General features: G+C 38.8%; 2 protein-coding genes across 5 annotated transcripts; both read left to right on the top strand.

Annotated features, from left to right (window-relative positions):
* The first annotated feature begins 14,785 nt into the window (after positions 1-14,785).
* Positions 14,786-23,709, top strand: LOC124409046 (phospholipase D2). Of its 2 annotated transcripts, none has more exons than XM_046886439.1 (16): positions 14,786-14,914; positions 18,370-18,566; positions 18,635-18,995; positions 19,194-19,314; positions 19,443-19,866; positions 19,963-20,198; positions 20,384-20,651; positions 20,756-20,918; positions 21,006-21,254; positions 21,328-21,604; positions 21,669-21,889; positions 22,413-22,649; positions 22,723-22,963; positions 23,061-23,267; positions 23,336-23,458; positions 23,547-23,709. In XM_046886439.1, exons 2-16 carry the CDS (start codon positions 18,377-18,379, stop codon positions 23,646-23,648), a joined length of 3,420 nt encoding a protein of 1,139 aa, XP_046742395.1. In that variant the 5' UTR covers positions 14,786-14,914; positions 18,370-18,376; the 3' UTR covers positions 23,649-23,709. The 2 variants fall into 2 exon arrangements, with proteins under 2 accessions (XP_046742395.1, XP_046742396.1); XM_046886440.1 differs by lacking the exon at positions 14,786-14,914 and adding an exon at positions 18,108-18,243.
* Positions 23,710-28,205: 4,496 nt separating this feature from the next.
* On the top strand, positions 28,206-119,734 carry LOC124408590. 3 transcript variants are annotated; one of them, XR_006929450.1, is made up of 9 exons: positions 28,206-29,097; positions 114,176-114,572; positions 114,758-115,531; positions 115,621-115,800; positions 117,188-117,329; positions 117,783-117,913; positions 118,152-118,219; positions 118,349-118,686; positions 118,909-119,734. XR_006929450.1 is itself a non-coding variant. In XM_046885619.1 (8 exons), the coding sequence occupies exons 1-8, from the start codon at positions 28,373-28,375 to the stop codon at positions 118,524-118,526; spliced, it is 2,595 nt and encodes an 864-aa protein (XP_046741575.1). In that variant the 5' UTR covers positions 28,206-28,372; the 3' UTR covers positions 118,527-119,734. The 3 variants fall into 3 exon arrangements, 2 of the variants coding, with proteins under 2 accessions (XP_046741575.1, XP_046741576.1); XM_046885619.1 differs by having other exon boundaries at positions 118,349-119,734; XM_046885620.1 differs by lacking the exon at positions 118,909-119,734 and having other exon boundaries at positions 117,188-117,333; positions 118,349-118,519.
* Positions 119,735-126,754: the final 7,020 nt, after the last annotated feature.

The following is a 126,754-nucleotide window of genomic DNA, read 5'->3' as shown; positions in this document are numbered from 1 at the left end:
CAGGTCGTACCCGGCATTTCCCTTTCGCTGTCTTTTACCGCTGCGGCCGTCACTCCCACCTCGTAACTCCGTACTGTACCAAACTGCCCCCCTCTCGCAGACCGGAACACACGCGTTCAGCCCACTGCAATGGATCGTGTAGGTACAGTTCGAGTACATGTACCGCAGCTGCAGGTGAAATTAAAATTACCACCACCGTAAAGATAGCTGCTTCTCTGATGATGAGATGGTCGCAATTGACAAGGAGGCATTTCGATGGTAGGTTACGACGTAAATTTTGTAAAAAGAGTTTATACGCATGCCACGTTATGTGTTTAATGCGCGTTGCCTGTGATATTTGTCACGAAAGATTCGCAATATTGTCTTTTACTCAGTATAATACTTTACTGCAGACTGATGCATTATACATTTATCATTGTTAGGTATACTTTATTCGACGGGAACTAATTGTAGGTGACATGTTACAATTCGTGGCTTACAAGGTTCGCAGTATTTCGTCCGGTATGGTGGGGTAAGAGTTAGAAATTTCTAGAAATATCCACTTCTTCTTCTCCGTTCATAACAATAGTTATCACCCTTAAATCATGGATATAGTATTGATGCGAAAAATAAGTCAGAACAACTCTATTTTGAATATCACATCAGTGCGCCTACTAGGTATATTATAAGTTGCAGAATTCCGAGGTTTCACTTTTTAATACCCGTCAATCGCTTGTATGTGTGCGACTAAATACATATATGATTGATTAAAACTAACTTATAGGTAATTATACGCTTGGGTACATTTAGTGGAAAAGAATCCAGGTACATTGGTATTTGATACAGTATACCTGTAATCACCCTGATGCACTCGTACAACAGTATCTTATTTGGATACAATGAAAGAAAGTCAAAAGAGAAAATTTAAAAAAAAACGTGGGTATCTATTGACACGACGCCAAAGAAACCAGGGCGATAAGTATCGCATGTTTCTTCTGATCCACATATCGTCAGCGGTACTTACACTCACAGATGCAACGGATAAGATAATGATACCTCGACCTCCGGGAAGTGCGCTCTTTTTATTGAGCGCATAGTATACGTGCATTCGTCCGCAAGATCTCCTCGAGTGTGCAGAAACATTTCCCAGTATCGGAGAGTCGCTCGGATATTTAAATATTTGGGGGTTTCCTGTGCCACCACATTACCGACGCTGCGCTGTATTCATAGGCAGGTACGAACACATTCATTCATTATCTCCATATGCCGGCCGCTGATGCCGACCGCACGATATTCACACATAACCTAACGCAACGTAACGGGATTAGAACTAACAACATCTACGATTAAGCATCGCTGACAGTTGCGCCAAGTTGCGGCGAGTTGCGCCCTTCATATTCAGAGCTGTTTGCTGAAGAACGGCGCCTTCGAGAGCCCACACTCCTGTATTACGTGTCCCACATCTGGTAGCGCCGTTTGACATGCAGTAGGATTTTGGAACTAATTTTCGAGATATCCTAAATGGTAAATGCAGGTCGGCTACCGACGCATAGTCTATTATGTACTTAGAGTGACAAAAGCTGCGGATAATACCTACAGAGTATACTTACCATAACGAAGTACCATTATAGTAGTTGAAACTGAGCAAATCACGTATTTATCGGGATTCACTCTGACTAAACCAGAAGAATCCGAGCTTATCACAATTCTATAAGCACTTCACAGTATTTAACCATCAGTTTTAGTCGAATTCACGTACGAATAAAATCCTAATTTGAAAAACTACAACCTGTGAGTATGTAGTAAGCAATGGAAATGAGCAACTTTTCAGATTCTATTGAACATTCAGCTGAAATAACCAATCCTCCTGGGTTTTAGACTGAACTTTTTATTTCTACTCTCATTCACTTACTGTGAGCCCTTTATCTAAAGTAAGTGCAATACATTTTATGGCGATGGATTATTCGTTGATTATTTGATCAACGGTGACAAAAATGCATTGAATTCGCGTTACATAAGGTTCTGCCAACTATTAAAAGCATCAATGGTAGTCATAGACACACGCATGTACACAAAAAGAGATTCAGAAAATTGGTACGTTGGTCAAATAACCCTAGACGGGGTAATCGGGGTTCCCGGGTATTCCAAGCCAACTTTCAACTCCACCCATAATCCAGCAGACGACAGTTCTGGGTCGGGACGCTATCTATAATTCACTTCGACGTCCTCAGAGTCGGGTGAGATCGGTTACAGTGTCAGTTCTTTGTTGTTTGTGTGTCAATAAAGGCCACAGTCACGCGTGGGTCCCTCCGGTACCCTGGTTTTCCCTTTACGTGCATAATTTGTAGCGGTAAGTCAATTTTACTTTCAGTGGTATAATTAATTATTTTGATTATTAATCAAGTGTAAGGTGATGTATTGCGGTGTTCACATTTTTCATAGCATTTTTCGAATAAATAATGACTGAAAAGACTGAAAATATCTTATATTGAGTAAAATTCGTATAGGTAATCTATTCATCCGTTAAGTAAGATTTACTTATTTCTTAAGAAAATATACAGTTGAAGTTGAAAAAAAGGTGCAATAAAGAATTTTCCATTGACTTTACCCATGAACGGCTTTTTATTATTTTTTGTTTTCGGATAGATAAATAATTATACTTTTAAAAAAAAATTAATTACTACACCGTATCATCTTAAGGTTCAATGTATTCCCTTTCAAATCCCGTTAGAATTTTGGAAATCGGTTAATTAGAAAAACAATAACACTATTTTGATTGAAAAAAGTCGTTTCCAGCTCTTCACCGCACTTTTTTTTTTGCTTTAAACAACTTTTTTTCGATTTTATCTTAAAGAAAAGGGCTTTTCGTAGATACTATCGTGTTCTTGATTCAAAAACAAAGAAAATGATGCATAATAAGCCTATATTATTGCAGGATAGCAAGAAAGGCTTGCATCATTTTCAAACACTTGGGGTTCTCCGGTAACCCAGTTACCTCGTAGAAGGTGAAAAACATAGGTTGCCTCGTCTAGGGATATAAATAGATAAGATCATCATAACCAATATATTTTTTTGCCCCACGTATTGGTAAAATGGGATTTTACGGTCCGTTTTGCGGGTGTAAGATCCCGTTTTACACATGGAGTTGTGTAAAATGAAAAGGACCTAAATTCCCCGAATCGCACTATCCCGAATCTCACACTCATAATTGAGGTCAGGTTGATTCTAAGAATTGTCAGTTCAGTTCATCGCCAAGAGGATTATTTTTCTTTTATATTTTTCAAGAATTAAGTATTATTGTTCTTGAGGGGGGGAGGGGGGGGGGGGATTCTGTTTATTTTTTTGTTTAATTGAGTACATTTTGATGGTGAAACCGAAAATTCATATCATCATTACTTCAAATAAATATTAATATTTTTTAACAATAAAATATTATTGTTGGGTGGGGCCTCCCCAACCCCCGCTGGCCACACTGCGCATCGCTTCTGGGGCTGCGCCCCTGGACTGCGCCACGCCTACGTACGCAATCTTCTTCTTCATGCCTTTTTTTTAATTTTTGTACAATGTTTTCTAATTTTACAGCTCGTAGGGCAAAAAATATTGTTCACATCACGAGATTAAAGCTAAAAAAATTTACACCTTGCTGTGATCTCGGCGGCACTCGGGGTGTAAAACCGTGTTTTACGCTCGAGATACAAGAAGTACTATATTGAAATTGAATGAGTTACATATGCTTATTTCTGCACTCTTGAAAATGGTGGAGCACCCGGCGAGTTTTTTTTTTTTTTGTTTACGATATCCCCAGTAGGTCTCCTTAACGAAGAAGTAATATTTCTTCGCAGTTCTTCGCAGATTTTTCGTATCATTACTTTCATACGTTGTATGAAAAATCGTTTCTAACAAATATTTTTTCATCGTACATACGCAGTTTGTTCGTCGCTTATTAGCTTCTATCACTTACTGATTTGTTTTTATTACCTCTACGAGAAAGTTATTAGCTGATCGAGTTCGAATGCATGCGCAGGTTTTTAACTAGCAAGATACTAGAACATTTAGAACTGGTTGTCTATAGATAAATGAAAACATCAATTATTACACCGGTCAACACGAATTTCGAGTCTGCGTTCTAGATATCAAATATTGATTTCTTCCACGTGACTAATAAAAGAAAATTTTTTTTGAACAGTTTTAATAATCGTTTAAAGTTTGTTTTTATAGAAACCAGAACGATATTTTTGATTTTAACAAAATTGACCTTTTTTTTCAAACATTTGTTGTAAATAACAATTAAATTTAACATTTAAATCACCTTTATTCGAAAATAATATAATTAATAATAAACTACGAATGTAAAGGAATTGATAAACAACGTTCAAAAATTAATATTCTTCGTACTTCTTCTACGGTTGTTCCAAACAAACTTTCTCATATCGAACTCGTAATCTCCCGCCATACTCTCATTATACTGCACCTGATAACGTCGTTCAAAGTCCATTACATCCTGGTAAAAACGTTTCTCTTGTTCTTCTAAATAGGAACCTATATTATAGCTGTCAACCGAAAACTTAGGGTCTTATTTACCAACGTAAATAGACAAAAGTAAACTTCATAAGTAATAAATGAAGATTCTGGTTATTATTTGACGTGTAGAATCAAAATTTATTTATTTAAATATAAAATTTAAAAAAAAATTTATGTTGAGCTGTGATATGAATCACTGGCATTTACCTCCGTAAAAAACCATAATACAGTAATGGTAAAAAAAAAAAGAAGAACAACAATCACCACAAAACAAAGAATCTGCAGACACCTCCAATCGAATTCAAAGTGCATTCAAAGAAAACTACGCATAAAAGACGCATAAAAAAATCGTCCGCAAATTGAGGTAAAACTTCATTTTCAAATAAAAAAAGAGGAAAACGCAAAGAAAACGTCCAAAAGAAATCTGAAGTGTGATTAATCAGAGTCGATTTATATCGATTTAGACCCACACGATATATATCATATGTATATACAGTTTGTGTCACTTCGGCCAAGTGCACTTTATATATCATGAATCATCTTGGTGTATATAAATGAGCGTAGGCAATGAATTGGCTAGACAATTGTGTATAAAATGTATAAAGGCGAACAATTGTGTATATAGAGATATATCAATTTTTGTTTATTCAGGAAATGATCAGGGTAACATGACGTATGTGCGGTAGGAATATAAGTGTTGGGTGTCTAGGAATTAGAACAATATTAAATGTATTTGGATTGGATGAGTACTTATGGGTAAGTTGACTTCTGTTATCGAATAATTCGGTAAAAGGACAATTAATACCTATATATTATCACGGGAATGTATTCGATGAAGCAAAAGGAATGATTGATAGTGAACTTTCAGTACATGAACATATAACAATAATTAATGGTAACACATCCACTATTGGATTGCTATAAGTTAAATAATAATTTCGCGTTCGCATTTGTCCTTCTCAAATTTACAAGAGCCTACTGACGATATGAGATTTTTATATTAAAAACGAGAGAATGAGGTTACATTAGTAACGTAATATTCGCAATAGTGCGTAATACGGGAAGTTGTATATTTGAGTTGACTGGGCGAATTGCATGAAGCTAAAAGAATAAATTTAAATACTAAGATCTGCTCTTTGTTTGCAAAAATCAAGACAGTTTAGCGAGCAGGAAAGACCGAAGTCAATCCGCGAGCACCACTGTTGATTTAACTCGTAATGTCAAAAGGTCCGACAGGCAGAGAGACCGAAGTACACTCCGCGATGCTTTCCCAGTGAGAAGAGTTATTTAATTCAAATCCAAAAATGTTCTAAGCAAATTCAAACGATTTTGACAGGCAGAAGGACTGAAGTACAATCCGCGATGCGTCGCCAACAAGAAGAGTTAAGGCGCCGCTGAACTGACTTGAAAATATCAAATCGTGACGTCATAAGTACGTGCAGCGCGTCTGAATATTAAACGGTGAAATAACACCGCTGATTTCATTGGCTTGTTCTGTTAGATCCAACCAATGATATCAGTTACAGATCGAGACATACTTCTTGTTGGCCATGAACGGGCCACTGTCACATGAAAAACGTCTATACGAATCGAGTCATGTTTACAAAAAAATAACTGATAGTATAAGTTTTCCCGGATAACGTGTGTGCTTTTGTACGTGTGAATCTCCGTGGCGAGGGTGAAAGAAATTGTGGAACAGTGCAATCAGTGAATATTCAACATGCGGTAGCTCCGATCGGCCATGTTTGTCGTCGCGTGATTTTATTCACTTCATCATTCTTTATTATAAACATTATCAGCGATTTGCCTGAGCAGTGACTGAGATTCACACGTACACTATTATTCAAGCTACGATTTAAAATATTTCCGAGTAAGATTCATACTCTCGTTATCGCAGGATTCGTATAGGCTTTTTCACCCAATTTCCCCGCTTCTGACGGCACGAAATATATACAGGGTGGTTCAGTACCCGGGGACCACCGGGCACTGACGGATTCCTTGTGAAAAAATAAGACTAAAATTTCTCTTGACAATTTTTTTTTAAAGCAACGGTTTTTGAGTTAGAGCCGTTTGAAGTCCATCAATCACAGCGCAGATAGGACCGAGCGCGCGAGCCAAGTGCGAGGCTAGTGTAGTTGAGCCCGATGCAGTGTACGCTAGCCTCGCGCTAGGCTCGTACGCCTGGCCCTATCTGCGTTCCGTGATTGGTGGACTTCAAACGGCTCTAACTCAAAAACCGTGGCTTTAAAAAAAAATTGTCAAGCTAAAATTTTAGTCTTATTTTTTCACAAGGAATCCGTCAGTGCCCGGTGGTCCCCGGGTACTGAATCACCCTGTATATGACATGCCAGGTCAGCGGGGCCTTAATAAAAAATGAATTTAATGAGCAAGGATTCTACGTTAACTCTCAACCACAAGCCGGAGACACGCAGAAAGACCGAAGTGCGATCCGCGATGCGCCACCTCAATATGAATGAACAGATCTGATTCGCTGGTGTGATCGATTAATTTAGCTCTAGTTATTCATAATTTTGCCTTGTTTTGTTTATGCGAAAAATGGCGAGGGAGTCGGTACCGCACGGCAGTTCAAGTGAAGCTCGTTGCTGGCGGCCGCGGTCCGCTAGAGATTGTGGGGTTCTGTTTTGCCCTACACATTCATTTATTTCTGATCGGAAGAATAGATCGATAAAATTGTTTGAATAATATGAATTCTGACACGTTACAAATCGAAAAAAATTGTTTGATGATATAATGGGCGAATTCTGACGCGTTACAAGTTATATTTATAACAATCAATCTTTTGCAAAATCTTATTCAGTTAGAGTAGAGTGAGATAGTATTTTTTGCATTTGAAACCTTCTCGTTTTCAGGTAAAAATAAGAAGTCTGATCTCAACCTAAATGAAGAAATTTTGATTTTACAGTGAGGCCAATGAAACTTCGTGATCTGAAACGGACCAGACTATAATTAGTAACATATTGTATACATAGATAAGAATCAAAATGTTGTAAAACGTAGCAAATTATTGTTTTATACCTCAAAGTAAATTACTTCGTTTGCTACGGAAAATATAAATAGATATATTTGTAACAATAAAAAATTTGCAAAATATTATGGGGTTAAATATTTTAAATATTACTTCTGCTTCAGCAATATTATTTTTCTTTCAGTTTGAGGTTTCTTTTTTGTGATCATGGTTACAGCTTTCGAATAATGTTCTTTTACATGAATTTCGTTTTTAACCTTTTGTGAATTTAACTAGCGCAGTCAAATTTAACCCTTCGTTGGCCATGTACTTTTTTCTATACACCGTTGGCCAACGTATACGAATTCTTCTAAAGCTGTTAACCATTTTGGTACTTACTTTGAGGTTTTTTTTCGACATTCCGACAGTCGTATTAAGAAAATATTTAGCAATTTAGTAATTACAAATTTATTAAGAATATAAAATCGAGTCGAGCGATCATTCTACTAAAAAATCGACATGTAGGAGTGAAATCGTAAAAAAAATATATTTTAGGAATTGACTGTTGATAATGTGGTCTTTCAGAAAAACTTACCACCACTAGCTCTTGTTCAAAAAACCCTATTTATTTCATTTGGCAACCTGAAACAAGGGTAATTTTGTAGGTAAAATATTCGATAAAATCGAACTATTACTAAAAAAACACACCTTTTATTTATGTAATATTTTATTTTTATTGTATAAAGCCTACAACACCATACAAATTCGTCAAGTACCCACTTTAACTGTGCACTGCTTGAGAACTGCTTGATGAAAACTGACGCGGTTTCGTACACATACTTCTTGTACCTGAAAGTTTTTTAGTTGGTCAACGGAGGATTAAGATCCACTTGGCACGTTCCTTTATTTAGTATCGCTTTCGATTTAGAATATACCATATTTTTTTTTATTTTTCCGAATTATAGACAGCACTGGTCGGAAAATAGGAGACAGAGGTCGCGTTGTTGACGTTTCAGAGCTATACCGCTGTAATATTTCGTCCACTTGGAAAGAAATAAATCCCATACAAAGGGTGGGGAATAACACCGAATATTATGAGTTAGAGTTCACAACAAACTACGAGGTCGTGAATGCACCGGGTGGCGCGAAAGTACATCACGTATATTTTCATACCTTTTTGTTCTTCTGCTGATATAAGTTTTGCCTGTTTATTATTGTCTCTATTTTTTTACTGCTTTTCAATTGCCGTTTTGGATGTTTTGGACTTTTTTTTGCTTTGTTATTTTATATTCAGCACTGTAGTTGATCTTATGTTTGTATTTCGGCTGAAACTATTCTTTATTTTTAGCCTGAGTCTTTTATCTTTGATCTTGTTTTACTCATCTGATTGATTTTGAGTTTGTTTATGTTTTTGCTTTTGATTATTTTGATTTACGACATACTGTGTTACTGATCGTCTTCTGCATAGGGAACATCTGCTTTACGCTCTCCTGAATTTATTTGTTTCTTTTTTATTGGTAGGAAATTAAGCTAATAATTTCTCGACTTTACTGTGCTGTTTGGCATTGCTTGTGACCAGACTCCACATAATGCTTGCTTTGGTGTTCTTTTTGCGGCGGTTCGTGTGTAAGACGTTATAGTAGTTTTCATTTGCTCAAGTCAATCTTGCATGAAAATAGTCTGACGATGGCTCATGTTACTCCTGATTTTTTCCGGAATGGCGATAAGTATCTTGTCCATAGATTTAATGGCTTCAGAAATGCGTGAAATACGAAAATAGTAACACGTGTCAAGAAACTACACATTTTCGTTATGATTTTCCAGATATTAGTAACTTTTCTGCGTGAATTCCGTTACGAAAGAGCAATGCAACGTCGAAATTCGACGTATTCCCGTTTGTTTGTTTCTTAAATATATTAAAAATGAGGGTGAATTTGATCTGTTGGTAAAGGTAGAAGTAATCTAGGCAAAAACATCTGAAATGTAAAAAAATCCGCCAAGTTACCCAAACCAAATCAAGAACAACTTAGATATGGCCAGTCTCTGTCGTGAAATCAGGAAAGAACCGCAGAGCCTAACGATCTCTCAGCAAGTAGGTATACTTCGTGAAGTCGGACCTCGCTGTTTCGTGTAGTGATATTGAAACATCATTTCAAGCGCTACGTACTTGGTGGGCACATTCGCTTGATATTTTTTGTATCGAAACGGTCCTACTTGTTCGTGAAGTGTGTGATCCCGTCCAATAATTCCGTCTCCAAGACTATCTGTTACCATCAATAAATGGACTGAATTTGTTTTTTCATGGAATTGTGCATCGGAATAACTGCTTGATGACAGATTGTCTAATATTACTAATGTATGGGATTTGTTACTTTTTTTTTCACTTCCAGTTTAATTGCATATTTTATAAAATTGAAGACTTCATGCGATTCAGTGTATTGATCAGTTAGCTTTGAACAATAACATTATCGTACATTTTCAATTTTGACTGCACATGTGCGTTTCATTCATTTATTTAAAAGCATTTGTTGTTGATTGCAGTCCGAAAATCGTTGCGTGCGAGTGTCAGTACGCGCTAGCGTGCAGGCGCCGTAGGCCCAGCACTCCCGTACACTCGCACGCAACTATTTTCGAAAAGCGTATAGTTATTGTAACGAAGTTATGTTCTCACTCCTTATACATCTTCGCACGGCTGATGTCGATATAACATTCAATCGTCAAATGTTTAATCATTTGTCTACAAAAAAATAAGGTCGCCGCGTCATGGCGTCAGCAAATATTATTATAATAATAGTCAATCTCTAGACTCCAACAGAAGCTCTTCGATTCCAAATATATCCGCTTCTTTCACATATATTCTTTGCTGTGAGATTTCTTCGACTCGACGTGTACTCATAACGCACAGAAAACCCAGTAATTCCTTTCGATGCAGTTCTTAGATTTCTTTTTATTATGTTATTATTATAAGCATCTTCGAACATGGATAGAGAAAATTAAATTTTTTTTTAGCTAGCAAGCAAGAATAAGATATTGGCAGGTAAATTGTACATATCGAAGCTTTGGTCGCTTGTGCCACGTAATGTATTTAAGCAAACTGTTTCCATACAGCATCGAGACGCATCGAGTTTTTATCATGTACAATTTATATTCTCACGTAATTATTCCGCGAATCAATGCGATGGATTAAATTCCCTGATTACTCTGTTGCTGTATCATTCGTAATTGATTTTCAACAAAAATGTGCCCGCCAAGTACGTAGCGCTTGGAATGATGTTTCGATATCACTACACGAAACAGCGAGGTCCGACTTCACGAAGTATACCTACTTGCTGAGAGATCGTAGGGCTTGCGGTTCTTTCCTGATTTCACGGCAGAGACTGGCCATATCTAAGTTGTTCTTGAATTTTTATTGTGATTTGGTTTGGGTAACTTCGCGGATTTTTTTACATTTCAAATCTTTTTGCCTAGAATTCATGACTTTTTGTAAGTATGCGGCAATGATACTGCTGTACCGTACTAACCAATGAACTAATGATAAGCGAACCACAACTCTTATACCTGTTGTGATATGTAGCATTCGTAGTTGATAACTGTATGACTTGTCCGTCATGAGAAACCAAAATAGTCATGCGGCTGATCCAATTTGCGCATGATTACGTAAATAATAATAATAACCACCACCAATACCCGGTAAGATATGTCCCCAAAAAGTTTTCCGGAGACTTGTACGAGGCAAGCGAACGTATTGTTCAGTGACCACCATTATGCATTTGCAGTCCGTTCGAAGATGTTTAATAAAAACACCCGTATTCGCACTAGGAACAAGGGAAATCACAGGAATTCTTGCCTAGCTGTGTCAGCCGAGTCCTCAACCTCAACTCGCCGACTCAGCACCCGAACGACATAATCTGTGACAATATACGTCTACCTCGATTTTCTAATAAGTAGTGAATACACTGCGAAGTGAAGACGATAGATGACAATTTTTTTTTTGCAATTTCATGTTTTCAACCGCCTAACACAACAAGTATAGCTGAAATTTGTCAGTCTCAGTACATGATTCTATTTTACACAGTTTTAAATTCTTAACACTAATTTACCAATTAACAATACATGTCGCTGCAGCATAGGTTTTTTCATAGATTTACATTTAGAAATTAATCTATAGCTCTGATAAAACAACAACAAATCGTAGTAAAGGTTGTCATCTTTCTGTTAGAACACTACGGTGAATCGTCATGATAGTGTATGTCTAAAGTACAACACCACAAGTGTTAAAATAACTTTACAAGTAACACAGTACCTAATACATATTTAACCAGATACTACGGTGAACCGAGAATTTAATGTATAGGTAAAGTACTATAACAATGAGTACTGTCCGTATTATATGTATAATCTATTGGGTTGTGTTACTATTCGCAAGTATTGCAGGACCTAATTCAACCGATTGGAGAAGTCTCATAGAGTTTAGAAGATTTCATACCACTCTGAATGATTTCAGCATTTTCAAATTGATTCTAGCTTTGATTATACTTATTTTAAATAGTTTCACAGGTTTATAAATATCAGCTATTTCAAATGCTTTTAACAACTTCCAGCGATTTGATGTAAAATGATTACATAGGTAGCTGAACAACTATCAAGATTTCATATGTTTCAAATGATGTTGGAACGATTTTTCAAGTTTGTTGGTGATGTAGAACATTTAGAACAATTTTATTTCAAATACGAAAACCACCGGTAGATTCTAAATACGACAAGTTTTTGTATATTTAAAACAATTTGAACAATTCTGTGAGAATCTTTATGATTTAAATCTCTCAACAGTTTATTTTATATCCGTTCAGCTACAAGATAAATCCTATTACTTGTGCCTTTGATTTGCCAGTGTATCAACTATGACGATGAAGTTAGTGACGTTACTGTAACAATGAATGTTTAAGAAAATTCGCTAGTTTGCATCAGCAGAAATGTCTGAGACTTAGGGAACCATTATGAACAAAATAAACTTTAATTTTGAAAAGCTAACTCCACAAAAGTAGTTTTTAAATTGTCTAATAATGATGATTTTTTAGTCTGAGATTTTGCTACACTATAACTTTACTATCTTCAGCCTGATTATCAAATTGTGTGTTGTACTTTCTAATACAACACTTGTACTTCAAATGAAGCTGAGGGTAGCAGCTGAAGTAAGCAGTCAAACGTGTTCAACTTTCTGAAAAAAGAATGATGCAGTTCAGTTTTATCCTCATAATTCTATAATAGTGTTTAGGATTCAAGTTATATGACAAAATTTTTATTTTAGGACTTCACTACCTTATTGGAATAAACCGTTGAACGTTGAGTTGCTAATTTTGGATATATAACTTGGCGGCGATTCGCTGCCGCGAACCTAGATACATACCCTTAAGCATACTGATCGTGCTAGGCTATCTCTAAAGAGTCCGACTCTATCAGGCTGGATTTTCACGGACGCTAAATTGCCACAGCGTTGGCGGTATAAAGTATCACTTACAATCGACTTACAATTAGTGCAATGGCAGTGCAGTGCAGTAGTTTGGAAATACGAACACTATGCGAGCGTTCACAACCGATTGGTGCAGTGGTAAACCGCTTATTGTGAACGCTCGCACGGTATTCGTATTTCCAAACTCCTGCATTGCACTACCACTGCACTAAGTTGATTGTGAATGATTACTTAAGTTATTCCTGAAGATGCGTACCGACACGGTGCAACGGCGTAATGCGGCGCGTAAAAAGAGCGCGGCTGGGTTAGTGGATCTTAGTTATGTTTTCATTCGAAGAATTTAAAGGTCTAGGATTGTTAATTGGAAGTGTAAATAACCGGAGGAGCAGAAGAAGCGAGAATGAAATTCAATAAAATGGTATCAGTTGTTCGGGTAGGAAAATCATCTAATTCATACATGTAATGCATTGAAATGAATCGACTATTGATGTATTTTTTATTATTGTTCATTACTCAGAAGACAAGCCAAGGACGCGTTGCAATATTTTCAGTGTGGACCCTGCAGTAATAAACTCATGAAAAAGCATCTTATGCATAAATGCACGATTCTAGAATAATAAGATTGAGAATAAAACGGATTATTTTCTTAATTCATACAACTGCTAGCCTTTCATTCGATTTCCTTCACGCTTCTTCTTTTTCTTCGTCTATTGGCACTTTCAATTAACGATCCTAGGTTTTTGAATTCTTTGAACGAAAACATAACTGAGATCCACTGATCCAACCACATGGATTTTTTAGCGCGCAATTTTGCCGCTGCTTGGGTACGCGTTTCCACGAGCGACTTAGACCGCTCGTGAAAATTTAGCTTTAAGTTTTGCTCAGCCTAGCAGCCCTGAAAAAACGTGGCGAAATGAGAGAATGAGCAATTTAACGCTGACACAATTGTTGAGAAGCGTGACCACCGTGGTAACCACGGTCTAACATACAGGTCCTGCAACGAATAAAAATATTAGTGGCGGGCTTAGGCACGCTCAAGCATTATTCACAATCGACTTATTGTTAGTGCAGCGGCAGTGCAGAATAGCGTTCACAATCCGTCGGTATTGCAGTGTAGAAGGATTTGCCATTTCGAGTTTCAAGGATTTTCAAAACAAGTTATAAATAATTTAACGAACCTTGTCGAAAATGGATGAAGAAAAAAACAAAATAGTCTTGTGTACCGCCGCAATATTACTGAAAATATTTCTTTTTAGGCATTTACTTTTTTCTTAGCTTCACGGAAGATTGCTAAAGACCGGTCCCATATTACCGGATAATTTTGTAATTTCTCGGTGATTAATTCGTCTATATTAGGCATTTCTCTTGTTAATTTTATGTGAGGATTCTGCGCGAATTTTCAAGGCATCTATTTTGATTCGTCGTGCAGTGCAGAAGCTTGGAGATTGCAAGGTTCTACACTAATCCTACCGTTCCCACTCCCACTCCCACTACCGCCTCCACTAATCTATTGTGAGGAGGGCTCGCATGATATTCGTGTTCCCAACTTCCGCAAGTCCATTGTGAATGATACATTAGTGTCCGAGTTTTTCGGTTCTGAAGCCGCCACAACGTGTCGCTAGTGGTACCGGGAAGTGCTCTCTTTGCCCCTCAGCATGGTCGTGAAGCGGCGATTTTCAGTTGTTACATAACCTGATTTGCTCCGAAACTTGGTGGCAATTTTTTTTTCATTATTGGCGTTAAGAAAAAATAAAGCAATGACTAAAGGTCGCGTGGTGCCAAAGTGTAAAACAGGGTATAAAAGAGTAAAAGAAAAGTATTCGGTTTTCGGCGTCATGGAAAGTTTGATCGTTCATTAGTGAGACACGTCGTACAGGATTGTTTGGACGACAGTTTCGAGCTGTCAAGTGTTGGCAAAGTGTACGATCAACCCTCAGTTTCAAACTATGCAAAATTATATTGTTGATACAAAATACTGGGTAAGGATACAAAACGATAACATATTTCCTTTTCTCTTCTCGTTCTCTGGCTCTTCTCTGCTATTAGGCAATGATTGCGAACGGGACACGCCTGTTGTAAATTTCATGATCCTCATTCTTCCAAGATAATTGTCTTAGCTCTGGGTGATAAGATAAATGGTTTCAATGTAAACAGTCTGGTGGAGATTTAATATTGAATAAGTTACAATGATTGATAACCTCGTAAACCCAACAGCGCCAGATACCTTATTTTTAACACGCATACATCCTCTGCGCCTATTGACAGTCCGACCCCGGAATAAGTGCGCCTAAACCCGCAAAGGGAAGAATTTTTGCAAAAATCGCTATTCTCCCACCACGCGTTATTCCCTACGTCTTTGTACTTCGTTTGTCTCTTTCTTTATTTTGATGTGCGACCTCTTGAGGGGTTACACTACCCTGAAATTTTCTAAAATTTATTTTTTGTTTTAATTATTTTCTCATAGCTTGATCATTAAAGAAAATTTCTGTACCTACAATATTAATGAAGACATTCATTTTTTTTTTACCGCATTGTGCAGCGCTCCACAAGCGAAATTTGACTGCTCGCTCGATACAGGCGTACCGAGGTAGAGTTGGTTAGAATGCAATAGATTACACAGGTCGACAAAAACCTTTTTTTTTTCTGGGTTTCTGTTTTAATGGATAAATTCTGATGCTAGGGATCGAAAAACACCAGAATATCCATTCTTAGCTTTTAAAGTTTGCTTTTGTCTGTTTTACATCGATAAGTAAGTATTGAAGATTTTAATTGATTTTACGAGCAACAGGTGGTAGTACTTTGATCAAAACGGAAGCAAATTGCATATTACTCGCGTAAGGCACAGTAGTGAGTCTGTACTTGTCTATCAAAGCTGTAACAACCGTTTTGGTGTATTACTGAGTTAGAAAATGGCGTCAAGACAGTGTAAACAAGATGTTGATTCATGCTGTTTTATTTGCGGTGAATTCATTAAAGTAAGAAGCAAAAAATTTTCATTGTGCAACAAATTTAAAGCTTTGTGAAGCTTATAAAGCCTACTTTAGCCTGCGAATATGGAACCAAGGTAAAAAATGGGTACCTTACTTTGCCTATATTAATTTAAAATTATATCTAAAATTAAAATCTGAAAAAGTTTCGAACATATTTATATTTTTGTAACTTAAATACTCAATAAGTGTGATTATTATACGGAAAAATCATCAAAATTTACACCAATTCATCTCAATTCTCATACGAGAATATGATGGGAAAATACTTTTGGGGTTTAATACGAGAAAATTCATACAAACATTAGAAAATCACTAAAAATATTCATTTTTGAACTTGATTTTTTTTATCATGTTAAATTTGCATGCTATTACTAATCGTTATTCTCGAATTAAAAAGACTCCGTTGTTCAGTAAAAGTTTTTCTGATTGCAATTTAAAATAGAATAATGAAAAATCCAGTTATTTTCCTTAAAATTAGAAAAATTGCTCTGGTTTTTACAGAAACAAACATCGATAGAAAAAATGATTTTTCCCTTTATTAGTAACATAGAAGAAATCAAAATTTGATATTCATAAGTCAGAGCCAAAAATCGTGTCGACCGGTGTTATTTCTTCGCTTCAATAAAACTAGAATTTGAAATAAAAAAAAAGAATGAACTGGACATGTGCAAAAAAGGATGGGTAAAAAACTCTGCAAGGTGAAGAAAGATAATAAAAGACTTGGCGGTAGAGGTAAACTTACACGAAAGCTAATAGACGTATTGAGCGTTTACTATACGTTAGCGATAAGAAATTATTGTAATTCTGTAGAAGATATGAAAAATGCGATCTGGGTAACTTTTTATCATAAATGTTCAACCACCGAACAGCCTAGACATAAATTTCGTCCGCCTGATGAAACGAGTTGGTGTACGTGGCTAAAAGCGGAAGCACAAGAAAGCTTCACGACTATCAGCGTAAATCGCCACTTCATAAAAGATGTACAGAAAGCAATTCGCCCTGTTTACGAAGCTCTCACTGACTATGATCTGCTCGAACGGTATTTAGGAGGATATAATCAAAACTGTATTGAAAGCCTAAACGGTATGATATGGAAGATCGCACCAAAACTAAGTTTCAGTGGTAGGAAAGTAGTTGAAATAACTACTTACATCGCTACAAGCATTTTTAATGATGGCTATAGCAACATTTTATTAATGTTACACGTATTAAATATAACCATCATGTGAACCAACATGATTGTTATGACATGTGTCATGATGAAAACAAGCATCGTATATCGCTTGCGGAAAAACGGGTGCAAGAAAACACAAAAGAGGCCAAAACAGCTTGGAGAAGGTCAAGATTAGTTCTCGAAGACCAGCGACTTGCTGAGGAAGGACCCCAATATGAAGCACGAACTGCTGATTAATTGTATAACAAGGTAAGCCACAAATTTTCAATGTTTTTACTGTTGAAATCGCGTCAAAACTTTAAACGCGTTTTTCTCGAAACGACATTTTTCGAATTCGCAGGAAAGATAACTCAACTATAATTATTCTGATTGATTTAAAATTACACATTTGTAACATAATTATCTGAATCCGTGAGTGGGATTTTTTTTTCTAATATAAACCGTATTTGTTTGATCCATTTTTTTAAGTGGAAATTTTATGTGACAAACAAACATAAATTTCTGCGTGATACCAAAAATCTATTTTTTTTCCTTTCAGAAAATCCTATGTAGTTCCGTGTATTTAACCGAACTTGACAAGATATTTTAATTTTTTTACGTTTCAGATGAACTGTGCAGCCGTTATCATTCCCGCAGATTGGACTTTGAAAAAAAAATTTGACGTGCTCAGAGACGTGTATCTCCGTCATTTAATAATATTTTAAGATTTAAACAATGCACTTAAGAAGCTAAAAACATGTACTAAAAGTGTGTAAAAATAAAAATAAAATATAAGCATGCGTTTAGCTGGAAAATATTGATGGATACTGAGTCTTATTCTAGCCTCTCAGGGTGGTGTAACCCCTTAATAAGCTCGGCTGCTTAGCGCTTGTCATTTTGTTAATCTTCAAAGAATAACGCATTTCCTTCTCTGGCTTGGAATGGGACATACTGTTCTTGAAATTCACCGAGAACCAGAGGAAACATGCTTATTGCGGGAGCACTTATTCCTGGACCGGACTGTATTTTCCGATTTCCGGGTATACCGATGATTTCTTGCCAGATAACGTTGATACATGTTCCATACTTTGTAGCTAAAATTATTTTCACTTGACATAAAACGGGCACAAATCTTGATCTACAAGAGCAGTAGTAATAGCTAATAGTGTTTGGAGTATCGAAATAATCATTATTAATCACCCATAAGTATTGATCTCATTTGTCACCAGAATATACTCAAAATTGAATAAAGGTTACCAGCAAATTTCTGATTCAATTATTGTATATATAGCTTTAGAATGTCAGACGACAAAGAGGTAACCGCTGTTAAGGATATTGGAACCGTTAGTCACAACGGTCCCATGACTCCTGATTCTGACTACGATGACTATCTGGGAATTCCTGATTCATTCAAACTGTCGTTGGACCAGCACCAGAATGCTGCTGTACTGCAAACCCAGGAAGGAGAAGCAGAGCCTGATAACAGAGGTGAATCTTGGTGAATTCATTTTCTGGGGAATCAATAATTCTTATGTACAAATCTGTCATCTTTTCAGGCCCCGTATCCTTCAAGAAGTTCTCGACAATTCACACCCCAGCAGTGAAATTCAACAGTCAAGATCGCAATGTATTCATCCCTGGGGTTAAAATAGAAGTAAAAATCATTGACAACGAACGCAGTGTTACAACGCATCCATTGAACCCAAATTTATACACAATTCACCTGAAGCATGGGATTTTTGACTGGAAGATAAAGAAACGATACAAACATATACAGATGCTGCACAATCAGTTGAAAATCTACAGAGCTAGTTTAAATATCCCTTTTCCAACCAAAAGTCATAGGGATAGGAGGAACAGTTATAAAAATTATGAATCAATCGGACCAAAAGGCCGAACGAAGGGGGCCTTGCCCAGGTGAGAGTTTTGAAATATTTGCCATTGCTTTCAGTTACAGAAATTATTTTCACCTAAAAGACTAGAAATAAATATCTAGATTCTTTATTCTATGACAAATGGTATCCTGAGAAGAGATGGAAAAAGATTATAAGTTAAACAATTCTGAATTTTAATGTAATATGATAGGTGCAATTTATCAAGAATGTTTATTTACAGATTTCCTAATAAACCGGATGGCCTCGTACCCTACGAACAACTGAGCCACAGAATGCAAGTACTTCAGGAATACTTCGAGAACCTACTTCAAATTGAAATCTATAAACGTCACCCAGATACTGTAATTGCTTTTATAATGAACAAAATCATTCACGCAGTAAAGAGTATGCAATAAGAACTAAAAAAAAAACAACAAATAAACCAGTGCATAAGTCGAAATGTTCAGGTATTAACATGTTTAAATTACAGATTGCCTTTCTGGAGGTATCCCACCTTACCTTCATTGCAGACTTGGGCCTAAACGGAAAAGAAGGATTGATCATGAAGCAAACTGGATCAGGTTCTAAAACTGGCTGTAATATGTGCGGTTTGTTAGAAGGAATGTGCTGCGTCCGTTGTAGCTACTTTTGCACATCTATATGTGGGACTTGGCATTCGAGACATCTTATTGCAAAAGACACATTCATCGCATATATCAGGCCTGCTGATGGAAGAATAAAATCCGTTATTTTGATGGATCAAGGATTCGAAGTTAGTTCGAGAATGTATTCCACAGGCTTGAGAAATGGCTTGCAGATAATGAATTTGAGCAGGCAGATAGTTATCAAATGTCCTACGAGACGGAAGGCTAAGGAATGGATGGAATTCATCCAACAGTTAGCCAACGACAAAGGTGAATAAAATCTTAGTTGATACGCAAAGCTCACAGAAAACAGCATATGTACAAGATGTTTGTGAATTCCAACGAGATTGATAATTTTGAATTTAGGGAAACCCTTTGTACAGAAGAATCCCCATAAATCGTTTGCTCCGTATCGGCAAGCGACACTGGCATCTTGGTATGTCGATGGAGCCGGATATATGTCTGCTGTAGCCGATGCCTTGGAGGGAGCAAAAGAAGAAATATTTATCGCAGATTGGTGGTTGTCCCCAGAAATCTTTCTGAAAAGACCAGCAATTGATGGAGATCACTGGAGACTGGATAAAATTTTGCAACGAAAAGCTGTAAGTACATTGAAGCTCGATTGATGTATTAGTTATCTGACTTATGTATCAAATATAAACTTGTGATACATTTTCATGCCTGTATCTACAAAAATAGGAATATAGACTTGGTGAGTTAGTTTCCAAACATCAATTTTATCACATCTCAAGAATATGTTTACCAAACTACTTGAAAATATTCGTAGATGGAAGGTGTAAAGGTGTTCATCCTGATCTACAAGGAGGTTGAATTGGCACTGGGTATAAATAGTTTCTACAGTAAACAAAAGCTTGTTGAAAAATGTCCGGAGAACATAAAAGTCTTGAGACATCCCGATCATGCGAGAGTTGGAGTCTTTCTATGGGCGCATCATGAAAAAATTGTGGTTGTAGATCAATCACTTGCATTCTTAGGTGGAATTGACTTGTGTTACGGACGATGGGACAATTCCGAACATAGGCTTACAGATTTAGGCACGTATTAAATCCTGCTAATAAAAAGAAAGTTAACGGAGCTGTGACAATTGATGAAAGTCAGAGAATCACATTTAGCAGGTAAACAGGAAGTATTTTTGCAGGTTCTGTTCATCAGTCTAGCGTCTATATTCCAACAAAAGGCAAATTGACGAGTACCAGTAGTAGACCGACAAAAAACCTAAAGGGTCAGAATCACATTTTGTTACCCTTGGCAGTAGCAGCAAACACTGTAGCTATGGCTACAGCAAAATCATTGCCAGTTTTGTAAGTCACACCCGTAACAATAGTTCAGAATCTGTAATCGAATTTTGCATTGAAACGAGTTATATTCACATTTGTAACAATGTACAGGCCAACAACGAGTAGCGAATCTCAGTTGCCGCAATTAAAACCCGGAGATCCGTTACTATTATCACCTCCTGATGTGGTAGATTATATGAAATGTAACACTCCAGAGTCACAGAGAAGAAATATTTTCGATATGGCGAAAACGACTGTTGACAAAGTGAGGCATAATGTTAGGATAAAGAGGCAGGAGTGGATAAACATGGTGTATAGTCCAAATGAAGGGAGTAGCGATGAAGAAGACCAAGTTGACGGGTAAGTTAAATTTCTTTCACAAATTGTAAAGATCTATTACCAAAGAATTCTTTATCACTGTTCCGGCTTTCAGGGCAACTTTGGAAACACCATACGGAGATGGAGAGGGCATGACATGTGATACTGCTGACATTGCCTTTGGCTTGTCAGGAGGTGCTAAACTTTGGCTTGGCAAAGATTATACAAATTTTATAGTAAAAGATTTTAATAATCTTGACATGCCTTATCAAGATCTAGTAGATAGGTGTACAACCCCTCGAATGCCCTGGCACGACATTGGCGTAATGGTTCAGGGTGCAAGTGCGAGGGATGTCGCTCGACATTTTATACAGAGATGGAATGCTGTTAAGGTGAGCAGCACCTGAAGATCTCATTGCTCTCAGAATGAACTTCAATATTCTCACTTATTTTCAGCTAGAGAAAGCAAAATTGAATGCGAGTTTTCCGTTCCTGTTACCAAAATCCTACAACGATTGCAGCAGCAATATTCCATTCATACAGTCCACTGCTACGTTCAAAGTCAAATGCCAAGTATTAAGATCTGTTAGTTCATGGTCAGCGGGTTTTCTCGAACCAGACACATTGGAGCAAAGCATACACGAGGCTTACATCGAAGCAATAAGTACAGCTAAAAGGTGAGAAACTATAAATTATTATTCGAATTATCTCGATTATTTTAGAAATAAAATTGGAGAAAAGTCAGATAATTTTATAATCATGGCGACCATCTGTGAATTGAACTAGGCTCGAAAACTATATGGTTGGCGTAGTATGATTAGTTTTATAATAAATTTTTCCTCTCATGGATTATTCATATTAGCCTGCATAAATTATAGCTTTCGAATTTCCTGACGAATATATTACTGTTTCTTCGTTGGAATATTTCATCATGCAGAGGAATTACAGATAGAGCGACTTCACTTCAAGCAATTCTTCTTGGTAACCGCTTCATTAACACCTGCTCGTTTCTTACTAGGCGTTGGCATGTTAATACTTTTCATTTGAATTTCAAAATAATCACCAATTACATTTTTGCATGGAAACCTTTTATAATCATTTCATTGGTAGAGAATTGTAACTGAGTTGAGCTGTAGCTTGTGTGGGTAAAAACACTTCTCTGTATATAAACATTTATAAATGAGTCCCTACATTTTTTAGGTACATTTATATAGAGAATCAGTTCTTTATAACACTTGCTTCAGTAGAAGGTGATATTGTGAAAAATCGTATTGGCGAAACGCTGCTGAAGCGAATAATACGAGCCCACAGAGAAGGCTCTGTGTTTAGAGTATTTGTCGTAATGCCTTTGTTGCCTGGTTTTGAAGGGGAAGTAGGAGGTACGACGGGAACAGCTTTACGTGCTATAACGCATTGGAATTATGCTTCCATATCAAGGTATGTGAACTTTATTGAAAATCTTTCTAACAAGATGAGTCCAACTTCTAAAGCAAGAATATACGAATTGCAGAGGAAAAGATGCAATTCTGGTTCGTTTGCGGGAAGCTGGTATACCAGATCCCAGCGAGTATATAACATTTCATGGCTTGAGAAACCATTCGAAACTAAATGGCTCGATGGTGACAGAACTCATCTATGTTCATAGCAAATTAATGATCGTTGATGATTGTACAGTGATTTGCGGCTCTGCAAACATTAATGACAGAAGCATGGTAGCTACTAGGGACAGCGAAATTGCAGTTATAATTCATGTGCGTTATTTTGACTACATATTTTATTCGTCTATGCTTTTATGATAATGTATAAATCAGCAAAATCGGGTTCTGGAAATCATCAATTATTGTACAGGATGAAGAATTTGATGATGGGCGAATGAATGGCATGTCATTTGCATGTGGTAAATATGGAGCCTCCTTGCGCAAACAGCTCTTCAAAGAACATCTAGGTGTACAAGATTTCGAAGAAGAAATCGGTTTGGAGGACCCGGTGAAGAAATCTTTCTATCATGACATTTGGCGTGCCAGAAGTCAACTAAATACCGAGATGTTTGAAAGAGTAAGGCAATATAAAAATCTAGTTGGATGACTAATTTCAAGTGATGATTTTTTTTTTGCTTATGGCAGGTTTTTAATTGCATCCCATGCGATACTGCCGTCAACTTTACCGTGCTGAAATCATATCAGGATGATACTCCACTTTGCTTGTCTAATCCAATTCAATCTGAGCAATTAGTGGCTAACATTAAGGTATTGATACAATTGAATATTAGAGTCTTAGTGTAATGTATTTCAACCATCAAGATCGTTTCAATATATATATTTTTTGTATTTGAAGGGGCATCTTGTGAATCTACCACTGAACTTCTTGTGCAACGAAGTTCTCACCCCTAATGTTGGCACGGTTGAAGGGATTATGCCAACGTCGTTATGGGTATAAAGAGTGTGAGTTCTACTTTCAGATGACTAAAATGTAAAAAAATATATCCATGCATAACAATAATAGGTTAATCGATAATATTTAACATTACATAAGTGCAATTCCAAGTAGCTACCCTAAAAGTAATGAAAACATTGTACAAGTTCTTTTTTGATATTTGATCGTCTTGAAAAATGCAGACAGCTATGGTTGGAAGAGTTACTCAAAACTTAACCTTCATTCACACCACCTCCTGATAATTCAGGTGTATTGCATTTAAAACGACTGTTACACTTGAAATAATGGGATATTTTGGTCTGAAAAAATTCTTGGGTTTTCCACCCCAAAGTGTGAATGAAGATTGAGGTTGTTTTTGTGGTTATGGATTGGATTAATCAGTGGTATCAGCTGTAAATACCTATAGACATAAAACTTTTTGACGAATGTTTAATAATGTTTTCCCGTTATATTTGAAATGTTTTTGCAATTCTTTTTTTAAATGTGCTGTCTACAAATGATATATAATATGTATAAAATAGTGAAGCTAAAGTCAGTAGCAATAGTAAACAGTCAGGCGTTCCAAACTATTCCTGAAAATTGGACAGTGCCGTACAGTTTTTCGTTTATGATTTCATTGAAAGACTAATTGCTTGACTTCTCTAAGGGGCGACTTTGGTGAAGTCTTGGTTAAAAAATGGTTTTCCAATTTTTAACCCTAGTCACCTACGCCTATGGAAACTTGCACATTCCTTACACGGATTTACTCAGACTCCAGCCAACCTTGGAACGTTATTATTCGAAACAAGATTACATTACGCGCAGTTATGACTTGAACGAAATTCTGAGATAAAATTTAACAATTCAAAAATAGATTCCGATGTTAGTTTTCGCAAAAAATGATGGAAGATGTGGGAGAAATTTTCTAATCAAGAAAAATGAAAAATACGCCATACATACATGGGAGTTTCTGAGACCCCAAAATTTGTTGAATTATTGTTTATTTTACTGGCACAACCAACCCTGATTCAAGCGCACTGACTTTAAAATTGTATGTTAAAGTCTGTGTTGACATCAACTGGACCTATGTAAGTGACCAGGGTTGACCGATTAAAAGAAGTGGTATAAGAAAATCCTGTCACCGATTTTAGATTATGCTAGTATAGGCTTTGAAAAAAAATCTCAACCTGCGATAAAAATGTATCCGCAAAGAACCTTTGGAAGAAGATTGTACCCACCACTGCCAAAAATTCCTTGCACATAATCTTTAACCACAGGAGGCTGAAATGTTATTTCAAATTCTATACTACCATAATCTTTACATATTCATTATAATAAAAATTCTTCGAAGGATTTTCTTATACAATAATTTTGAACTGATTAAAATTTCACCAAAGTCAATCCTTAAAAAAAAACGTAGCTTGTTTGGCTGCTAACTCTGGCTGCTAGCTTTAGTTCTCTTTGAAAATGTTTATTTTTATTGATATATTCTGTAATAAATAATTACTTTACAAGAGATCAGTGATTTCATAGTATTATGATTAAATAATATTATTATGGATCACAAGAATATGTATAATGGTATATATGTATATCAGTATGATATTCTCGTGATATACTGAGTGAGTCTGTAGAGGTGATGCATGATGATGATGAGTGAATGAATCACGATGTCTCTAGTTCTTAATTTACAAACATGCATTAAAGTGACGTTATAAAAACTGGCGCACAAAAACTTGCTACAGTTTTAGCATCAAGTTTCGAGAACCAAATATTTCCAAAATCTTCTCGCGGTACTAATACTAGTTGCTTGCGGCGTTGTTGGCCTTGTGAGGCGTTTGTTTCGCCTAGATTGGAGCCACTGATATAGGTATACAGGGTGATTCAGTACCCGGGGACCACCGGGCACTGACGGATTCCTTGTGAAAAAATAAGACTAAAATTTCTCTTGACAATTTTTTTTTAAAGCCACGGTTTTTGAGTTAGAGCCGTTTGAAGTTCACAAATCACGGTGCGCAGATAGGGCCAGGCGCACGAGCCTAGCGCGAGGCTAGCGTACGTTGCATCGGGCTCAACTACACTAACCTCGCACTTGGCTCGCACGCTCGGTCCCATCTGCGCTGTGATTGATGGACTTCAAACGGCTCTAACTCAAAAGCCGTTGCTTTAAAAAAAAATTTTCAAGAGAAATTTTAGTCTTATTTTTTCACAAGGAATCCGTCAGTGCCCGGTGGTCACCGGGTACTGGATCACCCTGTATATATCGAGAAAAAGCTTAGAGCATGTAGTATGTACGCACATGGAGGGAACCCTCTGGCCATAAAGTGGAAAGACAGAGTGGGAAAGAGTAACATGAGTACCCCTCTTTTTCTAAGCCAGGAGCGTAGCGTGGTAAATTTAGTGCCGGTGTCAATGATACGCGCCTAATTAAAATGTTGTACGACATTTTAAAGAAAGTATGTTGCTTTCATTATAATAATATATATTATTATTATGTCCGGTAATTACGTATATAATTATTATTGTATATCGTATACAATATTTTACGAATATTTCAATATAATATATAATATATAATAACATATTATATTATATTTACACTCAAGAATTCATGACAATTGTAACAAAAAAGGATAATTTTTATTTTAAAGAAAACTTGCTTTATCGATTTGTTATTTGGATCGAATTTTTGGGATTTTGGGTTAGAAGAAATCATTGATGTGCTAATGCACTAACTGTGACAAAAAAATAATAGTTTTATTCATGTAATGGCACTTTGACCATAGTTTATTAAACTGTACACTTACTTAGGACCTTACTTTACTTATCTTGACACAAAACACTTAGAATAATTATATTATCAGTACTTATGTTAAAACAAAACTTAATGTCAACGATAATGAAGAATAGAACATGCATAATGCATTACTGGTTAACGCTTACATTTATGTGTAATACTGATTCGTGATTGAAATGAATGTATTTCGTGTATCGCTGCAGGTAATCTGTGTAATATCAAATATATGTAAGTACCCGATTCCAAAAGGAATGTAAACAGTAACCTAATCCATACAATATCTAATATCACTTACTCGAGAAAATTGACGCTCGAACCATTTGGTTTATCATTTTATATTTTGCAAATGCAGCATTTCAGAACCATGCCGGAATTTGGTAATGTTTATATTATTTTAACACTGCACACTTCGAACTAATTAGGCATGTCAAGCGCTACGAGGGCACTGCAGTCTGCACCCTTACCGCATCGCTTGGTGCAGCTCTGACGTAGCACGTGACTATTTTGAACCGACCAATCACATTTTGTGAGAGAGAGAAAGGTACTCTTGCTAAGTCCGTGTACTCATGCTGCAATATTTATCCTTTGGACATTCCCCGCTTATGGGACACTATAGGACTGACTACATTAAGTCCGTGGACTACATGGTCTAAGAGAAAAATCGTTGTGGGCGCCATGTAGCGGTAAAAAGAAAAGTTGCTATTTTCTTGAGTTTTGGCATCACGTGTAGCGCCGTGTTGAGCCTCCTTCTCACCTCCCTCCATAGTTTTGAATACAATGCCAGCGAGACTGTCAGTTTTTGAGGATACGTTCACGACTGTTAAGGCCGGAGCACATAAAGTTACAGAGCCCATAGGCAGAATGCAAAAGCCGTAGCGCATGCGCAATTGCAAAAGTCCAGTGCAGCCATATGGCTTCTACATTCTGCCTATGGTTTATGGATTTTCAATCTACACAAAAATTGTCCGTGGAAGCGTCTGTGATTGTAAATATTGTTGACTGCCGGTAGTCAACAATATTTACAATCACAGACGCTTCCACAGACAACTTATAGGATACTCGTTCGATATGCCATGCACTATGCCTTATGGATTTTTGTGTAGATTGAAAATCCATAAGCCATGGGCAGAATGCAGAAGCCATGTGGCTGGATTCGACTTTTATTTGCAATTGAGCATGCGCTACGGCTTCTAGATTCTGCCTATGGCCTCCGTATTTTATGTGCTCCGGCCTTTAGTTAGTATAGAGTTCAGTGCCGCCCACCCAAGTTTCAGGCCTGTGCGTAAGTCTGTTGCCGATAAAAACTTATGGTAAGTCGGCCGGGTAATTCCCGACGGTAAACGCACATGAGTAACCGCCCTACATTTACATTTACTCAACCGATAATAGACAGTGCAAAGCAGAATACTGTGGCAAATTACTTTCGAGATTATAAGTATCGGAGTTGATTACCGACATGCGGCGACCATTTGGTGACCATTGATTCCAAAAACTTGTTTTGTTTCGGGGGCCCGAATAACTCTGGGAATACAACACGAATAATGCGAACATCGGTTCATTCGACTCGTGAACCTTTTCCAAGTACCTCATTCGCTAATCGTTGGCCGGTGGTCATTGGATGAAAAAGTCTGTGACAGTTCGCGGTCCGCTGGAAGATGTCGCTTGTATTCTTCCGCAAGTCGGTGTGATTTGGCCGTTCGGTGGCGCGTCGATCGCCTTGCCGAGCGTCGCCGGGCGGGGTGGGCTGCTGGCTTTGGCTGGCTTTGGCGTCCTGCACGGTGACGTCATGATGCCAGTCAACATGGGCGACTGATCGCGACGGTCGCTCTGCTCCGTAGCTGTACGCGAGGAGATTGAAAGGAAGGGAAAGAAGGCATCACCACCACCACCACCACCACCATCGCGGACCGGCGGCTCAGCGGTAGAGCATCAGCAGTTGTTCGTTTACAAGATGGCAGACGGGCCGTGCGGTGAAGAGGCGCCGAGCGAGTTCGGCACTGCAAATCGCGTGCCCAAAGAGAGACACAAGTGTAATAATAACGATGTAGTGATAAACATTGATAGGGAAGGTGTTCGGGTTACGGAAAGTGATAATATTACCTCGTGCGCGGGTGTCGACGAGAAAAAGAAACGTGATGTTTATGTTGGTGATGATGATGATGACGGTGACGATGACGATGACGACGGTGACGACGACTACGACGACTACGACGACGACGACGACGACGACGATCGTGATGCCGGTGATGACGAGGAAGACGACGACGTCGACGATGACGATGAAGTTAGCAGAGGTAGCAGTATTAGCAGTGGTTGTGTCAGTGATGATGTGCCCCTTCGTTCTTCGGCGACGACCATGGTTGTTCACAAGAAGCCGCTAACGAAAGAGACTCTCGTAGTTCTCTTGCACCCTGTGAGTGTTGTTGGGAAAAAAACTGTTGGCTCGGTCGATGATAGAACGGCGTTGCTGGGGGAGATTAACAGCGACGCGATTCGCGGTGTTATCATCCCCGAACCGAAGAGGGGAGCGGCGGTTAAAAGTATCGACAAAGTGCCAACGGGGGTTGGCAACACCACCTTCAAGGGCCAAATTAGAACAGCGGATGATACCCTAGTTGGACCCTGCGGGAAGAAACGATGCGTCGATCGATACGATAGCTCGGAAAGCTCCGACAGGTGAGTTCAGTTGACAATGAGAATCCGATTATTCTCTATCATGTTCATTCAAATAGGACACCAGAAGTACACCGATCGGTAAGAGAATGCGATCGTCAAACGCCAGTTCCTTCTTATCCTTAGTTTCGTCCGCCTCGTGGTTGTCTTCCAACTGTTGGAAGAAATCTGCGTTTATCTGTTGTCCAGGAAAATTGCTAAAGTCGTGTTTGCCTTTGTAAACATTTTTCGCCTACTCGACTTGACTTGTCGTACGAAGGAATAGTTTCGGAATAATCGAACAACGGAGCATCTCTCTTCCCTGCAATATGGGCAAGGAAGGAAAGGGAACGGGCGCAGCAATAGTCCCAGTCTTCGCTTCTCCCAACAGCGTTTTCTAAACACGGCGATGGCGTCGCGTCCCATCGTCGCTCAAGTTGCAAACGGGTCCTCGAGTTTTATTTACGCTTGCGTTTGCTCGATTCCCTCTTCACCTCCAGGTCGCGCAGCTCGAATACGAACTTCCGGACAAAGCCTGAAGTTTCTCAAAGCCCGTTTCTTGTGTAGGTATAAGTATCTCGCTCCTCCTAGGACGTGTAAATATTATCGAATCTGTCTCCTTATTTCACTCTTCTCTTCTCCTCCGGTCGGCGTGTTACACCACAGTACGATGGCCGGATGAGAGACGAAACGTTTCGAACCGAACAAATTAAACAAATAAATTTACGAATTGCTTATACACAACACTCTTCTCGATTCTTCGAGATGTGCTGTGGTATTTTAATACACGGGATGAAGAATCAACGATGGCTCAACATTTTCCATCGGTTTGTTTCAACGCTTAGAAACAGGCACGAATAGTATATATAAATGCCACATACATTATAATCGTTCGTTCCTTGCGGGCGAGCGACGTTGATATAGCTGCGGTGTGGCTGAACGCAATTTCGGCTCCATAAATTTTTCTATTCCCCTTAGAATGCGTAACTAAGCGTTTGATCGATCGGTAGATCTATGGATAAATAAGTAATACAATCTTAAAGCGAAAGCGGAAATCCTAGGTCAGGCGAACCCCGTAGAGAGAATATTACATAGTTTGGTAATGGTAAATAAACAACAGATACACGTATTCCTACGAGCAAGGAAATAATCTCTCCGAAGAAGTAAATCGCAACAGCCGGGCGAGATGAAAAACTTCTGCCTGCTGTTATATCGTAATGTTCAGCGGCCCTCTATGATATCTCGTGTAGTGTACTGCTATGCAACCAACAACCAACCGGTTTCTCTTCACATTTTACGGCGCGTATAAATGACCGCAACACCGTCATCTGTAATAACAATAATTATTACTTGTATAGCGCTGCAGAGTCAAAACATTTCTTATTCTCAATTTTTCATATTTACACCGAAACTGCTTCGGTACTTGTAAGCCGTTGCAATTATTATGTTATATGCATTGTGAAGTCTGTTGTTCCTTTCTCGACTGTGTGTGTCATGCCGCTGTCTTTGTTCGACTCTCTATTTCATTGTTAATTGTGTGTCTAATCAAAACGTCGAAAGTGAAGTTGACAGGAGGACAAACATTTCGTTTCCCTGTCGTTAAACAACTGGTTACAATAACAAGGCATCAACAACGTGGATGCGTAGCTGCTGTACCTCCCGATACATATGCGCCCATTTTTGTTTACCAGCCTGGTTATCTTAATAATAAACGCATTCTTAGATCCGTATTTCTGTTTGTTTGAAATTGTTTAAAATGAACGAGCATCACGATGATATAATACTGACGACGTATCCTTGGTTTTGTTGTTTGAAATATTTGCCTGTTTGTTCTATCGTACCGACAAACAATTGCAGAAAATTATTTTAATCATCAACAGAGAGAGAGAGAGAGAGAGAGCAGCCGCGTATCGTCGTCACGTATGTACGAAACACATAGGCACACGTTAATGATATCGCAATAGATGGGGGATATCCGGTGACTAATCTAATCTTGTGCTCAACATTTACCATCTTCTTATATTTAGACGGAACATTGACCGATACTGATTGCGAAGCGTGTAGATATACCGTGGAAAAGAATATCTTGATAGCATACTGATTTTAACTCACGTCAGTGCGTCAGACTCGAGTCCGAATGTTGGACGGTAACTGCCGAGTAGTATGGTATAGTAGAGGACACTAACGTAAATGAAACTAAAAAATTTATGAATTTGAACGGACCTGAAGACGATACGGAAAGTTTTATTGCTGGAAAAGGAAGACACGTTCGGGACAAATAGCGTATCGTGCCTAACGAGGATAGAATTTTTTTGTTGACTTTGCGTATGCAAAACTTGCGCGTAACGCTTCCTCATTGATAATGATGGTATAAGGTAATTAAAACCAGCATGAACTTCACAAACGGTTGCGGTCGAGACCAAAATTGCAAATACACACCGAATCTACCTAATATCTGCAATATCATTCGTTTACAACATTTGAAGCGTGCGTATAACGTGTACGTGGACCGCACATTGCAGCTTGACGAGCTGACGTTCTATTGACAAAAAAAGAGTGAGTCAAAGAAATGTTTAAATCTACTACTGACGGCTCGCTTGCTATATTTATGCATGCTCGTAACGTAACGCAACATATAACTCGTACAGCTGGAGAAGAAAAAAAAATTGGACGTATATTTGCTCCTGTGTCAGGACTTCGGGTCGTTGGTTGATTAATTGGTGACGGGTGCATCGAGAGTCTACACATGCATGTACTATGTGCATTTATTTATAAGCTCATCGTCAACGGTCAACGCGTAGGCAAGACAGAGCCAGACATTTCTCCGCCCGAAAACGTTCAAATATTGCAGTTTTGCTTTTACCTCGAGTCAAATATAGTCTTTAGTATCTTATCACAAGCCTGCAACGTTGAGAATTCACCACGCGTGAAACTCCGCGATCTCTTCGGTTATGATGCTTCCTTTCCGCTCTTCAGAGTTCTACTTTTTTAATTCCCTCTTTATTCATTTGTTTCATTCTCCGTATTGCTTCACTTCACTCCATTCCGTTTTTCTGTATACTCCATTGCATCGTGCTTCTTTTCTCTCACTTAAATGCGTATCGCGCTCACGCACCGTCGCACCCGTCGCGTCGCTTCGTTAACGTAATCGCAGAGTGGAACAACTTTTCTCTCTCTACTGTACCTCACGCCGCTCGTCGACCGACCTAGCAGCTAAATATTTTACCTCCGACTGTACACACCCTACGGCCCTTGCTCCACGTTGCGCGTTGCCCGTTGTTGCCTTCACATTTTCACACACCGACTAAGATGGCTCCCGCCGAGCCCGTCGTCGCCCCCTCCTTCCCTTTCTCACTCTCGTCACTATTTTTACATCGCCTATACATCCACCCGCCGCATACATCCAATGCATCCTCTCTTGAAATCTATATAGACATGCTTTTTTTTTTACTGTGTTCACACCGACATCAACACATGCTTATAGTCCATAGACGAATCAATGTTAAATTCTCACGATTGCAAGCTTTTTTTTGAATAATAATTTATTCTGTTTGAATTTATTTCTTGTAGTCTATTTTTTTCATCTCCTGTTAATCGTAAAAAAAATCGACATCTCAATTGTTGGAGTGAACAAGAGTCGCTCTGGCTTAACATTTATCTGCAATACCACGTAATTATTTTTTCCTAAAAATGCAAATTAGCATTGGAGAAATATTGCCAATCTTCAAAAAAAAAAAAAAGCCCAAACTAAATAAAATACATCCTTTGGAAATAATATCTTATACATCGATGTGTTTGTTTTCGATGCCAAACAATTAATTAAATTATAAAGTTTTTTTTTCGAACGGAAAAAAATTTTTTAGATTTCGATCTATAAGATAAAATTATTCCAGATGTATATTCTGGGGAACCCAGCTTGCAGTTTTGAAATAGTCCTAGGATTTTATGCGTTGGTGTTACTGAACACCCTAGCTGTTAGTCTTCTTTGCACGTATCTGCGTACTTATCGTTCGCACGCGACGTGTCGTTCTCGCTACTATTATAACGGATACATGCGCCGCCTTTTCCGGAGCAATTACAACCCGATCGTTGTAGCGCTTCTCTTCCGTGATAAAGATCCACACAATATAGAATCATGCGTTTTGTGTGTATTTATCACGTATGTCGTTGCTGCAGAGCTAGTTTCCGGTTGACGGTGCTTCCATCGATGTCGGTACAAATTTAGTGTAAAAATTTAGTTTTGTCGATGCCTAAAAATTGAAACGCATCTCCCACATCGTCTATTTCGATCTCGAGAAGCACGCGTGCCCTCGTTAAATTTTCAGTTCGATTATACTTTATACTCTCGTCGGTATAGTAAAATTCGCCTTATCGCAGGAACAAATGATAATAATTGAACAATCGTTTTACTTGATTTTACAACATAATAATAGCGTCTGAAACAAATACGTCAGTGTAAATCGACGCAGTTGTATTCATGTTCTCTAACGTGGTATTCTAATGCCCGTTACAAACGGCTCTCTGAACCCTAGGTGGAAACAAAGTTAGAAAAGTTTTGCGGTATCGATTGTCGAACTAGTTTCGACGGCAACGAGTTGGCGATGATTTCAGTGGTTTTGTATGGAATGGCGAATGGCAGTGATTTTGAATGAAGGATGTCGAGGCTGCGGAGGGGAAGCCAACGAAGAATGAGGGTGAAGTTTGTAGCGTTATTGTAACAATGCATCTTCAGAAGAACTCGTTATTTTGCAATTTTAGGATGAACTGAAATTTAAGAAACTGTTATTAAAGCATAAACAAACTTAGGTTTTGTAAATTAGGTTTGCAAAATAGTAATTTTTCTTTCAAAGTTTGATACAGTAACGTTACTAACTTCACCTCCGCTAACAGCTGACCATAGAATTTGCGAAGGATCTACTAGCGACGAGGGATCATTACAAAGCTGCACAGCGGACGAAATTGCGATCTAGCGTTAAGTTATGCGTTGCGATGATCCAGCAGGTGCGCGTCGAATTGCGCAATCTACGAAATTGATCTAAAAACAATTTTTGCGGATTCTTGCAACGCGTGACGTCACGTAGAAAGTTGTACAGAGATCTGTGTTGCGGCAGGTCGAGAGATTTCTGAATCACCACTTCAGTCAGACGCCCAACATAATGTCGCGATGTCTTTTGTATAGAATTGTGTTTCAGCTTTTATTGCCTCGTTCATCGCGGGGTGCCAATTCTCATTGTGCGAACGTTAAGTTCTTGGTCACTTTTCCGGGTTGTCGAGGGTACGCACGCATAGAAATGTGTTGTGTTGATATTTGAGGGGGCACATTCGAGTAAAATATTTTAAAAGCCGACTTCCTTTTTATTCGTATTTCTGAAAGTTTGAAGTATGAAGAATATTGCGTGCAAATTGCCCGATGAAATCCGAAGAATTGTTGCAGAAGTAGGATATCTCGAAAACGACACGACCAATTTTTACCAAATTTGGACATAATGTTTTTGTACATTTGATTTCGTTCGCTGCGTATCGGGGTTTTTTTAATACAGTTATTTACTTTTTTATAGTCCAAAAAAGGTGTTAAATTTAGGCCGAAAAACGAAAATTAAAGTCGAAACGTTTACTGTTTCGTTGATAAAAAAAAATAAAAAAATCCCTACACAGCGAACGGCTCGATATATTATATTTCAAGATATCGTTGGAATTTTTTATTTTAGATGAACCGACTGTCCAAAAATCTTAGACACCGCAGACCGTGTCAGTACGGAAGATATTTTACACCGACCACACTAACAACGCTATACGAGTAGATAAATTTTATAGAGTAGAAAAAATTACTGAACATACCTGAATATATAAGTTTTGTAATGGAAAAAAAAAAACGGATGAAATTGAATACATAGTATTTTACACGAAAATAGCATTTTACACGAAAATTCTCGAAATTCGCCTACTTTTCTAGCCATCTCCTCGGATGTGCCCCCTCAATGACGTGCGATACGGTCAGTTGGTCGAATTCTTTGTCCGTACAATGAATTGTCGAGAGTACACGCAATCCCACAAGGTACCTGCGCTTGTGTCTATATCATACATTCGATGGGAGTTATTATCTACGGTGGCAACCGATCACGGTGATACTCATCGAGAATGTCATTTTCAGCGTCCTCCGAAGGCATCGTAGAGTTGAAGTATAATTCGAAAGATCCTACGGTAACCTTGCCTGGACTAGCGGCGTCGAATCGTCGGCGATCCGGCACACCGATACTTATTAATACCGATACATGCCATCGTATTGGTAACGTACATGATCGGTATCCACCGGCCGGTGAATCATTAACCGATTGTTGAAAATCGTCGGGACTTTGAACGCGCTGGCGGTTACCGGTTTACCGGTCTCGGTCGCTGGGCGAGAGTCTCGGGGATTTTGGCGAAGCCATGCTGGAGAGACGGACGAGAGTGAACGCCGGCGGGCTTGGATCACCGCGGTTTGTTCGGAACAAACTACAACTCGAATTGTGTATATTACACCGGCTCCGTTCGGTCGGAGCGGCAGCCGAAGCGACTGCCGGCCGTGGCCGTGAAAGTGAAATTCGTGAATGAAACGTGGGTAACAACCTGGTTCCCTCGGCCGCGAATCAAGGTAAAGGTTGCCCCCGGATTTCCTCGCCGCGCCGTCAGTTTACCGCCGCCGTTCTATCGGGCATGCACGGTGCCGTGGGTACAACGCAAGGTGGGCGGGTGCAGGGCGAATAACCACGGGTACGGGTACCTACCGAATAAATTGTCACAGTACCGTTACGCTCAGGCAAGGCCGAATGCCCCCCACCTTACCCTCAATCCACTAACATTCCCGCGAAAGAATCATCGTTTCGTTTTTCAATCACGTAGGTAGCAGCTGTCCGTACACGCCTATTATATAGCTTCGTTTCTTGATCTTTTCTTGTCAACGAGAAGAAGGAAAGGGAAGCTCTGAAGATAAGAAGATACGCAAAATGGTCTAAACGAGCAGCTTTAGGCTGACCGTGAGTCAGTACTCAAACTTCTCGTTCTTACATTGCAGGTTCCAAGTTCACGGAACAAAAAAAAATATTAATATCAAATTCGAATTTTGAATTACAAATTCAGATTCGTTATTGACGATTCAAAACCCTTGGATGCTATATTACATGGATATATTATTATTTTTTTAGTTTGAACCACTTTAATGGATCTACCATCATAAATTTTGGAATTCTGACCATGGACTCGTTATCGGTGACCCGAAAAATCTCCGACTCTTAATTTCCATCAAAATCTGAATAATTTTAGATTTTTCCCACCATATCGGATTCACGATTTTGGATTTCACGATCTGACTTCAGATTCGTGATTAGTGACCCGAAAAACATCACGGTACCAAATTTCATTCAAATCTGTTCATCCATTTTCAAGATATGACTGTTATTTGACTTTTTGGAAATTGTTGTTTAATTAATTGAAAAAGCACTTGACCGATCAAAGCCAAAATCTAATCACTTCTAAGTTTGGAAAAGCCACGTCGATTGAGACAAAAAACATTGAAATCCAGACACTCGTTCTTGAGATATCGTTGGTCAAAAAGAATTGATCACATACATATGATTCATATGTACACACACACAGATGTCCATCCGAAAATGGTCGGAAGTGATTCTCTAGATCTTGAAACGTCGAGATCTAGTGAAGACTCAACTTTTCATTTTCCGGGTGGTTACAATAACTTCCCTTTTTCCGAAAACGACGAAACTGGAAGTTAAGAAACGCTTACCGTTAATTTGGAGATTAATATTCGTCCTCGATTTATACATTCCAGCAAACTAATCACGAGAGAAATGTATTATTGCTTGAGGGAGGGGCCGCCGTAGGTGTATCATAGCGGTTGAGCTAGCCCAGACACGGAGGCATCTCATCAACTGACTCGAACAACTTGCAGTTCCGGATCATTGTTCGTGCGAATTTCAAAAGACAACGGGGATAATTCATCTCAAAGTTATTCTCTGCAAAGTGAGACGTATCGTATCGTGCGGACATGAATTACCGGTTCACTTCCGCCGAGTTACATCATACGGATCATACGATGGTCACTCTGATTCACTAGCTGCTACACTGCAGCTGCGTGCATGATTATGTTCGTCGTGGTAAAGACGTCGTTGTGACCGAGGTTAGGACGATAGAAAAGGCAAGCATGTTTGAAATATTTAGTATTTCGAACACAATTGCGCGTTGCACATGTGTCGTTATACAAGGGTATGCGTGTTGTGTATATGTATGTCTGTTATACGACTCGACGGAAAACGAATTGAATCTTACTAAACCAACACTCGTCATTGCCGTAATCTGATCCTAGTTGACGATCTGCAGACTAGATTGTACATATATCAGCTCTATCCAATACAGCAAAGCAGAAACAATCATCCCTCCACGTTTTTTTTCACCTTAGAGCGTCGTCGTATAATACATCTATCGTTGATAATACGATTGAAAACAGTGATAAAAAGTGATCGATGTACGCGCGTGTTACATGGTTGATATAGACTGCTCGTCTTGTGTGTGCGGTTTCCAATTCTGATTCGCGTGGTGCGATAATATTCTGGATAGGTTTAAAAATATCAGACAGACAATATTCCAATTAATATTTCTACTCGAGTTTTATGGATCCCCGTACTTTCATGACTAATTACAAGCATGCCGAGCGATAGAAATTATCGCCTGAGAATTGAAACGGATAACTTGCGGCAATCGAATAGTTAGTATTCTCGCAGGGTATTAGATCTGTCGTTCCGTGCTAGACACATAAAATATGTGTGTGAAGTTAGTAGCACATAATTTTTCAGCATATCAAAAATTAGATGAAGTTATATTTGCTTCCAACTGAGTTCTATAATTCCTGCATGATAGTTTTCAAAAATAGTTCTGGTAAAAAACGAAAATTGAGAAGATGAAATGCTAACTTCGCATAGCACATCACTATTTCGACACTTATTTTTGTTCTATTTTTTAATTTTCGGTGAGTTCTATAATTCTATAAACAAAACTCGAGGAGTTCTGTCAGGAAAACCATGGAAACTTTTTTTTTTTTTTTAAATTTAATAACTATATTTTAGATGTACGACTATGATATTCTGACGCTTCGAGGTGAGTTCTAGGCCTTGAAAACTTTTTACATTATACTATTTGTGTTTTCGAACAATTGTGAAAATAATTCCGACCGTGTTGCATCGTTAAACAGTTGCAAAAAATATTAACGATAGTAAATTATTCGAACAGCTATGAAAAATTATTAAACAAAGTTAATTTCTGTTTATAATTGTTTAACGATGCATCATTGTTCGAACTATTACGAGGATTGTTCGGAAACAGAAATATTATGATGTAAAAAATTATCAAAGCCTAGATCTCAACTCGAAGCGTCAGCATCTCATGATCGTACATCTAAAATATGGTTATTAAATAAATAAAAAAACCAAAACAGTTTCCATAGTTTTTCTGACAGAACTCTTCGAATTTTGTTTATAGAACTATAGAACTCGCCGGAAACTGAATAATACAACAGAAATAAGTGTCATTTTGGGTAAAAGGTCGTAACCGCCAAAAATACGATCCTAGAGGCAAAATGGCGTATAAGTTTCTTCCCTCACTATTCGCTTTGAAAATGAGTAAAACGTATAATTTGATCGAAATAGAGCGTTTTAAAATCTAAAGACAAAAGCTCGTATATTGGGCAGATACGATCTTTTTCTATTAGTAATAAGTATGCACATGGAAAAAAGTTCATAACAGAAAGTCGTAACAACCATTTTCTTCTGCAATCGGTCTGGAACCCATTGAAACGCATAGTTAAGTTGAAATCTGCGAAAATCCAGAAATGTTATAATAAAATCATGGAAGGTAAAAACAGAAGGGCGTAACCGCCAATTTTGTTTCCTGTGCTTCAAACTATCTAAAGACTACTGAAACACATAAACAATTAAAATTAACATAGTTACACAGTGATTATGTCGATTTTCTGTACGTGGATTATCCAAATTCTCAATTATCGTAATAATAGGAATAATAATAATAATATTTGGCGGTTACGTCCCTATGCAATTACCGTAGTAGATAATTTTTTTCCAATTTTCATTAGGGCCAAAAGGTCGTATCTGCACATTCGACTGTTTGCTGTCAGTCGATGAATTGATACTCGAACCCAAAATAGAAAAAGACACATATTGGCAGATACGACCTTATAGAATTAATCGACATAGGTTTTTATCGTTGAATCGTAGCAGAAGGTCGAATCTACCAGTCAATACGACTTTTTACTCGTAATTAAACTGCTATTCAATTTCAACGTTTCTGACCATATTTTCATCTTTTAAGCCTAGATACATAACAAAAATATACGTCCTGTTGTTTTTTTCAAAAGCAAAAGATCGCAAGGTGGCACTCACCACTTTACGTCATTAGACATGAAGACCTCGTTTCTTTAGTGTTTAGAATAACTTATAGGGGCGATATCATTGGAGGGAGGCGAGAAAATGGAAGAAGCATATACCTATTACGGCCGTCCTTCTCTTTGCCACCGACTCGATGTAACCGGCCGCCTCATCAGCGGTCATTTTTCTTCTCCACACGAGATCGTAAACTGTCTAGCATGTTGCAGCAACAACACTGGGTCGCTTGCAATTCCTTTCATCTCTCACGACTCTGGTATTCAGTGCTCGAGCGTGATTGCAACAACTCCTGCTTACCTTTCCCAAGACTTTTCCTTACAGACTGAATACTTTTATCGCCACTGTGTTACAAGTGCACACCTGTAATGCCTATGCCTGTGTACAGCTATAATATGTGAACCTCGGTGTCCTTCTCCGTCTTCCTAGCAATTCTTTTCTCCCTCGTTGCTACAAACAACGTGCAGCCTTTATCTGCGATTTCCTGACATTATTCCTTCCATAAGTTTCCAGCCCGGTAAATCACACCTGTACGCTCGATCACGTGGCCGCCCGGTAATTTGATTCAATTTCCTGAGCAACATGTAGTTGAAAATTTCATGTGATTTGCAATGGTAGTCGGAAACTTGATCCGCAACTCCGATGAGGAGGAATATAATATCACGACTAGTGTTGCGATGCGGTGCAGTGGGGCCAGTTTCTCTCCACTTCTGTCAATCTCGATCAGGGACGAACCCTAATTCGATTGAGGTAGGCCAAGGATCTATGGTTATGGTGGTGGTTGAACGCAAAGAACCGATTCGACTCATAATCAGTAGACCCTGCAGCCTAACCCGAACAGATCGTCAACGCTGCTTTTTTCCCCTCATCGTGGAGATGTTTCCGACTTTGCCTTGTAGCTTTTTGCAAATTACTAATGCAACAATTATATTCCCCCATACTGCAAACGAGCATTATTCAATGTCATATTGCGAACAGCTGTTAGATGCATAAAGTAGGTTCGAGGACTAATCTTTCACGGATAAGAGTTAAAAAAAAAAAGAAACAACTAACAACTGAACATGGTGCGGGACCTGCGGGTGATACGTCAAGTTCCGACTCCACGGTAAGCCGGGATGCAGCTTTTACCTTGCACCCCGTCTCCTCCCTCCTCTCATCCCGGCAGGGATCTGCAGCCCCTGCGGGAGATTACATCGCGAGAGCACCGTCGCCTGTATCGCAGGCGTGTGCCGTTGGCTCCACCGGAGGCGAAAACGCGTGCTCTCTCACGACCAAAGCGAAGGGGATGAAGGAAGGAAGGAAGGAAGGAAGGAAGGAAGAAAGAAAGGAAGGAAGGGAGATAAAGAGTGGCACGCATGCATCCATCCCTACTAGCGTTGGATCAATAACTTGGTTGGTCCTTCCTGAACCCACCCTCGGCGCATCGAGCGTGCGCACCCCTCGGCGAGACTGCCATGCGGAGAGTATCTGCCCTACGAATTAGGCGCCTACCTGGCGTTACAAGTATTATGAAAGACTTTACTGAGTACATGGCAGAGACATTCGTCCTCTGTGGACATCGTGGAATAATGTTTCTTATTCCATATTCAGAATCCTGTATCACTTTATATATACTTTGTACATGTAAACGGGGTCAGGCTTTTGTTACCAGTCAACAATCGGTCTTGTTTTTTCTTCCCGTTCATTCGCAATTTCTACAGTACCGTCAACAGGTATACGTATTACTCATACAGCATGAAAGGGAAGGGCAGTGTATTCGATCGATTCAATTGGTTGGAACAATACCGTGCTTTACTTGGATTGTATTATTTCACCGATCGAAAACATTCGGGATACCTTGGGTAGTTTTACGTAATGCAATTCAACGTAACAACCCCAAAATCATTGTTTTAACAATTCCAGCTGTAGCGCTTTAGAGTCCACCGCCCGTTACTTAAGTAACGTTTATGGCTATAGTCAAATATTACAGAATCGTACATCCATTCATAATTTTTACACATTCTATAAACCAGGTTATCACGGAACAACAAGTAAGTCAGTAGGACACAATAAACCGAGAGGAGTTTCATGGGTGTATATATATACATATCATATGTGTGTATATGTATACACAATTATATATATATACAAATATAATGTACAATTGTATAATTGACAAAGCAGCTGCTATTATCGATCTGCAGAGACCTTTCCGTCGAAGAATAATCTAACAATATGATGCTGCTGACAGGATTTGTGCAGTCCTCTCCTCTTGGAATTCTCTTTATTCTACGTAATTAATGTCGTATTCGAATTTCGCTACGCTAACTAGAATAATGTTAATATTTTATTTCTTTCTACAATGCATTTTCAGCGCACGTACTTTGGAGGAAATTTAATAGACGTAGAATGAAATTTCTCGGGGATAATTACGGCACGTTTTTATAGGTCATATTATTGCAGTGCATATTATTTGCGGGTTGATGTTTACAGTATTCTATACATGGTGAGTCACTTTGGGTATTGAGAATGGAGGCTTAGCAGGCGTGAAGGCACATCCGAGCACATCCCTTTAGCCAATCAACGATCAGAGCAATTGCATCAAACTGTGATCGTGACGAGAGAAGGATACACAATTTCTTGTTATAGGGAAAAAGTATCAACAACGACCAATCCAGCTAACGTGTTTATTACTAACCCTCCGTGTGTACCCTGGGTCTTTAAAGGCACAGTCAAAATTTCGAACTCATATTTCCCACTTTCAAAATTAATTTTTATTAACAACGGTTTTAAACTTTTGACTTTGGAAACTTTTGGGGCAAATAGTAGACATTTAGAAAAGTAATCCATATTTTTTCAGATTTTTTCGAAACTAAAATCTTTGAAAACTGTTTCCTAAAAGAACTTGAAGCGACTCAACCTGTTTTAGTTCGCGGGAAACTACTATGGCCTCGAAAATCGTATCAATATAAATTTAATACGGTCCTATATGTAGAACGATAAACAGAGATTCATGTACATACATAATCATTGCCCTGCAGACTCACGTGAGACCGCTGAGGTATTACGTAATTCTTTTCTCGTCAGGGTTATTAACTATGCTCACCGAGTGGGTTTCCTTGCCCTGGTAACATCGTTTCTCATTTGTTCCTGTCAGTGCAAAGAATATATAATTATAATTGTAATACATTGTGTTACAAGTGCGGAAAGTGGGCGATTTCCAAGGAGTGTGAAGTTTGCAGCATGAGCCGAGGTGAGCGCTGAAAATACACGACTCAGATATCGCCCATCTGCACGTCTGACGCACGCTACTTGCTGAGGTGTAAAGGCATAGGCTCGGAGTTATGGAACCTAACCCAAACGCGCAACCTTCAGGTCGAACTCAACCTGTTGTTCACTGGTTGTGCGTGAAGTCCATACGTATAATTAGGTTATCGGGAAGTGCGCATTGCGCCAATAGATAAACCTAGTGTGTAAAAGTGAGAAAAAAAGTGCTAAGCGCATGCGCCAGCGTCGTTTTGCCGCACTGTTCTGGAATCGCGCACGCACGCTCCACAGGCTTCGAAAATCTAATTTTCCAAGCATGTGTAGGAGAAAAATTTGTTAATTCATACATAAATATGTGTTATAGTTTCAAAACAAGGAATCGTTCACTGCGCAGCGGTGTTCTTACTCATAAAGCGTGGCTCGTTAACTTCCGGTATGGAGGTTTCATACTGTTTGATCACCGGCTGCACCTTGCGTCGGTTCGTTTGACTCGGAAAAATTACGTATGTAGTGTGTAGGTATGACCGCTGCGCGTCATCGTGTTGCATTTTCTATTGATTTATCTGCAACTCGTGTTCGTTACTTCGTTTGTGACGTGCAGGTCCTTGAATGACTTTTAACCTTGAATAAATTTTCAAAGAGTGAATCTATCATAAAATGATAAGGAATCGTTTTTATGGAGCGTTCAATTTTCTACAAAAACATGCTGCGAATATTCTATACGACGCATCGATAGCTAGTTATAAAATCAAAAGAAGCAAAAACCATTTTCCCGTGTTATTCTTATGGAAAATAGAAAATTGCGAGGTGCAACTTCTTAATGTTAATACTAAGAGCTCAAATTTTAAGAGGCGTATTTTTATACCCAAATGAATTTTTTTAATCTGCTTGCAAGGAATTTTTTTTTCAAATACTTTAATCATTAATATACACATTAGTTCCGATTGATATTGTGTCCTGGTCACAATTCTTTACAAAAATATGTATGTATGTATATATACTAGGGTGGGTCAAAAAAACCGACTATTTTTTTTTCACTTTATACTCTGAAAAATCGGTTGCTATACACCTCTAAAAAATACTCACCAAATGAGCTCTTAATTTTGATAGGAAGGTCCTCCGCTTTATAGTTTTCCATTTGTTCCTCAGTATTAGAAACGAAAATTTATATCTCTCAATTAAATGTTCGTTGAAAAATATCTCTCCTCATATTCTTGTAGGAAATCGAACGCTCTACAAAAAAGGTCTCGTATAATTTTTCCGTAAACCTCACCGTTTGAAAGATATCAAAGGTTGGGGTTCGATTATTTTAAGACAAATTTCTGTTTTGCTTATGAATTTTATAACTCGTTAAAAAACAAATTTTATGAAATGCGCAGTCCATAGTTTTGTAGGAAATTAACTGTTCTACAAAAATGGTCTGTTATGATTTGTCGATTAAATTAACCGTTTCAAAGATATTCATCGTCAAACTCCAATGGTTGCAAATTTTAACAGTTTTTGATTGATAATTCAGAAAATTTTAATTCAGTCTATGAGTTTCAGGGAAATTTATACAAATTTGAGTTTCTATGAACAGAGAAATGTTTTAAACTATTCTTCTAGTTTTTCTTTTAGTCTTAAACATGTTTAGTTACATCTATAGAAAAAAATTAGAGCATTATTTCTGACTGAAAGCCAATGCTTCATTAAATCGTGAAAAAATAACGGTCTTGTTAGAAATTTATAATGAAAAGTATCAATGTTAAAAAGAAAAAATGTTCAATTGGTTATTAAAAAGTTTTTTTTTATTTAATTATCAAGTGTGTTAAAAAAAACAAAAAACAACACCATCGGGATTTTAAATTGTTAAAGATAAAATTTAGAAAAATATCAGAATAAAAGTTTTAAATAAATTTTCGAACAAAAAACTTCTTTATGATAGTTACTTTTACGATAGAAACTCAAATTCGTATAAATTTCCCTGAAAGTCATAGACTGAATTAAAATTTTCTGAATTATTAATAAAAAAATGTTAAAATTTGCAACCATTGGAGTTTGACGATGAATATCTTTGAGACGCTTAATTTCATCGACAAATCATAACAGACCATTTTTGTAGAACAGTTAATTTCCTACAAGACTATGGACTGCGCATTTCATAAAAAATTTTTTTTAACGAGTTATAAAATTCATAAGCAAAACAGAAATTTGTCTTAAAATAATCAAACTTAAACCTTTCATATCTTTCAAACGGTGAGGTTTACGAAAAAATTACACGAGATCTTTTTTGTAGAGCGTTCGATTTCCTACAAGAATATGAGGAGAGATATTTTTCAACGAACATTTAATTGAGAGATATAAATTTTCGTTTCTAATACTGAGGAACAAATGGAAAACTATAAAGCGGAGGACCTTCCTATCAAAATTAAGAGCTCATATTTGGTGAGTATTTTTTAGAGGTGTATAGCAACCGATTTTTCAGAGTATAAAGTGAAAAAAAATAGTCGGTTTTTTTGACCCACCCTAATATATACACGGGTGGCGACAGTCTGGGAAAACCGGGAAAAGTTAGGCAATTATGTTGGATCACAGGAAAAAAAAACTTTTTTATGAATTGTTTTCAAATTTTTCAACTATGCTTCGTTAATTCATCCAAGCTAACTTTGGGGAATGGTATTGCTCAATTTTTAACCCTGCGCCGGCAACGTGGGTCTTTAACCCTTTGAGGGGCAGCGGTACAAATTTGCACCACCTTTTTTCCTGCAGTTTTTTCATTATTGCAGTTCTATTTTCCAATACCTTTATACTTCTGAGTCGTTTCTAGTGTCTTGAAGGTTCAAGCTAAAAGATACTTAAGGAAAAAAGTGGATATTTGTTTATTTATAATTAATTGTACATAATTCAAACGCAAAAAACTCGTTTTTTTCAGAATAAATTCAGCTGTTCTCAAACAAAGTGTCGAGACGCTTTGAAATTTTTTTCATATATTCTTCAGGTCTATTACTAACTTATACATTTTTTTCAGATTTTTCGGCAGGCTCAAATTTTCAAAAAAAATTATCGAATTTTCTAAAAATCCAATCTCGAAGAAAAAAGTTTATGTTATATAAATTGTTATCAAATTTTCCATTTATATTCATAAAGAATTTGCGAAATTCTTTTTCCGAGTACTAGGTGCCAGCAGTAGCGTATAGAAAAAATAGCAAAAGGTTTGTATTTCTTACTGCTAGGTAAGCAATACTATAGAAGGCTACGCGTTCGGTAGTGAAATCACTAGATCGTACAAATAGCTGGGATTATTTTTTTCTACTTTAGTATCCTCTTCCTCTCCTCGAAAAATTTCTGATCCACTGGTTATGCGAAATGAGTTGGGACGAAGAAAATTTGCAAGAAGCAGAAATCCCTAATACCCGTGAGTCAGATGACGATTTGAAAACAGCGAAGACGATTTTTGCATCACAGAAAATTTTTCACCAGAGAAATCATTTGAATTCGACGATGATGCAATCGAGTTGAATAATGATTTGAATAGTAACGTTGATGAAGATGACGATACTCCTCTCAGTATTCGTATCGCAGAAATAGATGGAATTTGGAAAAAAAAAAGATCCGCCATCTTGAACCTTGGAATTCTGACATCAAAATCGTAATCAGCGCCCCCAAAAAACCCTCTATACCAAATTTTGTGCCGATTGAACGCAAAACCACGAACTTAAGCTAAAATAGTCGCCATTTTGGATCCGTCATTTTTAATTTTTCAACTCTGACGCCAGAATCGTAATCAGTCACCCCAAAAACCCTCTATACTAAATTTTGTGCCGACCGAACGAAAAACCGCGAACTTAACCTAAAATAGTCACCATTTTGAATTTTTTAACTCTGACGCCAGAATCGTAATCAAATTTCGTGCCGATTGAACGAAAAACCACGAACTTAACCTAAAATAGTCGCCATTTTAGGTCCACCATTTTGAATTTTCTAATTCTGACGTCAGAATCGTAATCAGCGACCCCAAAAATCATTGGACCACCTATGATTTTGAAAATTTGTTTCATAGAAAAATGTGCCCCTCAAAGGGTTGAGGCACAGTCGATATTACAATTGCGTATTTTACCGAAACAGCGGTCGCGCGAGATTTGGCTCCCCACCATAAAAAAAGTTAATAGTAGTAACTTGCTACGTCAGTACGGACGTTAACACTCGAGCGTCAGTGTGTGAGTGGCAGACGATACAACACGCGCATGGGTCTTCAACGACGGTGTTAGTAATTTTCCCAAATAATCAAGATAAGTTTTTCGATGTATTCTATGATTTTCTTTTTCTTCGCGTTATCTTAAATATTAAATCAATTTTCTTCGTAATTTTAATAAGTAATACAATGCTTCCTGTCGTTTAAAGTAATTTTCTATAGTCTTTTTCTTGAAATTTGCCCAATTTTCACAGCATCGAAATTGTCTATTTTCAGTTGCTCGAATAATTTAACTATTTCGAGCTAACTCATTCTGAATATTTTTTTTTCGAAAACTATGCAGTCTCAACTAAGTAAGTCTAACACCGTTTCTTTTCTCACGCCGTGGTCAGACGTTATGAATTTTTTATCACAGAAACGTCCTTTTAACATTTTCGCTTAAATTTTAGGTCATAAAATGAAAAGAAAAAAAAAAGAATCAGACTTTTCGCACTCTAGATATAGGTTCTAAAGGCCCTCGAAAGTGAACGTGAATTTTTTCAGACCTTTAGTAACGCTACAAAGGAATAAAAACCTTGACTGGCCCTGAAAGACCCAGGTTGTCGACGGAGGTAGTGAAATTACACGTTCCCGCGCAGGGTTAATTATCTGTGCGAAACAAAGCAATACCATGTGTTTTTGCATCTAAATTTATATTTCGAAGGTGTAAAATTTCTGTACAGTGTGGAGCTTTTTTTTCGCAAAGCCACCCAACACTATATACCTAAGTTTTGTGGTAAAAAGTTCAGAGAATTTTTAATTTTTTAAGGGGAAACTTCAGGGAATTTTACTTGGACAGAATTGTCGCTATACTGATATAGTAGTTGAACGCGTTCAGGAATTCTCTTTTAGTCCGGTTAAAAGTGAGTTGCGAATCAAGGGAAGTTTCATCTCGGCGGAGTTGCTCCCACGAAAAGTAATCACCCCCTCCCCCCCTCCCACGTGCTGCAAAAGTAAACGTCGACGGGATAAACATACCTGCTATGGGTATATAAGGTATAATACGCCAAGCTACCACACCTGGTATAAAGTATAAGGACGGCGTGGTGGTCGATGCCTGGTGTGTAAGGCTACTACTTCTGTTACGCTTCTCTGCAACCCGCTGCATGCCTTGAAACTGGTTTTCTAGCGAGGTTCCTTTTAAATACCTCCGACTCGCGTCGCGTCGCGTCCCGTCCGGTGCATCTGACCTGCAAGATAAACTTTGCTATATACCCGTCATCATACTATACATATAACTTAGGTATACTAAGTCCCCAAGCGATACGGCTTTTACATTTTTTGACGTCGCCGGTACACCGTCGGAACTAGAATTTTTTTCCAAATAACACATTTTTATGTGTAGACTTCTAAATAGTTGACTGTGGATTGATTGCGAGTAAAAATTTGATGTTAGCGAATAGAGGAATAGATCTCATCGTTGACTAATTGACTGGCTGGCTGGATGGATGGATAGACGGATGGCTGGATGGCTGGCTCGCTGGCTGGTTGGTTGGCTAGCAGGTCGCAGGGCTTTGTGCATCGTCGTTGAAGCATCATTGGACTTCCTGTTTCGTCGCGCTTGCATTATACAGGCTGGCTGACGGGTTGCGCCGGAATCTATTCTCCGATTTTTCTTATCTGAGCTTTGTATCTGAAGCGACAACTGAACGAATAGTATATCACAGTCATATACCAGGATACGGTGCCTGGTGAATTTCCATAGCGGTCGTGTTCTCGGATGGGTTCAAAAATTCTCAATGACCATAGCTTCGAATAACCTAATTTACTTTTTTTTATTCGGGGATTTTGGTTGTTGAGAATTTTGACCCCATCGGGTGCTCTCAGGCATATTATTGACATTCGTATTTCTTCGGCTATGGTGGAGAAAAAGACTTATAAGTGAAAGAATGAAAATGTATAGGGTGAACAGGGAAGTGATGCGAATGATCATTGGCTGTCACTATAATACTGCACTTTCGGGATCAAATATTAACGTGACAGCGCTTCAGAGCTTCCAGACTCAGCCAATCAGTCAATCACCCCTCACGTAAGCTGACAGGGTCTTCGTACGTTTGGATATCGTCCTACGTATTGAATTGAAATTGTTGCCACAAAAGATTAGTTTTGTACGTAGCGAGAAAACCATACCTCAATGCATGTAGTTAATAATATATTTTACGCGTTAATAACGCCTGCTTGTACATGCAGTTTGTGAGGTTACGAAAACTGGATAAGCACCCTTGTGCCTCGCCGTCATTGGAAGAGGAGGAACATAACTGCGAGCAATTTCGATTCTTGAAGTTATCCTGAGGGTAAATTTAGGCTCTGCAACGCATCGCGCATCAGTCAGACTGCCGCACATGCTGCTGCTCGAGCAATCCATCGCTATTTCCTTGTTCTTTTTTCCTATTTCTCTCCTTTGATATTCACGTTTACGTAAATCTTTGTGATTATGCCAAGAACGTATTAACTGCTTTTTTTGATCTGGAAATAAAAACTGAGTAGGGAAATCGATGCAAGCTGGGTGATGCACGGATTTCCTCCATTGATGTATAGGGTATCCTAATTTGTATACATTAATTTTCAGGAAAGAATCATTATTGGACAATTTTAAAGGAGTTGACTTTTCAAAACATGAGTATCCTTTGTTTGTTATGGTTTTTACTTGATCTAAGATAATCTTGAAGTTACAAAGTACAGGGTGTTTACTATTCCTTAAGTGCCCTTAAATCCTGGAATTATTCTGAAAAACAAAATTGTTCCTTAAGTCCTGGAAAAGTTGACATAATACATTTTTGATTGAAAACAGCGACATTTCATTTGTAATTTGTAGTCGTCGGCAATTTATTCTGTATTTAAACTAACATATAATTTCTTCGATTTAACACCTAACCAACTTATCCTATCCTTACAAATTCATAAGAAAACGAAATTAAGGTTCTGGAGTTTTTCAATTAACCCGCCGTTGCCCACTTAGGACGAATTCCTCCACTCGTACTGTCTCCTACCTCGGTATATCGGGAGTGGCGCATGGGGGTGGCCTCTGACCACCCCTTAAAAAACTTTCTCTTATCACAGGGCCCTATGCCAAAGCTCTTTAATTTTCGTACAGCCGTTCTTGTACAGTGAGCGATTAAGATTAGTGAGAGGACGAATTCGTCTTAGGTGGTCAGCGGCGTTCGTTAGGTTCTTGCGTGAGTAAAAGTTTTGTACAATTCATATTTCTTTATTAAATTTGACATTTTTTAACAGTATTAACCAACCTAAAAAAAATCATTTGCAGTGATCTAAATTGAAAAAAAGGTACATTCGACAATATACAAGATAAACTTAACCAAAGTCGTTACCTTTCGCCGAATCATCCACCAGTAATATATGATGAAATGAGCTTAGAAGAGAAGAGTGGATGTGAAGAAGAGAATCATTATTCACATAAATTTGATGATTTTTTTTTTATATAAATATTTTGCTCTAGATCTCCCAACTTTAAAATTCATGTTTTTATAAATAAGAAATAAGACTTTATTATGAATAAAAATTTCATTTTTTGAATAATACTTCAATTTTATTGAAATTTACACCCAAATAATACCTTCTTTTCCAGCAGCTAAATGAATAGGTTTTTTAAATTCAGACCAATACTATGAGGTTTATTTGAAATCACATATTTTCGAGTGTTAATCCCTAGAGTATTTGTTTTTCAACGCTTCAAGTTCGAAATATGATTTTTTTTTAGTAAAATGGTCGCTTGATCCGATTTTTCATTCTTTATTAGTTTTTATTCATTGCATGACTAAAATTTTATTATTCTCACTGTCGGAATATGAAAAAGAAACCTCAATTTTTTGAGAAATCTTACTCGCCCCTAAGTGGGCACAAAACAGTCTAGGACGAATTCTCCCTAGGAAGCCAACCAAGGGTTGATTGTCCCGGAAACTCCTAGAATATTCCCAGAATCTAAATTCTCAATTGCAGTAGACTCCCTGGGAGTAACGAGTTTTCCTTAACATGCATCGTCATGGTAACTAACTTGATGCTCATATTTTTTAATGATTTGGAACAGGTTAGGGGGGCGTAACGACGAAAATTTTTTCAAACTCAAATAATGACTATGAGCATACATATTATTATATATGAATATGAAATCCTGTGCTTCGTGAAAAAGAAACCGAAAATTCATGAAAATAATTTGAAGCATTGTTAAACATTTCTCTGATCTAGTTATGGTTGAGTCTCTCTAAATTCTAGCGTTAATTATCAGGATTTCCTCGTGAGTAGAAGACTACTTCGTACCAGATTATGACGCATTCAAGGCGATTCATTATGCATCAAAACCATGAACATGTCATGTCCGCTCGTATTTTATACATGGTGGCCACACACCTGGAAAACCTGGAAATTTCAAGGTATTTAACTTTTAGACCGTCGGTGATTTTAATGTATATTCAGATAATCCACATTTATATTATTTGACTATAGCTTTGCCAATATACGGGTCAAGCGGCGGCCTATAGGTTAAAAGGGGTCATGGAAAACCTGGAATTGTCGTGAAATTGAAGCCAGCAGCTAGAGTTCGCAGCCAAGAGCGTTAAAGTTTTTGGAAATAGAAAAATGCAGGTCCAGTTTTATTCTCGTAATTCTATAAAAGTATTGGAGATTTAAGATATTTCACAAAATTTAGATTTTCGGGTTTCATTATCTGATTCGAATGAACATTAGAACGTTGGGCTGTTACTGTTAATTCTGGCTGATAGCTTCAACCTCCTGGAATTGTCAGGAGATTTTTAATTTGGCAACGGAAAAAACTGAAAATATCAGTTTTCTATCATGGGAATTAGAAATGATCTTTTGACGTAACAAGCTTACTTTTTATCGTCGAGAAAACAGATTGGCTTATACTTTTTTGTATATTATATTTTTCTTGAATTCGAAGTGAATTTAAACTGAATATAGAATTAATCAACTGAACGATTTAGGTTTTAGCTACTTACTAGATTTGGAAAACGTCAGGGGTTTAGGATTTATATCCTAGAGATCTGAAAATATGGAATTTTTTACACAAAAATTTGTGGCCATCCTGTCATAGTCATATCCCATGTAGGTTTGCGGATGAATTTGTATTAACTCACAGTAGATACGATCCATATGCGTGTAATCAAGACCGAGTCATCTTATTCTTGGTTAATATGAGTTTAGCTTTCATTTCGTTGTAAAATTACGCGATCTTGAAGAAAAACGTCAAACCGAGACGGAAATGATTTATGTACAAACCGCAGACGGTGCGATTATAAAATATGACGCCTGGGAATTTCCGGAACACGCCTCGTAGTCGGAACCTCATGACGGCTCCGCGGACCGGTGTGACGTGTGTTAATCTCCACGAATTTCGTACAAGCCTTTTAACTTACACTTACGTTTGTCGCCTCTCTTTGAACAATAATGTCGTGGAAACCTTTTTCAATTATGTGAGTCTTGGTGCGGACCGCAAGCATTGCTGCGCGAACTGCCCGTAAAGGGCAGACTCGTTGGGCTTCGTATAGAAGGCACAGGGATAAGATCGATATGGCCGAACTACCCAGACACCCGGTGCTGCCGCTGCCGCTGCCGCTCACTCAGTCCTTGGATGTTGGTATGCACAATTTCACGTGAAAAGGCTACTTTTTCATCTTTTTACACTTGACACGTGAAATTTGGGGTCTGAAGACGAATGGAAATAGGGAGAGGGATAGCATCGATCGACAGACTGTAGAGTCCGATCCGATATCGCTTACCGAGGTGTCGCCACCCTGCAGTACACATGTCTACAGTGATTCTGAGATGGTAAATTTTTTGGACGAGTCTGTCACGTTGGCAATGCAGATTTAGCCTGTTTCGGAATTGCCAACTTAACGGACTTGCCCAAAAAATTCGCAGTCTCAGAATCACTGCGGGCATCTGTACACGTTGAGGCGACAAAATTGTTTTGAACCGAGACTAAAACCAAAGCCAAACAGGGCGTGGGGGGGGATTAAATTTGGCATGTGCCCTATAAAGTAAGGGATGATGCTCCTCTTTCCTTCTTCTCTCCCTACTCGTAACCAACCCTTGTAGGCATACGACTCATCCAATTAGGGGTTTTTACTTATTCCGAATGTCCCTGCAGATCGGCACATCATGTGATATAGTCCGATCTCTGAACAAGACCGCTCGCAATAAGCCCGCTTTCCCAGTTTCTCGCTCGCGCATTTTCTCTCACTCTGACTCAACCTCAAAGCTTCAATAACTCGCTTGCGAACCTCTCAATAAAAACGCCCAGCCTACAAGAAAAGAAGAGAGAGTCAGAGACAGTTGGTGAGCGAGCAGCGCACGCATGATGGGGTACTCGAATTCCTGGAAAATTTATTCTCTGCGGGGCCTTTTGCGGATTTATTGAGAGGTTGGACTGTAGTTCTAGTGATAGGGTGAACAGGAAGAGTTGAACCTCCTATGATCAGATTTGATAATAGATTTACGATTGCTTAAGTCAGGCTTGTAGAGAGGATGACAATTCTTCTTCTCAGGAAGAGAGAGTTGAAGAGGGAAAGGACGAACCAGGCGAAGAATAGACAATTTTATCGTATAACACCAAGGTATGCCAGTTGTATGTAGACTTGACTATAGTTACATACTGCGAAAATAATGAAATATAACACGTGACGGTTAGGGCGAAGCTAAACAACTGACCGTGGTCCACGCGCTCGTTTTGATCTGCGAGGGTGACGTCCGGGCCCCTTACTTTCAGCTCCTCTCCGAGGGCTGTTCCAGGACACGTGGCCTCTGGAGCCCTACACAATATCTGCTGCTCCACTGTCCCCATTTCTGGTGCCCGCTGCTCCCCCTCTTCTCGCCCAAATCCGTTATGCAGGCGAACCCACCTCACGATGACGACGGCGAGGAGGTCGACGCGACACATGCCGAGGGTAGATAAAACCCCTGCAGGTCACGTGACGTACTCGCGCGACCTGATATATATATATATGCTTCGTGCCTCGTGCACGTAACATCCTTCGATTAACGACGAAGGAGTACTTCATAGTTACGTATAAATTCACGTCTCTGTAGTCTGATATTCGATTAAATTGTTATATCAACATCATGTGTGTACTTGTGCGTCTCTCCATATAGCGGGAGTGGGTTTCTTTACAGGGGTTGTTTCACCTTTCCGGCTTCTTTCTACAATTATATAGCTTTGTAGGGATTGCTACACGCGTTTCATATACTTTTTGCGTACACGTGTGCGTGCAACTATATTATATAAGAAGTGCATTCGTAGCTACGTGGTATCAGACGTACGTGGGCTTCGTCACTCGTTCCGCCGTCATCGGTGTCTCGTAACGACTCGACCCAAGTGGGAAAAATTGAAAGTTAGTGTGGGAACGTGCATCTTGATACGTACGTACATAGAGCGGCATGTAAATGGGCTCTAATTAATTAAAGAAGTTAACCCACTTTCGGAATTGGATAGGTAACGCATCTCCACAGGTTTGCTATATTCGGAGAAAATATGGCAGTCGGGTAGACTAGAAATCTTTGTACATCGTTTTGCAAGTAATTTCTGCTCATGATCCCTCGAGGGTGTAGTATAGTAACCTTATTTTCGTTGGCGATATGCATTTTCGTGGATTCGATCGCATATCCAAATAATTGGGATGTCCTCGGGTCGAACGTCCATTCAATGGCAGTAATGACAACAATTATATATATACGATTATCATTTCACTAAGTACGATTTGGTTCTGTGATCGTGTATGGTTTTATCTCAATTTGCACATACGTAATAGGTGATTGCAGAAGCGCGAGTGCGTACGCCAGGATGATACCGTGGTGTGAGTATAAAGTCCGTTGGGGAGGGCGAAAGTGAAGTACGCACCACGGCGCGCCTGCGTGTGCCGCGCGCGTTGCGTCGAACCGAGGTGATGTGATACAGGCAGCTGATCCGCCCGAGAGAACTTTTTATTTCATTTTTTTTTCTCGTTCCTCCCCCTTCTATTTCCTCCTCATATTCCCCAGCGGTTCCAGGGACCCCGTCATGTGCAGGCCAACTTTTGAATCATGAGCGTACCTAGCTCGCTCGTATAATATGGCGAACTCGCATCTTGACCGATCCCTGCAGTTGTTTTAGAATTCTGCATAGTTCGTGTAGCGTGGCAACAGCATATCTGGAACTTCTATGGGTGGAACGGATATGGGGCTTCAGATGTAACCGGATTTTTTTTATGTTCATCGAAAATTTCTTTTGCTTGCGTAAATTATTTACGAAACTTGTGTAGTGTTACCATATCAAACGTATTTGAATAATGCACGGAGTTTGTAAGTAAGTTCCCATGAGTGATGGTAGTAGAATGGTATTGATTTACAAAGTCCCATGAAGACACACGTGCATCACGACCGAGCTATGAACTTTTCAACTTTCTACCCCGTCACCGCTGGCTGCACCCCATTCATCCCTGTAGTAAAAATGCGGCATAGGAGAGAGACGTGCGCAAAAACGCGTATCAGCTGTGCGCTTCTTTATCGTTCGTCCCCCAGGGTAGTCTGTCCGTTCTTGGCGATAAAAGCGTTGCATACATTAGTGGAGGTTCAGTCTGATATTTACGGTGTACCCCTGCAGCTAGCCGAGGGTGGTGTAATCAAATAACTAGTGATTGGCAGCGGAGCATAGCGAAGGGACGTGGCATTATAGTACATAATCTGACAGAGGGGTCCTTGCAGAAGAGATGGAATCATACTCGTACGGATCTGAATGGAAGCGACCAAATGGTGTGGCTACTGTTGGTGCACAAAAAAGGAGACAAGACGAGGGAAGAATGGAAAAACTTATTGCCTGAAATACTGTCGTTCGAGCGATCTGATCCAATAGCGCGTAGTCTGGATTCAGCAAACCAACCTCCACCGCAGTGACCAGCAGCAGGAGCAGCTGACCGCTTCGAGACGAGTTTAAAAATCAGCTGTTGAAAACCACCAAAACCCGATAAATATATGGACTTTTAACATGCCTTGGTACCGAGACATTGTCAAATCGTTTTCCAACCCTGTGTCGCGGATGCTTTACTACGAGGCTGCAAACTCATCAGTCTTAACTCACCAAGTCTTAACTTACTCAAGTGTCGAAGTGGTTTTTCGAATCGTAAGAAGTTCCAGTTGTTAGCTGCTGAGTGGTAACAGCAATGCAGAGATTCGTTGTTATCATGCAGCACGGTGTTGCCTTGGTACTTAATGAACAACAATAAGCGCTAGCTTGGACGTACCGAACCTCAGGATTATTGGTTTCGTTGCTCCTCAGGGGTCCAGCGTTTCGGGGGAGCAGCCATCTCCTGGGACCGGGTAGCGCGTGACTCATTCGTGTTCGCTGAACCCCTTTGTAAGGCACGCCTCGTCATGCCGCATCGAGGGATGCGTGCCGTGGTAGGGAGTTGGTATCATCTTGTCCATCATCCAAAAAAAAAAAGCAAGCGGTATTAATATCGAATGCTTAATCACTATCTTGGGATGTAAGGATTGAATCCCTGAAGCAGAGGGGGTAATTAAATATTAGAAATAACATACAATAATTCGTGGACAACATCAATTGATCCGAATGGAATCTATGTACTGGACAAATTAGGAGAAGGAGGGAAAAAAGCTCGCTCATTCTTCACTCTTCCTTTTTTTCCCTTTAATTGCTTAGCAGATAGGTACGCGTTACATCGTGCCCTCCTTTCGTTCACAAGGCAAAACAGGAGATCCTTATTCGTCCCCTTCCAGGTGGAACTTGGGTAGTCTTCAAGGTCGCTTGTAACTACCCTTTTTTGCACCTGGTTTCAAAAGTGTAAGCAACAAGTGACATAGAACAACAAGAGAGATCGCACTTGCCGCAGAGGTGACGCTCCAAGTCATACCAAAACTGTATCAAGTATCTGTGTCTTCGGCTTTGTTCGTTGCACTGACTTATAGAAATATAATGCGCGGTCTGTGTACCGAGGTGAAGCTGTAATTAGAAAGAGAGAGCAACAAGTGGAGCAGGACCTCTCACTCTAAACGGTGACTTGGCGGGGGAAAACACATGGCTCATACAAGTATACCTACCCGTTTGCCTTATTGCTTTCTCCGCCCGGTGGCTGTACCCAAGCTTTCGATCGTGCAACAGACCGGCCGGTTCCAGCTGTTGCTCTCTTTTTATAATTTGGCTTGGCTTGGCTTTACCGGACAATAAAAATATACAAATGACATGTGCATATACTATAGGCCCGGTACGAAAGGATCACAACAAACTGTGATATAAAAGATACATGTTTAAAGCCTCCGCGGTCAGTTGTCCAAGTGCAAAGAGTTTCATCGCCACGTGTTAATTTTACTTATTTTCTGTCCGTTGCAAGTATTGGTACATTGTGTATCAAGGGCGGAAAAAAGGCGATCACGAGTGTGACGTTTGCTGCCCGAGCAAAGCGAGAATGGCGTTTGATAAAATTATTAGAAACATGATGTTGGAAAACGATCTGCATAAAAATTATAGAAGCGATTCTAATCAGAAGAGACGTGGCGTGTATACGCACCAAGTGAATTCACGTGTACGTCGATTGTTCACATGTGATAAGATCATTATCGCCTTATCGCTCGCCTTGTCATTCCAATTAGTGATTCCGTCCGGGTTTCAAAACGTGTGTCGGTCGTTCGCGTGGATAACAAAGAAGAGGGGTTCGAGGCGGTGCATGCACAATATATATAGGTTAGGGTTTTTGTAGACCGGGTGGTGTTCACCGAAATCACAGCAGGGTTGTTCGAGGGAAGCTCGTCAATCTCGAGGGATATCTGAGGCCTGTTATACCTACGTGTTGTTGGTAATTGCAACAGGGTCGAAGGACACGCATGCAAGGATAGCTTTTCATGCTGTAGCAAATATGCTCAGCAAAAAAGGAGGGGAACACCAGAAGGTTTCTTAGATTTTTATCTAAACCAACAATTTCCTACGACAGGATGCTATCCGCTTGTTATCCTCAGGGCCGTCCTAGCTTAGGGTGCCATATACGTAATACCAACCCGGTATAATCGGTACCTATCACGGTATGCGATGAAAGGTTTTGGTTACGTGTGTAATGACTAATTAGTAACCCAACTGGTGCTATGCGGTTATACGCTGGTCTTTTTACCCAATTCACCGTTAATTTGTATTTCAATTTATTTCACAATCTCCTGTTGGCCTGTTGCCTTAATGATTTAAGTATCGTATATCGATCGTAATCTCTGCTTTGTAGAAGACCACAATCAAAATACTTTGGCCACTTTCATGAAGTATTATATCAACGGTCCGAAGAAGGTAAAAAAAAAAATAACACAAACAAAACAATGTCAAGCTTCGAATGGTTGGTAAGAGAAATAAAGAACGGAGTCATCGTAGATATATGAAAGTGCACGGAGAAAATAAGGATGGTTGCGGCATAGCAACGGTGGAAATATTGTGCAGTTTGAGAAAGAGGGCCAAGTCGCGTCGAGAAGGGGCGACATGGCTCGATGCCTCGACGCAACATAATCTCTAAGTAAAATCTTGGACATATCGAGGTAGACGAGCAGGTGTTTCCCGCAATTAAGTCCCCGTTGACATCCCATCGGTGATCGTCGTTTGCTTACGATGATCCGTACGATAATAACAAGCCGAAGTAATAATATTCTGCAATATGTTCTCGCGCCCCATAATTGACCACAAGAACTCGAAGAAGTGAGGTGCCAGGAACGGCCGGTGCACCGGTCGCAGAAGATTCAATGTTGCATCGAGTGTTACACCATTGCGAAGTTACAAAGCCGCGAGTTAATTTTCGCCGACGGAGCCGATGAATAACGAGACGATATCCTTGAATCTCGAGTGCCCGTTACATCGCTGTATAAGTAGTATAAGTCTTCCGTTAGACGGAAATTGCATCATCATCTATACGAGGACGAAGAGGCGAATGAAATAGAAAACGAATAAACCAACAGAGAAATAAATAAAAACAAACTGTCAATCGATTGTGCGAAACTTGTTTTAACCGAGACGCCTGGCTGGGCGGTCGCGCGCTGCTTCCTCAAGGTCAAATATTTGAATAGCCCACAAATATGATATGCTTAAGCTCGCGAGAGTCTCGACTCCGAACTCTAGAACTCTCGAGTCTATATCTCCGCCTATGGCTCCGAGACCGCCGAGTCGAGCCGTCCGTCCGGCAAGGCGTCCATGGTTGAGGTAGGTCTGGGAGATTGGCACAGATATACGCCGACTCGTCTCAAACGGTCATTAGGTAATCCTGAAATATCTCCCTACATGCGAACCTTACCCCTTCCGGCACTTCTTACATCAGTTGCTTTCGCTGCTCCAACGTCTCAATACATTATCAAGTAAACTTAAGATAACAATGTCTTTTGTTGTTTCTTTTTACTGGTTCATGATTTTTTCCTTCTCTGATTTCAGGTAAGATGGTCATTCCCCGCTGTGGTGTAATAGCTCGAGGGCGGTTATCCGTGAGTCAAGAAATACTCGTAAGTTACGGAAATCCCGACTTGATACTTTCTATACATTCTGTGCCTTTGCGGAGTATCGTAAGCTCAACGTAACGGGAGATAATGTGGAAATTTCTCATTGAAATGCTGGACACTTGGTTGAAATCCCCGAACCGTCAAGTGAAGTGACGGCCAAAATCCAGAAAAATAGAATTGACTCTGAATGATATGTTTTATTAGCTACATTAAGATTTCTTTTACCTTTGTCATAATATAGAAAAACCTCCTTTCACGTTTATGCATAGTTTGCAATGGAAAACGAGTTAGTTTGACTTCAGTATCCGTATACATATATTCCCAGCGTATAAAATGCGATGAACAACCCCCCAGCCAGTTTCATCCTCCTCAGGAAAAAGTGGGGACATTAATTGGGATATTTTAATTTATCATTCAATCAAGTATTAGCGCGACACTGAAATTAGCAGCCGAAACCGTTTTGATACACGGTCACGTATTCATGCATCCTGCTAGCCCCGGGTAGGAAGCTGCCAGTTTCAGTCTCGTGCAGTATCGGCACGATATTATTTCTGATGACTAAATAGAATGTCATGTTCGATGTCGATGATGGGAGAAATCCTTATTCGCCTTGCTTCATCGCCGAGAGAGCAAATACTGGGCGTACATATTGTAAGTACATAATCGGTCAGATAGAATTCGAGTAGAAGATTGAAGAAAGAAGCAGTAAAACTCGGTGTAATCGAGAGATAACGGACAATCGAATCAAGGTCGAACAAGGCTGCCGCCTTTCAAGTGATCGCAAAATTTTTATGATTGATGCTGTCGCCGATTCCAACGACGATTATGTCGCGGCAGGCACCTACAATAAAACGCGTTTAACACTCTCTGTCAAGTATTTTTTTCTCAGTTGCGCTGTTCCTGTTTTTTCGTTTGAGCGATACGTGATGTGTTGCACATATATTGCTCTAAGGGCCTTTCGTCCATGTCCTGCGACAGGATTTTACGCAACTTACAGGTATATAGAAACTAGAAATTGAATATTGCAAAAAAATGTATTTCATAATGGACCTGTGCACACGTTATTCGCCTCCGTGCTGTAACTCGCATGCAATGTATGGAGCACGCTAAACCGCTGAAAGAACACAAATTATTCACAGAAAATACACTCGGTCTGGAAAATGAGTGTCGTTTTTCGTTTTCGACCCCATGCATTTGCATTCGTTCATACATTTTGTGGTAACTCAGCTCGTTGCGACTGCAGACTTGTTTGCTTTTTCGGTTTTTCGTTATAAAATGCTACCATAATAATATCCCCAATTCAGAATTCTTTGAGAATGTGTGGTCCTTCCTTTTTCCGTTTTTTTCCGACGCCCAAATAACCCAGCGTAGAGATTGATGTACAGGCCAAAGTCAACTTACACCTCCCAGCCTCTGAAGCTTACCCGCTTGCTCATATTTTTAAACCATTATGCCTATATACCACGTACATGCTTAATCACTTTGTGTTAATTGGTATTTTTTTCTTAGTTAGTTGTAAGTTATTGTACGATTTATATAAACCTCGTTTGCCTATAGGTAATACATTACTACCTCGCTTCTAGATAACGATACCGATAGGTAACACAGTAAAGCTTCTTTAATACATTCGCAAATGTCAGATACAGTTTTGGAAATGACTTTTGTCCAGATTATAGTAACCGCACGTGATTCTTGTCTTGAACGTGGTCGAGTTGCTGTCTCAACTTTCGGCACCGTGGCGCAAACAGAGAGATATTGATACGAGGACATCGAGAGTGGTGATAGAGAAAGAGATAGAGAGAGCATATGTTGAAAGTGGAAGAAGAGGAAGACGGACATTTTCCGAAAGATTGCGGTACAAAGGGCTGGCTGGTTTTACTTCCGGGAAACAATGGTCGGGAGACGTTGGCGCTCATCAGGCACGTTCTTCTTCCTCGTCCCACACCCAATCCCCCCTGTGAAAGAGTGCGGCGCACACGAGGGGCAGGATGCCAGGGATGAACCGCTAGACGTATCACCCGACCGATCGATCGATCGCTCTGTTGTGTGCAGGGTGGTTTGGCTAGGTCCAATAGCGACGGGAGTGCGGGATTCGGAGATCTCACCCTCAGGGTGCGCTACGCTTGCTACTGTGCCGCGCGGTGTGGAATTCAGGGCACGGGAAGGAAAGAACGAGATATGTGACGGCGAATAGGGGCGACGGGCTCTTGTAAATGGACTTCGATGCCGGCCACCTGAGTTTCGCCGGATACAGAAAAACCTCCGTGAAGTTGGTACCCCATTTTAGAAGGAATGATTTTTATTATCGAGTTCTGAAATCTTCTCAGGTAGTTCTAGAGTTTCTGATAATTTTCAAAAATAGTTCCGGTCAATGAGGGTTCGAAAAATGAATTACAAAAAATGGAATGCCAACTTCACGGGGCACCTCATTTTCGGAAAAATGAGTTTTTTTTGGAGTTTCGGATAGTACTCGAATAGTTATATAGATCGTCGGTAGTTATCTTGGTCTTCTACCCAGAACTCTTATCAAAACTTCGGGAACGCTCAAAATTAATTTTCGTTGTGACTAGTGCGCCTGGATATGTCGTTCAATACCTCGGTAACGAAACGGAATAAAAAAAAAATCAGTTTGCAGGAACTCTAGAACTCTTTGAAATCTATTTAGAACACGAAAAAATGGTGGTTTTCAAATAATGGGGTGCCAGCATTTTTTTATTTTGCTAGTGGTAAACAACCAGAAATTAACTATTTCTTATATGGGCATAAACTGTAGAACTATTCGAGTACTATCCAGAACTCCCAAAAAAATTCATTTTTCCGAAAATGGGATGTCCCGTGAAGTTGGCATCCCATTTTTTAAAATTGATTTTTCGAACTCTATTTGACCAAAACTATTTTTGAAAATTCTCAGGAACGTTGGAACTCTCTGAAAAGATTCTAGAACTATAAAAAAAATCATTTCTTCCAAATTGGGGTACAAACTTCACAGAGGTAACAGAAAAAGTGTTCCGGCGGAGAGAGAAAATCGTACTTTGGGTCGGTTCCAGCTATTCTGCGGGATACAATCGTCTTTGATTTCCTAATAAAAGAAAAAAATTTTTGTAATCAATCTGATGTGAAAATTCATTTGCAGATCCAAAGTTAAGGAAAATTTTACGTAGGGGAGAACATGTCGAAATGGACCGCTGTCTTGGAATTAAAGTTTATTGAGGCTAAATTAAGGGTTTGAAAAAGGACAAAAATTATCGTTTTATACGTTGGCCTTTTATAACCGCGCTTTCCCCTATCAAAAACTATGTGGACAGCGGTGATCTCTCTCGTGCTTGCGATTATAATTGTATAGGTATTACCTGAAATTAGACCGAGTTTTTATCACTACTGATTCCAGATAATTAGTAATTACCTCATTCTATCCGTGTGTCATACTTTTACTGTTGTTATTGCTAAGGTTTAACGAATTGAAATCAATCTCTCTATCTCTCTCTCTCTCTCTCTCTCGCTTCGTATTTCTGTACTTCTTTCGTTCAAAGTTGCATAAGGCCTGCCGCGACGTAATTGCGTCGGTGTATAACGGTGTCGTAAAAAGTGCAGCGAAGGCAGAGTGTACGTTATTTCTGCAATCGCCTCGGAAAATGTAGTCAGCTCTGGCTGCAGCTGAAGAGGATGGCGCAGCTAACTGACGAGATTGGGTTTGACGCAATGATACAACAGGCAGCAGCCACTGTCGCCCTCCCATCACCGTGTCGTCGGCTGGCGTCGTCAACGTTTTCGTTGCCGACGCCGCCGCGGTTTCCAATGTATAGAGCTTGACAATTTTCTTGGCAAGTTCCAGCGAGAATCGCAACTCAAAACCGCCACGTGGCGAGGTTCCCAGTGTGCCCTGGACCCGGCGGGGAAGTGAGACCTCCCCATCGCCATCGCCATCGCCATCGGCATCGCCATCGCCATCGGCATCGGCATCGGCATCGGCATCGGTATCGCCTTCGCTGGGAGACTTGAGTTGGTGCGAGCGCTGCTGGGCCGAAAGCAGCTTCCAACTAATTGCCACCGACTATCATAATGATGGGGAGACCACGTCGCAATCGACGATTGATCTGTACGTCTGTCTAGGGTGTTTATAAGTAAGGCGCGACATGCATCGTATGCAATGCGGATCATGATTCTAAGGATGGTAAATTCACTGTGCTACACCCTTATAAGCGGTGAGAAGGTACGTATACGATAAATAGGCGCATGAAAATCGGTATACGGAGGAAAACGAGGACAACACGCTGTGTATGTTTCGTTCAGCGATACGTCGCTGCAGCTGACAATCATTTGCTCCGACCAAGTACGCTGTTACCTTGTACACACGTATACCGGAGAGCGCTGCAGGTATATAATAATCGCTGCCGCGACGTTCGCGTTGCGGCTGGATGGCTGTTTGCCCCGCAATTGGTATGTTATTATATGCCACAGCGTTGCAGCAGCCATTTGTGTCTCCTTCCCTGTACCTTCGCCGCTCCACTCTCTCAGATGCGTGCATGTCGTCGTTCCGAACACCGAATTACCGCAAAAATAAGGGCTAATTCCGTAATGCATAATCTTACAGTAGACTCCTCTGGCTAATTTATATCCTCTGTTGTGCAGAACAGAAGAGATAGGTTGTACCTTTCCAGCCAAGTTATGTGCATTATCTATAACGCTTCATATACACCACCCGTTGATAGTTGTTTTGCCGCTTTGACAGAGTGCGGACAATCCGATGATCGATTTGCTAAAAGATATGATCACATGGAATGAGTAGTAATGTGTGGAAATCATTCTTGCCGGTTCCGCCGATATGCATCCCGTGCAGTGTACTTCAAGGTAGGCATATACGTACTGCGTAAAGCCCTACCGCACGCATCATAAACCCTGAATTAGGCGCACGCGATTCGTCAATTATTAAGTTTGACGTATGCGTGGCTTCACGTCTCCGTCGTCTTCCGTGCGAGGTAGTTGTAGGAGCTGACCATCTGGCGACAGATGCTGCGCTGTACAATCGGACGCCCTCGTGTCATTCGGATTCACTTTTGATTGCAACGCCTATACACCCTGCGGAAGACTGAGATACCTTTACGCCTCGCCATCTTCCATTGCGAACTCGACTGATCTTTCCATTTCTCGCTATCATTACCACTTTCCGCCGGAGAATCCTAAGGAGCTACATACGTGCTTGGCAAACATCGTAGGTACATATAAGAAACTGAAAATTTTCTATAATTTCCCTTTCTGGTTTCTATTAGCGTGCAAACGATTACAGCAAAAGGAGATGTTTTTAATAATATTCCGCCAAAACGTCTGACGCTTCTTCTCTGGTTCTAATGACCAAACAATTAGCTCTAACATGAAACTTGTGCCGTGATCTGAAAGCATATTCAGACCTACAACGATAGGTAGATAGAGGTATTAATTGATTTGTGGTTACAGGGTTAAGAATGAGTCAAAAACCGAAAAAACTATATGTTTCAGAACTGGTAGAATTGCGTGCCATAAGTATGTCTGAGGCCGACCATCGAGACAGGGGTGATTTCCACCGATGAGATATTATGAGCATCATCTCAGAAGAGGGGAAAAAGAAATTTAAATAAAACGTCGAAAAGTTGAATCCTAGTTCCTGAGGTGTTCGAATACTACCGGGCTCGAAAATTTATTTGATTGCAAGTATAAAGTGCGATATTGAACGACGGTTTCAATTTTTCTCCGATTACCGGAAGGCTCTTCGAACATTTTCGTAACCCCGTTTTGTTACGTCTCCAATTTTCCGGAACCTGATTTGTTATGCTAATGATAGGAGAGGAGGAGGAGGGGCAGCGTAAAAGGAAGAGCGTTAATTATAAGTCATCAGTTGATATCCAAGTGAAGCTGCACCACCCTAGTCGTTCCCAGCTTCTCTCCATTCGCCCCCCGTGGCAAACCCTTTCAAAACCAATTGAGTCTTCGCCTGTCCGCCGATCAGGAACACGCGTGTGCAAATTATCATACGTATGCATATCCTTCGTACCGACGGTAATTATTGTGTACTTGCAAAACGTCAAAATCGTAATCGTGGTATGCAATTATAATTACAACTTTTACAAGTTATCTGAAAAGATATCTGCATTTTACCACCAATTTACGTGTACTATAATTTCAAGTCGAGTCTGCAGTATACCTTTATAACTTTTTGCTCCACGGTTGATGACAGAGTAATCGGTAGATGTATCATTTCGCCGTGTTTATCGGTAAATATATTCCCATAACGGCAATGCGACTTATGAGAAACCGTAAGAAAGAAGACAACATTTACGCCGGCGTATTTCTGGTCTTCTAGGCTGCTTCCACGTTCTTTGGCTGTATCGTCACTGCGTACGGATAAGGTGAAATGTACAAACGGCTAGGCAAATTGTAGGGCCACGCCCGCACGGCGCTACTAGGGCGTGTACTTCCGGTCAGAATTACGGTACAACCGTGGTTCCATCACTAGCGATGTGGGTATTGTACGTGTAGGCTACACGATGAAGTGTGTGAGGGCGCGCTGGCTGAATCACAGGCTAGAAGCTGGGCTTCGTGGGCGGGACGGATTACTCTCTTTCCTCTGCAGCAAGAGATACTCTTCATCGTCTCTATGCATGTGCAATGCAATAATACGATACATTTTTTTTTTTTTTACAATAATTCGAGTTACGTATAAGTCTCTCAAAAATACTGTTTCGGGTTTGATTAGTTCTGTATATGAAAACAATCATGGATCATTCGATAAATGTTTCTTGAGGTTTTTTTTTTTAATTACTGCAAACTATTTTACTTCATGTGTGCAAGAAAAGGGAATTTCTTATTTATTTTTTTTAGATAAAATGGAGATGGTGCGACGACTTGACGCAGCTGTCATCGGACGGCTGGAAGCACGCGACTAGCAACTTTAGTCAACCTACTATATCCCATCGGTTAGCATTGCACGAACGAGTCAGTCAGTCAGTTACACATACAGGCTATAGTACATGGTGGATGGAATATACCGCGGAGCTTAGTGAATAATTAACCGGCGAGCGGATGTGCGCGCCTGAGCATTCGGTATTCGTTTAACTGTCCACGATTACGCACCCTAAAGAATTGTTGTCACAGGTGTATCATAGAGATGGGTATAACGCGCCTTTCTTATTCTCTCCGAGGCGTCCGCTGGTTGGAACGTTGTTGCTTCTTTTCTTTCGGGTCATTGGTACTACTCGTGTACGTCGAGAGGGAATCAAACGGGTTTCCTTGCTTTCTCTCTCTCCCTCTCCCCTCTCTCTCACCCCCCTCTTTCTTTCTCTCTTTCTTTCTCTCACAACCAGCAAAAATTTATCTCCTACGGATGTGCGTGAAGGACGGCTGAATTATATTCACAGTTCGTCGCCAAAAAAGAAAAAATATACTAGATATTTCAAGAGAATATCCAAGGAACTAAATGGAAACCTTTCTATCTCCTTACCTTCTTCTTCTTCGCTTTGCACGGAAACGGGAAGGTCAAAGTGGATCTCCCGAACTTCCGGTAGTCTGCAGTGAACACCTCGGGTGGAAATGCATGCATGTTTTTCTTTATTTTCTTTTAGCAGGTCTCTACATCCATCTCGTTCTCGACATTCTAAACCACTAAGAACTGCTTGAATAATTCGACTCGTGGGTGACGCCCTGTCAGTTTGGTACTACGGGCATAATGTGTTATTCCAACTGTCACTTTCTTATCACTTGAGATCCATTTATTGAATGTCAGGTTTCGCAGGGCGCTGTGCTTCGTGTTTTTTTTAATCATTCTTTTTCTTCCTTTGCTCTCGTTTCCACCCAATTTTCCCAAGGTTCAACAAGTTCACCTGGTCATCTTTCCACAATTCGTTTCAATTTCTTTACATGCCGCGATTAATCGATTCGTTTGTATATTTCATGAAGCGTGCAAATACTTTGAAAACAGACTGTATATGTCGCATATTTAGAATCGTGTCAGTTAGCCTTGATGGTTGAGATTATGTTTGTTTTTTACCTCGAGTTTACCGATTGTACCTTTAAATAAGTTGCAGCTTTGTCTCCGCTGGTTATTTGTGCCTAATGCATCGATGCCTCGTCACCCTTACATGTCGTACGTACATTACATATGTTTGTATCTTGTAGAAAGCTCTGCATATTCGGGTTCCCGCACCTTTCCTCGTAAATATCTAACGTTGCGTATATAAGGTATATCAAGAGTGGGTGCAATACAGCAGGTATACGCAAGACTTACAAATGCATACGTATGCATGTTTCCGCCATTCAGTTACGGTGCAGAAAATAAGTAAGTAAATGGGTACGGGTAACATGACAAGCTGCATCGTGACTGTATGCATACATATCGGCATGTATAATAGGCATTTGTTGATTCACAGCTGTATAACGAGCCTCCTCGGCAGTAATTAGGCACAAGGCTGAAGTGGGTTACTGCAACGACCGCACTAAGAAATGACAATATTGTTGTGACATTGAGATGCGCAGTATATTCATAGTAGTCGTAGGTATCTCCGCAGACAGGTTCATCTTATGATCTATAGTCGTCGACTACGTGCAACTCCTATGCGTATACCTATATCCCTGACGTAAGGATCATGAGAACGGTTTAACCTTTTGTGAAACAACGCTATGCTGTGGAAAGTGCATTATAGCATCAAGGTTATTACAATTCGCTGCGCCCGCGAGAACTATGCGACTCTATTATGCTGGATGACTGTAGCGAACGATTGCGATGGAAAATCGTTGATTTTTATAAATTTCATCTTACTCATCAACATACTATTTGCGGCTGTGGTTTGTTGATTACGCTCGCACACTTCGTCATGCGATGCAGCGAAGTATCTAAGTCTTTTCCTTTAAGGGGGGACCACATTGAAATTTTTATGATATTGAGTTTTTGATTTTTGAAACGACTAAAATAGATGTGATTAAAAATTCCCTCTAACAAAATTTAGATTATGGTAGTATGTGTTCTGAAAAAAATTTCAATCTCCTGCGATGCAAGTGTATGCGCAAGGAAATTTTGGCAAAAACTTCCAGCGTGCCGCTCCCAAAAATTCGTTGCGCAAACATTTTCATCGTAGGAGATTGAAATCTTTTTTGAGCACACATACTACCATAAGCTAAATTTTTTTGGAAGAAATTTAACCCCCTTAGACGACCATTTCCTCGTTACGATTAGATCAGGGCCTTTATTGAAAAGCTTACCTTATTCAAGACGCAGTCAGTAGAAGCTTTTTTACCATTTGTTATAATCACGCGGCAATCCGTGTAATGCGGGTATTTCCGCTCCTAAAACTGCGGGATTTGCGAGTTTTCATATTATCAAGCTCTTTGAACGGAAATTTCTTCCTTGAGTGTTATATTTACGTATCCATAGGCGTCTCCAAAGTCCAAGTCTCACCACTTCATCTCGCGATAAACAACAACTCGGGCTCGGGGACAAAATGTAATTACACGTATTGTTCTGACCAGTAGGGGGACGAGTTTGATGCGTCTATCTTGACTTAAATTCGCTTCTAACAATGTGTTGCTCTCGGTATAAATAATATGAGAAAATATTTTCAAACAATCAAATAATTGCCGCACGTGTATTGGAGTAATACGATTTTCGATCGTTGCAATATTCGTAAAAGTTGGTTTTCTAGGTTTGGTACAAAGACCTAAGTCCATCTACGGCTATACAAGGCTGCCGGTACACCGCTGTCGTTGTTTTAGACTTATTATATGACACGTGCCTTGTGAAAGGATGCAGTTGCCCCGGAGTCCTTCGCCGCTGCCCGGTTACCACATCAGCTGTAATATTTCTATTCTTCGCGCCTTCGCAGTGCAACATGTTGCAATGACTCTAAATAACTATGCCGTACAGGCCTGCACGTTAATGCACCAACGCGTACCATTTTTCTTACGTCCGCGGTGCTCGACGGCTTGCAGAAATTCAAGTGCATCTATCTTTAAAAAAAACCCATTAATGCACAGACTTACATAGCTAGTATTTATATGAATAATGTGTACTGGTACGTACGCACAAATTGAAAGTGTACGAAAATGCACGTTCATTTCTGATGCGATTAGTGTTAACATTCGTCGTTTGTCGATAATCGAACGGCAACGCAGGTAAAGACTGCCACTAACCACCTGGTACACCTTAATCGTGCAAAGGTGCGCGACGGAACGGTTGATTAATGGATACAGAATGCTGTAGATGCTTATACCCACATGTAGTGTGTGTTATACTCACGTCTACAGAATTGAACGCATGTATGTAGATGAACGAGGTCTCATATGAACAGCTTTGCCCTTTGCAGTTAAGCAGCAGTAGCAGAACATAGTTAGCTGTATACTGCTGCAGCGGCAGGCTTCATCGTCTACATATGCGGGCTTGACAAAATTTCTTCAGCAAAAAAATTGATTCAAAATCGCTCTCATCATGCGGGCTGAATTATCATGTCAACGATTCCGTGAGCAGAGTCCGGAACAAGTAAACAATTAACATAGTCCCACGCCTATTACTGGATGCGTTCGCATGTCTTTCCCGCATTAAACGATTGTCTCCCAAATCAGTATAACCATTGAAATACGTTGTTATTCGTTCGTAACGGTGCTCCTCCTTTAGATATAATCACGTATGCATCACCCGATGATTTTGATGGTGCGCTGTTGAAATTCAATGATCCTAGCTAACGACGATTCTTTATCTCCTACGCGCTACAGATTCTAAATCAGTTAACATCACGACCCATTATTTAACCAATCGGGTTGTTTTTATATGCTTCCGTTTTTGAGAGAAAAACATTAAAAAAGTCAACACGTTGTCAGCGGATGCACTTGCACGTATACGCAAGTGTTAGCGATGGAATCTTTGTTGGCCGGTCACGTCTGCCCATGGGGTATCTTATTTATATTGAGCTATAGACGGAAATACTCAAGTTTTCAAGACGCGCCCCCACGTGGTTTTGAAGTCCACGCGAGCCGTGTGGCGGCGAGAGTCGAGAATCGTTCGTCGTCATGGAAAGTTCAATGGAAACCGAAAGGCGTTCAGTTTGTGCATTTTCGCTGTCAGTACAATCGTGCGTTTCAAATTTGACGAAATGACAGAAAAAATGAAAATTATAAATGTGAAAAAAAACTTTGGAGAAACGTAAAACAAAGTAAAAGAATCCATAATAAAACTGGACACTACGACATTCCGCCAGGGGGAGCTTCAGAATTGTTATGAAGCGGAAAGCGTGAGTCTCGTTGAATTGTTTTTAACTTTCGTGGTAGGTGTACGTGTGTAAGTTGTTCACACTCCTAAACGATGATCGAACTGCGTGTGGGGTGATGGAGCCTCAGTACGGCGAAGCATACTACGATATTCATGTGTGTATACGGGGAGTTCCATACTAAATGTACAATTGATTGTCCACACCCCTTCCGACTTGTCTCAAACTTGGTCTAGTTAATTGATGGGTTTAAAAAAATTCCCTCAAATAACCAAAATTCTACCTTTTACAGGTCATGAGTTAAATCAGAAATTTTTAGTTATTTTTCTCAAATTGCTTTCACTCCCAAACTGTACGTCCGGGCCAAATCAATTGGGTCTAAAGTTTTATAGTTTTATGTACTTTCCGATGGTGTCGCGGGACAAAGTCTATTTTGAGTTCTGGGTATAAAAAATCCGAAAAACGTGATTTTGAGCTCTTTCTCCAAACTTTTTTCGGCTCAAAGTTTCATAAAATGCGGTTTTTTTTCGCAAATTTTCGTAACAAAAGGTCACGGGACTCGACTGGTTAAAAAGATATTGACGTTTTTACAGTAAAATAATTGATTAATCTAATAAAAACGTATGACTTTCTAATGCTGTGACTCCAGTTACTTGAGGTACATTTAATTTCAACCTTCAAGTCACAATCAGTATATATATATACAATTTAGGTACGGTAGGATGTCGGATAAGGGCCCGATTCCTTCAACGTTAATCGAAGTTTAAACCAAGTTTAGCATATCTCCAAACTATACAGAAAAAATTGAACGCCGTTTAAACTGTTTCAGAGGAAACGGGCGAAAGGCTTAAACTGTTAAACAGTTTCAATCGTTCAGGAATTCCAATACTTTTTATTATTGGTTTTTTTTCTTCTTTCACAAAGAGTTATAACAACTTCTTACATAGTAACGCCCCACTCTTAGGGCATGTTTTCTCATAATACGACAGTCGTCACACGGAATGAAGAAATGAAAACTTTGCGTGCCTATTATTGTTTTTGCATTTGCAAATTGGTCACGCAAAATGTTGAGAATCGCGTTATAGTCTTCCTGCTGACAAAAAACAAAATTCAAATTTTGCCAATTTTCGGCGGCCCAATCAAAAAGCTCCCTACTTGACTTTTTGGCTCGGATGTACGGTTTGGGAGCTACAGCGATTTGAACAAAATAATTACAAGTTCTTGATTTGGTGTAACTCGCGACATGTAAAAGGTAAGGTTTTTATTATTTGAGGGAATTTTTTTTTCAACCCATTAATTAACTGAACTAAGTTTGAGACAAATCGGTAGGGGTGTGAAAAATCAATTGTACATTTTGTATGTTTGTATGTTTATATTTTTTTTTGTATGAAAATGGACAAGCTGTCCAAAATAATGTTCTTTTTTCGTTTATGCTTGTGAAAAGCTCTCGAAAATTGAGCTTGAAGTATAAAAATCTGTTTTTTTCGCATTTGCCCATATTCTGAAAAGTTTTTCAATATTTTTTTCGAAAAGCTGAGACAATTTCACATCATATATGTCATCATATATGTCATTTTGAGTTGGGTTCTCCATAAACACACGAGAAATGAATTAATGAACAAAAATAAGGGAGAATTTTTAATTCATTTTATGCATTCGATAATTATTCGTTTTTCCGCCTTTTACCTTTCTCACTCTCCTTTTAACTCTAGAAATGGATAAAAGGTCATAAATTAAAGAAAGTTTGAAATTTTTTTGAAATGTATATATTTATATTTATCTCCGTATCTCTGTACCAGCAAGACATTCGTGTTATGGGTCAGTTCGGACTAGTGCGCGGTGAGAGATAGGACGCACATATATGTATACCTCACGGTCTGCTTACAAGCGGACAACGTATCATATTTTATACAAGTACGTGTGTAATGCAGTCTGTAGGAATAGGATATCGAAGATACGTTTTCAACTTTGCAATTCTGTCAGACAGATAAGCCGATCTGAAATCTGACACATACGTCTTCTGCTCCGTGTATGGTATTTATCGATGCAGGTAGACTGTTTGTCTAACAATGAGGTTGTGAATTTTTTGCTTTATTTAGAGGCAAATTATGCTAGTCGGTCAATGTTCTGCTAGAATTTCGTTGCCACGTCGCCAGTCATGCTGAGGCGACAAGAGATTTTTACATACCTAGGTTATATACTTGTATCTAATCGGCGTCTGGACTGTGAGAAACGGTTTAATATTTACTCACCGGATAGAATAATCTCGTTCTACGTATCCGATACCTCTTTATGTGGTTACAGTTTTGAACGGTATGCGTGCATGTTTGTAGGAGTTTATGCTTCAGTTAGAAGTCCCATCGAAACTTGTAGAGCGAAGTTATTATTTTTTATTATCTTTGAAGAAAACTTGTAATTCAATTCTATTCGATAAATTTTCCCTTGATATGTAGTCGGACATTTATTTTTTGGTGTGGCCTTGTTTCAGGCCTTTCTCAGACTTTATACTCATCACTTTGATTCATTCCCGTTTTGCGTTTTGGAGCTATTGGTTTTAGAAAATTTCACGAGATCATTCAACTTCCCAACTCACTGCCTAATTCCGTTTCTTATCCCTCAGTCCTTCCTTCAGTCCCGTTATGTAACGCTTCCCGCGTTACTTGAAAAACAGATTGTGTTCTTCCCTCACACGGGTCGACCGCAACATTCTGATACGTCGTTCAATGAAAATATCACCTATCACAATAATTCAGGTCAGTTGGTGCGTCTCTTCAATCGACTTCCCGTCAATTATGACATCCTCTCTTTACCACAACTGATCCGATTGGGAAATCGAATTTTACATTCAATGAAGTAGGGATCACCCTTTTTTGTCCATTTCGAAATACCCCTGTTTGGAACGTCCTAGTCGGTGAAAAAATCTGCGATTAAATGCGGTTTCTATCGTGCCAGGACCATTACCGAGACCATTATGTAGCTGTATTTTCCCTCGCTTACTTCGTATAAGATAGTATATCTTACTATCACCTCTCTCAGGCTTTCGACCCATTTTAAATAAACTATTTATTTGGAACACCTTCAATACGGCACCATTATCCGTGGTGGCCACTGATCAGGAACAACCGGGAATTCGGGCAAAAGTCAGGGAATTTTATAGCAGTGTAATAGTTAGGGAAAGAACAGAGCTTTTCTCATGAAACGGAATTGCAAAAATAAATTTCTTCCCATGTTCTCGGTTCCATGACCACTGAAAAGATCATAAACATGTTTTTCAGAATCGAATGGGTCGGAGATTTATTTATTAGATACTCGAAGACATTATTAGTTCAAATTTCAGTCAGGGAAACTGTAATTTGGTTAAGGAAAGTCAGGAAAAATTCAGGAAATTTATGTACTGTTTTCAGTGGCCACCAAGTAAACATCGTGACATGATCTCTTTTGTTATCTTCACATCATTCTCCGCATTTTATCATCGCAAAATTCGCTAGTCCGTGGTATCACTGATTGTGAAAACAATCTGATCCTATCGCAACCATATTCTTCCGCGCTGCATGTACCTGAATACGGTCAATAAATAGCTGCAGTGTTCTTTCTGTTACTTGCTTCTGGTAGCAGTTACGCTGTTGCTGTTGTTACGTTGTTGTTACGCTGCGCAGTAACGCTGCTCGAACAAGGTAGTGAAGGAAGTCAATTATTGTATGGAATCAAACACAGTGATCTGGTTGAGGATATGCAGTGAAGAGTGGGAAATTAGGGTCATCGGCTATACCAGAAGAGTTCTCTTTTCTTTATTCTGAATCGTGTCAAAGACTAGTCAAGGCTTCATCATAGTTGGGGAATATGGTGAGAGGAATTCTCCGGATATAAAATGTCGAGAGTGAAATACGTTCGATAGCGCAGACAGTAGCAGCATGTAGGAAGCGTTTCAGTACGCAAAGGAGGCCCAACTAGTGCTATCATCGTGACATTCGACGACACGATTCACGACTGAACACGTCTGGTCCGGTTACCGAGAGCCAAGGACACGTCATCCGAATCATGCAACGCGCGAATAATTTTCTGCAATCGCATGTAAAACGAATTCCTCTCTCGTTGCCAGAAAAGACACGTGACAACTCATGATTACCTAAGTTTAGGGTGGCGGTAACTGCTATCGCATCATAGGTAAATGATAGTCTCTTTCTCTCCCCTGCAATTCCTGGGACGTAATATAACAAACTGTTCCCTAACACTCGTTGTTGCACCTTTCATCATTTCGTACGCTGAATGTAAGTGAGAAGAAAAGAATATTACTTCCAATGCGTTGTGTTGCTGGCTGTTACGGCTATACCTGATTAATAATTATGTACTAATTATTATACATAATTAATAATTCATTCAAGAGATTATAGAGCGCCATATACCACATGATCTTTTTATCCTGGTTACCCCGTAGCGTACCACACAGCGTATAAAATATACTGGCTTTAATTATCTGATGTGTTGCGCGTAATTAGTACTGACAATGACCATCGCAGTCAGAAGCTCACTTTTGTAACTGCATCACGATCATCCGCTTGTTGTAACTTATCTGACAACCAAGTAGGTACTTTTCCCAGCGACCCGTTTTGCGAGCATGAAACTAATGTCGCAAAAACCTTTCTTTTGCTTTACAACACATACTAATTTCCTTTTTTTTGAAAAAATCTTAAGACACTCTCCAATTCTCCACGCGTGCTCATTCACAAACTAGGTACTTCAGCACGCTTCCCACCGCCGTATCTATAAATATCCTTTTTGTAACACATGCACAATTTCTGCGTTTTTTTAGACCTATTAAGCGGCCCTAAAGTGATCTTCTTTTGATCGGCTTGGAAAAAGCAGGCAATAATAAAACATTGCCCGCTTTTTGAAAAGTTAGCAAAAATGACCGTATGTGTAGGCACGCACGCACGCACGCACTTTTACCTTAGTGCTGCTTATAGGCACAAAAACGCAGAAATCAATACATGCATTACAAAGAATATGTTGGGCACCAAGGGCTAAATGGGCTTTTTGATCTCGTGTGGTTGCAGTACTCGTCTTCTGCTCGCACTGCAAACTATACTCGGTCTAAAAAAGCCCACTTTACGCCCTTGGTATACAACATATTATTATATGTATAATGCGAGCATGTTTTACACGTTTTTTCATACGTATTTTCCGTACGCGAAGTAATCGTTTCTATGACGGTAGACTGAGTCTGTGAATGTGCATGCGTGAAGAACAGAATGTAGATGAGTTAACTCCTAGGCGTTAAAAGTGGTCTGTTCTGTACTGTGCACATGCGCTGTCGCAAACACATCTGACACTATACTCCCCTAACCTTAATTTCGTGCGTAGTCAAAAAACGCGTAACATACTCTTGTTATATACAGAATCGTGTGTAAGAAGGAGACAACGGTCTTTTCGCGTCGTGTATTTGCAACATTCGTCTTCGGCTCGTATGCGTGCTTATCGACGACTCACATGGCAAGCTTCCGCTCGGCCTAAAAAGACCGAGTTTGCCTTTTTGTTACACAATATAATATTATACAGAATATCAATAAATCAATAAGATTATTCCATTATTTTATATAACGTTCTGAATTCATAATTCTATTCGTATGATAATGATAATTGTAACACAACTCTATTGTGCAACCAACTGCAACTATTGGATTACTCATGTCTTTTGTTTGTTGATGGAAGTTGTGAAGGGTCCTAAATAAGCTTCTCTGTTTCTTCCCTCTATTTTTGCTGTGAGATAGTGCGATATCTATGTATACGAGTACTTTCGGTTGATAAATTTAATAGACCTTATATTTGATTTTTCTGACTTTTTAATGACATGTTTCTCCTGTAGCTTCTAAACCAAAAACTTACCCACTTCACTTCGATCTCAAAATTTTCGTTTTTCAACAAACAATTTATGAGAAAAATTTGAAGTCATCCGATTAGGTTTATGATTCAGTCGAAAATTATGTTCTCGTGTTTGTGGGAGTAGTACAAATCAAACCCATGGCACAAAAATTTTAAATATCGGTAAAAGACTTTTTTTTGGTCACTATGCATACTTAAAATTTGAAAAAACCGTCGATGGTGATTTTCAGATGTAGGTTGGTAAACTGTGCGAGTTGGTTCAAATGCGTCCGTTTGCTCGAAAACATTCTATTACATTAGTCCCTACGTGATGTTTCGTATGAAATAGAAACAGGTTGCCGCCGGTAATCAGTACAGTGTGTAATGGTTTCATGAAGCTCGTATAAATGAATCGATGATTGTTTTATGATGGTAGCGGGTTATGTGCCGTAGTGGTTTTTCCTTCAAGCCATACTCGTACTTTGCAGTAGAGGTTCTGAAATTTTTTAGGGTCCCGTACCTCAAAAGACAAAACGCTACCCTTCTAGGATTACTTCGTTGTCCGCCAGTGAGTCTGTCTGTCCGTCTGTGTGCCGAGGCCCTTTTCCTCACGAACGGATAGAAGTATCAAGTTGAAACTAATACCAAATACTAAGGTCCCTTGGTGGTGTAAAAAATTCAAGCTTTTAAGTCAACGAAATCGAAAGACAGTTGGGTGTCCCATTAGTGCTGGGCAGGGATGAAAGAGGAAGAGTTTTTCGGCGAATCGGCGTTCCTCCACCTCGACCTCTGCGCTCACCAGCGGCTTTTTGTTCGCTTTGTGTAGAATATAATATCTTATATGGACGAAAAGAAGTTTCACTTGACGGCACTATTAAGAGAACGGTGTCGGAAATCATAGTAGACTACAATTTTCCGAGGAGTAGGGAAAGGGACTTTTTACGCAATGACTTACGCATTAAACTGAGAAAGCCGCACTATTGCGAGCGGCACTAATGGGAGACCCAACTGGATATGGCCATTTATGTCACATATTTTGATACTTGCAAACTCACTCATCAACACCTAAAGGGTGCTTCCCGCAGACCTAGAATCATGAAATTTGGATAGAAGCAAGGCCTCACAACACAAGTAGAAGAAAAAATCCGGAAATAGTTCACTTGTAGTTATATCATGTGAAAAAAAAATAATAATCCTGTTTGTACGGTCAGGGCGTGAGTCCTATTCCTACTTGTCCGGTTTTTTTTCATCATGCCCTCGATTCGTCACCTCAAGGTAAAGACAGTCGGAATGCAAATATTCAATTCTATTATACGTTACAAGTCGGTACAAGCGGTTACCAAAAAGCTTTTTCTCACAACCATGCTAATTTGAGATAAAGGAAAATGAAGAGGGATTTTCCGCTGCTGCGCATAATAACAACAATCTTTGTCGGATCCAATTTCATCCTTTATTATTTAAAACCGAAAGTACGACGGTCGTTACGCGATCTGCAAACCCTGGAAACCTGGAATTTCAGAAGATTTTGTTATGTACTGAAAAACTCACGGAAAGGTCAGAGAATTTCGTAGATAATCTGGAAAATTTATTTTCCAATGGAAGTTCACAGAGCTTTTGTTTACGTACAGAATGGCTAATAATATGACCGTATTTTTTTTAGTTGAAACAATGTTGATCTTGAATTCGAATTCCGCACACGAAAATTTTAGGAATCATAACTTAATTACGGTTATTCCGATTATTTTGAATTTATTCCGCATAGTATTATATTATTATTATATTATTATATAACATAATCATCGATGGCGTAAGGTAGGATTTAGTGAAAATTACATACAATGCAATTTGGACAATAGGTTGAAATATCGTTTGTTTTTCTCTCGAAAAATTTCGTCTTTATTGATTGTAAAAATTCTATGTAGCGCCCTAGATAATTATATGTTACGAGCATGTGGTATAAATTTCACACCGAGTGGAATAACCGTGGTCGAGTTATGATTCCCACAGATTGAATATTTACATGAGTCGAATAAATTAGGTTCCTTGAATAAATGTTTGATCTGTATTACCGTGTTTTGATTTTGCACCGCCTAAAAATTTTACTACGGCAGATTTCGAAATGTCGCTAGAAACTAAAAAGGTCTTATGTCTGAGAGGAAGAGGACCGGTTCTACAAAGATCAGTCCTAGAAGTGAACAGTTTTAGAAGTTCGTTTCTACAAGTGGCGATCCTACAAGTTTGTTTCTTACCATTCGCTTTGAAAGGTCAGTTTCTAGAAGTGACGGTTCTACAAGTTCGTTTCTACAAGTGCCTATCCTACAAGTTCTTTTCTAAAAGTGCCGATCCTACAAGTTTTTTTCTAAAAGTGCCGGACCTACAAGTTCGCTTCTACAAGTGGCGATCCTACAACTTCGTTTCTATAAGTGGCGGTCAAATAATTTCAATTAAATTAAACAGATTATTTATTGGAACCAAAAATTAATACATACATTATCTATGTGCACTAAATCCTACAGAGATAAATTAATTAGATACCTGTAGATAGGTACAGTACGTGAAAAATAAATTTAAACCTAAACTAGTAGCTATTACAATTTTGCATGAAAGAATATTATGAGATGCCACTATTCCAAATAGCCCTTTTATATCAAGTTTAATCATTTTTCAATTTACATATAACATATTCAAAACATTTTTATTTCTGTCAGTGATTTTACGCTTACAATTTAATCCAGTTTTTAATTTCCCGTTTCTCCGTTTTCGGAGAAAAAAAGAAGTTATTGTCATCATTCCGAATATACAAAGTTGAGTTTTCACGAGATCTCGATGTTTCAAGATCTACAGAATTACCTGCGACCACTTTCGCATGGACGTCTGTATGTGTGTGTGTACGTATGTATGTAGGTATATGATCGATTTTTTTGTCCGACGATATCTCAAGAACAAGTAACTGGATTTCAATGATTTTGATCTCAATCGACGCGGCTTTTCCTAACTTAGAACTGATTAGATTTTAGCTTTATCAGTCAAGTACTTTTTCAATTATTTGAATAACAAAATTCCAAAAAGTCGAATAAAAATTATATCTTGAGAACGGATTAACAGATTTGAATAAAAATTGGTACCGTGAGATCTTTTGGGTTACTAATCACGAATCTGAAGTTAGATTCTCAAATCCAAAATGGCGAATCCATTATGGTAGAAAATTTTTTAATTATTCAGATTATGATGGAAATTACAAGTCGGAGATTTTTTGGGTCACCGATAACGAATCCAAGGTCAAAATTCCAAAATTTATGATAGTGGACCCATTATAGTGGTTCGAAGTAAAAAAAATCGTAATATTTTCATGTAATATGGCATCGGAGGGTTTTGAATCGTCAATCACGAATTCTGCATTTGGAATTTGAAATTCGAATTGGATATTAATATTTTTTTGTTCCGTGAATTTGGAACCTGCAATGTGAAAACGGGAAGTTTAGGGGCTGGTTCACAGTCAGCCTAAAGCCATTTGTTTATTTAATTTTTTGCATATTTTAGATTTTACGTTCTGTAAGGTTTCTGATTCGAAGGTCATTTATCGAAAAGCTTAATAGATGTTACATAAGTACGTTTACTAAAAACAGTTTTATTCATTTTTGGTAATAGAATACTTTTATTCCCGGTAAAACTGGGAGATCTCATGAATTCGTCCCTTAGTTCCATCTAGTGATACAACAGTGAGTTATACCCAAAAGATTGCTTAACATTAAGGCGGTATTCATTATTGGGAATACATATGCTCTCACTGATTATTTTAAGTAGCTTAGCTTGTACTTGTTGAAAAAGCGAACACGTATATCCCATTCAAGTCTGTAAACAATATACATTCCCACATATTTACAATTTATAACCCTCGATAACTGTTTGTTTCCAATTTTTAATTTGCAGTAGGAGGGTACACTATTCCTGTAATTACCAAATGTAATTTAATTGCACTTATCTGGATTTAGAGAAAATTTGTTTTGAAGATAAATGGTAGTGTAACGTGTCAGAATTCGTCTATTTCATCTACATATAATTTTATCAATTTATTTCGTCGATCAGCAAATAAATCAATGCGCAGGGCAAAACGAGCTTCACTCGAGCGACTTCGTTACTACTTTTCGCATAAACAAATCAACACACAATTACGAACAACTAGGGCTCGATGCGAATCAGATCTGCTCATACATATTGAGGTGGCGAATCGCGGATCGTACTTCGGTCTTCCTGCCTGTCTCTGGCTCGTGGTTGAGAGTTAACATAGCATCCTTTCTAAATTTTTTTAGCTCTTTAAATTCATTTTTCAACTCTTCTCGTCGGCGACGCATTGCGAATTGTACTTGAGTCCTTCTGCCTGTCCGAATTTTTGGTATTACGAGTTAAATCAGCAGTTGTGTCCGCGGATTGACTTTCGTCTTTTTTATTCACTGAGCTGTCTTGATTTCTGCAAAGAGCAGGTTTTAGTCTTTAGATTCATGTTTTTAGCTGCATGTTAATCGCTCAAGTAGAGCCATCATACAATTTCCGGAGCTAGCTCGATAAATGTTTTATCACGGCATAACTAGTCGAGAAACGATATAAACGTCGTTTTCCTTTCCGTGTTTTCAATATAATATTTATCGTTTGTCGAAAGGTCCTTGTAAAAATAATAAGAATCTTCCAATAACCGAGGATCCTTATATATCAGTATCCTTGCAATAACCATCCGAAAGATGAGGTTTATTTTTTAGCTTAGTATGTATAAGTATGGTCATTCGGATCTGTAGTTTCACTGTTTTTTACATTTTTAATTGTTCGTACTGCATCTCGTTGGAAGGAATTATCATTTTTTACTACTAAAGCACAATTATTAGATGTAGTATTCTCAGGCCACGTTTTGTCACTAGACTTAATAACTGTAGCTGAGTATGAATTTTTTGAAGCACAATTGTCCCTCAGGAATTTATTGCTCTCTATTAGTTCTCTGTTATGTTTTGTTAATTCTTCATTTAGTTTTTTCGTAGTTCTTTGTCTCATTGCACACCGAACTAACAGACATAACCTTGCCACTACTATCTTCACCCTTATCGTCGTTCTTATCATTATTGTCAGAATTTTCAGATCGTAGCTCTTCTGACACAGGATATTAATTATCTGAGGCACAAAACGTGCATTCTCACTTGCAGACATCATAGCATCAAAATTGAATTAAATCAAAATGTAAAAAATTTGCAATTAAGTGTATGAGAAATGAACTTGTAGGACCACTACTTGTGGAAACGAACTTGTAGATCTGTTCACTTGTAAGACTGATTTTTGTAGAACTGCCCCCCCCCCCCCCCCCCCACGAGTGACCTGCAAAAGTCTTTGATTTCTGTAATCAACAAAACGTAACAACTCTGAGTACCTTCTTCTCGTCAGTCACTCGCCTATACACAAAATCTCTGATGTCTATAACATCCTTTTAGGTGTAATTGCAACGACCCTTACTTTTTATGTATGAGCATAATCCTTCGTAGGCCCCTACGTTGTAGATACGATTTATTCATCCACCCTCCTCGTGGTAAGTAGGTGATCGTGGTAGCCAGGTTGTTTAAATATGGCCGCGGTGTTTACAGCGACAGGATAGCAGGTCGGAGGATACGTCGGTACCGTATGAGTAAATATCCCCGGTACACCGAGGTACGCCGGTGGTGAAGGTATATGCGCTGTACCCGTAGTTCATACCTGCACCTGGCAGCAGGTAGACGAAGCTTGGTATGGCCAACTACGTACGTATAGTCAGCCGTGTGTAACATATCCATGCACGCACACCCATCTACATGCCTACCTACCCAGTGCACGAACCGAGAAGAGTTCTTACGTTGAGGGACTAAGGAGAAGGCAGGAGAACAGGCAGCGAGGAGGCAGGCAGCCAGCCAGCCAGTCAGCCAGGCGCGCGTGCATCAGCTGGCGTCCTTGGCAGGGTGCAATTACCCCGGCTATGCCTCCTCGCGAGTCCTCCTGGCCCTCGGCTCGGTCCTCGTTTCTCCTCTCCGCGATGCAGGTCTCCGGGGGAAGTATACTACCGAGCCCTCTACTAGCCCTCTAGTCGTTTGGCTGGGCTGGGATAGCTACACACCGTGACCACCGAGGTAAAAAGTTGGACAACGACGACGACGGACGGAACCTCTGCCAAGGCCCGACCGATTCTGCTCTCTCGTCGTCTCCGTGGCAGCAGCCGGGGTCGACGATCCTAACTCCATCGTCGTCGTCGTCGTCGTTATCCGACCACTCTTTCCGAATATTAGCTCAGATTCACAAAATTATTCGTTGTAAAGCTGAGAAACAACAGGTAATAAAAGTGGGATTCGCAGCTTGGCAATGAAGAAAGCGTCGAGCCTCGTTTGGAATTTGAAATTTACCTTGACCTTGTTTAATCAATGCTTAAAAGGCCGTAACAAATCCCTTGTAACACCACTCTGGTACAGAGTGATGATGCGAATGTATTGAAAATATATTCGAGCGCCCATCAGGCTCAAAAGGGTTTACTTCACCAAATATTTCTCAACTTACATACCTGACTAGCAATCCATTTTTAAATCAATCATTTGGAAAAATGTGAGTCATTAAAGCATCGTTTTACCGTTATGGAGCTCTTCGCGCGAGCGGCGAGTTTACGGTCATTGCTTGGCATCGACACGGCCCTTTCCACCGCTACAAGCTGCGGAAGGACGATCTGACGAACAGAGTATAGAGTTCTAATCTGAACGCTTTCCGGTTATACTTATATGCAATTCTTACCCGTCTCATCGATTTCACGTGCTAGGCGAAACTCTCCGAGTTATTTGTCACTTGGTGGATTTCAGCGACTGCGTGAAAAATCACTAGAATTCTGATTACTTGAAAAGCTTCGAGTGAGAAACCAAATGCACAGATGTGTCCAACTATAACTACGAGTTAGCCAGTATACCGACTCACTAAATCGAATCGTCTTCGTTGAAGAAATTTACGAGGTACCGTGTACGTCGCTTTGCCAGCGCACTTATGCAACCTTTTCAACTTGTGATAATAGGAATCAGTGACCCCCAATTGCCTACACGGTCATGTACCGTCGATAGAAGAAGGTGGTATAATAACAAAATATCATACGCGCCATGCGGCTCCCGGTGAAATTTATACCCTCGGGAGGGGGGCAATGACACCCATCGCCCTGCATCGCTTCGCTATATTCACATATATCCATGTATGTGCATATATATTTATATTTATATATGCACTCGCATGTATTTACACGTAAGATGCAAGCGAGCTTTTAGTATACGCATGCACACGCGTAACTATATTAGCATTCCCGCGGGACAACCTCATGTACAGGTTGCGCGTGCGTACGTATTACACACACACACACACACACACATGTATATATACACACACCTAGGCAGGTATACTCGGCCGATGAAGCGATGAACCTGCAGCGTTCAGGAATACTGCGGATCGCTATGGACGCCGCGCCGTTCTCTCATACACGGCGTTTTCTTATCATTTGCCACAAAGTAGACAGCTGTTATGACTTGGAATTATCGTTATACATCGAATATACACCTGAATATAACTGAGCGGATAATTTGTGTTACGCAATATATTCTCAATTGCATTGATCCTTTTTACGAGATTTTAGTAGTTGCTGACTAGAAAAAAATTGTTGCACTAGACATGTGTAATGATATAAGAAAGTAGCCATTTAAATTAAAGCGCCTTAAGCAAATATCAAACGCTTAAAAGCGTTTGAGAATCGACATAAACTTTCGATCTTATCTTCAGAGGTCGATATCAAATCACCTGCCCGTTAGACGAGTAACATCTCGCTCTCGACGGGAAGACGTCGAGGCGACAGATTTGCCGAAAATTGCTCGTACGACACAAATGTCTATTCTTTTATCTAGACACGTCCAATGTCATCTGATTCATCCGTATATTAAAAGCTGTAAAAAAGTAGACTCATATATCTCTTGGCCTTAAAATTTAAATTCATCATATAGACCGGATATCCTCATGGACATCATAATCAATAATTGGTGACCATCAATTATTGATTCCTTCACAAATTCACCAGCAATGTATAACATCTACGGAGCCGTTAAGCCACCTATTTTACCTGGACGATCCGAGCTAAGTTAATAAATGAATGAATAGTTGGTGCCTGTGCCACATTCATTCGTTCATCGTTCTATTATACTCACATGGTCAAATTTGGTCACATTGTATTATATAAAGTCATACTCCTTGCTATAATTTAGAGTCATTTGTATAATGTCGAGTAATTTTTCAATTTCGCGCCAGTCTGAACAGCAAGGAGTCCCTTTGTCATTTTCAAATTTATATGTTAGGCATATTTTAATTGGAGTGCGAGATGCGTGAATGATGTTTTCTTTTATATGATTTTGATTAATCCACGTTTATAAAAATTTTCCCGTTTACCTTCTCTCAGAATAACTTTGAATTAATGTAACGTTCTTATGTGAACACATTTTCGCTAATTTATGTGCTTTATTTATTGAATACTCTCAACCTCTGTAAATATATTTCTCTGTTTCGTATTTGAATAATTGTTGTGGCGTGAAAGGTAGAGGCCAGCAAGTAATGCCTCACATGCAAAAGTGTTGCGTTTCCATTATGCCTGGGGAGGACTGGTTCTACATGAATTAATCCTATAAGTGTTCCACGATGTCGTTTCTAGAGGGATCATCTGAAATTAAATTTGTTCTACATGTGCCGGTTCTACAAGTTCGTTTCTAAATGCGGTGGTCCCACAAGCTCGTTTCATGGGTTCATTGTCACAGAACAAAGCTAGGAACGATCCTACAGAAATTATATATTATAGTCGCCTCACACAGCACATGATATTTTCGACATTTTTTCAAATACTTTCACAATATCGAAACGATTGATATGCGTATTTTATATCGCAGTCATATGAATATTTATCAAAAATTATGATCTATTAAAATCGACATATAAATATTCTGCGAATATTGCGTGCTGTATGAGGGGACATTATATAATTTCTGTCTGTAGGATCGCTCCTAGCCTCGTTCTGTGGAAATAAACCCGTAGGAAAAAATCTAACCTGCTCCTGTGGAACCGCCGCACGTAGAAACAAACTTGTAGGACCGCTGTAGAAATGAACCTTCGAAAACGAATCTGGACCAGTCGAATTTGTAGAACGACCACTGCATGCAGAACAAGTTCAATGTAGTAACTATCATTGTATAAACGAACTTGTACAACTTTTCACTTGTAAGACTGATTCATGTAGTCCTCTATTATGCCTGAGGTTATCTAAATCTTTCACGCATCAATTATTTGCGAATAATTTGTGTTTATTATAATCAATGTAAATTACTCACTGTATAGAAGCGCTAAGAATCTGTATATATTCATAAGTGATTGATGTGGTTTTGAAGTCTTCTGACTGGAGATGATGAAATTAAGGTGCCTATAAAGACGCGTTGTACACCTCGAAAACGCGTGAAAACTGTGAAAATTTGGCCAATTTCTGTGAGTGGTAACCAACCTGTAAAATTTGTTTCCAAATTATGAAAGAGTAAAAAAACGTTCCACTTTTTGCCAAAATAAGGCATTAACTGATCAAGTTTCACTCTGATCACTCTGATTTAAGCACCTTAAAACCCAAATATGGTCGTTGATTCCGTTTAGCTTTTTGAATTACTATGAACGACCAAAGCCGGAGAAAGTTTCACTGTATCAAATCGCGATGTGAATGTAAACTCAATCGATGCAAGATGGTTCAACTATGCAATGTATCGCAATCGTGGGCATAACCATAGAGATATATAACATAGAGGCTATATATAACATAGAGTAAGCGTCCCGTGAGCGACTTTGAATAAGTCTTCTGAAGGACAGAAGATATAACTCTCCAGTCCTCTCTGTCGCTCTTCCCATGGAACGGGGGTCCCGAAAGGGGTAGCTGCGCGCGCCTGCCCACCTATTTTTGTATACATATAGCGGCGTAATACGTCTTTCGTGGCCCCCACTCCATGGGAAGAGCGACAGAGAGGACGGGACAGTAATTATCTTCTGTCCTTCAGAGATCTTATTGAAAGTCGCTCACGGGAGGCTTACACTATGTTATATATCGCTACGGGCATAACATAATTGGCAAAAATTCGTTGCAATGCGGGGCGTTACGTGTACTAGTGTGACGCTTTATCTACCATCAGCACGAAGCATCGGGTTCTCGAGGATGGCGTGATATCGAAGCAAGTTCGAAGCTGATGCTTGTTATACGATGCAGCTACGCTAGCACAGCTCCGGCAGCGTCGGCCAGTGCTGAGAGACTAGAATTTGTCCTTGGAAGAGGTTCATTGACCTTTGCAGAGGGCCACTATCGAAACTATACTTATATTTGGAGGGTTCAACTCTTATCTGGAAATCGGAAGAGAAATTGGATACAATGCAAGGGATTCCTGTGATCACAGGACGATCGCATCCGGTGAAACTTAAACATTTTATTTCATTCTGAATGAAAATGAAATCCGTATCAGTATTCTGAAATACAATCCGCTCAGCTAGTTCCTTTTCCTCCTTGTTCTTTCAGTTACTTTGTTGGCCTTTTGCGTGACACCTTCGAAGTGGCATAAGAGTGGATTCATTACAGAGACAATTCTCCTGTACAGGTCTCTACCGCAGTTCCGGGCGCCACGATGCAGTTTAGCGTCACGTCTATTATATAGTACAAGTGCCCATACACATGAGGCGATTGACGACTGTCCGATGGTTATAAAATCTGGGCCAGGCTCACATGTACGGTGATTCATAGACAAAACGTCGCGAAATTATTACCGTTGTTGCTGCTGCCCCGTGTTGCCATCCTCGTACAGATCGCAGTACGCGCGAAGCACCTTGCATAGCTGCTTTGTATAGTCCTTCTATTCTATCATATCTGTTACATACGATGGGTATTGATTGCTCAATGCTTTCGTAATCCTCTCGGTATTTCCCGTAAATTATATTCCATACAGCTTGAAACTTGGCCTTCCTCCACAGTTGGTCGTCAGTCATGGGGTTCTTAATCTATGATATACATATTCTTAGAGAATCAATATCCGATCTTATACGCATTGTATTGCAAACAACAAACGACGTTATTGATACAATAGAATCTGGTGGAGAGTTTTAAAAATATGCGACACAGATGTCATTATTAGTACATTACACGTTAAGACTTACTTGTTTAGTGGACAGGCAACTGCAGCACCGTTCACATGGATGTCTGCGTGACAAAAAAGATAAAAAGTCATGAAACTAAAAACCAGTTTACACTAAAGTGAGAGGAAAGACGACCGAAGTAAGGAAGGGGAGCTCGTGGGTACGGCCGGACCTGTTTTCCGAAGCATAAACAAAGCTCGCAAAATATGCAATGCACAAGGATAGGTAAAATACAAGGATGCATTGTGTTGACTAGGGCGTTAACCCAGGTCAGGCACGTATACCCCCATCCCAGTACCGCTTTCCTTTCCCCGCCATTTGTCGCTCCTTCCCCTTACCCTTTCCCTCCTCCACCCCCACCGCCACCTCTGCTCCCACCCTTCCTGACTTCTCTACCCCGTAACTCTGTACATATACGTGTACCTACTCACTTCGTCGGCAGTCCGTCCGTTCGATGAACGGAGATGACGTAATTCCGGCGATAGTTACCGGAAATGCAGAGGCATTCGCGCCCGCGCCTCGGTACGCTCGGATCCACCGAATACCTGTATTAGGTATGCCTACGCCACTGATAGACTCTTCGATGTTCTCCCCACTCTGAATCGTGTAATCTCACACACGCCATGCGTACGAACTAACACATGTATTACCTTCCTGCCGCCAATAGCTCTGCAATCAGAAACTTGATCGAGCATTCAACGAGGCACTGCATTGAGGAAATACCTAGATGAACCCAATATTCTACTAAGCTGTGAAAATTAGCAATGACGACGGTATACCGCGGTTCTTTTTCATTTCTTTATTTCGTGATTATCCTTTCCTCTGTATTCGGCTCAGCGCTATCGCCACGCCGGCCGCGAAACAGGCTCAAGCTTTGTAAACATAATATAACCCATTTGAGTTTTGTGTTGTTGGGTTCTGTTATGTTTACGAAAATTGAGCCTGCTTGGCGGCCGAAAAATTTACCCATCCCAGAAGCCATTTTCCCAAGTGTACCTTTATAGCACGGATCACACTATACCGCAAGTTTTCTGTGAATTTGGGCACTTCGTATACGTCCTGCAGCAAGGCAGCCCAACACAGACGCACACCGCATACCTGGGCTGCCTATGGCTCTCCTAAAGTCTGTTCCCTCCAAACAGAGCCTTGGGTACACCATGTACGCATGCGTGGGCTCACTACAGGATGTGGAGTGGCTGAATTCACAGAAAACTCACGGTTCGTGTTTGCGGTATAGCCTGTATTGACAAGTGCACGATACGAATATAGAACTCGTCTGTACGTTACGTGAGCAAGGTGGATGAAGCGAGTACATACAATAGTAAAACTAACCATCGAGACTTTGAGTAATTGATTCAGCTTCAGCATCCACACCGCATCTGTAGCTGGATTAGCAAGGGAGCGCTAGCTAACCCGGCTTCGTCGGAGTCATCTTCCTTACTGCCCGTCTCTTTGTAAATGAACACGAACTCTGATGCCATGGTAGTATGATAAAGTATATCAGCGTGTCGTTGTTTTCTTATAATGCATACCCTGAATTTAACAATGCGAACAACAGCATTTAACTACTTTTCTACGCTGCCGTCTTACGACAGAAAGAAGAAACTTCGGTTTGATGCAGCATAGGTGTACGCACATTCGATATACATCTCAATTTTCAATGTTCCACGTCTAAGTCTGTGTATAAAATAAAAGATGGAAATAATTTTGGAAGTATGATGGTGTGTGACAATCTTGACTGTTTGGCACTACTTTCATTCTTTTTAGCTGTTGAACAGTGTCCTTTGCACTCTGAGACTAACTGAATGTAGGGCTACAGGAACAACTCTATCCGGCCGTGAGTATGGAAAAGAACGCATACCCCTAAGGCAGCAACAAACGGCGAGACAAAAGTCGAACAAAATGGACCACCCATGTTGTTCGGCTCGAAACTGCCACCGCCATTACATTATCGTCTTCCGTTGCGTGAAACAAAAACCTGAAAGAGTGGACAAGCAAGTCAACCCGCTATGTTTATTTTTCCCTTGGAGTGGATGGATGCCAATAAGGGCAAATTAAAGGTCGCTTTAACAGGGCTAAATTGATATACTCACTGTCTCTCAGGCTATGCGAGATCGTCTAATCCTTGTCATAGGCGTTATAAACTCTTGATAAGAAACGAAAAATAAAATTATTTTGCCATATTATTATATGGATGTATCTTCACTTTATTTTACATATTCCGAGCACCTATTCCATGGAAGTCCCACTAAATCATGCGGATAGAACGGCATGCAGAGATGTAATTTGAGCGACCGCTAGTTATCTATAGTAATTACCTATACCGAGAGTTCTTTTTGAAAGGACTCATTCGCTCAACAATCCTAATTCATCTAGTTTATTGGCATAGCCAGCTTCGTAAAAGCAATTTTATTATACGTGCATGAAAACTGTGGCTTTGCGTAGCAGTGTAGCGGGATTAAAGGAGCAAATTTCATCTCGGTGTTGTAAAGATATGGTCCCGCATGCGTAGTTCACGATTGCTTTACTTTCGTCTCGTGGAAGATCACTTTCGTCCCTAGGAAGATGAAATTGACCACTTGCATGCCGGAAAACTACTACGCAAAGCCCTCTCACTTCTAAACTATCGTGTGTGACTCGGGCCAAAAGTTGACGATCGCAACTCGTGTGATTACCGCCTTCGCTCGGGCGCAAACTTCACATTGGTCGCAATCGTCGACTTTCGTCCCTTGTCACACAATATACTATACTCGCATGGTAAGCAGAGTGACCGGTGCGTAGTCATCTATCATGCTAATAAAATTTTTACAAAGTTTGCGATGCTTATAAAGTAGATGAGTTGCAATTGTCGAGCGAGTCCTTTCAAGAAGAACTCTCGATATACGTATGGAGCCCCACTCTTATACAGTACTGTATAATTTTCATACGCTCAATCGTAAGCGGTTAATTTTGGTTGAAGTGAAATTCTGATGCTTGTGTACTTTGATAACTACCGCAACGGAACAGCGACGCCGACGAAGCGAGAGACTAAGCACGGCAAAATTGTTGAATTTCGATGCTAGTGCATCTGACGAGACGTCACCGGTGGTCATCTGTTTTCTCACGCGCAATCAAGGATGTACTCTTATATGCGAGCAAAAATCGCATCCTACCTGTGTTACAAGTAGACACTTATGACGCTTTTTTTCTCTACAACTTTCATTAATTTACGAGAATACCTTACCAGAACACATTGCCTTCCTAAGGAAGAATGTCGTAATCGATAGATTTGAAATTCTGTGATTTTTCGCTTCAGAATACAAGAATGATATCGTTTCACAACTATCACGTGTTATACACACAGACAATCATTCTAAATTTCATCTCGCGATTGGCTGTTTCGGCTTAGGCCTAAAACGACTCAGTATCGAACATTTTTATCTCAATATCTTGTCGCAAGCCTAGTCGCGAATGATATGATGTACGTCGGTCGACCACACTTCACAGGGTGCAGCGTGCAAGCGGGAAGAAAAAACTACTTCTAAAAGCGCACATCTGACAATAATATTCGAGTTGGAGGTCGAGATAAATTTAATGATCGATCTCTAAAATACATACCATACATAGAAGATTCGCGACGGAACTCTGCTGTGTTCACACGGGTGTATATTGAACAGGAAATACAGCAATATGAGAGATTTTCAACATATTTATAGGCATATTCCGTCATCTCCGGCAAGTATACCCTAATAGGTACCCGTGATGCACCGAAGTCATGTTTAAAAAACCGATTGCTTAAATAGGGATTAAGTAAAGGGTGATTTTGAATCAAAGGTAGAATTAACCCTCGCACATACACAAAGCTGGGTAAAATATCGTGCTAGGTCCTGTATATAACACAGCGGTATTCGATCATCAAACTCGCCGATTGCATCCAGCGCGTCGCCTACTCACGAGTGATCCTCTTAGTTTTCAACGTCTCGATGCATATATAATATACATATTAGGCTGATTAAAAAAAACTCCTAATTTTTTTTTTCAAAATCCTCACACAAAAACTTCTGAGAAGGTGTAAAAAGACGCCTGTAAAAATCAGAGCCGTTAATATTATTATTAAGAGATCGCGCATCGCAAATTTCTATTTCCCGTTTAAATAACACAGGAAATTTTTTTTTTAAATTTTGGAATTTTGTATTTTTAGAACGGCTCATTGAACTACCGGACCAAAGCATATTTTTGTAGGAAATTTGACGCTCTATAAAAAAGGTCCTTACAAAGTTTTCGATAATCACACTCCTTTAAAAGTTATTCGAGGTCAAAGTTGAACTTACAAAAAAATCCAATGTTTTTTTCTTCTTTTTGACGATACTATTAATCTTTTCTCAATATTTTGTTATCAAAAGGTTAGATTTTTGAACAATTACATTTTTAAATAGTTGAGTGCATCAGTTATGGATTCTCCATGATAACCGAGATGATAACACGTTCATTTTTCAACATCGTATTATTGTAAGGTAACTTTATATTGACTTTCATTGAAACCATAAATATATCTTAATCGAATTGGGCTTTTTCAGTCATTGATTTTCCCATTGTTGTTTCATTGAAACAATAAATATATCTTAATCGAATTGGACTTTTTCGGTCATTAATTTTCCCATTTAGTCAATATAAAGTTACCTTACAATAATACAATGTTGAAAAATGAACATGTTATCATGGAGAATCCATAACTGGAGAAAATCTTATTGAGAAAAGATTAATAGTATCATCAAAAAGAAGAAAAAAACATTGGATTTTTTTGTAAGTTCAACTTTGACCTCGAATAACTTTTAAAGGAGTGTGATTATCGAAAACTTTGTAAGGACCTTTTTTGTAGAGCGTCAAATTTCCTACAAAAATGTGCTTTGGTCCGGTAGTTCAATGAGCCGTTCTAAAAATACAAAATTCCAAAATTTAAAAAAAAAATTTCCTGTGTTATTTAAACGGGAAATAGAAATTTGCGATGCGCGATCTCTTAATAATAATATTAACGGCTCTGCTTTTTACAGGCGTCTTTTTACACCTTCTCGGAAGTTTTTATGTGAGGATTTTGAAAAAAAAAATTGGTCGTTTTTTTTAATCAGCCTAATACATATATATACCATATATATACAATAACCTAACACTAAAATTATTGTGCAATACATCTCAGATTCAACAAGTCACCTCGTAGGCCTCGTTGTCGCTGGGCTGCTTCGCTGCAGTCTCGCTCAAGTATACGAAGTGGTATTTTATTATTTGCGATGTGTAATTCCGACTATGATCATGCTATATTTAAGCGGGAATAGTAAGCTGCAGCGCTCAGGTACAGGGTATGATGATGATGTCATCGATCGGCTGTCGTCACCAGGAAAACCGGCGTAAAGTTTTCGATGAATAAATAAAAGGTACACGTGTACCGTGTTCGACACCCCTGGCTACGGTACAACCTACGGAAAACAAAGTCGGGAGTCTGAAGTTCGAATGACCTGCAATCAGTTTCCTAATGGTCGTTCACCAATCTTCGACCCTATACGAATGAAGTACGTCGTGCACCTAAATTATATTGATTATATTAATTCTTTCACCACGCTGTGAATGCATTCCGGGGGAGGAAATGGAATTTGCGAGTTAATAAGATTTTCTTGAAATACAGAGAGATAGAGGTCGATCAATAGATAGATTAATTTATTATATCCATATCAACTTTGGATAATATTACATAACAACCAGAGCCAGGTAACAAAATAAGAGTAAACAATCAGTACAAAAAAAGTAATCTTGAAGTCAGAGCTGAATGACAGAAAAGATAGCAGGTGAGAATAGAAATGATAAAAATGCCGAGAATTTACGCTAGTGAAAATTGAGAATAAAAATAAGACGAGAGACAGGTAGATAGATAGATAGATAGATAAATGTTTATTATGTTCAGAGCGATGTTAAATAAGTACATAGTTACAGAAAAAATAACTTCAAATAGGCAAAATAAAAATAAAGAGAAGAAATTGAAGTGAATGAAAATGAGAACTGGCTACTGAAACTGCCTAGAATCAAAATGAGTTATCACACATATCAAACCAATGAAAATTAATTACTCCCGTGAAGATTGGGAAACGAAAAGGTGCTTCCGAAGTGCTACCTTAAAAGTGTTGTAGAGGGAGAGAGGACAGTGCGTGTGTGTGAGGAAGGGGCGGGGGGGGGGGGGGGGGGGGGGGTACATGCTGGTAGTATCACGCTTTTATTTAAATTATGATATGATGCTTATCCAACAAATTGAACAAGCCTATCTTTGAATGTCCGATCACGTTCTTGGCAATTGTCGTTTTCGCTGCTTCATTGTTACGCACGTTGACTAATATAGTGAGAATACTCAGCCGAGGTTTTACCGAAAAAAGATTGCAAAAGTATTCCCTCTATGTGGTGTCAGGTTTCTAATCCATGATAGCAAAAAAAAATCGATTTGACGCTTCTGACCGTGCTTCTGACTCGTTAAAGACTACTAACATAATAATACAGGTCGGGCCGCATACATACGTCTTTTCTCTAAACTTATCTTCATTCGTTTTTTCCAAATATTTTTGTAGATACTAGAGTATTCGCGCGCTCTCCTAATTATTTGTTATTTTTTATCATAAAAATTGTCTTCGTCTTTGTAAATACTGATTATTTTTCATTACTTATCTTGTGCAACACTTTCTAAATAGTCTTTTCAATTGCTTTGAAAGCAATGATGTAACTTATTGTATAATTTTACCCCAATTTTAAAGGGATTGTTCGAAATTTCATTTCTCCAAAATAGTGGATTTGTTGGAGTAAAAATTACCACAACTGTACCACCATTAGCTGTGCCTTGTTTTTCCCTGCAGAGATCATCACATATTTTGTTACCTCTTGTAATTTGAAATGAGAACATTCTGACAGGACACGTGCAGGGCAGAGATCGGACAAGGTTTGACAAAATGCACACGCAGGGAACTCTCGTCTTAGGTTAACTTATAATAAACTCAAAAATGAGTCCTGGAAGTATAACCTTTCAGACATGGCATAACTTGATAGTCTTTGTCGAAAATATAAAAAAAAACACAAAATACTCTTTCAACGTAAGATGTATATTCGAGCACAAACTGTAGAAAAAACCCACAAACTATAGTAATATGCCAACAATAAAACCCCACACGAAGTGGGTGGCAGGTATCAAAAAATTTCCATATACTTTTTAACCCATCTAATTAACTACTAGTACCTTTTAACGTAAAATAGAGGTACTTCGAAAAATAAATTAATAATAAGGTTAGTCGTATTTTTTTGACCCTGTTCAAGAAGTCATGATAAGAAAAGCAAGAAGTCAAAAATCTTATTAGATCCTACTCTGAAACCAAATGGAAATTGTTGATTACACATTGGTTCAAAGCTTCTGAAAACAGTAGTTGCCAATAGCTGTCTATTCGGCTTCTGTTATAATTTTTATGCAATGATGTGTGGACGCGTGTCAATCCGTGCATATTCCATTTCTAGCTCCAAAAAGTGCCCTTGTTTCGAAGAGGCTCTTTCTTTGATGAGAACGGAAATTTTTCGTTTTGAAAAAAAAAAATATTAAACGAAAATATCAATGTAGTAAATGAAATTATGGAAATAAATGTCAAAAAGTTGAGGCATCCTTACATTGTACCCCAAAATATGAAGGATGTCATTGCGAAATTAATATCAGAGTTTAGAAAAAGGTGGACACAAGTTAACAGAACGAAAATAATATTCTTCGACAATTTCGATGCGTGACTCATCGTTCCTGTATATTTCACCATTGAAAATAACGGTACAGGGACTTCCACGAACAACATAATGGGGCGTCCTTCGTTAAGTTAGTACGATTCGAGTGACAGGTCAAAACGAAGAAGGACAGAAAAGGTTCGTGAAGAACAAAGCGTCGAAGCACTGGCTTACGCTAGATAAATGGGTTTTCGGGTTTCAGGAAAATTACATGCTGCCGAAGTAATTGAGGATATCACAGAAGGTATCAAAATAATCAAAGCATTTGTCGGAAACCTATGAAAAAATATTCTGATTTTGTTGAAAATTAGCCAAGTTTTTTGGGTCATCGATAATGAATCCGAAGCCAGACTTTTAAAATTAGACTTTCAAAATTGTAATGTTGGATCCATTATAGTGGTTCAAATTAAGAAAAAATCGTAATATTTTCATTTAATATGGCACCTCAGGGCTTCTAAATCATTAATCAAGAATCTGAATTTGTAGTCCTAAATTCGATTTGGCAATTAATATTTTTTTTCTGTGAACTTGGAATTTTCAGAGTCAAAACGGGAATTTCGAGGGCTGACTCATGGTCAGCCTAAAGCCGCTTGTTTTTTATACCGGGTCAATCTCTTCAAACTATCAAATAAACTGCGCATGCGCCAAATAATTTAATCTCATTTTTTTCAATCTCATTGGTCGGCGATATTTTCGTCCGTTGAACTGAGGTTATGTTGTTATTTATTTTTATTTGGCGTGAATTTTATAAGAAGAATAGTATCCTTCAGCAATACCGTGGTCGATATGAGAAAATATTCAATCGACGCAATAAAGAATTCAATGAAAAAACAAGTATCAAATGCAACAAAAATTGGGTTAGTTATTTATTGAAAGAAGAAACCTGAAATTAAATGTGGAATGTCATTAAGGAGTAGGAGTCTGGATAAACTGAGGCAGGTGAGTAAAAACAATGTTTATTGTAAAAAGATTCTTTATTTATATAGAATTAAAAACAAATGGATTGTTGAAACCCAGTAGAAGGTATCTCCTGAGTAGATTTGTTTAAACATAAAATAAATCAATAAAATTAGTAACTAGGAATAAAAATAATTTTTTGTTCATTCCGGGAAAATATGGACTATAAAAAATTTGACAATACAAATTCAATGAATGGTATTTACGAATGCATCACCTCAAACAATATCTAACGTTCCGTAACTCGTGATTGTAATTTTCAAGCATTGAGCCAGTTGATGCCTCGTGGGAATGCGTTTTATTGAGGATTAATTTTTTATGCAATTTTTTGGAAATTAGTTGTATCCAAACATATCTCAAGTTTCTGTCTGATAATACCTTCTACTATTTTCAGGTAGAAAACAATCCATCATCGAACCGGGATTAAAGTTGTCAGGCATGGAAAGAAGCATGTAACTAAATTTTCAATTCTGTGATGTTGGTGGAGTATTACAATATTTTCACATGTATTCGCTGATAAAATTAATTTTTTCTTTTTAGCAGGCTTGAAGTTTCAACTTTGGCTAACATGAGGTAAATCATGCCTTACCTGATGGTCAAAACGTTTTGGTGGCAATGATCTTGATTTCTCCATCGGTGCCACCATTTCAACCATCGAACCTGGTTGTTACGTCAAACAACAGTTGCCCGAATGAATTTCGTCAAGCCATCATCATCTTGACATCAGTTGAGACAAAATTGAAGAGCGTGACACACTGCAGATCATGGTGTCTGAATATTCAATCATGTTACTTTTATGGAGTTACTAGTAATAATAAGTTTGTTACTTAACCGTTGCTGCTAATTTATTTTATCGAGGAATCGCTTTGTGCATAATTGTAATCCAAGTAGTATTATTGACCATCATTGTTTTTCAAAATCTATACCATTCAATTTGGTATTTTATTTTTAAGCTTACTTTTACTCACTTTGACATTCAATTCAGATAAATAGTGTTTTAAGTCTTGAATTAGATTATTGTAGGGTCAAGTTTTGCTAGGCAAACTGAACCAATCTAAATCTAGAAATCTTAATTAACTTCAGTTAAAAATGTCTTTAAAGTTAATCTTAGTTGATGGCGTCATCTGACTAGATAGTTGCAGTTATCACTCGTGCTTGATCATTTACTCACTCATTAACTTTTTTATTATGATTCTGGATCAGGGAGTCATTCTGCAACGTATCGATAGCCTAAAACCAGATTCAATTTTACACTCTTAAAAGGGTTATACGCTGTGACTGAAAATTTGTGTATCTCTATTTATTGCATTGATTTCTGCATTTTATGTTAACACTGTCTGAAAGAAGAATAATCTCGTCCTGAGATTGGAAATGGAACTTAAAACACAGAAGTTATCCAGTGGCCCAAGTTGAAAATCAAGAATTTTATCATTGCTCCTGCGACACAGGGATTCTTTCCGAATATACGTGTTACAGGGTGGTGTTCAGAGCACTATGAAGAAGATATTGTATCGGATTTGGATTTGATTCTATTGTTCCTAAATAACAGCAACTAGGAGATTAGTTGAGCAAATATTTTTATGAACTTCGTTGGAAATTAGGTATTCATTTGCTTTAAAGGCAAGGGAGACAATTTTGAATCCGATAAGTCAATATCTTCATATTACTGTTCTGAACATTACTCCTAAACATGGTTTTCCTTGAAGCTAATTGTGACGCCAAGGCTCATATTGATAATTTTGATTTTCAACTTGTGTCACAGGATATGACCTACGTTCCTGAGTTTTACTCTTCAGATTAGATTTTCTTTGTTTCAAACCGCACTAAAATGAAATTCAGGATTTATTTGAATAAATCAAATAATACTAAATTTTCTATTATAATATTAGATCCCCTACGTTTATTTAATCGACCATAGTCCAAAATTTGTAAAATGAACTCTGATAATTATTGGAAATTATTCAATAATAGTAACAATAATTTATTGATCGGAACGAATACATTGACTTTAAACTATTAGTAAATTTTGTTCAACTAAATTCGAGAAAAAAGAGACTTCCAGTTCTGTTACAGTTAGTAAAATATTGAAGTTTCTCAGACGATCGGTTCAATGTCTTTTATTTTCAAAAGTCATAAAATTTAGTATTACCTATTGAAATTAGGAAAGAGCAAGACAGTTATTTAGAAGATACGAGAAGAAAGCCTATAACCTACAACTTCTTTCACCAACCAGCAAAAGTGACGATGATCTCTGTACGTGCAATGAATCGAAAAGGAAGGGCAGATATCGACGAATAGCAAAGATGCAATTGTTTTGGCTGTATTTCTTGCTGATCAAGAAAATTTCATTTTTATTCCTTATGTATGAAATCACAAAAATGATTGAGTAAACTGTTCCCACCTACCTGTTTCGTTTGTTTCAAGCACCCAACATTTAAACAGATTTCTTATTTCAATCAAATGAAACGAATTTTCAAAGAGCATTAACATGATATGCCGACCGTTCTTTGAAAAAGCAATTTTCCGACTGAGGAACAAATGCTTTCCGTATCACTACAATTATTTGAGATTCTAACCTCAAAAATTCGTATGAACGACAACGCCGCCAGCAACAAAGTTTGACAGCTGAATCTCGAGGTGGCCAGTCTGTACAAACACTCGATAAAGCTCGCGCATGCACAGTTGATTTTATAGTATCAAGAGATTGTCTCGGTATGGAGTAGATGATATCGTCTTAGTGATCATTTCGATATTATTATTCTCTCTATATGCTTCCAAAGGTGTATGATTTTTTGGGGGACTCAAGAGTGGTTGGTATGACCCGTAATTGACATAAAATCGCTAAGGCACCTCCTTGTAGGAGTTGTCGTAGATGTCTCCCTTTATGACCATGGCGTAGCCGTTTGCTATTTCCACGATTTTAAAAATTATCTGTTGTTGAAGAACTTGGAAAGATCTTGACCAGAGTGATCTAGCCCGTGTCTCAACCTTATTGTTAGAGTAGAATGCGGGCAACTACTCATAGCGTTAAAGTTTATAGAATTAGGCTTTAAATTATCCTATGTAGGTACATAAAAATGGCAAACATCGATAGTTAACCCGAAAATATTATGCTCATTAGCTCTAGATTAAAAATAAATGTATGAAATATAATTTAAAGAAATTTGTTGTAATATTTATTTATATATATATGGGGCATTCCAGGTCAATTCGACAAGGGTCTGACCCTCACCCTCTCCAATCTGAGTCTTAATGACCGGAGGTGTTTCGTTGGCGTAAAATAACATCTCCAAATTTTTCTCAGATTTTTACCAAGCCCCCTGACGCCCCCCGACCCCTTAAGATGATATTTTCGAAAACGGTCAATCGGACATTTTTGAAAATTATGAAAGAAATCACATAAATTCTGTAGGCAAAAAGAAAAATATCCCAACCAAAATCGAAGTGGGCAGAAAAACGGTAATTTCTTATCAATTTTTTTACTAAATATATTTTTTTTTTTCAGTAATTTCGATTTTTTTCGCATTTTTCAGGATTCGATATATTTTCCTAGATAATCTATATAATCAATAAAATATATTGAATCCTGAAAAATGCGAAAAAAATCGAAATTACTGAAAAAAAAAATTATTCAGTAAAAAAATTGATAAAAAATTACCGTTTTGCCTGTCCACTTCGATTTTGGTTGGGATATTTTTCGTTTTGCCTACAGAATTTATGTGATTTTTTTCATAATTTTCAAAAATGTCCGATTGACCGTTTTCGAAAATATCATCTTAAGGGGTCGGGGGGCGTCAGGGGGCTTGGTAAAAATCTGAGAAAAATTTGAAGATGTTATTTTAGGCTAACAAAACACCTCCGGTCATTAAGACTCAGATTCGAGAGAGTGAGGGTCAGACCCTTGTCGAATTGACCTGGAATGCCCCATATATATTTCTTTATTTATTTATTTATATTGATATATAAAAAAATTAGAAAACGAGGTGCAAGGTTCACACACACGAGATAAATGGCTAAATTTCCAACCTTTCGAACATCTATATATATGTGCTGCAGCTACGCGGGTTCATGCAGTTCTACAATATTCATGGCAGTGCGTCATTTTCGATTTTATCAAACTACTCACCTTCGAATGGGTACCAATTGGAGGATAATACTCAAAGTAGGTACGTACTCTCGTGATGTAACGAATGTTCGCATTCGTATTTGCATATTTTTTGAAATTCGCATTTGCATCCGCATTCGAAAAAATCGTGCGAATATTTTGCGAATGTGATTGTCACAAATATTTCATATTGTGCTCGTAAAAATTGTGAAAATAACATTAAATAAGACAAAAAACATTAGTTTGATCATGAACTTTCATTATAAAAGTTTGTCTTTACGTTTTAATCACACTCTAATCTCAAAATTAATTTGTTTCTGTTATAAATTTGCCATGAAATAATAAAACAAGTAATCCGCTTAGTTTAGACCAAGTCGGCAATTTTTGGAATAAGTCGCAAACGGTGCTAATGTGTGCGTGTAACTTGCATGGTGTACCTGTTAGTCAATCAATTGATCACTCTTAGCCATAGAAAAATGGCGCCAGATTTAAAAAAGTACATTCGCGAATACTTAAAAATTTCCATTGGTTACATCACTAAAGTACTGTCACTGGGTCGTTAATTACGTTGACGTGGTTTCGTGTGTACCTCCGAAGTATCTGCGGGTGTAGCAGGAAAAGCGAGAGGGCATAGATGATCGCGTGTAATTCAAGCTATTCGAATTCTTTTCTCCGTGTATTCGTTCATATAGATATGTACGCGAACTCCAGGAGTATCGATAAAAATTTATGGAAGCTTTGTCAAACCAGTCTCTCACCGTTGCGCATGTTTCCAAATGTGTCGTTGCATATATATAGTAACATGGGGCACGACGGACTCCCTCAGCCGCTAATTATTTTTTGTGGCTTTCGAGCACCGGACGCAAGTTGTTTGATGTATCTGAAAAAAATCATCATTATATTGCCATGATTCAAAATAAAAAATAATTCCGGTGCACGACGGATCCGCTCCAAGAAATTATAAAACAAATTAAAAAAATTTTTGTTATTCCAATACCTCTACATTCTTTAATTCTATTTGTATTGAATAAATAATTCATTATCTATCAATATGAACGACTAAAAAAATTTATATTCTGCAGCAAATGGCCTTTTTCTAAAAATCATTATTTACAAATCTTGGAAAAAAAAATTTAAAAATTTCTCAAAATATTTTGGAGTTTCTGTCGTGCCGCGGGGATCTCGTACCGCTCTGAAACTTGGTATATATATGAAAATTATGAAAATTTGACTATGAGAAAAGAAAATTTTTTGTTGGCGAATTTTTTCGGGAGTTCGTCGTGTCCCGCGTTACCCTACGTCGTGCACGCTCACAATCGAAACACCCAGCGTCTTAATACACTGGGTAATTTGTAAGCTTTATATTTCATTGCCGGGGCCCTGGAGGAATTATACGACTTGTATGACCCTTGAAAGCTTTAACGAAAATTTGCCACCCTATTACACGGAATTTGTCGATTTGAAAATTCAGGAGTACGGCTACTACGTGGTATATGGTCTTAAGCAGAAGCAGCACTGCGTGCACATGGGAAGGGTGCGCGTGTCGGTTTCTCTACCTGCGGCATTCCATAAAGTTTTCCTCTTTCGTGACAGCAACTCCCTCAGAAACCCCAACATTCGTGAACTGAGTCGAGGGATATGCAGAGCCGCTGCTGCAGCCCTCCAAGGTCGTCGAAGCGGCACCCTTGAGAATAGGTGGGACTGATTTTTCCTTACCAGTCGTCACTCCGCGTCGCTCTAGGGTAGAACGGAACTGCAGCTCATTGTAGCTTCGTCGGGGCCAGAGTCGAGTATCCTATATCGTACCACCTTTCTCATTCCCTGTTTCGTCTCCTCCTCTTTCATTCGCCTTCGTTTATTCAAATTCATCGCGATCCAGCACGTGCAAGTCTACTATTCGCCGGTCAACTATTCACATTTTCACCGACATTCCAACGAAGGAGAATCCAGCTCGGGTTCATCAATAACATACGCATAGAGAGAATTCGATACTCTTTTTGAATCACATTCCGTACAGGGTGAGTTATATCCGTTCCAAGTTGAATGTTCACCTATTGTTATTTCAATAAATGTGATTTACAGTGATCGTTAATGTGATAATTGGTAATCGTGAAAGTGTTGAATCAGGCCTGATGTGAAGTGAATCGTGCTTTTGGCGACTCGTAAATAATATTAAATTTTTAAAAGAAAGAGAAAGAATGAGAATGAAAATGAAAAAGGCTAAAGATATTGTTTGTTCCCCAGCAAATATATTTACAATATCTCTTCGAATTTTCGCCATCGGCCGTTAATCGCGAAAAATATTTTTATTTTCCGGATCCTCGCTCGTACATCGTTCATGCTCATTCGACGCCAGTTCTACTTCAACGTAAGTAACTTGACCGGCACGTGACTCATTTTTAGATATGCATTATTGAAACACGAAGTAAACCGAGCGGAATAACGTATATCTCAACCGATTCTTAACGGTGTCGCCACCGTTCATTGCATCTTTTTTGAAGAAGAGCTATGCGCGGAGAAAAGAAATTAACGATTTATGACCAAGATATCGTCATTTTTTTTCCCTACCATTAGGTATAGGCCTTATAGGCCATATCCCATATATCGTCAGTGTCGTTGGAAATGATTTCACTCCCGCTACTACAGGTAAAGAAGGTAACGCCGACAATCGTTGGCAAAACCAACGCGGATAATTAGAGTTGTGTGCAGCAAAGCGTATAAGTATTACGAGTATACCCACGCGGCCGTAAGGAGATGTCTGATAAATTATTCTAGGAATAAACGTACAACCGTAGAGCATTCCCCCAAAATGTTGATTACCTGAAGAAACGGCCGTGTGCCGCCTGCCTAGCGCAATAAACATAGCCGAAAACTGAGCGGAGAAACCTTAGCCCTAAACCAATAAACGTTCCGTTTCAGCCATTTTAAGGCGAAGCAGCTGTTTCGAAGCTCCCTGCTGTTCTTGTATACATATATATATATATATATATATATATATCCCCCCCCCCCCCCCCCCCCCCCTCGGCCGAACCCTAGTAGTAGTTCAAAGGAAAGGAAAACTCTCGTCCCTCTTCACCTTTTCTGAGGTATTCCAAAGTATACAGCTCCTGCTCAAAATTCACTCAAATTCCACGAAGCCGTGACGCCGTACGAAGCGCGATAACTTACTCACTTATGAGTACGTATTCTTCCGCGTTCGAGATATGATAAGTCTCGTGGGCGTTTTCGCTAATTCTCGAGAGGACGTGGGCGGCGGTGGGACAATCTGATATAATCTGAATACTCTGGGGGGCTTATTCTTCCTCTCATACCCAAAGCTAATGGTATTTTTTTTCTCTGTTCTTGTACGTATAACAAAAAGTCAATCCATTCGCCATTAATTAGCGAGAATCGGAATTAGATACCTACCTGCGCGGCCCTCCATGCTACACTTCTTTTCCCTGGCCAGAGCAGCGAGGCTTTATTTACACTTGTTGCAGCGTGCCCTTCGTACAGTCAGTACTGTACGTCGTCTCACTGATTGTCAACTTTCTCATAAGGTAACTCTCATAGCACCCGACGAGAGTTAGCTCTCAATCAGACAAAATAGGACGCCTTAAATTGTTGAAGTGCACAGCAAGAGAAAATTTCATACGAGAGCGTCGCCTGATACGATAAGGGTATAAGGTTTTTTTTCTTTTTCAAAAGATCTCATTAGTTGTTCCTGAGATCCGGCCAGGTCTCCGTCGTAAAATTTTGAGTTGTAACACAAATCCTGGACAGTAATAGACTACCAGTAGTAGTAACATAAGGCGGACAGGGACGAAGTTTGTACTTGTACCCTGGACATGAAGAATTTCCGCAGGATCTCTGAATAGTTGCGAGGTACGGTAGGTACCAAGCAGGTACCAACGCCAGGTATTTATCAACATTTGCCCCTTACGATGTACCTTTGTACCTATCGACGGCGTGACTTTAACAATCTTGCTTCTTGCCATGTGCGCGGCTTACAATAAAAGACGACGGCATCAGACATGATGCCGCCGCTACCGTCTCTTGCCATTGCGCAAGTGACAATGAACTTGTTACTAGCGCAAGGAACCACTGCCGACCTTCGAGTTGTGCCCGTGACACGCTGAGAGACGGCCAACTTTGGGACAAGGTTAGTATGCCGGCAGTGAGCCGGCGAGGAAGTGGCAATCTTTTTTGCTCACTTGCTGCTCCAATCTCTCTCCCCTCCCCCCATGCCCCCTCTCTTCCTCACTCCCTCTCCCTCTCTCTCTCTGTCGTGTTTCAATCTTGTAACGCCTTTGAGACTGTGGCTGATCTAAACTTACTTCACTAACCTTCGCAATATACGTTTTGTCGAGTAATTTGATTGGGTCGTTTCATACTTGACGGGAAGAACACAGACCGTAATCGATAATCTAGGCAAAAATATCTGAAATGCAAAATCTGCTAAGTTACCGGAACCACAGCACAATAAAAATACAAGAACATGGTAACCACAGACAGGGAAAATCGGGAAATGCCAGGAAAAGTAAAAGTTGGCCAGAGAATCATGGAAATGTCAGGCAATTTCAAATTTGGTCAGGGAAAAAAAGAATATCGATTCAAGTGCTGGAAAGATAATGAAAAAATTGTAATTTTATCATTGAAAAAAAAACGTATGGCAACTATACGCAACAGAAGTGAAACTTTTCGGTATCACAATCGGTACCGCGTAGCGTACGTAATAAGTATACAATGTACGTAGGTATGTGTATACTAGGGTGCCCCCTATAGAGAGTGTTGACGGTTTTTTTCCGGGCCGCCTTGCAAATCGACTTCAAATAATTCAAAACGAATTCCCCAATTTTTTTAGATTATTATCTCAACTCTAACCCCTTGCACCAAGAGATTGAATTTCCGCATTTAAAATATACGTGTTTAGGCCACATTCTTGGTATGTATTTTATTGTAAGAGTAAATATGTTTAAAAAAATCTGTAACTGCGAGATTCTAGTACGCGTTAATGCTACTACTGAAATAAAATTTACATCGTCGTACCAGGTAATCTAGATGAATTGCACACCTAGTAAATGAAAAACAAACTCGGATTTAGAGGGTGTGCAATTCTTCTAAATTGCCTGATGCATGATAATGTGATTTTTTTTATTATCATATATAGTGTATAGTAACACCAATGCCCACTAAAATCTCGCTGTTTCAGATTTTTCTTTGAAAATTATTATTACTATTAATGTGAGCTAAACATTGTATATTTTAAATGGGGAAATCTACTCTTAAGGTGAAAGTGGTTAGAGCTGAGATAAGAATTTGAAAAAATATGCGAATTGTTTTTCAATTATTTGGAGCTGATTTGGGCGTCGAACGATATAAAATTCATCCGAGCTTTGAACAAGGACCACTCGAAATTTTGAAAAATCGAATTTGCCTTTCGAAAGACAATACTAAAAAAGATATCCATGATTTTTTTTTTTTTTTTTCAGCCAGCAGTTTTGGGGCAATAGCGGCGGCAAATTCTCAAGTTTTCAAAATCACGGAATTTTCAAATCGATGTATCTGTTTTTCTTTAATAGATAGAAAAAAACTTTTAAGGCGTTTTTGTTTTATAAAACTCTGAACGTTTCAACAAAAAATATACCGATATCTTATATCATGTAAGTAACTTATCACCTCGAAAATCAAATTTGAAATCCAAAAATCGATTTTTCAGCCCCTGCCCCCGATTTTAGACTATTGGAAATATTTTTTTTTCGAAAAATTCAGAGTTTTTTACATAGCAAATGACTCGAAAGAACTTGGGTTCTCCATAATTATGTAGGACAAAAATTAAAATCAAAAATAAAGTACGGCGAAATTAACTATTTTCTGTTTACTTCTTCTTTTCATCGATTATTTTTCACGTAAATAGCTTATATGCCGTAATTTTAGTACTGTCTTTCGAAAGGGAAATTTAATTTTTCAAAATTTCAACCACCCGGAACAACTTGTACCCATAATTGGCGGAATGACCCATATATATATATATATATAGATTTATTTTTATGTAATTTTTCTTGACATCGTTGAATTTCCTAATGAATTTACATCGAAATAAAACGAATAATTAGGGGTATTTAAATTGTGGAATCGTAGCACTAATGAACACAGTAAAAACTTTAGTCAAGCAATATTGGACAACTAGTCAGGAAAACACAGGGAATTTTTTTTACGGAAAAAAGTTGCCACCATTAAGAACAACTTAGATATTTCCAGTTACTATCGTGAAATCAGGAAAAACCCCAAGCCCTAGTATCTCTCAGCAAGTAATGTAGTTGGATCTCGGTGTTTCGTGTAATGATGCCGGAACATCATTCCAAGTGCTACGTTCTTGGTGGGCACATTCGATTTATATTTTTTATGGAAAGGATTACACCTGTTCGTATCGTATGTGATCCCGTGTAATAACATCGCCTCAAAGATCGGCTGTTATCATTAAATAAATAGACTGTATTTTTTTCAAACACCATCAATTTAGCCTCGAAATCACTGGTTGATAACAGCTTGTTTAATGTTACTAACGTATCAAATTTGGGACGTTTTGTTTTTGCCGTTTGTAACTTGGATTCATATTTTATAGAATCAAGGACTTGATGGGATTGAGACAATTGATTAGTTAACTTTCAACAGACTAGCGTATTGTTAATTTTGAATTGGATAGATGCGTTTTAGTAATTATTTTTCTTTTTTGTATTAATTGCCGTTGATTGCAGTACGAATATCGTTGCATGCGAGTGTACGGGAAAGCTGAAACGCTAAATGAATTCAGATATATAGTAAATGAAAATCAAAGTATTTCGTAGCAACCCAGTAACGACAAGACATTCGACAGGTGAATTGTACAAATGAAAGCTTAAACGTTGCCTTGTTCCACGTTTGAATATTTCAAACATACTGTTATCCGAGAATACAGTATCGAGTTTTTATTTCCTGTTGTTGAATCACATACTATTCTGCGATGTAATAAAGCTATCACGTCAAAATACTCGTGACAAAATAACCCCGTCAAAATATCTCCAAGAAAATTTTTTCCAAATTTCTTTTAGCCAAACGACAAAATAATTTATAACAGCAGTTTTTCCATATGAAAGATATATATTTAAAGTACACATTACTATTTTTTTTCAAAGAACAATATTTAAAAATAAGCCGGTAGGAGGCAATGGGCGAGACGAGACGTCTGCAAGAAAATGGGTGTTGCGTCGATCACTCTCGTACTGCAATGGATCATCTGAAACCAACAAAAGAGGGCGGGGGGGGGGGGGGGGGTTCTTTAGTCAATTATATGCTCATGCTCTGGATGAACAGAGGGTTTTGAAAAATTTGAATTTTTCACAAAATGGCGGACCTTGAAAGTCAAAAGTGTTGTTGCAACCAAAATTTCACTTACATTTTTGGTAAAAAAAAAAAGAATAATAAAAACAAAAAATCCTTCGTTCTCGAGTTACAGTGATCACTGACTTCGATAACATGGTTTCGAGAAAAACGCAATTAAAGTTTTTAGTACGATTTGCATGCAGAAAAAAATTTATTTTGTAACTTACATTGCATCGTCTATTCCTGGGCGATATACTGCGCCTTCCTCCGCTTTGTTAGCTGCAACTGCAACAATTTTTTGCTGACGACGAGCTGCCCTTGCCTCTCGAGTATTTTCGAGGGAGCGCCGGTTAGCTTTGTCTACTCGAATGGAATCTTCTTTGCCAAACGCGTGGGCGTGTGATCGCAACTAGGTCGGAAAATATTCTTGAAATATTGTACTTTTATAAAATGGAAAAAAATCGACTTTTTCAAAATTCTAACTGGATCTTTCCCCTTAACTGTACGATGATACGAACGACAATGCCTCGCTGTCACTTATCATCTTATCCACACTCCGTGTACTTTATATTATAACCAAAACCACAACATACCCCCTCGTACGACCGGCGCGTACATTTGTTGATATTTTGTCGGGGATGTTTTCTCTTGCGATCAAATGTTATGCAGCCTGTAAGAACGTGTTCAATTTATATTTCCAGGTCATTATTCCACGTTATTAATAAACCACAACTGTTGTGCCTGTTGACATCCGTATACCATCCATAGTTGATATCACGGCTATAATTTATAACCGCCACAATGAATTCGGGAAATAGCAATAGTGCTGATCCAATTGGCGCACCTATACGTACATATGACTATCTTAATTTTCAAACAAATAATCAATAAATTGCTAGGTCGAAACAACAGAGCAAACTTTCTTCTTCTTTTTTTGAACACATTTTGGTCAACCGCCAAATACAGCTAAAATTTGTCAGTCTGAATATATGACTCTTTTTGCATAGTCTTAAACTCTAATACTAAATTATCAATTAAGAATTCATGCCGCATGCTCAGACCTACGTTGCAAGATCTCAAAATATATTATTTCGGGGAATTTCAACAAAGTCATAAGTTGAAAGTACAATACGTTCAGTTTCATGGTGTTTTCTCTGAAATAAGGTGTGTTCGAAATATTACAGTTTGATTTTGAATGAACGATGTGTTGTAATCAATGAATCAAAACGAGCGGTAAACAACTGTGACTGACCTTAGATTATTCATGAGATATTTATGAACCTCATCGATTTTTTGATCATGTTGATAGTGGAAATTAAATTTAGACCAATCGTTAAGAAAATTAAACAACATGTAATTACAGATATGAGAAAATAATTATCATAATGCGACGTTAGCTTTTATGTTAACTCTGCTGAGTTTTTTTTCAAATTGATACCATTCTTATACAATTTAATGGAGATTGTTGCTCTTTTTTGCAATTGCTAACATTTTTAGAAATGCAACAACAATTAACAATTAACTACATTTACTCGGGTAATTTACGTCCGTTAGGCTAGCTATGCCAATGTAACGTAATAAGTAACTACTAATTACCGATCTGCAACGAAATCCTCCTTCAAAAGAAAATGAAAAAAAAAACCAACAACTTCTGAAAACGGGTGTTTTAAACCGTCTAAGCTGTCCTCGTCCTTAAAAAAATCATTACATGAAATGTATATGCGGTACATATTTTTTCATACTGTATTTTGATTCAAGAGCATCAAATCGTGCTAATTATACATGATGATAAGAAGGAGCAGAAAAAAGTTTTTTTTTGCAGACCAGTGATTTGAGAATTACTTACTAATCAAACGCTTTTTAATTGCGGAAATTTTTTTTTCTCTACAACCGTTTTTGAAAAAAACATAGCAGACCCAGCTTACAATTAAGCTAGCACCGCCACATACTAAAAATAGTGTACCTAAATAAATCTGAAATCGAAAAATTCCAATGCGAGATTTATTCGCTAATTAATCGCTGTCGATTTAAATCAGTTTTATCCTCTTTAAACCACCCCAACGCCTGATATTCCCCCTAGCCAATCGATACGCAACACTTTTTTATACGTACATAAATTTGTTAAGGGGTTACGAAGGTCTTGAACTCTCAAAACATCCATTTTTTCCATAACTTTTTTTTTAATATAACAAAAGAATTATTTTAATTAAACTTGAGGTATAATGAGAGAACAATATTTGAACTATATTTTCTAAACTTTTTATTCTAAAATGTTGCAAATTCAGTCGTTCTGAACTGGTTTTCGGAGACCCAGTATTTCCGCGATGGACCCGATAACTCCTGCTAGCTTCATCTGAAATCAAAAAACAAAATATTCTCTGCCAGTCGATGAGCATAGCTAGAGAATGAACGCAGTATGGCACTTTCAAAAATCAAGATTTTGAACAATTCATCTTTCGTTATTTTATTTTCGCATGTTTGAAATTCCGATGCATCGGCCATTCGAAATATCGGCCCTTCCAAGTTTTGGCCTTCACTCTGTATACCTATTATGTGAGGGACGCCCAATGATAATGACGGCCGATGGAAACCAGTTTGCGCTCTGCGCCCTGTATTGCACCAATAATGGTTCATGGCGGTGGACCCGTGCAGGATATCCGTCGGAGGCAGTAAAAAACTCAGACGATTAATTTTCTTTCCGCCCTGAGAACTTGAGGGAGGTGTCCGGCCAATCCTTCGTTCAGAAATAAAAGAGGACCCCAGAGGACCCATACCTATTCAGAAGCGGTGCGGGGACCAGGGCTAAAATATATTGGATTAGATAGTCCTGAAAAAACGCAGGATATTTGAAACATGAAGTCAGCTTCATACTGGAGGTTGAGGAAAGCATTCATACCGGTTAGAGAAAGATCTAGTCTCGCTGGTAACGGATAGGTGAAAGAGGAAAAAGGCACAGAATTCCCCTTGGAATCGATCACTCCTTGATGTACAATATAGTTGACAACGAAGAGAGTGAAGGAGAGCGTGGGGCCATAAATGAAAAGTAGTTCATAAGTTTCGAAAACCGTGCAAACTTCGCTTTGTTTAGTTCAGCAGCGTCAACAGCACAAGCACCCAATTCGTTGTCATTTTGTCATATTTTTCTATCTATGCTTTTTCCACTTCTCATTACTTCCTTTTTAAAAACAAATCGAAAAAATGCACGGATGAACCTCCTTAGCACGCTGGAGCGAATATTACACATGATCCAGTGGTATATTGGCATCTGTGAATGTTATTACACTGAACATTACAGTCGAAATGACAGCAGAGATGATACACGTATGTGCATCAACGAAGAGAAAGAATGCGTTAGATACTTGGATTGAATTGACTCAACTCGAATCAACCCAACCTGACTTGACTCAAGGCAGAATCGAGAAGACAAGAACGGAGAGGAAGTTCCTCTGAGTTCTAAGTATAGGAAGGTAGACTTGTAGAGCCGAGTGTGTTGTAAGTCTACCGCCTGGAACTTCGAAGTGAATACCAACTATGCAAAGGCTGTTGCCTCCCTCTTCCCTCTGCTTCTCTCTGCCTCGGCTTTTCTCTCCCCTCCATCTCGGTTCTCTTCTTCTCACTTGCTCCTTCGCAGTCTTATCCGGTTGAGGAGAGAAGCGTTACAACATCACGGGCAAATGAACCCGGGTGTGTCTTAAGGTTCACCGTGCTTATGCTGCACCGCGGTAGTAGCGAAAATCCCGCAGTTTCGCAAGGGTTAACAACCGTTCTATTTAGATACCCAGCGGTTACTTACTTCTGTACGTATAGATATATTGTGTGCACCATGTACCTACGTACCCTTAATTACTGTACGAAAATTCGGAACATCATTGAATTTCGTATCGGTGTAGGGCAAATTCCGTCGTGGCGCTTCATTGATGAGGAAAGCCTTATTTGTCGAGAATGTTTATAAGAAAAGTTACAACCTAGGAATTTGGAATATCGGTAGAGTGTTCAGTAACTATAAAATCTTGAAATGCTCAGTCAAGGAACGGAAGCTTAATGGCGGATGGTAGCTAATGTCTTACTCAAGTGCTGCAAGAAACAAAAGTAGGTTGATAACCATTCGTCGTTACATGCAATCATTCAGCACCTGATTTTCAATTATGTCCTGGCAAGCCAAGAACAGGGAGGTTTTTTCACAGCCCTCGACATACCAAAGCTTGCATTGTTAGGTAGACTATGCTGCAGTTACTATAGACAGTTATAAAAGAATGTGAGACGCAGTATGACTCAAGGGAGTACCTGCGGCTTAACTGGTCGCCCCGAACACGTATGGTGCAGCTGTCTTGAAAGTCGTAGGTCAGTTAAGCAGTGGATTAGTAAAAGGCAACAACGAACAACGGGGTCGAAGTCTAACCCCTTTTCTTTGAATCGTTATGAATTTTTGTCTAGGTGCTGAATTCTAGCTCACCAAATTCTTCCTATTTCTCTTCTAGATCTTTCTCACAGTATTACGGCCGAGGCGAGCACTGCACTTTCACGCCTAGAGATTGCGACGTAACAATGATATTTCATACCTGGCAGCAATGGAAAAACAAACATAAGTGACTATATGTTTGGAGATTCCCGTACGTGTGAATATGCCGCCCGATGATGTGTATCATAGCTAGAGAGAAAGAAAGAGAGAGATTATATTATGCGCCCGTATAGGTGTATATATAACAGGGTAATTAACACCACGTGTACTTCGGTGTTCGGTTCGTCGCAAGTGGCGTAGCACTTGAAGAGGCAGAAGAGTGCCACGTCACGTATCGTTGTAACCTTGCAATCTGATGACCCGCCATTGGCATCTTGGGGGGAATGCGCGTGTACGTAGCGTCCTCGAAGAACATTTTTCCTAGGACAGACGGTGCTGTGCGTAGCCATGCGGCCGTAAAATGATAAAAAGCTCCTCCACATCCCCTGAACCAGTTTTTACAATTAATCACGTAACTCCAGTTCGGCGTTGGCGGGTATGCCTAAGTCTGCATGTCATCTTGTAACTGCAATTTGTGCCTTATACTTACAACGAGTCCTCTCTATAGTTGCCCGTGGAACATACGCAACTTACGTTTTCAAAATTCGTTGGTAAATTATGACCATTAGTAACGCGGTGTTTATATAAGTTGCTTATTTATACCACGTGGCATTAACCCTTCATACTTGTATCACGTTTGCTCCGCTTCATACTTCCTTCTTCGCCCTTTATCACCTCCTTTCGCGCCTCCAGCCCCGAGTGCTTCAAAAGCATAAATAATCTCCTTCCCGACGTATCGAAATTAACTCATTATTAATTATTTCCGCTATCAAGTTAGGCACGTGCGCGTACGCGCCTTACATTTGTATGCACATACAATACCCATATATACAACTCTACGATCAGCGCTCAGCTGGGGAGGCTGAGTGGGTACCATCGTCGTCCGTCCGTTCTCTCCCCAAACGCATGTGTGTATACTCGTTAGAGTTGATCAGCAGAGATGTGAGAACGTTGACCCCTGGCTATCGATATCTCGGTCTTGACTGGATTGTAACAGTGGCCGTTCAATGCTGGCTATTGTCTCTCGAAACTTTATCCAGGCTTTATCAGCGGTGTCAGTGCCCGTGCGCGGCCGTCAATGTAGGCCATGTAGAATATTGTTTCTTACAATTGATACAACACCCGTGCTTCACTTTCTCTAACAATTTTTCGGAGCAATTATTACTTCCCTCATTCAGCATTCTGTGTCATTTCATACACAGTTTCAGATTCGGAATTTCATAATGGAAACTGTAAAACATAATTCTGTTTGTTTAATCAAATTGTTACAAGATTGTCCGTGAATCTGGTTCGGCGTACCTACTTCTTGCCTATTTTACGAAAACAGCATACATTTATATTTATTCTAGAGCAGACTCGAGCAAACCGTACGGCACAGTACGCTCGTCACAATTTTGAAACTTTGGTCTAATGACGAAGCGCCGTTACGTCAGGATTGCTAAGGTTTGAACTGTAAATCATTGTCCCTTCTGGTAATATAATTATTTGGTAATCGCGGTGCAATTTCCCAGTGTGCCCGAGTACGCTGTGGCAGAGGGCAGACAGCCGACCATTTACGAATTATACGTGTGCAGCATATACCTGCGAAAAACGTCCATGCGATACTTGGCTGTAGCTGAGTAGAGCCTTGTGTCACAAAATTTGGACCAACTGAGCCCGACGTATACAAATCGTTAATTTTTTGCTTCGTTTTCACAGCGGAGTGGCCGTCTCATGCGGCGAATGCAGCAGCAGCGGGACCAGTGACATAACCGAGCCCGGATCACCCTGCAGCACCAGCAGCGACGAAGGTCTTGCCGGTATTCGATCGAGTGGCCCAAGCCCCCTGCACAAGCTGGCGCCCCCTACGCCAACCCCCTCACGGGGCCCCCAATGGCCCTGGACGCCACCCCTCGCCGTCACCGCCTGTTCCACCTTGAAGAAGATTAAGGGTGAACCGGAAGCTGGGACCCTGCCCAAGGCCGGGGCTGCCGATCCAACTACCCGAGGAAAGGGTCAGCACCGCCATCACGAAGGGCCGAATGGCCGAATAAATTGCACCCAGGGGAAGATCACCGAGTATTTCAAAACGCAGATCAAGCCGCAGCAAGTCAAGGTATATGCATAAAAAGTCGAGCAATCGATCTCTCCTGCGTTTTATATCATTAATATGTATACACGTACCAATTAATTCTCGTAATATTTCTTTGGATGACGGTGTCGATCCCGAACATGTGTTATATGATGAAGGTGCGTACTGTATACGTATACTCAATACTCTATATCGTTGAAACCCAATAGGTGAAGAAATCGTTGGACATGTCGACGCTGGTCGCCAAGAGTTCGCCAGAATTTCGCCGACCTCCGATAGTTCAGAGAAATAAAGGTGGACTGGCCAAGTATTTGGGGACAACGCCTCCGAACGGACGTCCGAACGACTGGGAGGTTCGTACGCTAACGATGTCACCACCACCGATAAAAAAGTTGCCCGTTATCGCGCCACGTGCTCATAACAAAGTTGAAAAGCTACCAAACCCCGTTCCTAGTCTACCCATTTCCACCAACGTTCTAAACTCCCTTCCGACTGTGAAGCTCTCATCCATGCGTCTGCCGTCCGACATTAGTCCCGATCCAAAAATTATTCTACCACCGCCTCCGACCCCGACCCCGACCCCCACTCTAACCCTGACTCTGAACCCGAACCCGAACCCGACCTCCTCGCCAACGACAGAGGCTATAGACGACGTCGGTTTTCGAGACGGTGCGTTTACCAAACCGACCGTAAACGAGAACAACAACTTGACGTCGACGATTATTGCGACGAGATCGCAGAACGATCATCTCTCGAGGCCGCCCCTCACCGTCACCCGTACCCCACAAAACGATGAGGTAGCCCACGTTAACGGCGATCCGAAGGAACCTCTGTCGCCTATACTTTCTGCGCCGACGACCATCCGATTTCCAGCTCAAGCACCCGGCAAGAACAGACCCCAGACAACGGACAGCGGTATCTGCAATTGGGACCAATGCGACGCCAGGTTTGAGTCGAGCAGCGGTCTACTTGAGCATTTGCAGGTCGATATAACCACATAACGTTAACAACTTTTAATGATCCTCGTTCGTTTGTCCTACCGGTTATATCTAATCTATAAATATCTTTCCAGGTTTCTCACATCAACACTCAAACCGGAGGTGACAATTTCATTTGTCACTGGCAGGGCTGTAAAGTACAAGGGAGAACTTCCTGCTCTCGTCGGTGGTTAGAGAGACACGTTCTTTCACACGGTGGAAATAAACCGTTCAGGTGCATCGTTGACGGATGTGGTAGCAGATTCAGTTCACAGGTATATTCAGCCTTCAAATAACTAGTGTTGCGTGTACTGTCGAGCTGAGGAAATCTACTTGGCATGATTCGTTTGGCAGATCCCTCTTTGTTCTCCCTAGATGGAAATAAAGTCAAATATTCCATTGTCCGAGGTTTTTTACAGAGAAAATCACCTGTGGTAATTTTTGTACTACCCCTATATACCCATAAAAATCTCACAATGAGACCTGAACGATCAACAATAAATAAAAAGTTTCAAAGATCGTAGATATGAGACAAATCTCAATCGCTTGACACCACTGTGATGTAGTGTTGATGCTGTTGCAACCTGTAGACTTAGCGGGTGGGGATAATTTTGAAAATTCGATATTGTGACCCATCTCTTCTGATTTTTTCAAATTTATCTCTACCCGACCAAACCTGTTTTGCAAACACAACTTGTGAGTGATTGTAACATGACAATAGATAACCCAATAAGCGGTAAAGTTTGAAGCTTGTAGATTCATGTAATTGCACTCAAAACTGCTTGTATGTGAATTTCTCATGGAACCACCTCCAACAGTTTACTTCCTACTATCGCAAATGGCACCAAACTCGAAATAATTGATATAATTTTCACTGTCCATTAATCGATTTATGTCCTGCAAAGTCAATCGACTCGTTTCATGGAAAATGTTTAAATCGTATCGTTTTCAAAGTCTTGGAACAAAATTGGGTAAAGTATTTTGAAATCGTAAATCATCATCAGGTGCATGTTACAGTCGCATCCATTCGCATGAATATTCCTTTGCAAAATCAGTATTGTCTGCTACTTTCAAAGGAGTAAACACTCATGTGAAATGTATTTCAAGGGCTTTCCTGGACGCAACAATAATTGATCAGCCTAAAATCTAGTATATCATGTGCCTACTGGCTTTTATTTGTATGACGTTTGGCCGTCCATAGAACCAGCTCTGTAAACATCATTTCTCTTTAAATTCATTTGAAGCGATTCATCGAAATTGGTCCGTAACACATTTCATTTAGGTAATAAAGAAACATCTTGACCATATTCTAGTGATAGCTGAATCACCGTATCAAACAACAATTATCTAACACATCAACTTTGCACACACCTATGCCCAGAGCGAAGTCTCAGGCCATGTGAACCCTGATTGCCTATCAATGAGCATACATAGTTACTGCCAGGGTATATTATCATTGGTAAACGTGAAACCTGTCGTGAACAAATGCACCTTGTAGTAACTGATGGAAAAAGAAACGATGTGGTTAGTCCAATTGTAAAACTGATTTCGTGGGCATAATAACAGGGCGCGTCATTTTATTGAATTGACTCTTTTGATGGCACTTTCCTGCGAAATGCCCATAACTCATTCGCTAATCGGTCTCTTATGGACTTTTCACAGATTACATTAGAAAGACACGTCAATGGTCACTTCAATCAACCAGAAACCAGCAGCAGTAGCAGTAGAAAAAGTTGTGAGAATGGTGGAAAATTGGTTAGAAGAAACGGTAAACGTTTGAGATATAGACGACAACCTTGGTCTGGTAGGTGAAACAAAAGTTATAAAATTTAAAGCGAATGCATGTTTCGTGTGAATGAGATCATTTCTATGATTTTAGAAAAGATCTGATGTCAGATTTGAATCTACGATAAAGATTGCGTGATTTTTGTTCCAAATTTTCATTCGAAACTCAAAGTCGAGAATTCAAACGTGATCTGTATGCAAAGAAACTTGATATAATTGGCATGTTTCATATTTAACTTGGATTCAACCTCGTTCGCCAACATATTATTTGACAAATCTTGGTACAACATGAGTATCGCGGTAATAATTCAAAAACTGTAGCGTTGATTTGTTCGGTTCCGGTATGGATGCATATATTCTGAATTTAGATTCATTATGGTTTCCCATGACTTTATCAACTACTCACTTTGAGTATTGAGATCACCTCCAACGTGTGATTAGACATTCAATTATGCTCATTTTTTGACCACAGCAAGGTTGTTCGACTTCATCGACACAGGTGTTATGGAAGGTTTGCAACATCGGTTACTGGAACTTGCACGAACTCGCACACAAGGCCATTTAGCAGAAACTCCTGGAAACTCAATGGCCTTAACAAGTCAGGTGAGTATCGAAAACTTTCCCGCCGTGGTACTATTCAATTTTGTCTGACATCGACTTGACCTTGATTGCCGAAAGGTAAAAATAATGTTCAAAATGCAAACTTGAGACCACTTGATGTCAATATACTGTGACGAAATGAAGCAATGCTTCATGATAAGCAACTTCCTTGAATTAAAATTTCATTTAGAAACTATTTTTAACTATTTTCAAACATGACACTGTTTCTATTTTATTCAAGGTTCTAGCCCGAAGAGTAGAACGGGATGGCAAGATCAAGGTGTTATTGCGATGGTATCCGCACGACATGTGAGTTGCATTTGTACAAACAGCTTTCAACTTCTGTCCTCTCCCCTAACTTTGAAAAGGTTTCATTGAAAATCAAAGGTTGTACGGGTTTTCTGGTATGTTGATTTTGCATATACTTTATGTGCACAGAGTTCCAGACGAGTGGGTCCTTGAATCCGAAGTGCAAGACATGAAATACATTAGAATATGCAACGCTGCAGCAACATCACCGGATGAAGTGAACCTGGCTTTGTATCCGGCAATGAATAGCGGAACGCTCCCTCAGTCTCGAACGAAACAACGTCGAAAACCAGTTAAAAACTCGTGATACCAATAAATTTATTTGACGGTAAATAAATGAAGAAGAGTTATCTCCAAGATCGCGAGAAACATCGAAGCAGCAGTCCCGACAGGATGTTGTCGAAGGTGTTGGTGATCATCGTCGCGGTACAAACGGACAAAATACGCGCTCCGAGTTGAACAATGAAGTATAAGAGGTATTTTTAATTTATTTAGTGTAATCTACGATAAACTAGAATAATAATTATTTTACGTCTGTTTTATTATTTCTTGTTGTTCGCGACACGATCGATTCCAGAAAAGCCGAGTCGACCAAAAGTGCCTAACCATGGATGTTTCCCTATCTTATAAAATCTACTGATTAACGATTTTCATCTACTTAAGTATTGACTGTTAGTTAACAATTTCAGGAGATAATCACTCTGGTGGCCTTAAAAATCAATTAATATCTAAATCGGTCTTGGCATTTCTGGACTTGAGCTCCGAACGTTATTCTCGGTGGCGAGGAAATTGGTTATAACTTGTTTAAGAGATGTGGCCTCTTGAACACGAATAGAAATAAGCGCAAGCACCAGCTCGTGAGAGATTAAGTTTTACTCCTTTAACGTCCGGCTTACTATGTTTGACAAGTGTATTGACTATCGTGTCAAAGTCAGTATCTGAAGAGTTGAGAATTAAATTTTGATACCGCCGATTGGAAGGCTAGTCGTACGAATAATATCTTCAAGCTCAAGCCTGTTGCATGGTACGACGTAACATCTATTTGATATCGCGCAAGGACTTGAATTTGATAACTTACTCCACGGGTCTAGTGAAGTTGGCTGTAAAATCTATGTCGTTGGAGAAGAGGAGAAAGAGGTGGAAATATAGTTGGTAAATAGTATTGTATATTAGGACCAACAAAGATGGAAATGATTATGTAGATAAGCGGAAGAAAATACACAACAGCTATGAATCACTGCCAATATGTGTAATTAACAATCTTAGATTTATTGATAATTACATTTATAATCATATATGTATTCTCTAGATCTCTAGTTATCCAGTGATATCTGCAGGCATGCAGGCACGCATTTTCAATGATACTTGAAATTAATTTCATCACTCGGTGTGACATAAGTCTGTGTATGTTATGTCTTAATAATAGTTGAAAATTAACTGCTCTCACTCACACACATTTCTCTTTCTCTCTTTATGTCTGTGTTTAAGTCAGATTTCTTGCTGTTGGCAGAAAAAGACAAGTTCCTTGTGTCAGAGTTTCAAATTAGATTTGCAATTCAATTCGGACGTGGCTGCAATTCTTTTCAAAACCCATTTTTGTTGGGTTTCTGTTTCGCTTCGTAACTACTTTTCTCCGACATCAAACCGACACTGGGATAAAGCATTTTTTTTTCTCAAAAATTAAAGAAATGTGTGCCACTGCAGGTTGAACAGATATGTACATACTTAGAAGAATTATTTGTGTCCTTTGGCGTAATGCTTGGGCCTAGAATAGCATACCTTAACTATTAAGAATACTACAACCATAAATGGAAAAATCGACTGCCACTTATATCAAATAATTTCACTGCCAAAATCACTGCCAGCTGTCATGCCTTTTATTGACAGCCAGAGCTAAAATTATTATACATGTACGACGCGACTCGCACGTAATTATTCGTTCATGACTTTGTTTAATTAAGAAAATTCTTCGGTACGATTCACTTTGATAACCACATTGAAGTAACGACACTGCCCGAATAAATGTCAGATGCTGTCAAGAATTTTTTGACATTAGATTGAAAAGTCAACGTTCCATTTTATTTTCATAAGTTTGGACTTCTTTTTATACCTCGGCATATTTCGCTTTGATCGCACTACATTGTTTTCTAGTGCCATAAAATATTCGACTTTGTATTTATTGTATCAATCATTCTTACATTTATAAATACACGTATGTATGTAAGTAGGTGACTTGAGGTGTACTGATTGTGAGTTATATCCATTTAAATCGCACACGTGACGAGAGTCCCGTCATGTCCTCAAATCACTGGTTCAGTTTATCGTGGTGTGGCAGTGTTTTTATCTACCGCGTTCCCTGGGCATAAATTCTAATTAGTCGGTTACGGCTAATGGATCATTTTGTTCTGATTTATTTTGACAATTAGAAGAGGATATGTTTTTAGAGTGAGTTTCATTTATTTTTCAAACACAGAGTACGTGCATTAGGGCGTGTAGCTAAATTCACTGAATCACACTTGATCTCGGAAAAGCTTATGGCAGAATTTCATCCATAAGATTCAATAAGGATTTTCCGGAGATAATTATTCTGAATTGATAGAAAAGCTGACGAATTCATCGGCAAACAGCTCAGAGCATTACGAAATCATAATTGCCATTGTTCATTCGCTCCCATGGAGATATGTAGATAGTTTAAGCGCATCTTGAAACAAAATTAAGACGAGGGTGCACCCAACTTTTCAAGTATATGATGCTTCAGTTTGAGGAGACGATAAATCTATTACTTGCGCAGTTCAGTGCGAGGAATTTTATAACTATGCATTCAAAATGATTAAAAAAAAAAAATTACCTGCTTTTAAATTTTTAAAAGTACTCTAACGACCTATTTTTACATAGAATCGTACATATACTTGTATGCGATGTTGGAATGTTTATTAAATGGAAAGATCATAATTTTTTCAAACTCTTTTTGCTTACTTCTAGAAAGTTTAAGCTAGCATACAGCAGGTAGATTTTAGGAGCGAGCAATAAAAGTTTAAAAAAATCACAACCTTTTCATATAATAAACATTTCAATATTCCATATAAGAAGTATAAGTATGATTCTATTATTAATTACATGTAAAAATAAATCCTAAGAGTACTTCTTAAGTAAAAAATAATTTTTTTTTTCGAAACTTGTTCTTCAAACATAATAAAAATATTTAAAAAAATTGTTGAGTCACATATTTCTTACTAAATGTCAGATTATATTCTTCAAACTTTTACGGAACGATTTTACGATACTCCAATTTGTTCGACGAAATAAAATTCAATTCTTTTTTACAAATTTAATTTTATCACGATCAAATTCATCGTAAAAAACTGTTCAAGAAATAAATTTACCATCCCCCTAATACCAAGGCATCATGTAAGTACGTGAAAAGTCGGGTGTACTCTCCCCTTGCAGTATCAAAGGATTTTGATTTTTAAAAATTGACAATTTGCATGCAATTTGACATCAAATTCGTCACCGTTTGAAATGAATCACAGCCATGTTGTTATGTGCGACCGGATAATCCTTGTTTCAAATTGATTATGTAATAGTAATAGTAGTAGCAGTAGTAGTAATAATAATTATAATAATAATAATAATAACAGTAATAATAACAACAACAATAACAGCAAAAATAATAATAATAATAATAATAATAATAATAATAATAATATTGAACTACGTCTAAATAATGAATCGAATTTGTGAAAATCAGACCCCAATCATAGACTGAGTTCGTTAAGTAAATTAAAATACTATAATTTGTGATTCGTTAACTAAGAAAGGCCATTTGTCGATCGAGCCGGAAATTCCCACCTAGTATAATAGAGCTAAGCTTCATTTGTCATTTAGAATCATTTTCCAAATTCTGGTCCAGTTAACGATCGTCGTACGCCGCGATTTAACTCCAAGAACTCCATCAATCTTTATTCGAATATGTATTACACGCAGAATACATACATACTTCTACAGTGACTATAGAAAAACGTATTTTCAAAAGCATCGTTTTGCTGCTTACGCTAAAAAAAATTTCGTATCGATCACATTCGATTATTCTATAATTCTGATTAGAACTATCTTAGGAGTAAATAGTTTCGAGGATATATCCTACTAGAATATCACGTATTATTGGCACGTAATTTTATTTCTGTAGAGATAATCTAGAAAATCATACCAGATCGTTTCAAATATTTCATTATAAATGCGATATAAAAGAGTTTTCTGATTTACTGAATAGTGGTCCAATTTTCATCCGTTAACAAAATATGTTTTCATGACATTAAACGGATGGTACAAATTATGTTATAGCTATCGTAATATGACGGCTCGGTTGACAGTAGCCCAATGAATAACAGGATGCAAATCAATATGGCTGAATCTAATAGTAATGATAGTAGGAGTAGTAGTGGTAGTAGTGGTAATAGTAGTACTAGTAGTACTAGCATTAGCAGTAGCAGTAGCAGTAACAGTAGCAGTAACAGTGGTAGCAGTAGTAATAGCAGTAGCAGTAGTAGTAGTAGTAGGATATGATGATGATGATGATGATGATGATGATGATGATGATGATGATGATGATGACAATGATGACGATGACGATGACCATGACGATGACGATGACGATGACGATGACGATGATGATGGTGATCGTGATGGTGGTGGTGATGATGACGACGATGATGATGATGATGATGATGATGATGATGGTGGTGGTGATGATGATGATGATGATGATGATGATGATGATGATGATGATGATGATGATGATGATGATGATGATGATGATGATGATGATAATAATATTCATAATAATAATCGCGTACTCAAGAAAAATAATCGATTACCCAACGCATTTCATGATAAATATTTATCCTCATAATGCAGGGATAAATAATTTCTAATGACTTGACAGTCGGTGAAATTATTAGCTTTCCTTGAGTTGAATATTACTTTAGTATCTACTGCAGGTGTTTATCAGTTGGCCTTATTATGTCATTATACATATTTTTCGAGCGCTTGCCGAGTATCTTTTCGTTTTGTAATTTGGATCATTTTACTCCTACCATATTCCTAGATCTTTCTGCTGGCGTAGAAGTGTAAAGAATTGCGAAAGTGAAGATAAGAAAACACAAAAACAAACAATCTAAGGTTTGTATATGATGATTTAAATTCCTTTCGAGCCCTGTATCAGATCAATGGATCACCTAGTGCCGCCCTTGTAACGTGAATTTCACAGATTCGTAGCCAGCAGTTTTTTTTATTATCACAAGTTCGAAAAATCCTTCACGCCTATCACCATTTTCTAATAATTATAAAAATCGGTTTTACTCGCCTTACTATATGTTCATACTTTCTGTACAGTACTGAATGTAATATATTTTGCATTCAACCACTGTTAACATATTTACAAGATATATAAACATATGATAATTATCACAGGTGAACATAGATCAGGTACTTATTTATGCCCACCTTTGATAAACATGTATAGGTAGTGTAACGTAACTGCATACATACCCACCCATCAACTCAAGTTTATTCGAGAGTTAAATGACATCTGGGAAAGGCCCCTAAAAAACTACGGAATATGGGATATCAAGTTATTTGCGAATCTTGATAAGTCACTTGTATTAAACTGCACTGATTGATTCTGGTTGATGATGTGTGCACGATAAAGGACAGTAAACCAATGGGACGCAATTTGTGATTATCCTACAAATACATAAGTATAGATCAATATTCACAGTATCTATGACACGCTGATTAGTTGAATTCTGGAAAATCATTGTATTCATGTAACTTTTAGTCAGGTGTAAATAATAGAAACATTATAATGCAAAGAATTGAACTTTTCGAAACGGAACGAGTGTTTCAGTATTTTTACAAATAAACGAAAAATTGAAAAAAAAATAAAAATTATAACGATAAAACCAGACGAAGGAAACAACACAAAACCCTATTGGATAAAGTCACAGAAAATTGATACTCACATGTGTGCGATTATACGTTGATGATACATACGCATTATAGATACGGATTTATCATAAGGTTGGTCGTGGTATAAGAGATGGAAATGATGGCTACTGTGAGCAACTTTTTATTCACGGTTTTCTCATTTATGTAGATTTAATCGCTCGACAGTTGTAGAGCGGGATAAACGAACAAAATATATATTGGCGGAAGACGAATTACAAAAGCGCCTGATGTCGAATTGATAATAAGTGATGTACTCGAAAAATATTAGACTTGTTTCTTTTCCGTGTGATTGAATCATGGTAAGAATGTAAATAGATTATTATTCTATATACTAATAGTATAATAATATAATGAATGGTGTTCGTTTATTATAAATTCTATGTAAATGATGAGAAAATGCTAATTAAAGGCATTAGCGAATATAATATAATTTGTCCAATAAATTCTTATTTAAATGGAAGCTATGTATTTGTGAATGCAGGGTGACAGCGTCGAGCACCTAAGTGCTGATGATCTATATGTGAATGAACTTGTAAAAAGTCTTATAATTCGTTCAAATCCGTCCGAGTTGATAGAGTTCAAGCAATTACCATCTCGTCAGCCACGTTGCTACCCTGTATGAGTTTCTAATTCATACTTCTAGCTAGTAGGTATATTGATATAAGTATCAATTATGAATGGCCCTTGACTCTTTTCCTGATGAAAAGCAATTGCGTGCTATGTTGGATTTGGGAATCGTATGTGCAACCTCGGTACTGCGTGAAATGATTCCAGGATAAATTTGTGGGATATACTATGCCGGAAAATTTTTTCGGCAAGGGGTTAATACAAATTTTTCAAGAGTGTGATCGATTGTTTTTCATCGTCATTTAAATTCGTAACTATAGTACAATTGATATGTAAATTTGATATCGTCATCCTGCAGCGCCGCAAAAGCTGTAAATATATTTGTATAATTAGGTAATACTTAGACCGGCGTGTCCGTATTTTACAGTAAAAGAGTATGGAAAGCGCCGGCGTTGCATTATCTGCGTAATACTCGATCCATGATCAAAATTTATAAAAATTACCGTTTCGATTGCAGTGTAGAGTAGCTGCCAAGTCTCGAAATATAATGCGAACTCTGTAAAAAATGAAATTCCTAAATGTAATGTGCTCCTGAATCGAAGCAGTTGCCGAAGATATTTTCAGGGTCATAGATTAATAAAAATAAATTTCTAACCGACCCCTGCCAACTCGGAATAGTTTAACCACAATGACCTGGAAAATTTACCACTCATCGAGTATTATAAAAAATTGTGAGTCCTCCGACTATGCATAATGGTATGATCAAACGATGAAAAAGAATGGCTGAAGACTGACACGGAAGAAAGGAATGACCCGTTTCTTGCCAGGTCAATGAGGTTCAGCTATATTTCCTGTATTTTTTATATCTGATGCTTCCCGCTTGTGTATTTTGATGTTTTACTTTTGTCGTTTCTCTATTGCCATTATTACCATTAATTTGCTTAAACTTGAGTTGCGAAGAGGCATCGCTGACTATATACTATTATGGCACAGTTTGTATCCATTTATTCAATGATTGATTGTTTCATCACATGCCAAACAATATTTCACAATCGGAATCAAAATCCTGCAGCTAAATGTATTCATTGAGTTACAAATTGTATTCGTTTCAATCGCCAATATGCATAAATTGAGTATTCTTCAGTCTCACTATTCCGTGATTTGAGTTGCCATCGTGACAACCAGGGTTAACGATATCGGTTCTTGGATCTTTTCCATCTCACATTGTACAAAATATTGAAAACCACTGTAAAATCAAACACAATTTGTGCTGCGCTAATAGGATCAACATTTTTAATTTATTTATTATTGACGAGGCGTGTTTGACTAAGGCATTCTGATGATACCTTTACTGCAATGACGTTGTCTTTTGGAAGCTATATACGTTTTCAGATTCTCCTTGCACCCCTTTGCTACCAGTAGGCATTATGCTCTACATAATGTTATATCATATAATCATCCCTAAGTTCATACATAACTTATTACTGAGATAATGCACTTATTTGGTAAGTCGCGTATGATTACGAATTGAATGCATGGAAAATCAAAAATATATCGGGCACATATTGTACATTTGTTGAGACCGTCGTGGTTCGCAAACGAAAGAACTAATTACTTTGTCGATATCTAATGATAAATTAACTTAGGACTCATGAATACATGAATAAAAATATAATAGCTTCCATGTGCATACGTACGTAAATACATTAACAAATACACGTGATATGTATACCCATAATAAGTACAACTACGAAATTATATGCAATTATTGTTTGCATTTGTAAATGTAAGTATATCTCTCTGTATGGATATTCCCGATGTATGTTACATATACATAAGATGCAATAAGCATATATGATATCTATCATCCACTACCATATTTTTTCAGACGTTAGTCGATAGACCATCGTTATAAATGTTGTTTTTATTTTCATCTTCATCACCACCACCACAATCATCATC

Source organism: Diprion similis, chromosome 8 (assembly GCF_021155765.1).
Source record: "Diprion similis isolate iyDipSimi1 chromosome 8, iyDipSimi1.1, whole genome shotgun sequence".
In the NCBI taxonomy this organism is placed as follows: Eukaryota; Metazoa; Arthropoda; class Insecta; order Hymenoptera; family Diprionidae; genus Diprion; species Diprion similis.
This window is presented reverse-complemented; position numbering and strand designations above follow the sequence as displayed.

What these genes read in the sequence shown, in the direction of transcription:
- LOC124408590 (XM_046885619.1), top strand. Translation starts at nt 28,373, where the DNA reads ATGGCAGACGGGCCGTGCGGTGAAGAGGCGCCGAGCGAGTTCGGCACT. An exon ending in AGCTCGGAAAGCTCCGACAG is followed by an intron (nt 29,098 to 114,175) that starts GTGAGTTCAGTT and finishes TCGTTTTCACAG; the next exon opens with CGGAGTGGCCGTCTCATGCG. An exon ending in CGATGGTATCCGCACGACAT is followed by an intron (nt 118,220 to 118,348) that starts GTGAGTTGCATT and finishes TTATGTGCACAG; the next exon opens with AGTTCCAGACGAGTGGGTCC.
- LOC124409046 (XM_046886439.1), top strand. Translation starts at nt 18,377, where the DNA reads ATGTCAGACGACAAAGAGGTAACCGCTGTTAAGGATATTGGAACCGTT. An exon ending in AGCAGAGCCTGATAACAGAG is followed by an intron (nt 18,567 to 18,634) that starts GTGAATCTTGGT and finishes TCATCTTTTCAG; the next exon opens with GCCCCGTATCCTTCAAGAAG. An exon ending in AATTATGCTTCCATATCAAG is followed by an intron (nt 22,650 to 22,722) that starts GTATGTGAACTT and finishes TACGAATTGCAG; the next exon opens with AGGAAAAGATGCAATTCTGG.